This window comes from Sinohyriopsis cumingii, chromosome 1 (genome assembly GCF_028554795.1).
Source record: "Sinohyriopsis cumingii isolate HCF-2022 chromosome 1, ASM2855479v2, whole genome shotgun sequence".
NCBI lineage: Eukaryota > Metazoa > Mollusca > Bivalvia > Unionida > Unionidae > Sinohyriopsis > Sinohyriopsis cumingii.
In genome coordinates this window covers 170,992-315,170 of record NC_142961.1, presented here as the reverse complement: position 1 = coordinate 315,170, position 144,179 = coordinate 170,992, and the positions used below count along the sequence as shown (strand labels likewise).

Sequence of the window (144,179 nt, the reverse complement as noted above, 5' to 3'; positions counted from 1 at the left end):
TTTTTAGTTTCCTGCCTTGAGTGCTTGTGTTCCATAATTCCTGCCATTTATTATCAATGAGGGTTTTAGATATGCTATTGAGTTCGCATATGCTATAATCTAGGTTGATGTGAGTGGTTTCGTTTAGTTTTTGTTTAGCTGTTATATCTGCCATATCGTTACCTGGTATGTTAATATGGGATGGTATCCACATAAATTCTACTTGTAAGTTATTATTGTTCAGTATTTTTAACAATAAATTGGTTTGCCTAAGATAGTTTTCTCTTGATTTGGTGTTGTTATTAAGTATTGAGTTTATGACGCTTAGCGAGTCACTTATTATTACCGCTTGGGGTATTTTGTTCTCTTTGATCCATTTGAGTGCTTCAAGTATGGCCCAGAATTCAGCTGTGTATATAGAGCAGAGGTTAGGTAGTCTTCTTCCTACTTTAGCAGCAGAGGGGGCGAATCCGACATTTTGTCCAATCGTTATTTTGCTTAATTATTACTTTCTGCACTCAACGATCTAGTGTCGTCAGCGCCTGGTAAAAAAAAAACGACGACGTCGTTGGGGGGTCGACGCGTCGTCATTTGGTTTAATTAACATCTTCTGCGCGCCGATCCCCAGCGTCGTCAGCGTCCGGTAAGCACATCGACGACCGCGTCGATGTCATCGCCCCCTCTGCTGCTAAGTGGTTATTTACAATGAAAATTATTTACAACTAACCGAATATTTGGTCAAGTCCGATACGATATCGTGTCCGAGGATCATGTAAATTTATCGTTATGAATCCATGTGGGGTCGACTGAGCATGACTAAAAAAGTTTCGAAAAACATTAAAGTCCATGTCACCGCCGCACCATGTCTGCCAAATATTTCGTAGCGTGTGTGTATCAACGCCGTTGAACACAGCAAGAATATTACAGTTGTCTCTAATTACTTTTGGAATCTGAGTGTATCGTTGAGTGACATATATCACGTCGGTGTTTTTATGCCTGCCTCTGGAAAATATCCTAGCTGGGTTTTTTTGATTGTCTAACATAACATCATCGTACACGACTAGATTGTTAACGTCGCCATCAATATCATCAATACCTGGTGCATCATTGATATCTGTAATAAACTCAATAACATTTTTTTTAGCGATCGCTGATGCATTCTCGTTGAAATCTTTCAACACCTCGTAGCATCGTTGATCATCTACGCTAGGAGCAACCAAATACAACTTATCCCACTTCATCCATCTCATTATTAAATTGAGTAACAATTGCGTCTTGCCGGATCCAGATGGTCCGATGATAATCATCCGGATCGAGTTTGGTAACGCTGCAACATGCTTAACTGGTTCTCTTGTTTTAGTCGCCGAAAAATCAATTATATTCATATCTCTATACATAAATTATGGATCTATATTGTGTGAAGTGTAGAGTACGTACTGGCACAAATGATATGACAACCGTTACGACAAGAAATAACAGATCGGCCCTTACTGGCAAGTGTGTACAATGCGGTACAAAGAAATTTAGATTTATTTCTATTAGACCCGGAGATGTTTTAAAAAAAAGCGAGGAGGTGACATCGCAGCCAAATTGGCAAAACTCCCCGGAACACCGTGGGCAAAGTATCCAGGAGAAAAACACCTCCCAGGATATAACTACTGTGGCCCCGGAACACGATTAGATATTAGACTCGATGATCAAAATCAGCCCAAACCCGGTGAGTATCCAATAAACGCTATCGATAAGGCGTGTCATGCTCATGATGTTGCTTACAAAAGTAGCGATCTGCAACAGCGTCATATCGCGGATGTAAAATTAATTCACGCATTAAATGCTATTCCTGATAAATCCGTCAAAGAAAAATTGGCCTCATGGTTGGTAAAATCGGCTATGAAAGGTAAATTAATGATTGGCGCTGGTAATTAATAACAATCATCCAAGAAAAACGATGGATTCCATCTATTATTCTCCGAGAGGATACTGGAAGGGGAAGGCCGCAATTGGTAAGCTTGCAAGCGCTGCAAAGGTAACAAAGACCACTGCGGCTAATTGGTTATCCAAACAGGCTATATGGCAAATTTATCTACCACCGCCTAAACAAATCAACTTCTCTCGCTTTGATGTCGGCGTGCCTAATGAAGTTCATCAGGCTGATATACTATTTCTGCCGCATGACAACGGTTACAAATACGCGCTAACCGTAGTTGATGTTGCGAGTCGATACAAACAAGCGGAGCCGTTAAAAACAAAGTCAGCAACTGAAGTAGCCGCTGCGTTTGAAAGAATTTATCGAAGAGGCCCTCTGCGCTGGCCAAATCTATTACAAGTTGATCCCGGTAGTGAATTTCGCGGTGCTGTTTTATCAACGCTGAAACATCATAGCGTCGCGATACGACGAGGTCATACTGCGCTACATCGTGATCAGGCAATTGTTGAACGATTCAATCGGACTCTCGCTGAACGGTTATTTGGATATCAATACGCGAAGGAATTCATCCAAGAAAAACGATCTCGTGAATGGGTTAAAAGGTTGCCAGGTGTAATTGCAGCGTTAAATAACGAGATTACCCGAGCAATCAACATGAAGCCCAGCGACGCGATTAAATACGAGTATATACCCGGAAAATCAAAAATAAATAGCGTTTTCAAGCCGATTCTCGGCAATGTCACCGTGAGATATCTGTATGAACCAGGAGAGCTTGAAGGCGGTAAAAAAAGAGCTACTGATCCTATTTGGAGTGTTACCACACATAACATATCAACGATAACACGATCAACTGGTAGACCACCGATCTATAGGCTGGATTCAACTGCTCCTCAGCGCGGATTTACACGCGAGCAACTACAAGTGATACCTAACGATACTCAATTACCCCCACGTGGTCTTAACTAGCGCCGTTGCGTCTATTGCACTCAAGACAGGTCAACCTCACATTGTTTTTGACATGACCGAGACTGTTATCGATCCTATCCACGGTAAATTGGCGAGTGTCTTTATCCGAATAACGCCAACTCATTATACAATTGCAACTTGCGCAGTGATTATTCTGTTGTTGTCGTAGCGAGATTATTAATTCGGCATCAATATCAAAACGCCGCTGTTTTTTTTTATCCTGTTGGCGGTAACCCGAGAGTTTTCTATCAATGACGCTTGCATCGATGGTGACCTTGTCGCCGGCTTCGTCACCGGCTCCGTCAATAACAATTCTTCGAAGCTGATTTATCCTTCGTACTCTGGACACTGCAAGATAGACTAGATTTGACCATTCGATGCGATTATCAACTATCCAAACAATTGTGTCCGTGATGGTTAGTCCCTGCGAGGAATGTATTGTTGTTGCGTATCCTAGCGTCCACGGGGATTTATCAGCACGTAGCGCGTCCTCGACGACGCTGATATCAACGAGCACGATATCATTCAGCACGAGAATTTGTTTTTCTGTCCCCGACGCTGTCGGGGCTGGAATTTCAACTTCAATGTTCTGCCGCCGTGTGTCCGCGGGTCTATAACATAACGGCACTGGACGCGTTGGAAACTTTTCCTTATGCAACGTAAACAACTTCCGCTGAAGTGTGTCTCTGACTATCTTTCTACTCGCTACAATCAAATCGTTTGGTCTCCATGTTTCCCAGAATTCATTCAACGGCGTTTCCGGAATCACCTCGCGGATTATTTCACACTGAACTCTATCCGGCTGTAATCTGATTAGTTTTTTAACCTCGCGCAGTTGTTCATCAAGTGCTCGGTAATCAGTATCGGTTTCTTCATAATAGTCCACGAACCCGCTCAACCAATCATGTGGACCCTCGCCGACAAATGGTGGTGGTTGGCCATGGTCCCCACACATGATCACCGCTGTATTCGCGCGCAGCAACCACTCAAGAAACATTTGTAAAGTATCTAACGAAACAGTACATATCTCATCCCAGATGATAATGTCGGGAATAAATTTTTCACCCATTCGATCAGGAGTCCACTCGCCGCCGCTGTATCGAAAAAAGCTGTGATAAGTAACGGCGTCAACATTTCGTTGTTTTATTTCTCGCGCTAGTCTATGGGTCGGTGTAAGCACGATTATACTTGCCCGCGTTCGAAATAATTCAATTGCCCGAGTCGTCTTTCCTGACCCGCCACAGCCGCTTAAATAAACCGTCTTGTGTCTACAAATTGGATCAGAACACGGTGGTGCATTAGACCATTCTGATAATTTATCACCGCGTAAGTAGTTGTTCTCAACGGTGACATCTGCTGACGGGGAATAATCGCGTCGTATTTCATTTTTAATTCTCCATGTACCCCAACTCTCGTCCGGACTAGTAAACTCGGCTACGTTTCCCTTATACGCTACGTCAATATAAAATGAATCAACGGCTACTCTAACCGCGGTGTCAGGAAATCTATTTATCATCGAGAATAAATTAATAGCGGCATAACCCAGCATAGACGCCCTCAAATGTGGATACGCCGGGCTGTCTCCGTCGCTGTAGGTAACAACTGCACCCAACCTCGTTCCATTGGACAAGAAAGCTGTTTTGCAGTTCACGTATCTATTTTTCGCCACTGCGTCCTTGATTACGAAATCATATTCTGCGTCATCTATAATCAGCCGTGAGCAATATCGTTTGTAATCGCAGTTTTTTCCACCTTGTGTGAACTTACCAATTATTCTTCTACCGAGATCTTTTGCCTCGCGGTTTCGTTGGTTAAATATCCTCCTGGACCATTCGATGATATATTCCTCGTCGGCATCAATGTTTTTTCTGGACTCGTCAATTATGCTATCTAGACGCTCCGGTTCTGGTAACCAGACTTCAGTCTGCGCCCGGTATGATATAATCGCGTCACTGACAATCAACGAAACTAGCATGCTACAATCAATCATATACCGTAGCAGCGCTATTGGCAACCACTTCTTTTCAGCCATGTGTCTACCGATCCAAATATAGCAACAGCGATGGAGTCCTGCCGCGAATTCAAATGATACTATGCGAGCGAATCCGGTTAAATCAAAATCAGGCAGTGGTCCATTAATAGCAACACGAGTCATTTCATGACTGGGGTGTCCAAATCGTTTGAAATATTCAGCGGCGGATCCATACCCGAGAAAACTCGCTGGATAACAGGCAACCATATCAACCGAGATCATAGCGTCGCGGTTGTATTCAGTGTTCCATAGTCCACCGTGATAGTATTCCAAACAACTGGATTGTACATCCGGTAGAAATTCCTTGCGCGTTGGTCTCCACGCATTTTTCCTTGCTGCAACATGAGCTACAACCGATGGAATCGTAAAACAATTTGTTAGCAGTTGTTCATCATGCTCTTCAAATTCCATGGCGGTTTTTTTCATCCTGTTGTGAAATGCTTCAGTGCGATATAATTCACCGTTTGGTCTTACAAACTGATCAAAGGTATCCGCATCGTTTTCAGCGCTGCGAAGTAACCACACTGATACAGGGTCGTTTTTACACAAGTAGGCAATAGCATCAAATAGTTTCCTCTCCGCGAGAAAACCATCCTTGGAGAATTGTTCTCCCAGGAATTCTTCGGGTATATACTTTACTGTTCTATCCCGTGGAAATATTGTGATCACGGGCGTCCATGCGTGTTCGTTATGATCAATAATTTTGATTGGGGCTCCATTCGATTTATACTTCGATTCGTATAATACTTCACCGGTTATCGTTGTAACGGTTATTGGAAATCTCAGCGATGTTTCTAATCTCGCTATGTCGCTGATGGTCGCTCCACGCTCTTTTACGGTTAGTTCCCACTGGTTGATTTTGCTACGACGTAAATCAGTCAATTTGTTTCCTCGACACGCATTTGTAAAATGCTCTATTATTCGTTCTGCTACACAATTTATCCCCGTTGACTGTTTCATCGGTTTCAGTTTTCCGATATCAGGTTTCTTATTTAACGGGTATATTCCATAAACAACTGCTGTTTCAGGATACGCTCGTTCATAGTATGGTCTGTCAATTCCGGTTAACAACCCCGGCTTGGAGTCGCGGCTGACAGTGACTGTTTTCTTGTCGCTGAGAACTGGTTCAAATTTATCACGTATGATCCAATCGCCTGATTTCACCCGGACAATGAATTTTACTCTGAAGAAATACCTTTTACCGTCAAGTTGTGACATTATCATTGCTGCGCGGTTGTCGTTCATGGTAGCATCAACAACGCCATCAATTCGAAATGTTGACCAACTATGAGATGCACCATCACGTTTGAATTCATCGATACAATCGCGTATTTTATTTAACAGGGTTCTATCGTTTATTAACGCTTTTGGTGTGTCCTTGAGGACTCTATCGAGATTGAACTTAATATTTTTCCAGGGCTTAATTACTGCTAATCTCTCAAACTCATCCATATAATTAAAACAAGTATTTAAATGAAAGAATATAGTATAATGAATAAATGCAAATGGTTGATGATTGGGTCGACAACCCCGTGCAATAAATCATGTAGAGGTGAATTCTGCGGGTATCATTTACAAAGCGTTCGTAATGGTTCTCTTGGCCCCCTCCCGTGCTTGGTTTGTCACGTCGGTGTAAGAGGAAAATCGCAGTTGTGTATCAATTGTGGCGGAAAGCGATACAGGGAACTAAAACGATATTACGATAAACGAATAAAAAACGCCGTCATTGACCCCACCGCCGACTTCGTCATCAAAAGCCCCCAAGACTACGTTGAAAGGTTTATAATTAAACCAAATAATAAATTAGACAAGTAGTATTATTATACAAATGGACCAAGAATTTCAGCCGCATCCCCTGGTCGTCAATTACGAGGCATCTCGCGACGGCATTGTTAGAAATCGTAGACTGAAGAAGCCGGTTGGTACCGTAAATAATCACGGATATTTGATGTTTACTGCTGGAGGGAAAAAATATCTCTGTCACAGAATCATCTATGAATGTTTCCACGGATTGATCAAAGATCGTCTCGTTATTGATCATATTGATGGATGCCCTCAAAATAACAGACTGTGTAATTTGCAAGCCATCTCTCAGAGTGAAAACAGTAAAAAAGGCCAAACTGGTAAGTACTCAAAAGCAACAAGGGGCGTCAAATCATTTGATACAATAACGCACGAAGAAAAAATATTTCGCTCTATGAATGCGGCTGGTAAATACTTCGATATTTGTAGTAAATCAGTTCGAGATGTTGCGGAGAATATAACTAAAACAGCGATCTCAAAAAAGACGGGTCACAGAATTCGATTTTCATATATAACATCAAAGGGAGATAACTCGTTTTGTGATAGCGTCGCATGACAAGAGTTACGTCCCTTGAAGTCCAATTAATGTTGCGATTAATTAATCATTTTACGATGAAAACTAATGAAATACACGCTGTTATCTAACAGCTGTATTCTTTTTTTTAATGTTTTATTTGAGTATTTGGTTTCATTTAAATGCCGTGAAACACCATTAATAAGTATTTAAGGATTCAAACGATTCAAGGGAATTCAAATTAACACACACCTTGTGACTGACGCCGCTGTATTAGTCACTTTATATACAAGATGACTCGTTATAAGCCTGGGGCTTTCGAAAGCCAATTCAACTAATCAAAACTAACCCACGCTCTTAACCCGGGCGTGTGGTTGTCTTTTGTTCACAATCATGCAACCGGGTTAATTTAATTGGGTTGCTTTTGATTGGTTGAATTGGCCGTAGAGTTCCGCCCCGCCGTTTTATGTTTGTGCTGTCTTGTGCCGTCCCATCATCCATCAATCATTTCATCCTTAATTAAGTACATGTAGTGATGTCCCCCAAGCATATCTTCTGGGCGGTCTACGATGACGTTTGTCACCCTAGGCCTCCCTCCCGGAGATGTATGCTTTGGGGTTCCAAGATGTGAATGTCCTTAATTAAGTATATGTATATGCCTGTAATCTGCCACAACACTCGAGTGGAGATTTACGGCATTGTACTGTCCATGTATGCCTGTAATCTGCCACAACACTCGAGTGGAGATTTACGGCATTGTACTGTCCATGTATGCCTGTAATCTGCCACAACACTCGAGTGGAGATTTACGGCATTGTACTGTCCATACAAAAAACGGGGTCAAAAATGACCCCAATAATTTTATTAAATTTTAACTTAAATTTTATTAAAATTTTTGATATTAGAAATAAGATGTTTATAAGAATAATGAATATCGAAGACATCAATAATATATTAACTGAGATTTCAAAATTAAAAAATCAAGGAATTGAATTATCTGATGGTCTCGACAGTGAAAAAATATTATCCGATTATGAGATTATTAACGAACAGTCGAAACGGGGGCGTTTTACCCTGGCCCGCGAGTACTTTTTTATAAAACGATTACAACATACGATTAATGAGAACCTGTACCACAATGACGCAAATGCATTCATTGGACTATTCACTGCCGTTGAAATAATACGAAAAAAACTCGGACGTGTTTATGAACGACGCCGGGAGATTTCTAGTAAGATCAAAAACATTAGAAGGATTATAGACGAAAACTCCGTGGAGCCCCCGATGGTACACTCGGCGGAAAATTAGAAAATTGCGGATCAATTTACAATAATGGTAGGTGAATCACTTACTACTCGGCTAGCCAGAGAGCGGCTAGCAGCGCTTAAAAAGTTTATACCGTTACGAGACAGGGTGAGAGAGAAACTTCAAACGCGACAACAAATGCAAACCGATTTTACTGTTGGAAGCGAACAACTCTTTGCCCCGGTAACTAAAGCGACTAAGGATGTTACGGCGGCAACTGTACCCGTTCTTGGTGCACTTGAAAAGATAGCGGCAGAGACAAAACAAACAAAAAGGTCTTTAGAAACACTCCCTGCAAAAATAGCGGCTGCTACAACACGGAAGCCACCACCACTCGCTATAACCGAACCACAAGAACCTTATGTTACAATGGCCGACGAGGAAGAATTAGGTGCTACTGCGAAAGAACCAGAAGAAGAAATACCCGAAGAAACACCCGAAGAAACATCGAAAGAAAAAAAGAAAGAGGGAAATATACCCCGTAATGTTCTTAAAAAGTCCGCAATAGATCAAATTAGAGACATCGACGACGATGAAGAATTAGTTAATTTTGTTGCTACAACATCAACTAAGAGCATTCGAGATGAGTATATCAATGAAGGTTACAAGAAAAAAATAACCTCGACGGAGAACTGGGCAAGAATAGTGTATTTAGCGAGTAAACATAGAGAAGCATTACCACATCGTGGTGATCCCGATTACGATAAATTCCTCGAGAAAGTTAAGAGTAGAACACCAAAAAAAGGAAAAGGATACCCTGTTGGTAAAGAATCCTACGGCGTTACCTGCCCTAATAGTGTTCTCAGTGATATATCACGGCTGGAAGTACTAATTGGAGGAAAACGAGCCGGAAATAACTCTCCGGAAATAATCAATGAGGCCGCTGATATTTGCAAGCGGTTATTTGCAGGCGGTATTATGGACATTAATGCATATCGAACGCTCATAGACGAACTCGTGGATGATTAATTGGAAAACTGGTGTTTTTAATAAGGATGATCATACACTACAACCATGATAAACCAGTACTCGTCTACGTGGTAAACTCGCGATTGCCTATTTACCGCGCGTACTATGGAGATGGTCTCGGTAGCACCATTGCGGGGTTATTTACAAGAATGGCTCCAAAAGTAGCGCCGTTAGCCAAACAATTAGGAATGAAGGCTATTGATGTTATTCGTGATAAGGGTATTAGTGCCATTGGAGATGTTGCCGGAAGGGCGTTTTCAGCCGCGCGGGACAAACTAATGTCATTGGTGAAATTCAGGAGAAAAAAACAGAAACCACCGGTAATGCCATCAACGACAGTGATGCCTGCAAATGTCAGTAAAGTAATAAATAACGCCGTGGAAGAAAAATTAGAGTCGTTGGCGACGACTTCGCCATCCGCCGATGCGGCAACCAACGCGCTCATGAACGCGATAGCGGGGAGTGGTTTAAATTCAAAGAATTTACGACGAAAAAATCGCAATTGAAAACATCAACATGATAAATAATAGAATGTTTGCGCGTACCGCTGATCCCGCGTTTGATATGGACGCCCCAGTACGCAGGGATGATTCTGTCCGTGATTATCAATATTATTCTTATTATGCAGCGCAACCTGACCTACGATCGCGAATTGAACTTCAAGTCCAAGATACCAGTAAATATTTTTTGCCGTGTGAAGCGTTTATCGAAATCGAGGGAGAACTCGTGACAAATGCCGCCGATAATGCACCATACGCAGATGACCATCGTGTTCGAGTTGGCTTCGTCAACAACGGTATCATGGCGTTATTTGAGAGCACCAGATATCTTATTGACGGGCGAGAAATTGAATCAATAGAACGCGAGGTTGATGTTGCAACGACGATAATTGGGTTGGCGAGATACTCGGATGATTATACAAGATCGGCGGGCCCATCTATGATGTTCGCAAAGGACTCCACCGATAACGCTGATCATATTCAGTACATCAACGTGCTGACACCACGAAATACCGCAACTGACCAGGATGAAGCAGCTAACCCAGACCGCAGAGCAAAACCAGGTGACAATTTCACTGTTATAAAAAGCACCAACAATGATTTCAATCTAGGATTCGCAACACGAGTAGGAATGTTGCAAGGACCACGCCGAAAGTTTTCATGCGCGATTCCACTCCATCACATATTCGGATTCTGCAGAAATGTCAGAAAAGTTGTCTATGGGGCTAAGCATACAATCGCGCTGACGCGAAGGGGCGATGATAACAATGCAATATGGCATGCTGCTGGCGTCGCTGCCGGTAAAGTCATTTTAACTAAAATGGCATTGTGGATGCCGGTGCTGACTCCATCAGTTACCACGGAAGCACGACTGTTAGCATTTATGGAACAGGGAGGGAAATCGTTGTTGAGTTGGCTAGCGGTAACAACTGATGCTAAAGAGGATAACGTCGCCGATACGTTTACATGGCACCTAGCATCAAAACAGGGTGTTTCAGCCCCGCGTCATATATTCATAGCGCTACAGAATAGGGAACGATTGGGTAATCAAGAACGCAGCCATATGATATTTGATCGATTAGGAGTCATGGAGGTTTCGCTGAGAATAAACGGACAACAGGAACCATCCGAGGATATACAGCTTAATTACGGTGACAACCATGTCGCACGTGTGTATCATCGATTGCTGTCATATATGGGTCGTGATCAAAACGTCGACACCGGTTTGCAAATATCACAACTTGATTTTAAAAACCTGTATCCGATTTATTATTTTTCGCTGGAACATCTTGATTTAACGAGACAATCCGTCGTTGATATACACTTCCGAGCTCGTATAGCCCCGGCTGGTGTTAATTATAGAGCGGTTGCTGTCATTCTCAGCGATAAATCAATGCTGTTGGAAGGCGTTGGTGGACGAATGAGAATCGTTGATGCGCCAGTGGAAAACATGTAATTGAAAGCACAAACGCGTTTACAATAAATGTCGTATAGTGTCGTCAGTGTAGAGTTGACTGATGGTCAAGTCAAGAAATTACGATCAAAGTCGGCTAAACAATGCGGGACCACAATAACGCTGAAGCCGTCGCAGATGGCGGGTGGTAATCATAAGATATCGTTGACGGCGCGTCAAATAAAACATTTCAATGATGCGATGAAGAATAAAAAGGGTGTTCAAATAGATTTTTCAGCCGCAGCAATTAAAAACATGGAAAAGACCGGTGGGATATTTCCGCTGTTAGCCGCGATTCCAGCGTTGATTGCCGCGGCCGCACCAGCAGTGGCTAAGGCGGCGGCGTTAGGAGCCGTTGGTACCGCGGCGGGAATGGCATTGAAGAAGGCAACCGGGAAAGGCTACAAAAAAAAACGACCCGTGGCCGGAAAGGGTCTAAGACTACCGGGAACCCCGTATTCATGGTACTCGGGAAAGGGTCTAAGACTACCGGGAACCGTTTATTGACTCGGGAGTCAATGACTCCTGAGTCTATGACTCCAATGTCTAATTTTGATTTAATAGATGCCGCAAACGCGCTAGCGATAAAAAACTTCAGAGGTGTTTTTATGAGGGATCAATTACCGGCGGCACCAAGAAATATTGAAACCGGCATAATTAACCTCGATGGGTCCTCCGGAGCGGGAACTCATTGGGTTGCATACGCAATTGATCCGCGTGCGATCGTCTATTTTGATTCATACGGGTTAGCCCCGCCGAAAGAGTTCATGCGGTATGTCCGGGCGTGTTCAGCCCGGGCGTGTTCAGCCCGGGTTTTTTATTCCACGCTGCCAACACAGCGATTAAGCGACCCACCGATATGTGGCCGCGAGGTATTGAACGTACTTGCGGCGATTTCATCATCGCGAAAACCACCTCATGTGGTTGTAAACGAATACACTAGTGGGGTCGTAGAAGCTCAACGGATTTTAGAGAATAACATTTACAATAATAATGATTGATATCTGGGGACGACCGGTTTCGGCGCTGAAAAAGCCCACGGAAACGCCCGCCACCGATGACATAAAAAAACTAATTGAGGATGAAATCGCTGATACGTTGAATTTAACAAGTGTTGACCCGGGCGAAATAGTTGTGTTTCAAGACCGCCAGGGTAAATTGAAATCCAGTAATGTGTCGCTGAATGACGTTTTAATACGACAGCGTGATGCCGCCGAGAACGCTATCGCGCTGTATACCAGCGACGGACGACTCAAACCGGGTGAAGATATATCGATGATAGATGGAAGAATAAGTATACTTGGCAACAGTTATATAACCATGTCGAATTCGTTAAAGGGTTTACGTGGTGAATTTAACTTTCATGGAGAACAGTTCAGGTCGATGCTAACGCGTTTCACCAATGTGCAACACATTGTCGATAGTTTTTTTCGGGGACCCCCGACGGCAACCGAACCAAATCTTGCAACAATAACAAATGCTATTTCGGAACTTATGGCGCTGTCGGCCAATTTACCACCGTTACGAAAAAATGTTAACAGGATCGATGACAACTTTGATAAATTCTTTGGTAAAAAAAATACCAAGCCGGATGAGATTACAATAACTATAAATGATATCACTGCGTATGGACAGGAAATAAAAACAATCAAAACTGATATTGAAGCGAACAAAAAAAGTGTAGACGTGCATGAACGGGAAATAGAAATAATCGGCGCTAATGTTGCAACGATCATAAATAATGTAGACTCGCATGGACGGAAAATAGAAACAATCAAAACTGATGTTGCAACGATCATAAATAATATAAACGCGCATACACAGGAAATAGGAATAATCAAAACTGATATTGAAGCGAACAAAAAAAATGTAGACGCGCATACACAGGAAATAGGAACAATCAAAACTGATGTCGAAGCGAACAAAAAAAATGTAGACGCGCATACACAGGAAATAGGAACAATCAAAACTGATGTCGAAGCGAACAAAAAAAATGTAGACGCGTATTGGCGGGGAATAGGATTAATTAAAACTGATGTTGCAGCGAATAAAAAAGGTATAGACGTGCATACATATGAAATAGAAACAATCAAACTTGATGTTGCAGCGAACAAAAAAAGCATGACCGAGAATACACGGGAAATAGAAACAATCAAAACTAATGTTGTAACGATCATAAATAATGTAGACGCGCATGGACAGAGAATAGAAACAATTAACACTAATGCTATAGCGAGCAAAAAAAGTATAGACGTGCATGAAGGGGAAATAGAAGTACTCAAAATTAATGTTATAGCGAACAAAAAAAGTATAGACACGCATATACAGGAAATAAATACACTCATTACTAGGGTTGCAGCGAACAAAAAAGATGTGGACACGCATATACAGGAAATAGGAACGATTAAAACTGATGTTGAAGCGATTAAAGACGGACTACCGAGAGTAGCAGAGCAATTCGAAAAAATAAAAATCCCTCATGAGAACATCATCAACACAGTATACACAATTCGGCATGGATCATTCGATTGGACTCCTACACAGAATACAGTAAATATCACCGCAACTGTTAAGGGCATTTATCGATTGACACTGATTTCAATGATGCAGTTTAATATATTATCGTCGAGTTCATCCGGGTTTAACAATACAATATCAACAATTATAGACAAGAACGCAACTGAACAGTTTACAATTTATGCCGTTGATAGAAATCTAGCCCGGGCAAACATTACATGGTATGTGGAATTTGCAGCGAATCTAAGTAATTAAAAACACTAGCTCTTTTAAAATAAAAATGACCACCAAGGAAGTTGAATCAGAGGTATCACCGACGTCACATCAATATCGATTCGATACCGCAAAAGAATTTTCCGCGAACTTGAAAACGCTTTCCGAACAATACCGTGTAAAAATAAAAAAATACCGTCGTAAAATAACCGCCATCGACGCGGTCGTGTACTCGGTGTCGGGTATAGTAGCTGGCGCCGGTGTTATTTTATCCACGGTGACCACGATAACCCCGATCGCTGTTCCAATCGCTGTCTCCGCAATGACAACAGTTGCTGGAGTTGCCAACGCAATCACTAGGAAGATATCATCGTGTTTTCAGAAAAAACTCAACGAGTATACAGTAAAACATCAAATAGTATCCGACGCATACTCGAAATTATCCGGGTTGATCTCGTTATCGATTGATAATTTGTTCGTATCCGATGTTGAATTCTCCACGATGGTCCAGTTATATAGCTCCGCGATGTCAAAAATCGAGGATTTTCAACTGGAAGCCGAAACCACCTGGTTGTTAAAATTAGACACTAAAAACAACGAATAATAATAATGTCGCTGAACCCCGAAGGGTTTCAATTACTTCAGCGGATCGCGGAGAACACCACTCCGGTACAAACAAATATGATATCAATAACGTCAACGAAACCCGAATTCAGTGTGAACTTCCCGTCGCCGGTTCCAGTGAAGGAAATAGCGCTGGCAAAATTGCGAGTATATCACAGTTGGCCTAATATTCGAGCGGAAGCATTTAACGGACAACAACCTAATAACTCGCTGGTTTTTGCACGGAAAAATAAACCCGATGGGACCCCAGACTGGGAGGAGGTTACAATACCAACTGGGTCATACCAAATAGAGCAAATCAATAAAGAATTTCAACGCAGAATAAAATCGATCACAGGAAAGGAATCAAAAATCGCTATTACGGTTCATGAACCGACGTTATCATCGACGATTGAAATAAGCACACCGGGGTATATGGTTGATATTTATAACAGTTCAATAAGAACCATACTAGGATGGCCTAAGAATCCACCCGCGGATTTGCACACAAATATGCAATCGTATCATGAGATTAATCCCAGTTATCTGAATGATTTGTCTATTATAAGAAACACGTTATTACCCAGCGAGTTTATATTTCAAGACAGGAATACCATGCAATGGTTTTTTCCGTATAAGAAAACTCCTGAATTGTCAGCCAAGGTCACAGTTCGTTTAGATGATATCACTGGTGCGTTTGCCGAGATTAATCATTATTACCAATTACAACTAGAACAACTACGAGAGACAAAAGCACAAAAACACGTTGAGGTGTTAAATCAACTTATATCAGACATGGAATATATCAATGAACGAATCGTTAAAGTAATATCCGATAGCAGCGATGATAATAAACAAAAATTCCTAACCGGGTATAATATCACAGAAGCCGATTTACCCGATTTCAAGTTTCCAGGATACAACGCGCCAGAACTAAGAAAGTCTCTTAATGATTTTCTCGATCCATCAACTTATATCCTCAGACACGATAACGGAGATGGTGGTAGGCATATTGCTCCATACAACGTAAATATCGCATCGGTGATAGCAATCAATCTAGTGTGTGATGTTATCGAAGGGAGTTACCAGGTAGATACCAATCAATCAAATCAAGCTCAACAGGGGTATATCCTTTATTCATTTTCACCAACAGCCCCTCCGGGATTTTTAATCGTTGAGAATCCGATTAATCCGGTCTATATGCGATGCCATGATCGGTTTTTAACGAGAATTAATTTTAAACTCACCGATCAGTCAAATAACCTAATTGATCTACAGGAGGAGGAGTTAGTGATCACTCTGTTTGTAAGATCATTGTAAATAACCACTTAGCAGCAGAGGGGGCGATGACATCGACGCGGTCGTCGATGTGCTTACCGGACGCTGACGACGCTGGGGGATCGGCGCGCAGAAGATGTTAATTAAACCAAATGACGACGCGTCGACCCCCCAACGACGTCGTCGTTTTTTTTTTACCAGGCGCTGACGACACTAGATCGTTGAGTGCAGAAAGTAATAATTAAGCAAAATAACGATTGGACAAAATGTCGGATTCGCCCCCTCTGCTGCTACTTTAATGTTAAGTTCGGGGATTACGTAAGCTGCTGCTGTTCTGGGTGGTTCTGTAATTTTGGATCCATCAGTGTAAATCTTAATGTAGTTGCAATATTTTGAGTTGATTTCTTCTGTACAGATTGTGTTTAGTTTGAGTTCCTGTTCGTTTTTATTGCCATATTTCGTAATGAGGGTGTTAACTGTGGGGTTGATATTTATCCATGGTTCTTTGTCATAGTGATTTGCAATTTCTGCTTGGAGTTTGTCTATAGGAAGTTGTTCAACTAATTGATGGACTAATTTCCCTGCTGGTATGTTTTGTGATAATTTAGTTCTAAAAGGTATGTTGCATTTATTTATAGCTAGCCGGGTGGGGTGTGTGTCGGGGTGTGTTGTTAGCCTGGCTGCATATCTGAGGGTGAGTTCTTGTCTTCTAAGGTGGAGCGGCAGTTCTCCAGTTAAGATTTGAAGTTCCACTAGTGATGTGGATGGTAGTGCACCAGTGCAAATAATTAGGGCCTTTCTTTGTATGCTATCTAGTTTTTTGAGGTTATTTTGCGGTGCCGAGTTGTAAATTTGGCATCCGTAATCTAGTTTAGATCTAATTAACGATTTATATAAAGCTAGTAAGGTTTCTTGATTGGATCCCCAGGTGGTTCCTTTAAGGGTTGTAAGGAGGTTAAGGTCTTTATTACACCTTTTGACTAGTTCGTTTATGTGGTGTCCCCAGTTTAGCTTGGAGTCATAATGCATTCCTAAAAATCGTGCTACATTTACGAATTTAATTTCTTGATTTTGGATGGTGAGTTTGGGAAACTGATTTTGTAATTTACGTTTGGTGGTGAATAATACTGCTATGGTTTTTTTCATGGGATATTTTGAAACCCCATTTATCAGCCCATTTCCCTATTTTGTTTAAACTTGTTTGAATATCGCTGATTACTTTGTGGTTGGAAGGGTTTCCTGCTCTCCATAATCCACTATCATCAGCAAATTGTGAGAGTTCAATTAGTTTTGATGTTAAGTTGGTGTCCAAGTCATTAATCATGATGTTGAAAAGGGTTGGGCTGAGTACGCTCCCTTGTGGTGTACCGTTTTCAAGTGTGTGTGGTTCAGAGTAGGTGTCGCCGACTCTGGTTGATATTTTACGGTCAGCGAGGAAGTTTTCAATGAATTTAAACATTCGACCTGTGATGGCGTAGTGGTTGAGTTTGGCTAATAAGCCTTTGGTCCATACAAGGTCGAATGCCTTTTCGAGGTCAATAAATACTGCAATTAAATTCCTATCAGCTTTGCGTTTGGAGTTGAACGCCAATTTAATTGCGGTTTCTAATCGTATTAGTTGATCCGTGGTGGATCTTTTGTTTCTAAATCCGCATTGATTATCGGAGATTAAATTATTGCTCTCTAGGTGGTGTTTGAGTCGGTTGGTGACTATGGTTTCCATGATCTTACAAATGTTGTTTGTTAGGGAAATGGGTCTGTAGGAGCTAATATCGTTAGGGTCTTTTCCTTGCTTGGGTATTGGAATTACTATTGCGTGTTTCCATTTATCGGGTAGTTTGCCTGAGGTCCATATTTGGTTTAGTAATTTAATAATTGTTTGTTTAATGTTATTTGGGATATTTTTGTATATTGTGTATCCTATTTGATCTTCCCCTGGGCTAGTTTCGTTTTTGGTTTTCAATGCTAGGTCCCATTCGTAAGTTGTAATGTCTTTATTTAGGTTCGAGACTTTGGGACCGAGGTCTTTAAAGAGATTACTATGGGTTCTTTCTACTTTGTCCCTATGTAATTGAAATGCTGGGGTGTGGTTGGTGTTGCTACTCATATCTGAGAAATGCTGAGCTAGTCGGTCAGCCTTTTCTTTATTAGTAATGGCTCCAGCTATTTTTGGAGTGGTGTTAGTTGTCTTTCCTCTAATTGATCTAATCTTATCCCAGACTTGTTTGGTACTAGTTGTGATATTGATATTCGTGCAGTAATTATGCCAAGTTGATTCCTTTGCCTGTTTAATTATGTTTTTAAGGTTTTTCTCCTTTTGTTTATATATAGTGAAATCAATAGAGTTTTTAGTGCGTTTGAATTTATTGAGGGCTTTTTTCTTATCAGTGATGGCTTGTTTGCATTCATCATTCCACTATGGGACTCCTTGTTTATGTGGGTTACCACTGGTTTTGGGTATGTTAGTGGTGGCTGCCTTTAGTATGGTATCAATCAGGTCTTCGTAATATTTATTAATATTATCATTTTCTATGTTTTTGGTGTCTATTTTGCTTAGTGTTTCATTAAATGAGGTCCAATCTGCTTTTGAATATATCCATCTAAGGGTTCTTTTTAGCGAGTTGTATTGGACCGTCATCTGCAGGGTGACTATTACTGGAAAGTGGTCACTGCCCAAGGGGTCAGTTTGATCCACTCTCCAGTCCGCCACCTGGGTTATTGATGGCGAGCAAATGGTGAGGTCGATGGCGGACATGAGACCGTTTTCTGGGTTAAGGCGTGTTTTTGTACCGTCATTTAAAATGGCTAAGTTAGATTCTGCGGTCCATTCTTCAATCAATTTGCCTCTTTTGTCCGTCACACCGCCCCCCCCATAGCTCGTTATGGGCATTGAAATCTCCACAGATGACGATCTGATTTACTCGTTTGTGATCATTTATTTGTTTGTAAGTAATTAAGTTAGCTGTGCCTGATGTTCCCCCTGGGTCATAAATATTGAATATTTGTATTTGACCCTTGCCTGTATGAATTATGAGGGACTGAATTTCGAATGCTTCGTTGCTACCTGGGGTTGGTGTTATGGTTATTGTTGTTACATTCGGGATGTTATCTGCTATATAGATGGCTAAACCCCCACCTCCTTGTCCCGTGGTTCGATTTTTGAAGTGACCTGGGGCATATCCTGGGAGTTTGGGTATTTGTTTGGTTCTACTTGTTAATTTTGTTTCTTGAATGCATATAATATCTGGTTTGTGTTCTAAGCTTTGTAATTTGGCTTTGAGTTCACTGATATTACTTACTAAGCCTCTAGCATTCCATTGCCATATTATAATGTTCCGGTTTGTTGTATAATCCATTATTGGGGTGGTCATTTATTGATTCTTTTGTGTTGAGGGTTATTATGTTAACTTCAAATTTGATTCGATTTTGCTTATTATGCTTATTATCTGTGTTATTTTATCCACGATGTAGTGGTGGTTGTTGATAAGTTCGGCTTTGATCTCTGTGAGTAACTTTTCTATTGTCGGGTTTGACAGTGATTTGTTTTTGGTGTTAGTGTTATCTGATTCTTCGGGGTGGAGTTGTGAGTCTTTGTGGGATTTGATTAAGAATGTATCTTGTTTATTTAATCTTGTTTGATCTTGTTTGACCTTGTTTGACCTTGGTAGGTTGGGTGTTTGGGCTGTGGTTGCTTCAGTTGCTGGTTTGTTTGGGGTCATGATGTGGTAATTTTTATTACTGGGGGTTAGTTTTTTCGCCGCATGATACGGGATTTGCTTGTTGTTCATGATATCTATGGTTTGATATTCCTTGATAGTGTTGGGGCATTCGTGGGATTTAGGTAGGTGCGGGCCCCTGCAGTTGGTACATTTGGGTGTGGTTCTACAACATACATCTTTGTGGTTTCCCCCACATTTGTAGCATAGTTGGGTATATCTACATCTGTTAGAGAAATGTCCCCAGTGTTGGCAGTTGCTGCAGAACCTGGGTTTGTTTATGTATGTCTCAAGGCGGTGGCGTGCCCCAGAGTGATCTAGTCTTATCATGGTTGAGAGTGGAGAATTTGATTCTAGTATTGGTTTCCTGTCCTAAATGATTTTTGAGTTTATACGCCCTATTTATGGGGTTACCACTGTCTTTGAGTTTGGCAGTGAGGGTTTCATTGTTTATCCCTTTATTTTGTCCTGTGAGTTTTAGAACTGCTTTAAATGTGGGGGTGTTCGTGCGGGAGTATGTGGCTAAGTCATTTGTTCGTGTGTTATTGTTTATTGCCATGAGGGTCTGGTTGCTATTGTGTGTTTTGGTTATTATGTTCTTTGTCCCTATTTGTTTGTGTCTTTCGACGTTAACCCTAATGTTGTTAATAATTTCAATTTCTAGGAATTTGGCCATTTGACTGCGAGTGCTGCAGTGTACTATTATGTATCTTGTGTTTGGCCTAAATATTTTGAATTGTCCTTGATGAACCCTAAGGAGGGCCTGTGTGAGACTGTTAACAGTTAAGTTTATCAGTTTATTGGAGTTGCTACTGATATAAAGTGTGTGTTCTATGGGGTGGTATGAAAATTTGGTCTGTTTCTTTGGTTCTTTGTGGGGGTGTGAGTTTGAATTATTTTGGGGGGCAGGTTTGTTCTTGGTAAACATGGGTCCCTTCCCTTTACCCTTGCCATCCCACACGTTAGGTTTTGATTTAGTGGTTGGGTTAGCTTGTGTTTTGTTTCGGCTGCTGAGTAATTGTTCTTCAGTTAAGGGTTTTGATGGTCCAGGGGTCTGACTGTTAGATTTTGATTTAGTGGTTGGGTTAGCTTGTGTTTTGTTTCGGCTGCTGAGTAATTGTTCTTCAGTTAAGGGTTTTGATGGTCCAGGGGTCTGACTGTTATGATATTTCGGTTTGTTGTTACTGATATGAATGGGTGGAGTTATCGTTACCATGGGCCCCATTTTGGGTGTAGTTTTTCCTTTGTTACATGAGTTGGGCCCTATTTTCGGTGGGTTTCTTATTATCATGGCTATATGTTTTTTTTCCGGGGATTGTGCAATGACCATGTATTTGGGGGTGGGTGGCTGGTCTTGTTTTTGGAGTGGCGATATTGGTGTTTCTATAGGTATTGTATCATCCAGGTCCTTGTTTGCCGATGGATCTAGTAAGTTTTTGAAACTTACAGTTGAGTTGATACTTAAGTCGGCTGCTGATATTTGAATTAGTTCATTTCTCTCAGGGGTGGTTAGATGCGGTGTTGTTAAATCTTTCCTTTCAGGAGTGGATGAGAAGTTGAGATTCTTCTCGCAAAGTTCAAGGTGCTTGGAGTTTTCACTGAGATCCAATTTCCCCGTGATTATTTGCGGGTTTGGTGTCATAGGGGTGGGAGGTTTATGTGATTTCATTTCCTTTTCAAGCCTATTGTTTCTCAGAATTTGTTTTCTAGTGTTAAAGTTAAGTTTGTTTGTGATTGATTGAGACATTCCTACTTTGGTTTTGAATAAGGTTTAGGTTACTTATTGTTGTTAATAGTGGTTGTGGTTATGAAGAAACAATGAGAGATGAGATTCTGTTACGTTCCGTGAATCGGAAAATCTCACAGCGGTTAGCTTGTGCTTGTAATTTGTGAGATTCTGACCAGGCGTGGTATCAGTGTGTTTCCTAGTGCCTGTTTTCGGGAACAGTGCTAACAGCTAGAGTTGTTATTATAAGAAAAAGGTAGTGGTTAGTTGTGTAATTTGTCGAATTTATTCTCTATGATTGAAAATCACACAATGATATTTGGTGCTTGTATCATGTGTGGGTTCAATCCAGTCGGTTCTAGTATGTTTCTTAGAGACTGTTTAAGAGAATAGGCGGCAAATTGAGTAGATACGGAATTTAGTACAAGTAAGGTAAAATATATTACAGTGAGATGTAAACAGCATAGAGTTTTAATTGCCCGCAGGCTTAGTAATTAGTATATTGAAGTGATTAATGAAAATTTTTAAATTAGTAATGGGTAGTATAAAAAAGTGAGTGAGTGTTTCTTTTAGGTCCGCGCGTTGTTTGGTTATGATCTAGGTAAGATCAATTTTGTTTTAGGGGGATGTTTTCCATCACGTCCGCGCGTTCAGTATAAATTAAAAATCGTTCGGCAGTCTAGCTACCTTGTTGATTGATGAACACCACCAGAATGAACACCAGACTAGTAAACTGCTTGAACATGTACACCTGGAATATGCCAGGCGTATAGTGAATGAGCTGGCTGCAGAGGCCATCGTAGAAGAGGGAAGGATGAAAGTGGAGGAGAGAAGAAACAAAGAAGAGGAGGAGAGAAGAAACAAAGAAGAGGAGAGAGGAAATTTCAGAATCCCAGAGACAGAAAATTGGGATTCTGAAGCCACTGATCCCGCCTCTGCTCTCCCCCAAAAAAGAGTGAAAAGAGACTGGGGAAGAAGATGTGTGTGTGGTGCCAGGCCTGGAAGGTGCCATCATTAACCAGGTGTCATGGAGTTCAAAAAAACAAACAGCCCTTTCCAGGGCTACCCCAATCTCTAGAAAAGATATAGTAATCGATTTGCCAATGTGTGTAGGTAGAGTAGTGTGAATATAAACACTGACTCTTTTTTCTAATTGCGAGTGTATGTATTAGTGTTTGTAAGTGATCAAGTAGGTTTGTGTGAATGGTAGATTATGGGGTTTTGTAAGCGCTCACGTACGTTTGTGTGGATAGTAGATTATGGATTTAGTTTTAATGATTTGTGTGTAAATAGTAGATTTGGGGTTTGTTTATTGCTGGTTCACGTATGTGGATAATAGATAATATGAAATGAGAAAAGTAGGGGATGTTTTCCTTCACGTCCGCGCGTTGTTTGGTCATGATCTAGGTAATATCAATTTTGTTTTAGGGGGATGTTTTCCATCATGTCCGCGCTTTCACTATAAGAACCCACAAATATTCCTCCCCTCAGGAGTAATCAAAAATTGCACTGTGTGCAAACAAACCAGTGGTACATGCTCATGGCCAGCGAACACCACTTTAATTCAACGCAACAACAACAACAACAATCGTTCGCACCATTCTAAGGAATTAAAAAAAGAAGATGGAAGTGTCCCAACTGTTTAATGATTTAAGGCATGTTTATTTTTGGATGGTGGATGGTGAATATGGAGTTGAAAGAGATTGGAGGTTAAGAACCAGTGTGCACTACGTGAACGAACTAAAATTTGCCAGGGAGATGATAGAAGGATTAATTGAAGATGAAGTGAAGAGATTGAGAGGGCTAATAAATCCCCCTTATGTCAGAGTGGGGACATTAAAAGAGACCCTGGAGAAGGTAGAAGTAAGAAGGCTTTTGGAAGAGATAGAAAAAAGGTCAGAGTGGCCCTTTATCAAAAGGAGTGTTGAAAGATTGAAAAAAGGGGAAGAAAAGATGAGAAAGGTGATAGATGAAGAAGTGGAGAAAATAAAGGACATGTGGGCAAAAGATAGAAAAGAAGAAGAAAATAGAAAGAAAAAGGAAGAACTAGAGAAACTGAACGCTAACTGGATAAAAATCCAACAGAAGTTCCGAGCCATGGGTCACCCGGACTGGATACCGGAAAATGAAAAGAAGAAGAAGAAAGGAATGATGGAAAAAATAAGGGGATGGATAAAGAAGTGGACGAGTTAGAAGAAGAAGAAGAAACCCAAAGGCCCTTTTCAGGGCCACCCACATTTCTCGAAAAGAGATAGAGTTTCAATTGCCTACCCCATTTTTTCCCATGTTCAATTCCCCTTGTCCCTAGAATTGCTTTTTTCTCCCATGTTAAATTTCCCTTGTCCCTAGACAGTCCCACGATTTTTCCCCATGTTAAATTTACATAGTCCCTATACCGTCCCAGGGGTGTTTTTAATGATAAGTCCCATTGTCTCTGAATCGTCTCCCTTCACTACTACTATACTACTATTTTTCTAATTTAAGACTTAAACTTGTATGCATTTTTTATATTAATATTCAGAATAAACTTTAATTTACAGGGCGGAGTTCTTTGTCAGCAAACGTTGTAAAATCGAAGGCAATTAGTTTATGAAAATATAAACAAGAAAATAAATGTATGTGTGGATTAGCTCTGTTTCCTGCGCTTTCTCGTAATCAGGTCCGGAATCAAGCAGCTGTTGTGGCGGAATTATAGGTTACACGTCAACTAGTCACATGATCAAAGTTGAAGCCATGTTGGATTTCTATGTTTAAGTGACACCTACTTAGGCATCTGAGATAATTATTTTGACGTCTTTTTTCAGAACAGCTGTAATGGTTAAAGCCCGAACGGTGTAGGACCTTAAGTATGGCGCTGAAAAAAATGAAAGGGACCCTTGAAAGGGTTCTGGACAAAAATATGCAGGACCTAGTTCGGGGCATTCGGAACCACAAGGATAATGAAGTGAGTTGACACTGACAGTTACAGGAGCAATCAGATCAATAATGTCGATGATGGCCACTGGCATTGGTTGTAGTGGTCACCACGAGAGTGGATAAAGGTCGAATTTCGTTTTACTGCTGTCATAAAACTTGTTGGCAAATTGCAAAAGCACCATAACGATATGTTGTGAGCCGACCAAAACGAATTTCCTTTTCCTCTAGACTGTAGTCGGACTCTACATCCCCGTTTGTTTGTACCCCCCTACCGATTTCAAAAACGAGAACGTTTAATGTGATAAAAAGTGCACAAAAGTAAGTCAATTGAATCATTAATTTATAATTTCTAACCTGACTGACCAGAATGGCACTAATTCTGGCATCCCCTGCAACATTTCATGCTTAACGGACTTTACATACTAACACGGCGCCATATTGTGTACACTATAGGCTAGTTTATTTCCATCAGACAACATAATGACGTAGTTCATCCTGTTGGTAACTGCTGAATAATTGCATAAATTACATAACGTTGAGAATTTGGAATTATGTCTGTCTGCATATATGAACATAGAAATTAAACCGCTTGTTAAATCCACATGAAAAGCAAATTTGTAGTTGTCATTATTTTCCTTTGCTTGATTCTACATTGTAAATATCGGAAGCAGACGACTTATGTATGTACATCTCTAGCCGTGATACACCCCTTTGCTGAAAATGGACTTGTCCAGAAACTGGAAATGGATCCGAGCATGCCCGTCTGTTACACTGAAAACTTCCGTTAAGCATGAAACGCGCATAAGATGACGGTGTTAGGGCCACTCTACTCAGAGTCAGGTTAGAAACAATAAATCAATGAATGGATTGACTAAGTTCTTTGCACTTTTTATCACATTAAAGGATTCCATTATTTAAATCGGTAGGGGGGTACAAACAAACGGGTTTTTATTATCAGACTATTGTCCTACAATGTAAGACACATCACCTGATATTTTTGTTCGGGGTGGGGGTTGATGGGTCTTACTGCCTAACTAACGGCGCTGTGTAGCGTGTTTTGATGTCGACTAACAGTGTAACGAAAGTTAAATTTTCAGGAATATCACACACAACTGGCAACCAATAATGACGCTTTTCTACAAAGTAAAGTTATAATGTTTTTGTCAGACTTTACTTACCCTGATGTCTTTTCTCTAATAAATTCAAATTCTCACAAAAGATATGGACCTGTTTTCAAGTTTCATTGGCCTACATTTCAATTGCTGGAAAGCGATGAAAGCTGAGAATGCCAAAATTGGGTTAAGTTGAAATATTATTCTTTAACGAAACAAATAAAGATATATTATGCCCATTGGAACTGTAAATATACTTTGGCCTATCTTGACTACTGTCGCATTGTAACAAATTCAAATGTATGTCAGCGGAACACGAAAATGTGTCCATTTGCTAGTGTCTTATTTTCATTCCACCAGGATAAAGACAGCACAGGAAGTATATTAAATGCACATAAATTAGTGGAAGAGTGTTGATATAGATGGCCAAGTGTGTGAGATATTCCTGAAACTTTGACTAATTCCGATGTCCACCAACATTGGAACATGCTATACAAGGCCATAATTTGGGTATTAGGACATAATACTAAAACAAAAACAACATGTGCTATGTCTTATATTGTAGGACTAGGGGGTGATGGGTCTTGCAGCCTAACTATCAACACTGTGTAGCATGTTTTGATGTCAATTAACAGTGTAGTGAAAGTCAAATTTTCATAATTATCACACACACCTGGCAAACAATAACAATGCTTTTCTACAAAGTAAAGTTATAATGTTTTTGTTAGACTTTTCTTAGGCCATTATTTGGGTATTAAGACATAGCACTAAAACAAACACAACATGTACTATGTCTTACATTTTAGGACTACCTCTAGGCCAACATGTAGGTCTGCTTTTTTTCTTCTTTTTCTGACAGTGGAGACCAATGTTGTCAGGCCGTATTCCATACAGAAGTTTTACACTGTTAACCTCCCCATCAGTTCTGACTTATTGGATGCTTGCTAGTCATTAATAAATTTATGCGAATGGAAACAAAAATCCCTCTTCTCTTGACTTAATGGCATTAAAGCCTTCAGAACCTCACTTTTTAGTAATAATCCATGTCAGAACAGAACACCTATGTATACATCTATTAATGACTTTTTTTTTTAAATTGCTGATGCATGTGTGGAAAGCAACATCACCCCAAAGCAAGAATAACTGCTGGAAAAGCAAGGAGCATATCACACAACTGACTACTGCTTGGGAAGGAACTGTGGTTAGGTCTGGCTGCCACGACAGAATTTTGAGAGACAGAGATGGAGACAGGTGTGTTGAAACTTTGAGATCTAGAGAATGAAGATTTAAAAAAAAAAACGTTTATGCTAATAATAATAACAATAATAATAACAAATAGTATGTATGTATTATTATTATCATTATTATTTAGCATATCTTTACAGCTCATTCACGTTTTGATTTTTTAAAATTATTTATCGTTCTCTCAATCTCAAATTTCTGACACGTCTGTCTCTGTCTCTCAAAATTCTGCTGTGATGGCTAGACCTAACCACACTTCATCCCAAGCATTAGTCAGTTCCGTTGAGAACACTTGACCATCTTCTACAAATTAATACAAGTGATATGGTTCATAATCTCTTGCCTCCCCTCATTAACCATGCTGATATCTTAACCCAACATCATGTTCAACATAAAGGAGACATTCTAAATGTGTTCCATATGTATAATGAAGTATTTGACTTGTTTGATGACTACGTTTATTCAGAGTTTTTATTTTGATTTGTTTCTCTCCCTATATTGGGCAGGAAGTACATTGTGATCAATTTTTTTTTGTATCTATCCTGCTTCCACTCCCAGACTTGTTCTACATGAGATTTTATTTAGACAAGGAAACTGCATTATTTCTTACTGCTCCGGTGGCCTATTGGTTAGAGCGTCCACCTCGCATGCGGGAGGTCGTGGGTTCGATTCCTGGTCGAGTCATACCAAAGACTTACAAAAATGGTATTAACAATTGCCTTGCTTGGCGCTCAACATTAAGAGGTTAGTGTTACGACTGGTTGGCCTGGTGTCAGAATAATGTGACTGGGTGGGACATCATGCTACATGTCAGCGGCATGATGCCCCAGTGCTAGACATCACTATAAGCTGTCACACTGCAGACATCGTAGCGATATGACTGAAATTTTTTTAAAGCTACGTTAACAATCCAGATCTCGCACACACACACACATTATTTCTTCATTTTTTATGATACCTTTGTTCCTAGTTTAGGTCACAAATGAAATTGGTAGGAAAATGTTCTTTAAACATCCATATAGTGCCAAACAAAGGGCATAATGGCTAAAGCGAGTCCTGCAGCCGATGAAATGGAGCCTGCCTTAAATGACAACATTGAATAAGACTCAATGACAACTAGCAGGTCATCTGTTGGAAAGTATTTTTGTTGTCTTGTCATTGATGAGAATGGCATATAAATAGATGCTAAGTAATCTGCATAATGGAAATACAACCAGTATTCAGCACATAGAAAAGGGCACCACCTACCACTTTTAGATGTTCTAAATATGGAAAGAACGTCGAGGTATATGTGTCCATAATCCATCATATTGTAGGCTGTGCATCAGTACATGGCACAGATGTATGGTTTCACCCTAATCTGTTACCAGCTTTGTTTCCCTGCATTGACTTGTCTGCAATCTACAGTTACCAAACTTTGTGGGTGGCTTGTGATAGGACAAATCCAATTGATTTAGGGGTCAGAAACACTAGTAATGTTCGCTGACTGAAAAAAAAAATTTTTTGCATAACAACTTAAGTTTTTCACCACCTAATTACCAAACTTTGTGTTATTACTTGCACATGAGGTAAGGAAGAAATCTTCTGATTTGGGGGTCAAAAGGTCAAGTTATTGATCAGGGATGGTCCTGGCTTTTAAAAAGCTGTCGCCAAAAAAATCGCCAACCTGAATATTTTGTCGCCAATTTTCAAAAAGTGTCGCCAAAAACAGTAGTGTACATTTTTCCAAGTGTTAATTTAGTCTATTAATGTAACAGGCAATGAAAATTACAAAAGATGGATTAGTTAATATTTTAATTACAAGAAGCATTAACAAAATGTTACAAAGTGTTACATGAAGATCCGTCGCGATTTTAGGGCTGCCCACTTGTTGAATGCAGTTTCAAAGTCTAATTTTTCACATCTGTACATGCTGATTCTCATTAAATTCTCGAGAGATGAAATGCAGAGCTTATTTCTGATGTCAGTTTTTATGAAGTTCATCTTACTGAATCCACATTCACAGTCTACAGTGCTGACAGGTGACACCAGTAGTCTCTCAGCAGCCCCCCCCCCCCCCCGGGCTAGCTTCACAAAGCTTGTAGCGAATTGCTTCCTAAATCCCAAGAATGATCACTGAATGCTGTATAAATTTTCTCGACAAGAAAAATAGGATCTCCATTCCCACGAATGAAACTTACACGAGTCAACACCTGGCAATATTGGACCGTATATATAAGCATAAATTCACACCCAACTTAGGGATTCTTTCACTCCTGTATTTTGAGAAATAAATAATTATTATTAATTATGCAAAACTGTTTTTTTTTTTTTGCTATTTCTTGTTGCTGAGTTTAAGTCTCTGCAGCCGTAACACAGGACTGATGGCAAAAGGAAAAGATCAATGAGTAAAATGCTGCACTGGCGACAGATGTAATTGTGATTTAGATTGTTTCCATTTGCTTTGTATTTATACACAGTTGTCGGTACTTCAAAGCTTATCAGTTTTCTATGAAGGTTCAGCAAAACTATTGTATTGGTATATGTATAAAAAAAACAGAAGGATTAGCCATACAATTAATTGTGTCTGTTCTATTCGCGTCTTCAGAAGTCGGTCAGTTGTAGGTATAGTGCGGTAGCATGATTGACTGTATCGCAGCATACAGTACTCAGCCCAGATGTCAGCATAAGCAGATTATGATGTAACAATGCACTGTAAAGATGGGGTTGTCAATAAGAACAAAGGATCGTTTGTGTAACAGATTGATACCAATGCATTGCTTAGTCAAGTTTGTGGCTTCCTTTCGTTCTGCCTTTTAATTTATCCAGTCCAAATCCACGATTGTATGTACAAATTAAATAACCAAAAAGTATGTCGCCAAAAAAATCGCCAGATGGGATATTTTTGTCGCCAATAAGGAAAAAAAATCGCAATTTGCGACATTGGCGAAGCCCAGGACGATCCCTGTTGATTGAAATAAGAAAACTAGTTTCTGCACAGAAATTTAAGCTATATACCTAGGGGATTATTAAACATGGTATGTGTAAAATAGGAATATGCCATTCACAAAGGTCCTGTTAATTTTCAGTTCATGTACACAGCCCATTTTGTTCAGTTTGCACCAATGCAAATGTACTTAATTTAATCCTGTAACATTAGAAGCTGATTGTGCATGGAATATACAAATGTAAAGTCTGATACAAATTTTCAGATGATTAAAGGATCTAACGATGAATCAAAGAACTAAATAAAAGCCTAATTAATAAATTAAAGCCATATTAATGTATGGATCATAGCAAGGGAGATGGAGCAGATATGATCACACCTTCTATATGGTCCCCAGGTCATTTATGTGTTATATGACACACAAAAAAGCATAGAAGTTATTTAGTGATGCACCCGTTTATTGTAACAATTGAGCAGTCACACTACCTTGCTGAATTCCTGATGATGCATTTGGACTGTCAGGTTTTATTTTGATTACCGAATCAACATTTAATGTACATAAAATAATTAAATAACAAAAATGATGTTATTGAACCACCAGCTTCTCGTGAAAATATTGTTAGAATATTGTAAAGTTCATGGGATTTGGTTGCATGTTAAATTTAAACATTAAACAGACCAAAAACAAGGTGTGCAAGCCTTGGTGTTATGATCATGTGACCAATATTGTATTCTTGATGTTGACTGCTCTTTTAATTTATGAATCTCGTTCATACAATCCATGAAGTATAATGAAATATTGGAAAGAAATATGCCAAAGTTGTAAAATCAGTTATGAATATTGATTTTGGTTTGAGAAGCTAATGAACTATTAACTGCATACATGCATTGTGACTCTTTTCATGTCTCTCTAGTATTATGAGGTAAGTAAGTTCATTGAGATGGGTTTATGGTTTTCATTTTCTTAGAAAGTAGACTAGAATCCATTTCCCCTTAATGTACAACTTTTTTGCTTTTGTATATTTCTTGGCATAAATTATTATTATGTTAAAAATTTTCTATTTAACATTTAGTACTTATACATTTTATAAATATTTTGCATTATGTAAATTCACTCTCATGGTTTTATTGGTTGCTTTGAAATTTAATGTTAAAAGGTTTATTAAAATGTGATCCAACTGTTAATACAGTACATGGGCAGACAAGTTCTCAGAATCATGCTAGCCCATCTGACAACTTGACCGAAAGATATTGTTTCCCTGCAAAGCATCTTGGTAATGTTGATTTTTAAAAAATAAGTGATTGTGCAATTGTTCAAAATTTAGCATTGGACTTCTTGCTAGCTATGTGAAGATCAATGTCAAAGTTCAGTTTTGACTTTATGTAGACAGCCATTTTATTGATTGTGCATTGCGGCAAATATCTTTTTTTAATCCCTTAACAGTGGATGCTGGTTGTTTAGCTGGGTTTTGACTATAAAACACTAGGTTGCCCAGTTTTAAATATATGCACATCTTAAGTTGGTTGTAATGTTACGACTGTGCCCATCCCGTTGTGTGTCCATTAACATGCGCTAGTCAGCCAGTAACTTTGTAACAGTATAATATTGAGCCCAAGTATATATGGTCATGAATGTAATTTTGTGACTTGTACAGTTGACGGACACAGTAACTCCGCTGTTTGTTGGCCGTTATGCTTCCTGAATAAAATGCATATGTTGACATTGCACAATACATGATATAGTTCATATGGCATGTAAAAGTTTGTTGACAACTTGCACATTCATGTGATGTCACAGAGGATTGAATCATGGATAATACAACTTAGGATTGAGAGACTATTGATGCAACAAAGTGGTAAACCCTTTCTCCTGGTGTATTTATTACACATTTCTTTATCCTGGTGTATTTAGTACACCTTTCTTTATCCTGGTGTATTTATTACACATTTCTTTATCCTGGTGTATTTATTACACATTTCTTTATCCTGGTGCATTTATTACACATTTCTTTATCCTGGTGTATTTATTACACATTTCTTTATCCTGGTGCATTTATTACACATTTCTTTATCCTGGTGCATTTATTACACATTTTTGAGCCAGATATATTGAAGATGATCCAAATGAAGAAGTTGTGTCTAAATGTGCAATACTTGAATGAATTCATTGCTTAAACACCAAGTTGTTCTTTTCCTTTACTCGTACCAACATTTATATGTCTTATTTGAAATAAAAGTAATGAATGTTAAAGAAAAATAAAAGCTAAAATAAAACCTTTGTATTTTGATTTGATTGTCAATTTTTATTTCATGAGTCAGCACATTGCAAATAGGAAAAGAGCAACTATTATATTCTGATTTACACAACAATTTGTATGGTATGAATAACAGGTTCTGTTGATTAAATTCAGTAATTAGGAAGCAGCATACTACTTTCACATAAAGTTTTTCTTCAGAGTTGAAGGTACATGTATTTTGACTCAAAGCAGACTAGCATTTTATTGTGAAATTCTTTAAACTGTGTAAGGCAGGGTTCTCAAACACAGAGACTGCCAGGCCGTATCCTGTGGCCTGCAAATTGATTGGCATCACAAGGTGTCATGAGTGATAACAAAGGGTTGTGGCCCTTGGGCCATCGAAAATGCCCTCATGGGTGGTTTGAGTTTGAGACCACTGGTATAAAGATAAAAATTATGCTTAAACTCTGAATGACACAAATGTGAGTGAATTTTCAATAAATAAATATTATTGAATATTGTTAATGGATATGATACAGGAAATGGATATAGCTGTTATTTTTTGTTTTGCCCTACCACATCTGTGATAAAACAAATAGTTTTAAACCTTTTCTGGTCATATGCCTAGTGAAGTTTTTGCATTAGGTCAGTTTTTCGGGCAGTGCGGTGGTAAATCTGTGTTCCATGACAAGAAAGCGTATTCTTGATGAGAATATTCATTTCCATCCTTTGAGGCAGAAGCTTTTTTAGGCTCAGTTAAGATGCTTTTTGATCATTTACCACCAGAGAAAATCGTTAACATTTTAAAAGAATGTGGATTATTATATAATAAAGTTTGATCCTATACTTGAAGGGGTTTATTAGTTTTTACCTTTGTCTTTCAGTGTATATCCATATTTTAGAATTGTAACAGTTTTATTTTTTATTTTTTAAGACTGCATGTTTTGTATACTTGGAAGAGATTCTTTGAAGTTTTTATGCAGATTTTACCTTTATATTTTGATAACTCTTAGATTGGATGGTCCTCATGTATAATTAAAACCCATTGCATACCGTACACATATTTGTCCACACACTAGATTTAACTCGGTGTTAAAAATGTTTTTTATACTCTCTTTATTGCAGTACCATTTGATTTCCATCCTCTTCATATTTTGGAATATAGCCCCCATTACCAAAGTTCAGGTCAGGCTTGGCATGCCTACTAGGGCCAGCTTCTTGTTAGTGTTATAACTGTGTATTAAAGGGATAAACCATCTGTAATTTTTTTTTGTTTCTGTCCCTTCATCTTGTTAAAGTTTGTCATGACAGATTTATGTCCCTTGTACTTTACTAAAAATCTGACCATAATTGTTTTGTTTTATTCTTAATTAGAATCCACAAATAATTAAGATCCACAAGTAATTTTATTAAATTTGCATTGAATATATTTGCTGAATGTAAGTATACTTGTAATAAGCACTATTGTTTACTCCAGATAGGAGATGCCTGTATCTAATATACATTCTCTATCTGATCATAACATATCTGTGATAACCTTAGTTTATTTCCAGTACAACAGATAAATATGTCCAGGCCAGTTATCATACTGGTACACATGTATATCACAGTCATTTACCTGTAAAATAGGTTATAGTTTTATTCGAACTAGGGTATGAATATTTTACAACTGCGGTCAAATAAAAAATGTAAAAAAAAAGGATTCACAATGTCATGTCAAGTAATCTTTAAATCTGTGCACATACATACATACACTTAATTACCTCTGCACTAAATAATCTATACATACATTACAGATTAAAACATGTACCACAAAAAATATCCTCACATACAGTATATATATAGATATACACACACAAATAACTTTTATTTTAGTGTTAAGTCCTATCTGGCAAAGTTTCACGCATGTTTTGTTTTTTTGTTGCTGTACAATTGCTGACAAATTTTTACTCTTACACGTGTTTCTCATTTGCTTCAAGTATATATATATATATATATATATATATATATATATATATATATATATATATATATATGCACATGTATCTATATGGAAGTGTACATATTATGGAATGAACAGAATATGTCCTTGTAAGAAAGTAAAAGCTGCAAATAAAAGCCAATAAACTTGAAGCAAATGAGAAACACATGTAAGAGAAGAGTAAAAATTTGTCAGCAATTGTACAGCAACAAAAAAACAAAACATGCATGAAACTTTGCCATATAGGACTTAACACTAAAATAAAAGTTATTTGTATATTACACATTTGCATTTAATGCTATTCTGAATTATGATTAATTTATTAAAATCATTAAATGAACCAACTGTTGAATTTTTGGGATGCAAATTCCATAAACATGCTGAAGCTAACAAAAACTCCTTTTACCATACACTGTATCTTAAAATAATGAATCTTGGTATTCCTACCATATTTATATACATGAATGTATATTTAGTCTGTTTTGTGTGCAGATGGGTGAAAATGTGACTTATTAAAAATTCTGTTATTGGAATCATGATCTTTGTGTCCTGACCCCTCAAACTTACCTAACTTTTTGCAAATGTTTATCTGTGTGTAGTTTAGGCCAAGATCGCAGGTGGCAGAGTGGACTAAAGGACTTGCTTTTAATGATCACTGCCATCTCATCTCTTTCAACATGGGTTTTAGTCTAGGGCTCTACCAGTGTAGGTATGAGAGAAAGCTTGCCAATAGCTTTTTGTGGGTTGATGGTTCTTACAGGGGTTCTTCATCCACCAGTTATACTGGCTGCCATGTATAGCTTTTTTTGCATTGAGAAATACCATTAAGCCTAAAACAACAACTACAGTTTACATCAAAAGCAAAATTTCTAAAAATCTGATCACAAACTTGGGTTTTGAAACTTAATTTTCGTTCATAAAAAATTTTGTTTCAAATTTTTTTCCCTGCTTTGTTGAAACAGGTTTATCACTCAAATTTTCAGGAACAGGTTTGGTCATTGCCATATATATTGGTTCCCCCCACCCCAGTTGTAATGCCTATATTATATATACTGTTGTTCAACACTGACTGAACAGAACCATTTAAGCGTTTGGGATGGATGGTTTTGCTGTTTCATTTTCAATGAAACATAGTAATTCCTGTTTCATAGTTATTCAGATAAGGTCCTTTAAATATATGACTTGTTGTTTTACATTTTTTACTGTCTTTTAAAGAACGCCTTTACAGTTTTTCAGTGGTCACTCTTTATCCATGAAATTGAATGGTTTACGCCCAAGCTTTATAATAGGCGGATTAACACTGGCAGAATTCATCATCTTGAGTACATTACGATATCAATACCATTATACAAATTTAAGTTTTACTATTTTTGATGCCAGAATACAAGTGTTTATTGTTTAACATGTACAACTTTCCCCCTCCCTCACCTGTGTCTTGCATATCTATCCAGATATATAAGCAGTATTTCCTTAGATAACTGATTTGTCTGGATGTGGCTGTTATAGCTTTGAAGCTAGATTGACTTCCCCTGCTGTTTGTTATTTAGTTGTAAAGAAAAAGGTACATATTCTTAGTGATTGTACCATGTTATTTTGAAAGGTAATCTATTCATTATGGCAGTTAATGTTTTGCCAGTAAATTGTAGACTACAAGTCCAATAGGTGGTAGAGTAGTTTTAGCCTATTATTTGCAAATATCAGAGATTGTTATAGCATAGAGGAATGGATGCATATTGACAGTAAATAAATTAACTACATAGTAAGCAAAATTCATGCTTTCTGTGATACCTCTGTTCAGTGCCCTGTGAAATCTTTCGAGGGAAAAACAGTTTTCATTATGATGCTGGTTGAACTCTGTGTGTGTGTGTGTGTGTGTGCTATTCAATTTGGCATCGTTAGTAGTTACTGCTTTTGCAAGTAAGAACAATAACATATGAATGTAAATTTTGATGCATGCATAATAGCTCGGTGGGATTCAGAAATGAATGAACTGGGCTAATATGCAGAACTTTCAGTATTGAGAATAGTTGTTATGAGTTTAATGCCATTCTTCAGCACATTATATCTTGTGACCATTACATGTCATGGAGTAAGAACCACCGACCTACAAGAAGCTACTTTGGTTTGGTTTTGTTGGTTTAACACCATTTTTCAGTACATGATTGATCATAGATGGCAGCCAGTATATTCTGTGAAGGCATAATCCTTGAATACCACTGATCCATGGGAAACTACTGGCAACATTTGTCACATACCCACATTGGCCAAGCAGAGACTCAATCTCATGCAGACAGAGGTGAAATGTCAGTCACTTTTTGAGTGCCTGAGATCGCTTAGGCACCCAGCCCCCTGAGAACAATGGGTTTGAACATGCATGAGTTCAGTTTTGTGCTCAGGCAATTTCATGATGGTCTTTATTGATTAGCTGAAAATGGATACTCCATCTCAGACTGCAGCTCAGAGTTGTTATTATCATGATCTGGCCTTCAAAGGTTGAAATGTATTTTACTTAAATAGATATAATGGTTTATTCACTAACAGCATCTCTGTCCTTTTTGCAGGCCAAGTATGTGGCTGAGTGTATAGATGAGATCAAACAAGAGCTGCGACAGGACAATATTGCAGTGAAGGCAAATGCAGTCAGCAAGCTCGCCTATGTAAGTCTAGTGAAAATCAGTTTAATTGGAGGTTCAGTGGGGTCTGGGGAATAATTGTAAAGAAAGGTAAGTGAGATTTGGCAAAAATTTGGTAGTTCAGGATGTTGACATAACTGTATAAAATGTTATGAAGAAATTGTTTATGGGCATTTACCAAATGACAGCATATGAGGTACATGACCACGATATATATAGTACAATGGATTTAGTAGTTTGCTAAATTTCAACTCAAAATGAAATGTTATAATTGTCATGTTGAATTTTTTTAGTTGTAATTGTCATTTTAAAAGAAACTTCACCATATCTCATGTATTGAAAATGTAATAGTAAATTTGATTTTGGAATACTGGTTGCATACTGAAATTTACCCTCATCATGCACATTAGGTTATTGTACAAATATAATAATGCACTTATTGTGGTTCCCAACCTTTTTGGGTCATGAACTAAAATATACTTTTTTATGAGCCTCATGACCCCATTTCCAACATTGTGATAGGTTTTGCCACCCTAAACAAATCCTGGCAACCCTCCAGAACATCCTCGTTAACTTTGGGTTACATCCTGGGGGTTGGGAACCACAGTTCTAATGCATGATAATAAGACTCATACATATATTGCTATTTTTGTATGGTAAGCATTTCCTAGTCACAAGTACAACTTATACTTTCAAAACAAATGGAAATGGCAGCATATTTTAATCCACTTGTCAGTCAGTCTGCCCAACACTTTTGTTTACTTAATATTCCCTGAACTATTTGGATGTCATCATGCAACTTGATGTGTACTAGTATCACAACAAGAATGTCTGTCAAACTGGAATAAGCTGGTGTTATATTATTGCTTTTAGAACCTGAGTTGTTCCTTAAGCACTTGATTACTTACATTTCTAGTATATTTATAGAATAGAAGAAAAGTCATTATATTACATGTCAGATAATAAAGTACATATCTTTTTCAGCTTCAAATGCTGGGTTATGATATCAGCTGGGCAGCCTTTAATATCATTGAAGTGATGAGCTCCACAAAGTTCACATTTAAGGTAATTAATTTTTTTGAGATAATTATCGTTGATCTAGTGGAGAGGGAAGACTTTCATTAGTTCTGATTACATTGATGAAGATGATGATGGTGATTATGATTGTTGATAACAATAAAATTTATGATGTAATAATTATTATATAAAAAGAATTATTCTGCAGAAAAGGTACATAATAGTGCTTGCCACCTTAAGTGGCATTAGTGACAGGATTTGTCATCAGTTAGATAGCTTTCCAAGTAGTTTCCTTGTGTACAGTTTTTCATGGAATAGGTAGCACATGTTGAATAACGTACTAATCGTACTACTGTTGAATCTGCACAGGTTGTATGTATAATGGATATTTCGCAAAGTATAGTTCTTAAACTTAAATATTCCTACCTTGTCTCTTCTTTTATAATCTGACTTGTAAAGAAATTCAAAAAAATGTCTGAAGTGTAGGTAAGGGTTGTTACAGTAAGATATACGTGGGACCCAGGAAAAGCACTTTTTAATGTGGATTAGTCATTCATAGATACAATCTGGAAATTTGTATTGCTTCTATATGAACTCTTTAAATATATCGAGTGCCCTATAGTACTCACCCATAGATGCAGTTAACAATTCTCTTGTCATTTCAGTATTAATTCTGTAAAATCATATATTTAAAAAAAAACCTGTCTTCTCTAGGTACCATGTATATTTAAATGGAACAGCCCTTAAGATTTCTTTGAAAGTTAGAGCAGCTTTTCTAAAATTAATGTAATCCTTGTTTCGCATCCATAAAAGAATGTTCAAAAGAAATATTTTAGATGTTAAAATGTTTCTTACGTTGAAAATTGCCCTGGCTGATCTTTTTTGTGTGCTCTTAATCTCTGCATGTAAGAACAATCATGGAAGAATTCCCTCCTACTCATCTTTTTTCCTTTTGTGCCATCTTCATTACCATTTCTCTCACTTCAGAAGAAATATTAAGAGAAAAGAAACCCACTTTATTAAAGATTATCTTAAAAACATGTATCTTGTTTTTCTTTAGTAATATTGGCTTGATAGATGTGTAGGTGACATGTAAGCTTACTTTTATCTGATGTGCTCAGTTTGTTACATTCTTTCTTCATTTCAGAGGATTGGCTATTTAGCAGCATCTCAGTGCTTTAATGAAAATACAGATGTGCTGATGCTAACAACCAACATGATCAGAAAGGTATGTTTCCTGACATCTTAGTACTACTAAGCACATACATATTTATCATATAATTGGCATAGCTTTATTGTGTATGATGTCCATCAGATAGTGACTTTTTATGCAAGTTTTTGCCTTAAGTGGAGTCTTTAGTTCTGTTGAGTCAGCATCTTTATATGTTGTTATAGAAGGTCTATTCATTAAAGTTTTCACAAGGAAATAATATTTCAAAAATTGTCTTGACATATACGGATACTAACAATTTGAATTGTGGAAATGAAATTAATGTCGTGATAACTCAATTGTAAATGTTTGTAATCCTTACGTTAATTAATAGTAAACTTTACATTACTGGAATTATTGATGTGTCACATGTCAGAAATTAGAGAAAGTAGGTTGAAAGTTTTAGGTCCTTCCATAGCAAGAGCTATTGGGACACATAAGTTATATAAGAATTAGAGAGTGATATTCCTTGTCTCTGTTTCTTCAGGATACTGTTTTTCAGGTTTTTAAAATTTAAAGTATAATCACATGAAGGTTATTGTAGAATTTGGAAAAAGGTTAATTACAGTAAAGACATTTTTTTCAATTGGAAATGTTAGATGCATTGATTTGTCATAAAAAGTGAGTCTTAAGTTTTCATTGATAATTATTGCATGTCATATGTTTTTATTCGTCTCACACAGGACCTAAGCAGCCAGAATATATATGATGCTGGAGTAGCCCTAAATGGTTTATCATGTTTCATCACCCCAGACTTGGCAAGAGACTTGGCCAATGACTTGATGACATTGGTAAGGATTTTATGGTTGACTTGCCCATTAGAAAATAAGATTCTTCTGAAATGAAGATACCATTTTCCACTTCAGGATGAAGTTGTAGCACTTTAGAGATGTGGCATTTTTACCCGTTACATATTTGCACAGATTTGATATCCACCGTTTTCAAACATGGGTGAGACAGTGTTGTTGTTAACAATGAACTCACTGAAAACAGTATGTAAACAAGACTTCACACCAGCTAAAGTAATTAAAAATTCACTAAACTACAAACTAAATGGTATACACATTTCATGGGAATAATAGCTTGCCTTTTACATAAATATTTGTACTAGTCAGGTACATGTCTCTGTACATGAGCAGTGCTAATTTGGCAAGTACCACATGTTGAAAAACTGGTGCTCTTTTTTCCAGAGGATACCATGTTTTGTTATAACCTGTATATGTCACCAGATCTTTGTAGGTCTTATAGTTGCCATATAGAAATTACATATGTTTTGAAACTTATTTTTGGGAAACCCATTATCATTGTTCTAGGCAAGACAGTACATGTGTCTGATGTGAACAGAGGACATTCATGTTTTTTTCTAATGTTCTTTCTTGTTTCTTATACAGGACTGTCAAAACTTTTTCAGAATTAATTAGAAACTTATTCTTGTACTTTAGAAGGTTTAATTTTGGTGGAAGATTTCAGGTGAAGCATATGACATACACATATATAAGCGGATATATAATTAGTGAGCTTCTTGGGTATGCCTTCAGATAAGGAGCACATTTTCTGTTAGTGTCTTGTCTTTGTAGTTTACTTGTTGTACTTTCATATCACCTTGAGAGCACATGTAATGAAGGTTGTACTATTATATTGTACATACCTCTTAGCATCAGAAATTACAAGCTGAGAAGTCAGTCATGCATAATGTTAAGATCCATTGAATATTTTTCTCAATTTGGTTGTGCTGTTTAGGGTTAAGGGTCTGACATAACAAGGGCAGCAAGTACACATTCATAGTTCAAGTGTTAAATTTTCTTATTTTTCACACAATTGTACAAGTCGTCTTAACTGTCAGTCTTTGGAGATGCTGGTAGTAATTTGTGGAAACATCTGTTCTTTACCCACTTACCTTACATTCATGAAAACACCAAGGAATTGGACTGCAAACCAAATTGATGCAGAGGTATCTCAAGCATTTGTGATTCATCAACTAATTTTCATCAATTATCTTTTAGATGACATCAACTCGTCCATACCTGAGGAAGAAGGCTGTACTAATCATGTACAAAGTGTTTCTAAAGTTCCCAGAGGCACTTCGACCAGCTTTTCCAAGATTGAAAGAAAAATTGGAAGATGCAGACCCTGGTAGAGTTTCTCTCTGATTGTTAGAAATATGTTAGATTTCATATGCACACACAATGTACTCTTTTTTTGTCTTTCACGTGCAGAAATCACCCAGAGTAATATTATAGACTATTATTGACTACCTAAGTTTTGAAAGCAGGTACCCATCAGTACCATGGTATCAAAAGTGAATTTTGATCTTTAGAATTTAGGTGATCTGAAAATGTCACATCAAAAGGCAGGCTGAAAATCGTGGAATACTAATTTATGTCGGAATTACTTAGAAAAGCATTTTCTAGGCAGAAGTGTCCTGAAAATAGTCCAATAAATTAATGAAAGAATCTAATTTTGGTAAGGTTTTTGGCTTCAGCTTCATAAAGCAGGCAGCTGCTAAGTTAGTGTTACACCTTAAGTGCAAATCACTTAAATGTCAATGTTTCATAGTAGGTCAAATTTTAAAACAGGTCTTGCTTGCTTATATAAGTTTTGATAGCACTAGCTTTGATTGTAGTTTGTGATATTCAGAAGTATTTGTTGCAGGTGTCCAGTCAGCAGCAGTGAATGTCATCTGTGAGCTAGCCAGGAAAAATCCCAAGAACTACTTGTCTTTAGCTCCTCTCTTTTTCAAATTGATGACATCATCTTCTAATAACTGGGTTCTAATCAAAATCATCAAGTTGGTGAGTAATGAGCTCAAAGAAATTTTCTAAAACTCTTACCTGTTTCTTCAGGATGCAAATTGTAGTCTGTCTTCTAGATGATAAGATGTTTTAGTTTTTGTTGAATAATATGGAAGCAGATATGCATTGGTGCTTTTTATGTTATGTTGATTTCAAAATGGTATAGATCAAGACACATACTGTCACCTTTAAGCTCTTGCTTAACTGATGCTGGCATTGCATTAGGATAGACTGTGATATGGCAGAGTATGAAGGCTTTGAATTGTTATAATCATATAGTCATCAAGATGTAAGAGGTTCAAGTAAATTGTCTTGAAAGGGAATTGAACTGAATGTCTAGTAACCGTTTTCAGCAGTCTGCATGATATACATGTGCAAATTATAGTTATTTTATAGAATGTGGTCTTAGTTGCTTTGCAAATTAAATAAATATGACTTTAATGAAATTAAAAACAAACAAATTGATTTTTCATTTTGAATAGTTTATTGAGGCTAATGCAGACCTGCCAACCTTTATGATTTTTCTATACGTTTTTAAAAAAATGACCCTTAAAATATAGACCTACGTAATAAAAGCAAAAACTATGGAATATGATTGTTGCTGGAAAAATACGGATAATTGGTTCATTCATGTTTGATTTGGATCAGGGTATCATATTAAAATTAGTGGAGTTAATCAGAGAACCAGTTTAAACAGTACCTCAGATGCTTTAGCTGCATATATGTTTTTATGCAAAGCATCTGCACGATCTATCTGTTGATTGTAGAATTTGAAAAGAAAATGGCATCCATTAAGTGATGCATGTTGAAGATGAAAGGGAAAATAAGCTTCATAAAGTGTTAATAATCAGTACAGAATAATAAAAAGGAATATTCAGATTCTTGTGAATAAAAGCAGGAAGGGACACAGTTTCATTTATTGGACATTTTATGTCAAGTTGAGTATGTCTTTTGGTTGGGAGATATGATCCTAGGGGCCCTGCAACAATGGATCAAAATAATATTGATAAAATGTATTAGGAGATAATTTGTGAGGGGGGACCCAAGATTTCGACTGCCTAAGGGCCTCCATGCTGTTTAATCTGGCTCTGCATTAGCCACAGAGTTAAAGCATGATTTTCATCAATTGAATTCTCGCTATAATTGTTTTATTTATTTGTTCTAGTTCAGTGCATTGACACCTTTAGAGCCAAGGCTGGGGAAGAAATTGATTGAACCTTTAACAAATCTTATTCACAGGTGGGTGTTTGCTAACTTTTTTTTTCTTCACAACAATATTTGTTAATGAGGAATATTTTTATATTTTATTTAAATCATAAAATGGGACAAGTTCACACCATGTACAGATTTATTGAGATAACTGCAGACTTTTATTTAAAGATTTTGATATTGTATTGTTTATATTTAATCCATCAATTTAAGACAGTTTTCACGTCATAGATATACTGAATGTATTAAATTCATAAAGATTACTTGAAACTGCAGTATTGTGATTGGCTGAATTAATATACTATAATTACAGTGATAAAGCTGCTAAAGGGTACATGTTGCATGGTCCATGTTCAATCATTTTTGACTTGAGTTTTGTGCCTTGTGTTCATTCTCTTTTACCAAATATAGTTCACATTTCTCATCATAATAACAAACTTGACGGTCTTAATAAAGCTAGTAAGAAAGCATTAATCCACTGGCACTTTAGGCAATTTTTATTTAGTCAGGAGAGGGAACTGACAGGTCAATGATTATACTTGTTAGTTATCTCCCTTAGATATTCCTTTATTTGTAGTAAAATGCTTTTTACCTGAAATAAATTACCCCAATAATTGCTTCATTTGTAGTAAAATGCTTTTTACCTGAAATAAATTACCCCAGTAATTGCTTCATTTGTAGTAAAATGCTATTTACCTGAACCAAATTACCCCAGTAATTGCTTCATTTGTAGTAAAATGCTTTTTACCTGAACTAAATTACCACAGTAATTGCTTCATTTATAGTAAAGTGCTTTTTACCTGAAATAAATTACCCCAGTAATTGCTTCATTTGTAGTAAAATGCTTTTTACCTGAAATAAATTACCCCAGTAATTGCTTCATTTGTAGTAAAGTGCTTTTTACCTGAAATAAATTACCCCAGTAATTGCTTCATTTGTAGTAAAATGCTTTTTACCTGAAATAAATACTCCACTAATTGCTTCATTTGTAGTAAAAATGCTTTTTACCTGAAATAAATACTCCCGTAATTGCTTCATTTGTAGTAAAATGCTTTTTACCTGAAATAAATACACAGTAATTGCTTCACTTGTGGTAAAATGCTTTTTACCTGAAATAAAAACACAGTAATTGCTCAAATAATGACGCAGATATTAATTTAAAATCCTCAGGATAAATAAAATGTTTTTAGAAAAATAAAGATATTTTTAGAGCAATATGTTTATATAGTTAAAAAGACCATGAAATGCAAAATCTCCCTAGTTATATTCTTCCATTTGTCCTTGTAAATTAGTAGAATTGCAACCCACCAAGCTATCAGTATTGGCAATACTTGGTTTAAGAAGAAGAACACAATTTCAGTAATGGTAGTAATGCCACTGGTATGGACAGCCTCACAGGTAGTCCTTAAACTTTATGATTACTCTCAGTAATAGATTAGTTTTCAGCTAGCCAATTTGTGTTTGGTGTGTAAATTAAAGATTTCATTCTATTTGTGTGCTCCCCATGTCTCGATTATGTAGGAACAGTGTTAAAGTTTGAGCAACTTTATTTTGATAGGGTGATGTGGCTTGCCACCACATCTAATGAAATTCACAGACCCTAAGCACTGAAATATCTGTATGATTCACCAAAATATAGATAGGGTTAACACATTGGAACTTTGGCTAGCAAAGATGATGTTTCACTAACTGTCACACAGCAGATATAGAAGCAATATGACTGAAAAACTGTTAAAGGTACGTTAAAAATCCAAATCACACATACACACACACTCCTTCTATGTAAGAAGATGAACCGGGTTGGTGTCAGATCACAATGAAGACATTAAGAATGGTAACGAAAATACGATTTATTTATAGATAACTGAAATGTTGAAAGACCCTGGACCAAACTCGTGCACAACAAATCCAAATATTGGATATTTAACAATGATGCACACTGAGCTAAATAAATGATATGAATAATGCAGTTCCAGACTAGAATGAGTTGCATTTTAAACAAAATAAATGATTATCAAAAATTAAATGCAAAGAAACAGATTATTGACTGTTCAAACAAAGTGATTTCACTCAAATAATGATAAAATGATTCCCACAAACAATGACGAAATTTCCAATCAAATTTCGATAAAGTTTTAACTCAAACAGTGATAAACGATTTGTAAATCTGTACACATTTTCACTCAAATGGTGATAAAGAACTAGTTTTCACTCAAATGATAATTACAAGTTTTCGCTTAAATAGTGATAAATGATTGTAAAAATTGGGATATGTATCTTGTGGCATCCAATTCATCACCACAAGGTATTTCAGCCCCACCACTCTGCCAGATGGTCTAGGAGCCACCACAAATGGTCCACCCCTCCTGGTCTGCCTAAGGATCCATACAACCTCTTGTTCCCTGCAGACCTATTGGTCTTGTAGCCTTGGTCCCTAACCACGAGATAACCATTGTCTTCTTCCGAGCCAACGTCACCAATGATAGAAGCACAGTGGGTATATTCCAACCCAAATTAGAACCACTGCTAAACAACACTCAGTATGGTGCAAACACAAAGATATAGCTTAGCTCTATCACTCCTTCACCCCTTTCACAGCTCTACAGCTGACGATATCCTGTTGTAAAGTGGACCGCTCACTGACAAGACAAGTATTGCGATGCATGGCTTGTGTGCTCAAGGTGTATCGGTTTTCCCATTGTAAGTACTTTGCTCATGCAGCATAGAGTGAACTGAACTTACTCCATCAACATAATGAATAATATAGATAAACCAGCCCAAGGTGATGCTGTATATAGAAACAAAACCCAAGTACATTCTATAATATGTAAACCATAAATGTACACAGTTCCATGACATACTAAATGGATACCCATAGACTTACGAAGTACAGAAGAAAAGATATACAGTAAACTCTATTTTAGAATTAACTACTATTTGTTATGAAGGAGATGGCACAGCGTCTTCAGGGGCTGTATGCAATGTGCATTCATTTATGTTTGTGGGTATCAGTTTTTGTGGATTTCTGAAAAAAAGATATCGCTTGTTATTGTTTGAAAAAATTACATTTCATTAGGTTTTTAATGTCAAGTTTTGCAGCAACAGTAGAATGTACTGACTCTGGTACCTCACAAAAAAAATCTTGAATTTGCACTAATAGTTTTAATCTATTATTATGAAATTTATATATACCAATTTCATTTTCCTTGAGGTTCAGTTATATCCCAAGTTTACTGTAAATAAATTCAAGACAGGGGAGACAATTCCACCAACAATCGGTATGATGTGGATTATGGGTATTGCTTTCAGCCATTACCTTGCATTTAGTAGCTAAATACAGCATATACAAAGATGTAGGAGCAATAATTTGGTAAAGTTGCTTAAAGATATTATATTATGGATTTCTTTCCCCTTTAGATTCAGAAATTTATAGTGGGGCAAAGAAGTTGTTACTAGTATTTTTGAGAAAAACAAAAATATTTTTATATTGAGATGTGTGCATGTGCTATTAGATTAAATATATTTTTATCTTTGCAGTACCTCAGCTATGTCATTGTTGTATGAATGTATCAACACAGTTATAGCAGGTAAGTATCAGCTTGCCTCAGATGTGTTTTTTAGTTGGGAAAACAAACTTTGAAAAGTATGAATCCTTAACTGCCAGCAGATTGAGTTTAAACATATTGGGCACATGCCAAGACAGCAATCTGGAAATCATTGTTATTTGTAACTCTGTGGATGAAAACTTTGGTCAGACATACTAAAACTGAGAATGTCTAAAGGATAGAAGTTATTCACTATATTGGAAATGATAATGAAATTGAATGTGTGTAAATTCTGGTGCTTGGACACATCGTGAAGTGGTAGATCTTTGTTTATGCTATTTGAAGCTGATCCATTCGAACCTGATGTAGATAGCCTTAACTTCATCATACTCATTTTGTGATTGGACAAAGATGTAAATATAGTTCAGTATGAAAGTTGAGTGGTTTACTTGTAACCTTTTTTTTGTTTATTTACTATTGACAAGGATAAACTCCCAAATTTTTAAAGACTATAGTTGTTATTATTAAATTTTAAATCAAAGAAAATTATTGAGATTTCATGAAACTGGGCCCAGAATTGTGCAAGAAAAACCAGAGTCTGAGGAGTCATGTCTTAAGGACACATTACATTAATGCAAGTACAAACTGTGATAAATTATTTACATATACTTAGTTTCCCATCCATTTTAATTGTTGTCTATAAAGTTTCCTTAATAATTGATTTCTAGTTTAGAGAAGGTTTAAATTGCTGAAATGGTAATAATGAAAACAGTTAATTGCTCCTAATGTGAAAATACAGTATAACCAACAGAATTACAAATGGTATGGTTATTTAAATGGAGGTGGGGGCAGCTTCATTATGTATTGTAACTACTGTTATAATATAAGATCGTTATAAGGGATAACTAGGATAATTCTGTATATGTATAACTTCATTAACATAAGAATGAGCTGAGAGCTTTGAATTTGCAAGCACAGAACTTACCTTCACAGTTAAGAGTACATTTTTCTTGCTGGAGCTACTTATACAGTTTGCCAAGAGTTAAATATTTGCTTATTAAGCTACTTATACAGTTTACCAAGAGTTAAATATTTGTTTATTAAGCTTTTCTGTAAAATTCAGATTGAAGTTCATCTATTTGGAAAATGTATATTAAGTCATTTTAGAATTTTTTAAAAGTTTTAAGGACAGATTTAGTTTATTCTAAAAGAATATTTACATGTTAAATTAATTTTGTCTAAAGATTTAATCAATTTCCTACAGTGTATTTATCTTGTAGTTTTTCGAATGACTTTCTCTTGATGATTTGCAAAATGTAAGGTTTTAATAATAATTGTAAAACTATTAACATTTTTTTCTTCATCCTTAAGAATCATTAATGATTCTGTTTGCTAGAATCTAGATGGACTTTTGGTTGTGTGTCAGTATCTGTGTAATTTGTTTAATTGTAGAAGGGCTTTGTTTTTGTGCATAGGTACATGTGTCTGCACATTATGTCCATCTGTTTTGGCAAAATGCCAAAACTATTAAACTTTGAGTCATGCAGTGTTATGCAATTTATCATGGTTATAAATGGATATCCTAATTAGATTTGCATGCCATTATATCACATGTTTAATTGTTGATACATTTTAAAGCTTTTTGGATGTGCACTTTTTGACAAAAACCTATGCATGATTTGACCACTTGAGATAGACAAATGAAGTTTGGTTTGCACTTTTGCATGTGTAGTTGACCTGATTATATTTTCATTCCATTAAACTAATATTTAAAATTTTCAATATTTATTTTTATTTTACTTGGACATTTTGTTTCACATGCAATGAATGTCACAGAAAGGTGAGATGTAATGGTCGTAGTGTCCATCTGTCCAACTGGCATCAGGGGCCCCAGGAGGCACATGTCTTTACAGATAACTCTCATCTCACCATTGTTTATATGTGTTCGAGTCTAGGCTCACGCAATGTAGGTATTTGAGAAAGCATGCCAGTGGTTTCCCATGGGTTGGTGGTTTTTCTTGTGGGATTCTTCCTCCACCAGATATGCTGGCTGCCATATATGGCTTACCATGTGTTGCAGAATGACATTAATACCCACAAGTGGGAAGAAAACTCTAAAATACTGATTCTTTAAGTGAAACTTGCTATTGAACATAAAATAAGAGTGACTTGTATTTAATGTGTTTGCAGTAGATATGATGTAAATTTTAGAGAATAGAGAATGCATCTGCTCAGATTTGCCATACAATTTTAACTGAAAATATCATTAAAAATTTGTTTCCAGATAATATTTGCCATTTGTCTAAATGTCATTTATCTGCTTACATAATGATGGTCACTGAAGATTTGTTTAATTGAGAATCTTTGATTTGGATAAAAATCCATGGGTGCTAAAGTTCTTATTTATGGTCAGTTTAATAGATACTTTGAATTCATATATTTTTATGGGTAGCAGTTTACATGGTTTGATGAAAAATTAATATTTTTTTGTGATACATTAAAGCCTATCTTGAGTGACCATCTGTCAATTAAGACCCCAATCATTAATTTTAATAAATGCACCATCACATGTGACCACCTGCTCATAATGACCTATGATCATGATATTTAGGCAAATTGTGCATTTTGACTTTACTGTGAATTACAGCATCAGAAAAAAATAGATAAAAACTATTGAGCTTTATGTAATCCTTTTTTACCATGACTGCTAAGGGGGTCTGCAGGCAGAGTGAAGATTATTTTTAGAAAAAGAACCATCCTTCAAAGTGGCAAGTTTGTATAATTTTTTTTAAAAATATACAGGTAGTGTAATATTACAAACTGTAAACCTACCTAAAGTACAGGTCTCAAACCGAAGTCATGTAAATCCCCAGTATGGTCTACCATTCCTTCTTGAAAGGAACTGTCAAGGAGGCATATGATTCAGAGGTTTGTACTATTTCTTTTTGTGAAAACTATGTAAATGCTGGTATCATAAAGAAAAAATGAGCGATATCGTAAAGATCAATGAGAGCTTTTAACTTTTATTTCACTGTAGTACGGTGAGTACTTAGTTTCACCAGTAGTCTTTGGGATCAATGCATAATTCTTGGAATTAGTTAAGTCTTGTTTTAAATAAATTACAAGCATTTTTCAGACAGGTTGATGCATTGGTCATTCTAAAGGTTCCTGTTGTTTGTTGCATCATTGATGTTACAGTTATTAAAAACACAAACTGAAAGTGTCACTGTTACAGATCTTACCTGTAGCACATAGGTTATGTCACTTAATGACTTTGCGAATTTGTATCTCATTAAATTTATTCCGTTTCTGGAGGACCTAATTCTGTCTTGTGATTTAATTGGTACATATATATTCCATATTTACCCAGAGCCTGATCTGAACTGCAGCAATTGTTATTACAACTATTCTATCTTTATTGCAATATACAATTATTCTGAGATAAATGCATGTAAGAGTTTAACAATAACTGTGAATAAATTATATATATTTTTCCTTCTTAAACTCTGTTGAAGTTTGACCTTGAAAACTGGTCCACTTACACAGACCTGCCATGAATGTCCACTTACTTGGGTGACAACATTTTGTTGGCAGAAGGGATGGTGTCTCCAGGTGGCTTTATTGTACTTATATATGTGAATTAGGGGAGGCATCCTATTATTTTCCACAGAAAGATCATTATTCACGACATTTTTCATGGTTTGTAACAACCACAAAATCCATGTCGATTGTACCCCATGAAAAATGATGAATTCACGGGCATTATTTGTTGTGACTGATCATTGTTTATATTGACACATATTTCCTGCTGACACATAATTTTTCTCCTCTCTTACTTACAGTACTCATTTCTATATCTACAGGCATCCCCAACCATTCAGCATCCATACAGGTATAACAACTGCATTTTTATTATTTCATTTACAAACTAACTTGATGCAATACATCTCAGACAATAGATCAGATAATTTCCTCCCTTATTTTGAACTTTTTATGACTTTACTCGATCACATAAAAATTATCCACTTTTAATTGACTAACTGCAGGGATTTATTTTATGACCATAACAAATTTCCCTTGAACTCCATTATACTATTCCTAGCTACTGTCATTACACCTGTTCCAATGGGCACTGTTCTTTGGTTTAGGCCAAGGTGCTTTATCCATTGGAAAGAAAGCGTTCCCATGGGAGAAGGCAGAATTAGGATGCCATGTATACTCACAGATTAGATCGAATGGTAAACTGCTCTATCTGTTGCATAATGCTACAATAGATCTGGGTCTAAGCAGGCCTTTTTGTGTTGAGAAACCAGTAGAATAAACAACATAGATCCTGATCTACCAGAGAGTTCTGTGACTGCAGATCAGGATCTGTGATGTTATGTCCACTTGTCATTATAAGTAAACATTGTGGAGCCTATCTGACATCACATGAATGCACCAACTGATCTGGTTGTAGGCAGGCTGTTGGCATTTATATGAATGCACCAACTGATCTGGTTGTAGGCAGGCTGTTGGCATTTATATGAGTGCACCAACTGATCTGGTTGTAGGCAGGCTGTTGGCATTTATATGAATGCACCAACTGATCTGGTTGTAGGCAGGCTGTTGGCATTTATATGAATGCACCAACTGATCTGATTGTAGGCAGGCTGTTAGCATTTATATGAATGCACCAACTGATCTGGTTGTAGGCAGGCTGTTGGCATTTATATGAATGCACCAACTGATGTGGGTGTAGGCAGGCTGTTAGCATTTATATGAGTGCACCAACTGATCTGGTTGTAGGCAGGCTGTTGGCATTTATATGAATGCACCAACTGATCTGGTTGTAGGCAGGCTGTTGGCATTTATATGAGTGCACCAACTGATCTGGTTGTAGGCAGGCTGTTGGCATTTATATGAGTGCACCAACTGATCTGGGTGTAGGCAGGCTGTTGGCATTTATATGAATGCACCAACTGATCTGGTTGTAGGCAGGCTGTTGGCATTTATATGAGTGCACCAACTGATCTGGGTGTAGGCAGGCTGTTGGCATTTATATGAATGCACCAACTGATCTGTCTGTAGGCAGGCTGATGGCAGTTATGCCAATAAAGGAACATCTCTACCCCTACACTTCATAAAAAATGTCGTCATATCCTCTGTCTCTCCATCCATCAGTCTGTCCCCTGAACTGCTGTGTGGAATGTTTTGAAACTTCATGGGTATGTTGTACTTCTGGTAAACATCTGTGAGAGGTGGTTAATACTTGGCTTCAGTCCCTGGGTTCAGTGGGAGATAATCAGAGGACAGATGTGCATAAATTATAATAATAATATTTTCAAGTATTTTATAATCAAATTTTAAATGTGTAATCTAGCACAATAATACACCATATATGTAATGTATTTTGCATCAAGATCCATCGGTCATTCTATGATTGGGGGAGGAATGGGTGGGGAGCCAGGTGTCAGTACAGTTGGTTGTTGGAATATGAATTGAAAAATGGTGGAATTTGTAATGGAGACTTATTGCAATTGCTCAAGTATTTTGCTTGTCGTGAAGAAGGAAGTTTGCAAGGCATCCTGCCATCATTTGTTATCTTTGTCTTTGTGCATTTGCTCATTAACTTTTCAGACTAGTTTTGCTGCAGGATTTAATATCAAGAAGACCAAAGTAAGGTCAAATTTCATTTTAATTCTTCAAAATTTCGCCAAGTATGGTTCCAGATTTATTTGAAGTGTGCCTTTGGATCAGTTATTTCTTCTTGCACAAAAACATTTGCATAACTTCATGGACTAAACCATGTTTGGTAGGGGGTTTACGATCAAGAATCTGCAGGCCAAACCATCAAATTATTTAGCTATGGTCCCTGCTTGACGTAAAACATTTGCTCTTGCATATTAATATAGTTGTTACATATTAACGTTTTAGGGACTTATTGGTTGTACTTTAACGTTTAAAGGACGTATTGGTTGTACATAAACGTTTTAAGGACTTATTGGATTGAAAGGAAATTTGGTATGAGGTTTAATATCAAGACACCTGGGTCAGGTTTTGTGCTTGCCTTTTACTGAAATGAATTTGTTATAGACCGTTTTTTACTTAGAAACTTGTGCTGAGATTTGCAATTTGAACAAAAGGCTTTTTTTGGTTATACCTTATTGGCAGGGGCATCTGTGCCAACTATAATCATTTCTTTTTTTTTAAGACTAATTTTCTTGTGACATCTTTTGTTGCTTATAATTAATGCCTTGAAGCCTTATGACAAAAGAACAGTTTACCTATTTCCATGTCCACTGAAATTTTAATCAGAGTATAAACTGTGACGAAATTACTGATTTATTGTCTGAGGTTTTATAACAAATAGCTTCATTTTCATGAACACTTTAAATGGTCTGGTTAAACTTGCCATATGCATGACAGGTAACAGGAGTTTGTTCAAACATTGCCTACACTTTTCCTAAAAATTGTTACTTGTCTGGCTGCATATTTTTTTGGAAAAAACTGTTAATTACAGTTTTTTGATGCAAAAGTTGTTCATATAATCCAAGTAAATCCTATGGATATGTTCACCAATAAATATGAAATATGCTTGCAGAATTTTCATATGATTATTCTACACCCTGTTTTGTTTGACTCCTACTGGTGTAATATTACTGGCTTTGCAGACTTTGCAACCTGTCTGTCATATATGCAACCTTGCAATATTTGCATCCATGGGCATGTTACTCCCGTCCACCCACTTCTGTCCTTGCTATCCATTTGGAACTAGGTGAAGGGTTGTTTTCTCCAAATTGATTGGTTAGTCAGTTGACAAAATTATCCATCCAAAAATATTTGCATATCAATAAAACACACACAAGTCAGTGTTCATATTGTGCTCTTAATTTGAGTAATGAAAAATTCTTTTAAGTATTCCAACTTTTGTACTTCAGCAATTCCAACTTAGAATTTTGAGCAGCAAAGGTACTGTATATACTTGCATGCAAGTTGAGCCCAGTTGAAAATGTCATTGATTCTGATCTATTTTATCAGCAGTGCAGGGTTTGTGTTTGTTCTGCTGATTACTCCTAGAAAACTGCATAGACCCTTAGACCCTGTTCAGCTAATGCATTTATGTTGTGGTTGCTCTGGGTCTGTGCAATTTGTAATTGGACTTCTAAGCAATTATATATGGTACAGAATAAAGCTGATTATACCGCAGTTGGAAATGCTTTCCATTATGATTACCTGGACTAAGAGAAAGATGTATTAGTGACTAATAATTCTATTTAAAACTGCACTTCTTTTTCACAAGGAAATATTTATTTTTAAATGTGTTGTTTTAAGGTGATAATAACTTTATAAATTGCCAGTGTTTATTTCTTATCTGAATATGGGAAAGATAGAAAATGCTAGAGTTAATGCTGATTAAGCATTGAGAATTTACCGTAATTTCATTGATGCTGTTCTCCAAACAAGAACAGTGTGAGTTAATGACATTGTTCTCACTATGACACATACTGTGACTTAGGTAGCTATACTTTTTGTGCAGTTTACAAAATAGTGAATGGTGAGCTAACAAAGACAAGATAATATAAATAATGTTAGTGGTCATTCCAGGCCTTAATAGATCTACATTACACCTTCAAATTCTTGGAGAGAGATGTATAATTTTTATTATGTTACGTTAGAATCTTTTTAACTATTGTCATGAAGTATGGATTCTTTATAAGTTTATTTCATGGCTAATATTTGAATTGGTTCCCAATTAAGTTATGAGATTGGATGTGGCTAAGATTTTTTAATTATATATGACATGAATTGTACTATTACTAAATCAGTAGCTGCTATCAATATTCCACATGCTAGATATATTTATGTGTAGCCATCTTGCTGCTTGGGATAATTCTTAGTTGGGACCCATGCTAAATATGCACAGCTAACATAAAGCTTTCCTCTTTTGTGTATTTTATTTGTATATGATTGATAGAAAGTTATTAAGAGTCTTCTTTGTCATGAATAAATAAATAAATTTGCTTACATTTCCATGACCTTACGGACTTTGCTACACTTACCCTTGGCTCAGATTCGGGTCCTTAATTAATTCTGATCATTAAAAAGCTGAGACAGTTCATTTTACAGCATTCTCATTTCCGTTGATGTCAAAGTCATAGAAATTTTTAAATATAGATTGGTTTAAAGCTTTTCATTTGATTATATTTCCTGAACCGCATCACATGATACATTTAAATCGTGCTTGGCATAAATCATTATGAAGCCAAAATAATTAATTCTACAACATGTTTGCTCATTTCTATGACCCTAAAATCAAGGTAAAAGTCATACAAAATATGCATTAAGGTTTTGGTTAAAGGTCTTATATTTGCTTATATTTCCTAAACCCTGTAATGGATTTTCTACATACTATGAATGAATCATTATAAAGCTAAGACAATTCATTCCCTGACACATGTGCTTACCAGTTTGATGTTGGGGTCATGTTCATAGTAATCGAAGTTTATGTTTAGGATTTTCATTTGCTTGCATTTTCTAAACACCTTGATTGAGTATGGAAGTAAGAAATATTGTTAGTATTATTTGATTTGAACCTTCTCCAGTTTAAAGGATAATTGGATTCTAACCTGATCCCATTCTTACATATCACCTTGTACCACTTTTGCTTCGGGTTATGTCCTTGAATGGGACCAATGAGTCAAAAAGTATGGACCCTATTTGGAATATACAACATCGGATGCTTTCCTCACTTGTGTAGCATTCCTACCTTTGGTCATTTCTCTGCTTTTTATTTGTCATTGATGTTCCATTAGAAAGAATGATTATCACTTTCTAAGACTTGCAGCTTTGTTTAGTGCTTCAAAAGTAATGACATTATTAGCCATCCAGTCATCAGTGAGTCCATCTATCAGCAATTTGGTTTCATCAAGATAATTTGACAGAAATTTTATAATGCAGCTTCATATTAATGAGCCATTGAAAGAGTTCGACTCCAGTCCTCTATGTCATTATTTAGAGTAATTATGGCCCCTGATTGTTTGTCTTCCTAACATTCATTTTTGCAGCTTTACAAAGGTTGGATTTAAGCCAAATTCACTATGCAACTATATATTGATGAGACCTTACATTTTCCATGTTACGTCATTTACAGCTTTACAAAGGTTGGATTTAAGCCAAATTCACTATGCGTTGATGAGACCTTACATTTTCCTTGTTATGTCATTTACAGCTTTACAAAGGTTGGATTTAAGCCAAATGCACTATGCAACTATATATTGATGAGACCTTACATTTTCCATGTTACATCATTTACAGCTTCACAAAGGTTGGATTTAAGCCAAATTCACTATGCAACTATATATTGATGAGACCTTACATTTTCCATGTTACATCATTTACAGCTTTACAAAGGTTGGATTTAAGCCAAATTCACTATGCATTGATGAGACCTTACATTTTCCATGTTACGTCATTTACAGCTTTACAAAGGTTGGATTTAAGCCAAATTCACTATGCATTGATGAGACCTTACATTTTCCATGTTACTTCATTTACAGGAGCTATGCTTTTGATTGCCCATCGTCATTACTTTGGTTATTGCAGCAAAACTTTACAAAGGTTTGTTAGAGTTGTGTGTCCCTGATTGCTCATTCTCCTTGTTTCCATAGCATAACTTTACCAAGGTTTGTTGGAGTTAATCTTTCTGAATGCCAATCCTCTTTACTTTGTTTCTGCAGTATAACCCTACCAAGGTTTGCTGAGTTGTGCTTCCTGACTACCCATCCTCTTTCTTTGTTTTCCACTTCATAACTCTAATGTTTGTTGGATTGTAAGCAGATTTGGCATCCATTTTTATATTGAGGATGCCATGAATGAATTTGACTTGCAGCTTTACAAGACATCACTTAGAGATTTTTTTCTGTGTTTAAAGTCTTTTTTTACTTTGGTTTTCAAGCACACCATTACCAAGAGTTTTTGGATTTCAACAAAATATGGTTTGTGGCTTTAAATTGATGAGACCTTGAATGAGTTTGATTTCCAGTTTTTGACAACAAATATCGAGTTTAGCTCCTTGATCACTCATCCTACCAACTTTGGTTTACTTGGTGTGCATTACCAAGGATTGCTGGAATTCAACCAAATTTGGCGATGTGTCCAAGGATCATGCTTCAGTAACTATGACAAAGATCCCATAATAAAAGTAGGTTCTGTGGCTTTTCTGGTTTCAGGGGCTATTGAGTATCATGCACTTTAGGTCAGTCTCCATTGATTCTGTACACCTTGTGATATTTTGGTATATCAGATGCTTTAGTTTATATAGTCATTGAGTTTGAAATAGTCATGCAGCAGAGGGCTACATCATCATACCAAAACAAGGTCACATTGACCTATTTTTTCAATCTTTGTGTCAACCATCTTTTGGTTCACTTTCATTTGATGCTGGTGCTTGTAGAAGCATGCAACTGATATGTGCATGTATTTTTGGGAGTACTAAAACATTGTACCAAGAGTTACTTGGACCTTTTAGTGATTTCACTGGTTACTATGTACAGCATAAAATATTAAGTCAGTTTCTTGTATTGTTCATGTACAGTCATGACACTTGATTTATGTTTGCTTCCATTTAGTTCAGAAAGAGCATGTAAGATCTTGTTCACATAGAAAAGTTCAGTGCAAACTCATAAATTTAGCTGAAACAGAGAGAAGACCTGTATGATATCAGAGCATAGTCAGCAGAATACTTTGTTTTTGGCAACAGATCCACGGTTTGCAGTTTGCTGCTTGTAAATATATGAACATATATGGTGTGTTTTCTTCTATTGGATGCTATGTCCAGGGTCCATGCCAGAGTGGTGATTCAGTTGAAATAGTTGCAACATTCCCTTTCATTTTGCCTGTATATGCAGAGACAGTGAAGTTTTTTAAGTTCTTCCCACCACCCCATGTTAGTTTTGCCTGATTTCTTTCATATTCTGTGTATAATATCAAATCTTTCTTTTTTCAGTTTCAAGAGCAGTGCAAAACAGTGTTAAGACAATATTTAATGTTTCTGATAGACTTTCATGTCAGTTTATTGACTGTGTCTTCAGTTACATTTGAAAATACAAGACTCCTGCTAAAAATTAAGAAATGAACAAGTGAAATCTGTGCATTTGTAGGCTAACTACTACTCAGTGCTTGTTACAGGCCGTTTGATGTTAAATGTAAAGAAGTTTATTTCATTCTGTAAAAAAGTAGGAAGAGAGGGCTTGTACCTCCGTATCTGTAACCTGATTCAGATGCTGTTCTAGGTATCTTGTGTTTGGTGGTTTACTGTCTTATGCAAAAAAACAGAAAGTAATACAGCTCTGATCTGCTTCAACCTACTAAGAACCTATTTTATATTTTTAAAAATGTAATTAGTATATCTTTTGTTTGATACTATTTGGCTCAAATTTTAGTAAAATGGCTGTTTAAGCAACAGTTTTAATCATTTTGACTTTTGACCAATTTGTTTACCCCAATGTGGCCAATTCTGGCAGGAGAGAGAGAAGTCACTTCACCATAACATTTTAGACCACCATGGACCCTGTATATGACACTTAAATGTATGTAAGATGTACATGAGTGTATTGCTTCAAGAGCTTTGTACAAAATTGGAATTGTCATGGCTTAACATGTTCATTGACAGCTTGCTGAAGTATATATAGATGAATAGTATCAAATCTCTTAGTTGAACTGTACAATGCTGATTAAGCCAGACCTAGCCCTGACAGCAAAATCTTACCTATATTTGAAAATACTCTTGTTTACAAATGCATACTTGAAATAGCTAGATTATGGTGTGTGTATGTGGGTGAGGGGTTATTATTAAGGTTTCAGGTGTGTGTTTCCACCATTCTACTGTGCATTGTTGAAAATCATTAAGAGCAAATAATTCTGAATGTTGGTGATATAGATTGTCCTTACCTGACCCGATTTACTCATATGCTTGAAGATGTCATGCCTAATACCAAGTGTCTTAAGAGGCAGATGAAATTTAATAGTAGGCTTTGTCATTGTCAAAATCTGTGATGCATTCAGTTGTGGACATCGTTTATAAAAGTTGCTGCCAAAATGTCTTCATAGTTGTACAAATTAGAAGCCAAGGTAAAAGGCATAGAAAGTAAAATAGTACCACTTGGAAGTTGTTGCAGTATGGTTCAGTGTTCAAGTCATGGATTGAGTTCAGATCTTTTTCACTGGTACAGATATTATTGACTTCAGAGAAGAAAATGCTGTTTTGAGGTCAAGGGTTCACTCTTTCACATTATTGACCTGTATAAATTAAACTAAAAATATTGCTCTTGCAAATTGGTAGTGCAGTGGGCTATAAGGCTAAGTGGACTTCTGGACTTCTGACTTTGTATATCTGTCCTTCAGCAGCACTTGCTTGTGACCACAGAGTGAAATGTAGATTTATATGCCTGTGGCATCAAAATCTCAGATGAGTTGGGTAATGAGCAAGATCCTTGGGTATTACTGAGGTGATCTTGAATCTGATTGGCTGAGCTAGATACCCCTTGAGAGATATTCTTTCTGACCTGGTTTTGATCAGACTTGGTAAAAGGACTATCATCCTCACCATGTTGAATGAGTTTTGTTATGAGCAAGGACTAACCATAATGATGATGTCATCCTTCATCAAATTGGTTCATTTTTTATATTTACTACTCTGGAGACTAGTTTTGATAGGACTCTGATCAAATTTAGTAAATATGTTAATTTCAAGATCTCAGCTGTGTATAATTAACAGGGAGAACCATGCACATTAATGATGTGATGTGGAATCTGATTGGCTGAGCTTGTCAGTACACTTGCAACTGTATTTCTGATCAGATTTTGATCACACTTGTTAAATAGTGTCGGATGAGTTTGATGACCAAGATCTATGCATATTTATGAGGTTATCTTGCACCTGATTAACTGAGCTTGTTACCATTAAAAATGTGTCATGTTCATTTCCATTCTTGTAAATATTAAGCTTGTATCATCATTGTCTAAGGTTCTATAATAAGTGAGATCTGTGCTTAAACAATGACAAGATCTTGTATCTAATTGTCTGAGCTTTCTACCTTTCTAGATCTAGAGTTAATACTTTTCATCCATTGTAAATAGATTCATATCATCAAGAAGAAGAGACTGGGCATATGTTAATGATACCTTTGTGGAATTAGTTTTTTAAAATATAGCAGAATTTGAGAAATTGACAATGTAAAGTTAATTTACATAGGTTGATGTTCTTACTGTACAAACTAATCTTACCTAATAAAGGCGCAGCTGTTAGTTACATTAAGATAGGTGAGTGATAGCAGTTCTGCTTGGGTCTCTTGTTCTGGTTTTTATTCAGTGATTGAAGAAGAGTTTGAAATTCTAAATAATTGTGTATTAAAAAAAGACATTTTTTGTCAGCAACTTTGTAGATGTGCCTCAGTTGTAGATAGTGTCTTTATACATCTTGGATGATCCAATGATCATTTTGTATTTCTATTCATGGTTTGTAGCGAAATCTCAATCCATGAAAATTGATACATTTGTTTATAAGTATTTTGTAAGCAGAATATACTGTGAATAAATACTGCTGTGTTACAGTACACACAAAGTGTATTGACCTTTGTCCCCTATCTCTATGTAGTATCCACTGAAGTACGCTTTGCTACTCATTGAAAATCCCAAGTATTTACAGGTGGAGTCAAGCATGTGGTAATTGACTTGACTGACCTTACCATCTGCTGTAAGAATATAGAATTAATCCACAAAGTGGTAAGTTAGAATCAGTTCTTGAATTTGAGTTCAGTGAAAGTTAACCTGGTGAGTGAAATACTGACAGAGATAATAGATTTCTTGGGTATTTTTTCACTTTTCTACAGTCATCAGCAACCTCCACCAGTAGGAGTCAAATTTTGATTAATACACTTTGTGTTGTTTGAATAAATAAAATAAATTTGTTATTGAATAATTAGTCACTGTCTGCTAATAGTACAGTGAGTAGAATTGCAGTAGTCTAGTGACTGTTGATTATGCCTTTATGAAAATATATATGTGTATGCACTATTTTAAGGTATTGTTTGGGAAGATAGAAACTGCTTTGATGTCGATATTATTGCTATATTTTTCAGCTATGTGTACAGAAATTACGAATTCTTATTGAAGATTCAGACCAGAACTGTAAGTGTGAAATTTCTTATTCCTTAATTACATTCATATTTATTAGTGGCTTTACATCAACTCTTACAAAATAAACCTATTGTTCGGGTATCTGCCCATCACGTAAATCGCCCATTTAGAAGCTTGCACATTTTCCAAACAAGTTATTATCAGTTAATATGACACTTCAGACAGACATAATCAGTTGGTCAGTACAGACTTGTTGGTTGTTTTTAGATCAGGTTCATATCTCATTTCACTTTGCCAAAACAGTTGGGTCTTTTGAACTACAGAACACTAGCCTAAGTCAAGATGCAATTTATGCCAAAAGGCCAATTAAGCTGTCCTTTATGAAGTGTTTATGAGTATACTGGTATACTGCATTGGATTTGGAAATGAGAGCGAAAGAGAGAGTGAGAGCATTGGATTTGGAAATATGAGAGAGAGTGGAGAGAGGGAGAAGGAGAGAGTCTACCTGTTTATGTTATAACTGATAGACATGTACCATGTCCTTGACTGTCCTCTGTTTAACAGCAGGCATCTTGAAAGTCTCTCTTCCTAGATGGATATCGACATTGAGTTTTCAGCGATGTCTAGTTGGTCCTGAATGAAAATGTTGCCAATCTGACATAAGAATATCACTATCATGGCAGTTGTCTTGAATTGAACAATTTATTGTGACTCCTAGGTGGACTTGTATCAGCATCAAATTTTCACATGATGAATTCTTTATGATGTCTGGTTGCTTCTAAACGAAAACAGATGGTTTCACCAACCATTTTGTATTGCAATACTCATCACAATAATTGTTCTCAAGATGTAACATGTATTATGCTAGTGTTGCATAAAAAAAATTAACTGGCAAGTATAAAATTTAGCCCATGCTTGCAACACAGTATCATTGCATTAATCCTTTACAGAAAAACTCCAAATGTTTTTTGTTTTGTGGCCTTCTGTTAAATGTTCAGTAGGTATTCATTAGATACACTAAAATAATCTTAAAACATGAGTAATATTGTATTCTGTGAATAGACACCATTGTTGTTTGACTGGTTTATCAGTTTTGGATAGTCGTATACAATGAACCAGTAGATTTAGAGACTGAAAGTTTGGCATTGGTTGTTCGCAGCTTCCATTATGTGACGGTGGATGAATTCTCAGGATTGTAAAACCCATCAAAAATTATTTGGTAAAAAAATGTTGTATGGCCATAAAGATAAGATATTTTGACTTTTTATTTTTATCAGATCTATATTGTTTACCCTTGCTGAAATCCCTTTGCATGTTCCAAAGAAAGTGTTTGAAAGAATTGTATTCATTTCATCTGGAAAGCTTCTGAACAAATTTCAGCATTGGTAAAAAGGTTTACATCAGAAAACTGAAAGTTATTGTCAGATGATACATTTTTTCCCTTCTTCTTCTTCATTAATATTTTCAATGTGCATATTGTTTTAGCAGTTAAATCCCAAACTGAAATGGTGCTCAAAATGAAAATAAAACTTTACCACAAACATTTTTAAACACGAGCTATGGCTGCTTGCATGATTACATAACAATGGGTAACATTGCTGTAATGATGAGTTCTGTTGACCAAACTGCTGCAGACTAAATGTTACTTCAGACAAAATTGTATTTCCATTTAAAACTTTTAATTTCAATGGCAAATCAGAATGCTAAAAGAGGCCATGTATTTTGAAACAAATCACTGCAGTATTTATAATAGACTATATCAAGTTTTTATATGGTCATGTAACTATGTGACCAGTCTTTGTGTGCAGAATGTCAGTGGTGCAGATTGATTTTTAGAACATGGTTTCCTCTTGTGATTCAACTACTACATAAGTAAAATTGACAATCTTGTTATCACTGCTTCTAAATGGAAAGGTATATCAACATGTGGGTTTTCACCAAAAGACTTATGGGACCACTCCACTGGCCTATGGCCTAGTGGTTAGAGCATCTGCCTCAGATGCAGGAGGTCATGGGTTCGAACCCCGGTTGAGTCATAACAAAGACTTTAAAAATTGGTACTAACAGCTGCCCCACTAGGTGCTCAGCATTAGGAGATTAGTGTTAGGACTGGTCGGCTGGTGTCAGGATAATGTGACTGGGTGGGACATGATGCTCCATGTCTGTGGCATTAAGCCCTAGTGAAAGACATTGTAGTGATATGACTGAATTTTTTTTAAAGCTATGTCAAAAATCCAAAACACACACACACACACCAGAAGTATCTGGTTGATCCTTAATGAAAATTATGCCGGTTTCACATCCAAAATATGGCTACCATAGTAGCTGTTTTTAATTGTTATTAGTGCTACTCCTGAATCAGTGGCTACATCATCATGTTGTTTTCACCAAAAGTTTTCTAATCATATCTAGTTCATCTTAAATGAAAATGGTGCCAAGTGTTATGGCCACAATGTCCATCTTGAAAGTCTTCTTGTTAATACCTATATAGACATGATATTTTTATCAGAAGACTTCTAATGATGTCTAATTGGTTCTAAATGCAATGGTGCTGATTTTACATCTAATATGCCCTCCAAAGAAGCTAATTTTGAAAATCTTGTTATTGGTCAAGTATATTAGGAATGCAAATAAAAATCAGAAATAGTTTTATCTTGGACTCTTAAATTCATTTTAGGCAAAAGAGCATTGGTCATTGATGGACTCTTTTAAATTCATTTTAGGCAAAAAAGCATTGGTCATTGATGGACTCTTTTAAATTCATTTTAGGCAAAAGAGCATTGGTCATTGATGGACTCTTTTAAATTCATTTTAGGCAAAAGAGCATTGGTCATTGATGGACCATTATTCTTGCAGGTAAAGCACTAAAAACCAGTCTTCTGTGAAAGAAAACGTATCAACTAGATATTTAAAGTTTATTTATCTAGTTGTTCTCAGTTGAAAATGGTGCTGATGCATGGTTTAATATGGCTATCAAAGCTGTCATCTTTAAAATTGAAATTTTTTGAATAGCTAATCCTTCTGATATGGAATTTTCACCAAGGACTTTTATGATGTTTAGGTGGCTCTGAATGAATGTTGCTGCTTGCACATCCAATATGGCTTCTACAATGGCCATCTTGAAAATGGTTTCCCCTAGATGGCTGATGCTTTTACCAAAAGACTTCATATTATGTCTGTTTTGTCCTAAATGTAAATGGTGACAATCTTATATCCAGTATGGCTGCCACAGTGGATGATTTGAAAATCTTATAGCTTGAAAATGTCAGAGATAGTGAAAAGGAAGAAATGGTCTTATCTTGAAATCTTAAAGTTTTTTTTTAGCAATAAAATCTTAAATTCTTAGAAGTTTTTTTTAGCAATTGGAGATCAGTATCTTTGAGGAACTTTTGTCTGACTTTGCTGTAGGAAAATGAAATTAATGGTGTCTATATAATTTTGTTGCAATATTGTAATGAGTGTCTTCTAACTTTTGGTTTTATTGAAATGTATATTGCTTCTCTTGTGCAGATTTTGTTAACGTTACATTTCACTTGAGGGCATCATTTTTTAGATGTTTTTTTAGTAATGTTGAATGTTACATTTTTATAGTTTCTACTAATCTCTCTTTTATGGCTGCATCAGTATCTTGGATATTTTGATTTTATTAATTCTTTTACTTTAGGTAAAATTTTGTTGTTTTGTAAAGCTCATTTCATTGGTAAAGTTGAACGTGAAATTTATCTATCTAAAATTTATCAGAGCCAGCCTTTTGATTCTAGCTGTTTGAGAGTCAGGCAAATTAGGGACAACATTGCTTTTGGGAAATATGTGAGACAACTTGAAACCTTGTTCATTTCAGAGGTTTGGGAAGCTATCCTGATGATGGGTGTATTATTTTATGTTACAATGTGAAAAATCACCTGGCTACATCCAGTATCAAGATCTATGAGAAATAGAAAGGTTTTACTGTTGCATAATAAATAGGACCACAGATGCATTTTTTATGTATGAAATTTTCCAGTTGTGTTATGAGTAGTGAAAGTCATGTAATATTCAGCTCATTTCATAAACTTTTTAACTGCCTTTAGAACTTGTAAGCATGAATTGGGGGAAAATGGGAAGGGGTCATTTGTAAGCATGAATTGAGGGAAAATGGGAGGGGGTCATTTGTAACCATGAATTGAGGGAAAATGGGAGGGGGTAATTTGTAAGCATGAATTGAGGGAAAATGGGAGGGGGGTCATTTGTAAGCATGAATTGAGGGAAAATGGGAGGGGGTCATTGGTAAACATGAATTGAGGGAAAATGTGAGGGGGGTCATTTGTAAGCATGAATTGAGGGAAAATGGGAGGGGGTCATTTGTAAGCATGAATTGAGGGAAAATGGGAGGGGGTCATTTGTAAGCATGAATTGAGGGAAAATGGGAGAGGGTCATTTGTAAGCATGAATTGGGGGAAAATGGGAGGGGGTCATTTGTAAGCATGAATTGAGGGAAAATGGGAGAGGGGGGTCATTTGTAACCATGAATTAAGGGTAAATGGGAGGTGGGTCATTTGTAAGCATGAATTGAGGGAAAATGGGAGGTGGGTCATTTGTAAACATGAATTGAGGGAAAATGGGAGGGGGATCATTTGTAAGCATGAATTGAGGGAAAATGGGAGGGGGTCATTTGTAAGCATGATTTGAGGGAAAATGGGAGGGGGGTCATTTGTAAGCATGAATTGGGGGAAAATGGGAGGGGGGTCATTTGTAAGCATGAATTGGGGGAAAATGGGAGGGGGTCATTTATAAGCATGAATTAAGGGAAAATGGGAGGGGGGTCATTTGTAAGCATGAATTGGATGAAAATGAGAGGGGATCATTTGTGCATAAATTTATCTGCTCAGCATATTTTTATGCATGTTCAGATATGTTTTCTTCTTATTCTAATGGGGCTTAAAGTTTGAATCCTTCTGCCATGAATGCCTTAATAAGGACTATCATCATTTTAAATAAAAATAGAGACTTGGTTAAGATGTTAATCTTCAACAGTTTTCTTTTGACTGAAAAAGTTAAGCACAGTATTTGATTATATGAAGTGCATTATAATTAGGGGGACTATTGAGTTAAAGTTACCTTCATATTGACAAATGCTGAATTGGACAAAACAGACAGGTTTTTAGATGATTCATTTTGTTTATGGGTAGTTCATTTTATTAGAATTGACAAGATATACAAAAAAAACAGGTTTATGGTCATGTTTGATTATCATTGTTTTTACATATTTCCCTCCATGCATAGAGCTTGTAATATAGACCTTGTCTAGCAACAAGCATTCACTATTATGTTGTATAATCAGCATATATCAGGTTTATTCTATACATTTTTGATTCACTGCATACAAATAAACAACACATAGTAAAATTCATACATTTTGTTTATGTAAGATTCTAATGGAGTTATTTTGATTTCTTTCAGTGAAGTACTTGGGCTTGTTAGCAATGTCCAAAATCCTTCAGACCCATCCTAAGAGTGTCCAGGCCCACAAAGATCTTGTCTTACAGTGTCTGGATGACAAGGATGAGTCTATCCGTCTCCGAGCTCTTGATCTCCTTTATGGCATGGTCAGTATGAAATTGGAATTTGAGTGTACATTTGAAATCAGATCTTGCTGCTGACATTGTATGCCAAAATTCTGTATTGATTATTGTTAGAAGAAATGCAATAAATAAACAGTTCAGAATATTGTTAACATTAAATGCAAAATGTACTTGTGGAAAATATTGACCCCATATGCTCATAAAATTAAACAACATTTGGAAATTGAGCTGCAGACGTTTAACATTATTTTGATAGAGGGTATATTTACTTGACTAAAACTTGATGCAATGACTTTACCTCATCATACTATCTTTTATAAAGACAAAGACCATGACATGCAGAGAAATAACACAAGTCCACCATCTTTGTTTCTCTGTTATAAAATCAAAACTGCAAAGAGATCTCTCACAGAGTGTTCGAGTTGTACTTCCCTGATAAATATAATTTGTTTACTTGAGTTTTATTGTCTGAGATTAGTTTTTTTCCAGCTCTTCTTGTAAACTGCAGTTAAAAAGATGTGCCATATCCAGATGTGCAGTAAATGGAAATGGAAGTTAAAGCAAAAATTTGTTCTATCTTGATCATATAGGATGCACATGCTCATCATTTGAGGGCTAGGATATATGTAGACATATCACCACATATTCTCTGTCTTTGGGGTTATAGATTACCATATAGTTTATGAGATTTAAAAATAGTGTTGGTTTGCTACTCAGTTTATATTTATTTCATTTGTTTTAATTCAAAACAACTCCAGCAAAATTCAGGTTTCAGTAATGAATGTAACTTACCCAACTTACCCAATTTTCAATAATCATTTTGTACTGTCTTCAACTAATGTATGACTTACTAGGTACATACATTATGTAATATGATCTAATTATCAATAATCATTCTTTACTGTCTTCAACTGATGTATGACTTACTAGGTACATACATCATGTAGGATGATCCAGTACTTAACCACAGATCACGTCATGCTTAACAATTAGAATATGTAATAAATATATTGTAGAGTTAGGTTTGCCTACAGAATTTATTTTTTAATGCAGTAACATTTCTTTCTGATTTGGTGGTTGCTTCAAACCACAAATTTAAAGACTTTAGAAATAATTATCCTGTAGAACCATAAGGACCCTCCTTCCCATCATAAAAATACATCAGATTGTGCAGATTGAAGATCATAAACTCTTTAATAACTGCTCCAAAAAAAGAGAAAATATTGGTGAGTGAATGTTGGTTTGGGAATTTGTTATTATGACGCAGTTACTGAGATCACATTCGTTTTTCACAACAGAATTACTGAGTAGCAGATTGTTCAGGATTTCCAAAGGTCTATGTTCCTTTCATTGACTTGTAAATTTTCTTTCACCGAACTTATATTTTGATTATTCAAATTCGTTATGAAATTTCTTTAATTATTTCATAGAGACAGAAGTAATAACCATGTCATTTAATGCCAATCCCAGAGTTCATAGCACCAAGATAAACCATGAGAAAAGTGACATCATATTGATGATAATATCATAATGGTCATGTGATTTTAAAATGCAAAGTAAACAATCATTTTACAAAAGCATATTACCTTAGGGAACTTTTTTTACTACTGGGGAAGTCTTTGTTAACATTATCTTCCTATCTATATATCAATCTGTCTGATTATGCATGTATCTATCAGACTGTCTGGCAAGTCATGTATCTCAGTCTGTCTGGCTTTTCATGTGTCAGTCAGACTTAGTGGCTATTTATGTATATATCAGACTGTCTGGCTATTCATGTATCAGACTGTCTGGTATTCATGTATCAATCAGGCTCTATGGCTGTTCATATATCTCTCAATCACTCATGCTATTCATGTAGCTATCACTCTATGGCTATTCATGTATCTGTCATTCTATGGCTTTTCATGTATCACTCTGGCAGTTCATGTATATATCAGACTGTCTGACTATTCATGTATCAGTCAGACTCTTTGGTGATTCAAGTATCTATGAGACCTGTCTGGCTATTCAAGTATCTATCAGACTGTCTGCCTATTTATGTATCAATCAGACTGTCTGGCTATTCTTGTATCTATCCAGACATGATTTTTCTCCATTTTAAAGCGAAATTCTGCTTTTCTCTTGACTTGAATCAGATTTTTCTTGATATAGTCCATTTTTATATCATCTCCAATCCCATTACACAACAACCCTTGTAAATTATTCGTTCCATATATTAGTTAGCACACGACTCTTTTAATGTGTATTCTGATTGGTCAAAGGTTGAAATTCATCCAGTGAATCTTCGTATGATGGAAACTGATGGCTATGGAAAGAAGAAGCATGGTTTCAAAACATGGTGACCCAAGTTGTTGAGAGAGACCATGACACGAAAAGTTTTGATAAAGTTTTAAAAAACGTATGGAAATGGGATTGGCTTGAGTGAAAAGTTGACTGAAATTTAGTTGGTCAGTTTATAAGAAAACTGAGCGCTAGAGGACTGGCATTTTTGTGATCTCAGCAAGAAAGGTCTGAGTTATGGTAATCACAAGAGTTTGGAACAGCACCTATAAAAGAAGCTGTATACATTAAAATTGAAGCTCAGAAGACATCTGGAAAAAGTGCAGTTAATTACTATAAGAAGAAAGATTTCTTGCATAGAGAACAGATGTAGCCCTCTGTCAGAAGATGCGCATTGCATGTCGCCAATACATTCACCAGCTTGAAAGGAAAAAGGATCTCATTGAGAAGGAAAAGAAACGATTGCACATTGAGCCAAAAAAGTCAGTGGTGACAAAAAGGAAGGCTAAAGAAATCTTTGCCAAAGCCGCAAAAAGAGCTCAACTGGAATATCAACAGGTTGTGTCCATTGGAGAAAAAGACAAGCGAATGTATGGGATTATTTGTATATAGTTGATGTACTTGGGTGTTCATTTTACAAATTTGTTATGAAAAGAGAGAAAAGTGTAATATGTTTTCTGCAAAAAATTGCAAAATTATTATGACTGTAATTACGATGTGAACACTGGCATGTGCATAAAATAACTTCAGTATCAATATGAGTGTAAAATGCATGTTTGGCCGGGGGCCTGACCCCCACATCATGGGCACTGCCCCTCGAGACCCCGTTGGGGGAGGACCCCCAAATCCCCTTTAAATTGTTTCAGCATTTTTTAACGGAAAACCAGAATCATGTCTGATCTGTCAGACTGTCTATTCGTGTATGTCTATTCATGTATCTATCAGACTGTCTTGCTATTCACACATCTGTCAGACAGTCTATTAATGCATTTGTCAGACTTTTTGTCTATTCATGTATCTATCAGACTGGCTATTCACACATCTGTCAGACTGTATTAATGTATTTGTCAGACTGTCTATTAATGTGTCTGTCAGACTGTCTATTAATGTATTTGTCAACTGTCTATTCATGTATCTATCAGACTGTCTGGCTATTCATCTATTTTTCTATCCATCTGTCTACCTACCTCACTCTGTTTCTCTCTAGTGGATTATGTTGATATTATCAAAGCCAAAACACAGCAATTTCATCTCAGTGTACACCACTCCCTTGATAACTCATGCCCTGATAACTCATGAACCCACTTATAACGCGGTGTCAGGCGTGGATCCATTTTTTTAAACCCGGAAATGCCCCAAAAATGTATCTCTATTTGTTGAACTTGAAGAAAATCACAATCAAAATTGGTAATGGAAACTTTGATGTATCGCTCGTTTTATCGTTGAAAACGGTAGATAGGACCTGGAAATTTTAATCATCACTATGAAATATCAAATTTAAAAATAGCTCATACAAGTTTTTACATTTTCTTTCCAAACGACGTTCCTAGTATACCGCAATTAACGATATGTAAGGAAATTTTGATCAATGAAAATGTCACTTATGCCGAGTGGAGGATGTACTTTAATAAATAAATACAAATGAAATTAAAAAAATGATCAATAGAAATTTGTGCTCTAGTTCCATCTTTTAGTTCCTTTTAAGTGTAATTGTCATAAATGCAATGTGTCCTCTTGTAATTAAACGTAAAATGTGTCAATCTACCATAACAGTTATGTCTGCTAGCGTTTCTCTGAGAACCTAATTAAGTGCCGACCGTGTTTTGATAAGTGACTTGTGGAAGTATTTGTTGTATTATTGCACTGAATTAAAAGCTGGCCTCCTTTGTATTATCGCGTTAATTATGTCTTTTGAATAATAAAAAAAGGAGGTGGAATAAAAGAAAAGTTAAAAGGCACAAAAATCAGACTAACTTAAAATCTAGCGGCCTCAGTCGTATATTGGGTGAACTCACTTCATTTCATCAATCGAACACTGTAATAAACATTATTGTGTATGTAACAGAGACTACCTTAAATTAACTGACTCTTTCATAACTGTGATCAAAGATAACAAGGCAGCCAAGCGAAATGAATATATCATAAAATATAGAGTTTGATTTCACAGATACGGACCATTGTGGGCAAGCGAGTTTCAGAGAATTCTTGAACTGGCATTTAGAGATATCCTCAGCGATGATAAGAAATTTCATTATGACTTCCATTGAAATCACGACATTAACCTTGTACTAATTGAACAATAAAAAATTTAGTTTAAACGTAGACGTGTCACAAAAACAATGTCACATGTTTTTGAAAAAAAGGAATCTTATTTGGTGGTGTATCAGCAGTTAGTCTAGTTCCCAAATTATGGACTACCGATCTGGCAAGATACTATTAAACACCACTAAGGGAACCAGACTCATCAAGAAAACAAAAAGCAGTGATGTAATACACAGATTTTTCGCGTACACGTGATGGTTGTTCAAACCAGTTGGAACGATCTTTCATATGTTGGATATTTTGAAGAAAAAAATGTTATTTAAACAGAATAATGAACAACTTCATTAGAAAAAGCACATTATTAAAAATTATTATCAACGTGATTGTAAAATGAGGATTCAGTCGTTAAACAACACAGTTCCCTAATGATGTTCCCCCCCCCCCACGGTTTTATCGATGTCAATGCGATTTGTGGACCCTGATGTGCGCTAGTTATCGAGGGAGAGGTGTACTTTAAATTTAAACAGTTCATGTCAAAGATAAGGTCTTTATACTTCTAGGTCTCCAAGAAGAATCTGATGGAGATAGTGAAGAAGCTCATGATTCACATGGATAAGGCTGAGGGCACATACTACCGTGACGAACTGCTGGCAAAAATTATAGAAATCTCCAGCCAGTCCAATTACCATTTTGTCACAAACTTTGAATGGTCAGTGGCTAGCTTTGGTATTCAATAATACTGTAAATTACAAGACAACTAAAGCTTGACATGTTTATTTGGGAAAATTGTATTCACTATGATATCAACATAGTTACTTAATATTGTTTATGATCTGGTTGTAAAAGTAATGTAAAATGCAGAATTTTTGTCAATTACTAAAGATTTCGTGGCATCACATTATAATTTCCAATATCTTATCAGCCTAATATTTTGGCTTGGAAGAAACTACAGATTTATACTGTAGATTGACAGATGATGCACAAGTACTCTTGCAAATTAATTTAAACTCGTGCATATGAATATGTCCTCAGCACAATATACAGGTTTATTTAACCATTCACCCATAAAGTGCTTTTTGTGGCATAAGTCGTGCCAGTAGAAGTATTCTTGTGCTTGTTGCGACATCTGCCATTTTTTCAGATAGGCAACTGTTTACACCGATGGGTTCTTCAGCTTCACACGAGTGGTTATTAAACTAAATTTCCGTGGTACATTGTGCCCTGGTGCAAGCATTTTGAATGGCACATTGTGCCCTGGATTAAGCATTTTGAATGGCACATTGTACTCTTCAACAATTATTCTGTCATAGCTTGTTCTTTGCATCCAGGGAGTTTTACAAAAGCATGTTTAAAATATGGGTTAACTAGAAAACCCAAAATGATTCTGAGCATGGTTCATCATCAGATGATGATTTCAATCAGCAAATACTGATGATGACTTTTAAAGTTATTAATTACATCATTAATGGAGCTGGGAAAGTATGTATGGCGATACCATTGAGTGAGTTTGAACCCAAAAATGGTGTTAAATATGAGTAAATAAGACATAATGTCATTCAGCCCCCTTTTCATTGATATTTGGAAATTAAATGTAGGAAAAGCAAAATAGCAAGGATAATAGGAAAAGCAAAATAGCAAGGATAATTACAATACAGACAATTTAGGCAAGTATAGTGCAGTTTTAATTTCTTTTCTTAAACCATTTAGCCTTACAGGATCTTGTGCTACAAAACTATATAACCTATTAGTGTTAAGATAAACTGAAGAGCCCAACAAATCAAAAATGAAATTAAGAAGTTTAGATTTTTATTTGATCAAAATACCTCTGAACAAGCACACTATGGCTTGATTGACTTAAAAACCCTAATAGAGCATTATGGAACAGATAAGAAATATGGCATCGTAGTCAGTAAAGCACTGAATCAAGAATGTGAAACTTTGGCAGAGCTTATGTTAGTGAAAAATCTTATTTTGGAGCAGAAGTATCCAAAAGGTAATACCTTTGAGCTATGGAAAATTGTACATAACAACCATAAAGAACAGTTTTTGAACTTGTTTAAGCTGGCTAAGCTTTCTATGGTTATGTCTCTGAAGATTGCAGACTGTGAAAGGGTGTACTCAGCACAGAACAATATTCATACACAGATAAGGAAAAACTTAAGATCAGAAACATTCAACAGATTACAACTAGAGGCAGCATCTTTTAAAAGATTTTGATTTCAATAGATCTCAACCAGTGGAGCAGGAAGAAAGAGATATGAATATTGTAGTTTTAAGTATACATATTGAACTATTGCCATTTACCCGTCCCTCTTGTTTTTCTGGTCCCCCTTATATTGGTTACAAAGGGAGAGTTGTCCACTGTACATAAAATCCTGGCAGCATAGACCCAAGTAAATTTTCTGGCAAAAGTGTAAAAATTCATGACCTATGATTGTCTTTGTACATTTTACTTTAGATTCTGCACAATAACGTTTGAAGGATATTTCAATTTGTATTATTTTCCAACCAGTTTTATGGAGTTATTGCCCATGTTGGACTTGGAATTTTGAGCTTAAATTATAGCCTTTGAAGGATTTAATGGATTGAAACTTAATTTGATATGAGACTTCACATTAAAAGCATCTAGATAATATTTGATTTTCACTTTTTCCAGCAGAAGTTATGGCCCTTGTTTGACCTGTCCATTAATTGCATCATATTGGCAGTCATTTGTGTCATAAAGACACATTTCATGTCCCTGTCTGACCATCTCTCTCTACATGTGTCTCTTCCCCTTTTAAATGCTGTCATTAATAAAAAGTTATTATTCAGATTTTATTCTGATCCAAAAGGTGTATTACTACAAAATGGAGATGATAATAAGTCTTTCAATTATGTTTTGAAAGATACTCACATAATTGCAGAGTTCCATTATTCTGTTAGTATTTATATGAATTATCGTCATCATAGCCATGTGTACATGAGGACCATTCGGGCATCAGTTGTTTGTGTTTCTTACTGGCTGGCTTTATTAAGTCATACTTGTGTAATTTTATTCATTCACCGTTTTGGAGGAATTAAAAAATGCCATTTTATAAACTATAACAGATGTACCGTGTATTACACACCAATGTTTATATTGCTACCTCTATATTTCTGCAATGTCTCCAGGTATGTGAGTGTTTTGGTGGAACTGACCAGAATGGAGGGAACACGACATGGACGCCTAATTGCATCACAGATGCTGGATGTGGCCATACGAGTAGAAGCCATCAGGCCATTTGCAGTCTTACAGATGGTAGTTGCTTACACTTCAATGAACTTATTGTTAAACCTGCATGTAACTAATGATTAGACATGTGTATCATATACCTGACCTTAATGGCAGGGGGGCATCATCTCATTGTTGTGAATACTTTTGTATTAAGTCTATTTAAGTGATATAGAGTAAGTATACTGTGGCATGGTACTCTAGTGAGACAGATTATTCCATTAATCTCATTGTACCAGGTTTGTTATAGTGTTAGTAAGGAGAGAATGAAATTTATTTGATGTGTCTTTTGGTCTGTAGATTTTGAGATGGCACTAGGTGGCTGAGTGGTCTAACTTTTGGTCTATAGATTTTGAGATGGCACTAGTTGGCCGAGTGTTCTAACTTTTGTTCTATAGATTTTGAGATAGCACTAGGTGGCCGAGTGGTCTAACTTTTGGTCTATAGATTTTGAGATGGCACTAGATGGCCGTGTGGTCTAACTTTTGGTCTATAGATTTTGAGATGGCACTAGGTGGCCAAGTGGTCTAACTTTTGGTCTATAGATTTTGAGATGGCACTAGGTGGCCAAGTGGTCTAACTTTTGGTCTATAGATTTTGAGATGGCACTAGGTGGCCGTGTGGTCTAACTTTTGGTCTATAGATTTTGAGATGGCACTAGGTGGTCGAGAGGTCTAACTTTTGGTCTATAGATTTTGAGATGGCACTAGGTGGCCAAGTGGTCTAACTTTTGGTCTATAGATTTTGAGATGACACTAGGTGGCCGAGTGGTCTAACTTTTGGTCTATAGATTTTGAGATGGCAAAAGAAAAGTATAATGCACAAAGAAAATGATATGGCTGTAAATTATAGCAGATAAGAAAGCTTGTTTTATATTCAGTTAGTTGGTAGAGCAGCATGCAGTGTATTATGCCTGTACTTTGGAAAAAAGCAGGTATATTAGTTTCATCTTTTCATCCATCCGTATGTCCATTCTTGTAAACACAGCTTTTCTTCCCACCATTGACACACTCATCAAAATTAACATGTGACTTCCAAATGAACTGTAAATTTGTGGGAGGGTTTTAAATTCTGGTGTGATTCCTGATCCTCATTGACAGGAAGGGTCTTATAGAGGTCAGAAATTAGGACATCACCAAAAGCTATGCCCTCATCTTTGAGAATACTTAACTTTGATGAGTTTAATTTGTCACTGCATCTCCAGGGCAGTAGTCTAAATTCTAACAAAAGGATTTAATAAATCTTTCCATGCCAGTCACAAACATAATTATAATCCAAGATTCAGCTATATCGCTTTATGTATGAGTTTTAAATTGCAATAATGGTTTAGACTTCCATTTTGACCCCTTGGGTGTGTGGAGACTAGAAGAGGTCAAAGGGATCATGAAGATATAACAAGTGCCTTCATAAGTACAAATTCATAGATATTTGAGAACACTCTGGCATGGATAGACTAGATATTCCTTGTCTAAGTGATCCTGGGTTTCCCAGGTCAGGAGTCGGAGGTAAATAATAAAAAAATCACGATGTCAGCAAACCTTAGTGTTAAGGATGTTCCATTTAAACATACTTGGTACCCATGAAGGCAGTTTTTTAAAATGATAAGAAAATTCTGAATTGCATCTTTGGGTGAGTACCCCACTTTAAAAGTGCCCTCCCTGTTTGTTTTATTGGAACAGCCCTTATGGACATCATACTGAAGTTTAATAATAGTAATTATTATAGAATGGGTTTTTCTTCTCATGAATCAGTGAACCCCATTGTAATAATGTAAAACCTGTATTGAAAGACCACTTTTATGTGAGACCACCTGTCTTGAGAGACCATATTATCAATGCACAAGTTTAATGATTATATAGTGTTATGACCTGTTATTAGAGACCACCTGTCCTGAGAGACCTTAATTTTATTCCAGAAAGGGTGGTCTTTCAAGACAGTTTCTACTGTTGTAAAATCTTAAAAATAAAATATGTGATACTGCTAAATCATATGGAGGTCTCTAATGGCATTTTTATGAAAAGAGTGGGTACACATTGCACATTAGTTTCATATATGTTTTATGAAAAGAGTGGGTACACATTGCACATTAGTTTCATCTATGTTTTCTGAAAGGAGTGGGTACACATTGCACATTAGTTTCATACATGTTTTATGAAAGGAGTGGGTACACATTGCACATTAGTTTCATATATGTTTTCTGAAAGGAGTGGGTACACATTGCACATTAGTTTCATACATGTTTTATGAAAGGAGTGGGTACACATTGCACATTAGTTTCATATATGTTTTCTGAAAGGAGTGGGTACACATTGCACATTAGTTTCATACATGTTTTATGAAAGGAGTGGGTACACATTGCACATTAGTTTCATATATGTTTTCTGAAAGGAGTGGGTACACATTGCACATTAGTTTCATACATGTTTTATGAAAGGAGTGGGTACACATTGCACATTAGTTTCATATATGTTTTATGAAAGGAGTGGGTATACATTGCACATTAGTTTCATATATGTTTTATGAAAAGAGTGGGTACACATTGCACATTAGTTTCATATATGTTTTATGAAAAGAGTGGGTACACATTGCACATTAGTTTCATATATGTTTATTTAAATGTTTTGCAATTGCGTGTGTCATTTGGTGGCCAATTTCCATCATTAGCTTCTATTTATTTGATCCGATAGCATTTATTATAATGTGTTTGTCACTTGATCATTACTGGAAATACAAATTGCACAATGTTAGGATTTTATTAAAAGCACGGCTAGTGGTCTTGGTTGATTACCTGATGAACATACTTATTCAGAATGAAATGAGACCTTGAAAAAAAAACTCATTCTATAATTAACCTAAATAAAATTGCTCTTATTCTGAAATTGTGCCATTTTATAAGATTGGTGATATTGTGTTGGCATGCCACTATTGTTCCTCTGGTTTTTAGTAATCTGCCACAATCATCTGGCAAAAAATCCCGAATTGACTAGATTAATAAAAACATTTTAATCAAGCTCTGTTACATTGTTTCCGATCTAAGTGTATATTAGCTATAGGATGGATATAGGTGGGGCTAAGAAGATTATGTTATTCATGTTTATCGTTTCTTGTGACTCGGTTATGAGGATAAAGCTTGTGGATCAGACGTTTTCATACTCGAAGATGTTGACATAAATATGTCACAGAAAATATACTGATAGCTGATTTTTTTGGCAGGCTATTCTTCTAGAAAATTCACATTTGCTAGCCAACAACTCCCAGAGAAATGGAATATGTGAGGTTCTGTATGCAGCAGCCTGGATTTGTGGAGAGTTTGCAGAGTGAGTATCCTTTTGTAAATTTCATGTTTTCCAAAAATACATTTACAGTTATTATTAATGGGGTACCATGTTTAATGGAATACTTGATTGCTGCATTGATGAATTTCAGGACAGAATTACCAACAGTTCTTGAGGAGAAACAGCAAGACCCATTTTGATCCATGATTTTCACAACTGAATTGTTAGAAGCAGCAATGACCCCTTTATAAAAACCATGAATTTCAAGACTGAATCAGTAGAAAGAGCAGGACCCCTTTGTAATCCATGAATTTCAAGACTGAATGGGTAGAAACAGCAACACCCCTTTTTAATCCATGGATTTCAAGACTGAATGGGTAGAAACAGCAAGACCCTTTTATAATCCATGGACTTCAAGACTGAATGGGTAGAAACAGCAAGACCCCTTTATAATCCATGAATTCAAAACTGAATGGATAGAAACAGCAAGACCCCTTTATAATCCATGGATTTCAAGACTGAATGGGTAGAAACAGCAACACCCCTTTATAAAAATCCATGAATTTCAAAACTCAGTTGTTAGAAATGGCAAGACCCCCTTACTCCATAAATTTCGTGACTCAAGTACCAAGGATCCCCCACTACACTCCTTGAATTTCAGATCTCAGGTATCAAGTATTCTTCAGTAGAAGAAATACCCTCTGTTACAATCCATGAAATTAAGCGCCAATGAAAATGTCAAATTTGTAAATCAATGAAAATTGATATAATTGAAACTAAGTGAATTCACAGTACTCTCAAGTTATTGGATCATAGTTCTCAGTTCATGCATCGTTAAGAAATTTTTCAGTGCACAAATAAGCAGGCTTGTTTATTTTGCAGACATTTGAAGGAGCCCAAGAACACGCTGGAGGCCATGCTGAAACCAAAGATCACAGCATTGCCAGGTCACATCCAAAGTGTGTATGTACAGAACATCATCAAACTGTACTGTAAGATACAGAAATCAGCCGAGGAGAATGAAGACAAAGAATTGATGAAGGAGATGGGACAGCTGCTGACAGACAAACTGCCTATGTTTATACAAAGTGCAGACCTAGAGGTCCAGGAAAGGGTCAGTGTAGTGTTTTGTATATTTTAAGAAGTTGAAATGTTGAATAGTTTTCTTTTAATTTAATGGTGATAAAAAGTCTTATATTTGAGGACTTGGTGAGATCTTTGATATTTTTACTGTTGCAGATGTTCGTTTTATACAACAACTGTGAACTTAATTTTGCAAAAGTATTACCACAACTGAAATCCACAGTTTTCCAATTTTGACTGCTAACACTTTTAAAATTGCACTTTTACATGAGAAGTTCCTAGAATATAAAATTAATCCAGGAGTTGAATAGAAAATATTGACTTTCAGTGAAAATTCACTGGCAGATACATCGACTCCTATCTTTTTACTTGTTATTATTGACTTTCACAATGTCTGTCCATCTGTTTGGTGCTTGATTTTGGTTTGGCTGCCACAGTGACCAATTTGTCATCACTTATCCTGAATGAGTTTTTTAACTTGGGACTTATAAATAATGCTTTGTTGATTCTAAATTGAAATGGTGCTGATCTTATGTCCAGTATGTGGCAATCTTGAAAATCTTGTTTTCACTACTCGTCTTTAACTGACAGTCATTTTGAAATGGGGGTTTCATCAGAAGATGTCTTATGTGTTTTAGGTGTTCCATAATGAAAATGTCAATGTCAGTATGACTTTCCATTCAGGAGCTAGTGATTAGATTTTCAAGATGATTGCTGCAGTGGCCATATTGGTCAACATGGTATCCATTTGGAAAAATTATCTCTGCTCCTTCCATATGATGGCAACCCATTATATCATAATGGAGTTTCGTCAGTAGACTTGTTATGATATGTAGTTAGTCATGAGCAGAAATGGTGCCAGTCAAACATCCAATATAAATGCCATGAAGACTGTCTTGAAAATCTTGTTTTCACTTCTTGCTCTGAATGGATAATCTTCATGACATGGTGTTTTCACCTAACAGCTTATAATAATGCCTACTTTATTCTAAATGAAGATGTGTGCCAAGCTGTCATCCTGTATGTGCATCCTGGCAGCTAATTTGAAAATCTTGTTATTGCTGAAGAATATAAAGGTGGTTTCAACACTCTGCAGTTAAGAAATGGTTTTACCTTGAATTCCTGGAAAATTCTTTTTTGTCAATGTAGACCTTTGGTCTTCAAGGAACTTTTTGTTTTACATAGCTTTACTTGTATGCATAGTATCTTCATTTTATTTAGTAAAGATTTGAACCACCTCAGGGGAAAACAGGTCACAGTGACTGGCTTTATATGCATCAATAATTATTTACTGGTTTACTCTCTATTCACCATCAATCCATACCACTTGAAACAGGATCAAAATTTGCCGAAACATGGAAAGGTGGTCACTTTTACAAACCAGATCAGAGCATATCAAGTCCATGACAACACATGCATACATAGTATGGCTGGTCTCACATGAACACTGCTTTTCTTCAGAAAGAGTAGGGATAACAGTTGCAGGCTTGGTTGTCTCTATCATCTTTTCCCTTATTTTATAGACTTGCAGTTTCGACAGAGCATATTATGCTATGATTCTGACTATCTATTAACTTTTCCTTTTGTGCATGATGACTTCAGTTCTACAGCATTTACCTTCACTAAAATGTCTGGATATCTTGAACTTGGGGTAAGGAAGAATCCTATAGCTTTCAGGGTGAAAAGATCAAAGGTCAAGGCCATTAACTGAAGGAAGAAATATTAGTTTCTGTACTGTAACTTACTTTTACATCACATACCTGGATCAAACCTTGTGGATAGCTCTCACATCAGGTAAGAAAGAAGTCTATTAATTTTAGGGCTGAAAGGAAACCCCGAACAAAGGGTAAGGAAGAAGCCTGTAGCTTTCAGGGTGAAAAGATCAAATGTCAAGGTCATTAACTGAAGGAAGAAAAATTGGTTTCTGCACATTAACTTGCTTTTACATCACATACCTGGATCAAACCTTGTGGATAGCTCTTACCTCAGGTAAGAAGAAGTTATTTAATTTTGGAGTCGAAAGGTCAAAGGTCAGAGTCACTGACTGGAGGAAGAAAAGTTGTTTCTTCAGAAAACATTAGTTATACGTTATAAACTTGAACCAGTCTGGTGTAAGGAAGAAGTCTGTCTATTTATGAATAAAAAGGGCAAAGGTCAGGTTCCCTTTAACTGAATGAAGAAAAAAAGTTTTTTTCTCAAAAGTTATATTTCTCCAAATGCAACTGGCTGTATTATTGAAGCACATAAGTCAGAATTGCTAATCCATCTTGGAATAACAAGTCTTTATCTGTTTTCAGGCCTGCTGTATGCTGCAGCTTGTGAAATATGTCATGAAGTATCAGCAAAAAGGAGGAGAAGTTGCAGAGGATTTGGCAGAACTTTTTGAGGGGGAACTCAATCCGGTGGCACCCAAGGCACAGAAGAAAGTCCCAGTACCAGAGGGGTATGTTGAAATTTGTTTATAAATACTATTGTAGCAAATATTTTTCATATGAAATGTAACTTTATGGAATTTGTGTGTGGTTTTATCAGTCTTACAATTTGAGTGAATCTTGCATGAAAACTGATTCATTGACTCAGCTCCAATTTTTTTTTACTTTTTGTATGTTTTTTCAAAGTTGTATTTATGAGTAGCATCTGTATAGGTGCCCAGTATTCAGTTTTCCTTTTCAGTGTTTTGTCAACCTGTGTTTTGTGTTATAATAGCATGTTGTTTTCTTAAGTGAATGGTCAGGATTGTTGATTTACACCTTGAGTTTATACGTTTTCTTAAGTGAATGGTCAGGATTGTTGATTTACACCTTGAGTTTAGAGGTTATAATAAGGTGATGACACAGAAGACAAAGTTCCAATAAAATCCTTATTATTTCAAGCTTTATAGATGCCATTCAAGTTTGGTACTAATACATAATGGTAGGATTGTCCAACCAAATTTCAAGTTTAATTTGCCATACATAAATGTCATATTTACTTCCTATGAGGGGCCCCGAGTGGCCAAGCAGTCAAAAGTGCTCTCTGCTACGGATCACTGCCATCTCACCTCTGTCTGCATGGGTTTGAGTCTTGGATTCAGCCAATGTGTGTATGTGAGAAAGCTTGCCAGTAGCTTCTCGTGGGTCGGTGGTTCTTTCTGGGGCTTTCCCGGGTTTACTGGCCGCCATGTATAGCCTATCTTGTGCAGAAAAATGGTGTTAAACCCTAAAGCAACAACAACTTCCTATGACTTAAGAGTTTGAAAAACAACTTTTTTTGTTCATCCCACATTGGTACAAATGTATTTGAAATTTTTTTGTAACATTTTACTTACTAATTCAGATTGTTTGGTGATACAACCAATCTAAAATAGTTCATTATTATTAATTAATTTTTACAAATGAAAATACCTTTGCTGTCTTGCATTTATACATAATGTAGCATAATTATGTGTTTGTTCATTGTTAATGGATTATTTTTGTTGGTGAGATGAAGATTAACTTTATGGTGGTAGTGACAGTGTTAAGATTCTGCATCTGAAAATTTGGTGTTCCAAGTTTTTTTTATGTAATGTTTAGAAAGATTACTTATTAAGACAGTTTGCAAGCTTAGAAAAGTCTTTTTTTAAACCATTATATTTGCCATGTCAGCCATACCAGAAGCTTGACGTGTGTTTGTGTCCAATATATGCTTCCACATCTTAGATTAAGGTCAATGTTAAATTATTTTAGATAATGATAAAGCTTTTTACTTTTTTAGTGTAATAAATACCAGCAGCAAAATGGTGTCTCTTTCCATTTCAGGTTGGATTTGGATGAGTGGATAAATGAGCCCCCTTCAGAAAGTTCTGATGATGACATTAGTAAATTGGGGACAAATATATTCCTGCCAGCCGGTGCGGATGACTACAAGTATGCACATTTCTTTCAGTGTTAGATCATTTATACATGCATTAGTACCACCCTAATTGTACTTATAGTTACTATGTTGAACAGTAAGAAATATAAAAATTGAATTACATGCTTGAGTACACAGATGCTGGGATTGGACAGATTGTGAAATCAGATGGGAAACAGTTACTCTAAATCAAATGACACTGCATTGATACATATGTAATAATTATAAAATATAATCTTAAGAGTTAAAAGGTGTAATTTAAAAATTTATGAAAAGCAATAATTGAAACTGAAGGCAATTGGACAAATTAAGATAATATTTTTTATTGTTTGAATCAAATCTGTAGGTGCTTATTTCATACTGTTAACTCATTAACCCATGGAGGTTTTTGTAATTTTTGCCTGAAATGCGAGTAGGAAACACATTTTGGGGGCTATTTCTGAATACATCCTAATACATCGACTTCCAAGAGAGTTTCCATTAGCTTAATGCCTCGTTGTGTTAGAAACATCATTTTCCATTTGTTTATTTTGCTCGCGCATGAACAGAAGGGTAAAAGTTGGAGTTCTTTTTCTCATTTTTTTTTCCTTCATCATTTTTGTATTGAGACCACTCTTTATTCCAAATGCCCACCTTATCTTACTTTTTGCAAAGTGTAAAGTTCAGACCGGTCTGCCTTAGATCTGAGGCCAAAAAGTCTAAAATCCAGATACATAATCGGATTCCAACCACGGGAGAGTTTTGTGTAGAGAAAAAAGGCGGGAACAAAAAATTAGGCAAATTGTAACACGATCACCAGTATATCTAGGTAGAGAAACACTTTCAATGCCAGATTGTAAAGTGTAATTGAGTGCTTGTTTCATGCAAACAACTGAATATTGACCAGTCTGAAATCAATCAGCTTGGCACCCTGATTGAATTGAGAAATGTTCAAAAAAGATATCAAACTGAGATTGGCTGTTGAGGATATAACTGGACCAAAAATGTGCTACAGACCATTCTGAATGGAATATGCAAAGTATCAATGTTGGACATGTACTGTGCCAAAGGAGTTTGTTCTCAGTGGACTTCAACTGTTACATGTTGGGAAAGAGGACTCTAGGAAGTCAGTTTCAACCAAACACCCCTTTGAATAAGTAACATTTAATCTGAAAAATAATTGTTGGATAAAAACTTTTCTATTTATATATATTTTTCTTTTTTTTTTGTTTGTTTTTTAAGCTGGGATTCCTCTTTCACATCAGTAGAGGTCAGTCCTACAATGTAAGACATCGACCCAGATATTTATGTCTTGAGGTCATTGTCCTACTGCCTGAGGTGAACAAACATTGAATGAGAAGTCAATTTTTCAGGAATATCTCACACACTTGACAGCCCATATCGATGCTTTTAAAAGTCACATTGATTTAGTTGGATTTTGCCTACTCTGATGTCTTTTGTACAAGTTCAAGTCACATTGATTTAGTTGGACTTGGCCTACTCTGATGTCTTTTGTACAAGTTAAAGTCACATTGATTTAGTTGGACTTTGCCTACTCTGATGTCTTTTGTACAAATTCAAGTCACATTAATTTAGTTGGACTTTGCCTACTCTGATGTCTTTTGTACAAATTCAAGTGACATTGATTTAGTTGGACTTTGCCTACTCTGATGTCTTTTGTACAAATTCAAGTGACATTGATTTAGTTGGACTTTGCCTACTCTGATGTCTTTTGTACAAATTCAAGTGACATTAATTTAGTTGGACTTTGCCTACTCTGATGTCTTTTGTACAAATTCAAGTCACATTGATTTAGTTGGACTTTGCCTACTCTGATGCCTTTTGTACAAGTTCAGGTCACATTGATTTAGTTGGACTTTGCCTACTCTGATGTCTTTTCTTTAATAAGTTCAAATTCTGACATAAGCAAATGGATGTGTGTTCAGGTTCTGTTGACCTACATTTCAGTTGGCTGGAATGCAATGGAAGCTGGGAATGCTGAAATTTATTAAAAGATGACAAGTATCTAGAATGAAATGAAGCTGTGTAAACATTTTGTTCAATATAAATATATGTTGTTTCGTTAAAGAAACATACTTCAGCTTAATCTGATTTCAGCATTTCCAGGTTTCGTCTCATTCCAGTCCACTGAAATGTAGGTCAGTGGAACATGAAAACATGTCCATTTGCTTGTGAGAGAATTTTAATTTATTAGAAAAAAGACAGTAAATAAATTCCATCTAAAACAAGATGACTTTGCTATGTAGAAACGTGTCTCTGGGAGCTGCCTGAGTGTGAGATATTCTTGAAAATTTGGCTTCTCATTCCAGTGTTAGTTGACCATTGAACATGCTACAGAGTGTCATTATTTAGGCAGTAAGATGGCAACCACCAAAACAAAAATATCAGGAGGCATTTTCCATTGTAGGACTAGTAATGAGAAAATAAGCAGAACAGAGACATTTTTGTGATGTTATTTACAATGTGAGCTAAGCTGTTTTATTTAATCTAGCCCAGAGTTGGTGTTCCAGGTAATACAGGTCAGAATATGACTTTCAGTTTGAAAGATTTTACTGATCAAAACCGGTTTTATTGGGACCAACTTAGTCTTGAGTGTTACATGATATTCATGTGTTGTATGTGTGATTTTTTGTAAGACAGTTTACCGTATGTGTTGAGGGGTCCCAGGTGGCCCAGTTGTCCAAAGCGCTCACCGTTACAGATCACTGCCATCTCACTTCTGTCATGCGTGGGCTTGAGTCACGGGCTCAGCCATAGTGGGTATGTGAGAAAGCTTGCCAGTAGCTTCTCATGGATCGGTGATTCTTTCCAGGTTTTTCTGGGTTCTTCCTCCACCATTAATACTGGCCACCATGTATAGCCTATCTTGTGCTGAAAAATGGCATCAAACCCTATAATGACAACAACCTTATGTGCTGAAGATTTCACATTGGGACTGAGAGTGTGATCAGGACTTTACTTTTCATGCTTTTTTTTACATTGGGACTGAGCAAGTGATGAAGGCTTCACAGTACGTTTTTAATCCGCATTTTGCAGGACATCCTTCTATGACCAAAATGATAAGAAAGCAACAGGTGAACCATCAGAAGAAGAACTAGCAAAGGTAGGAGCAGGCAGAGCAAGTGAATTTTTAAAAAAGCAAAGAAATTATATTGTAAATTTATATTCAAGAAAATAGGCAGCTTTTTGCAAAAACTTCATTTTTGTGCTGTCTGGATTTCTCTTTTCAAAATGTGTGCTAAAATACATTGTAAATTTTATCTTGAAACCTCTAAATGTCTTTCCACTTTTAATTGAAAATGTTACTATGGTTAATTTCATGAATTTTGGCTGCATTTGTGACCTTGTCATTTACAAGTAGGTTGAATTTCTTTATTACGAGATAGCTAATGACTTGCTTTCATATGCAAGTTAAAGGATATAGTAAGTTGCAGAATATCCAGACCCACTGTTCAACATGGATTTTGTCTGGATAATATTGGTTGTTTGGTTAAGTAATACATTTTAATGAATACAAGATGTATTCAGGAGACATTGTTGGTCTGTATGATTTACAAGTCAGGAGTAATGGTATCAGTATAAATAATGTTTTACTTTATCAGAGTAAAGATTGAGTCTTGTTACATGCTCATTCTTTTAATGAAAAACTTTTGTGATTAAATAAAAAAATTCTGTGCTAAATATTGAAATTATTCCAAGTTAACATAAGGTAAAGTTTATTAACTCTACTGTTACATGAAATTTAAGCAGTTTTCATTACCAGTACGAGATAAAAGCTCAAAACTTTTCTAATAAAATGACTGTGTTATTGTGTAATTGTAATTTTTTTTCTAGATAAGGGAGGCTAGAAAGGTTGAACAAATGCATAATCCTCACTACCTGAAAGGGGATACCAAGCCAAATGTAAGTTACCGAAGCCACAATTTATTTTGCTATCTTTATTTCTCTCTCACTCTACAGTCTCCAGACTCACCAACTGAAAATATCAACTGCACCTCTAAAACAAGGGCAAAAATCATGAACATTTTGAGGGGTGTAAGCATACTTCTCAAGTAAAGTCCCATGAGTTGCATTTCAGATTTCTTAGATGCTTTTACAAAGTGCACCTGGACCTGCTTTCTTCAAATTTTTCAACTTGGCACACACACACATGGGAAACACGTGTTCCTTTATGAAGTTTTTAAAATGTCATAGAGATAATTTAATGATGGTGCAACCCAAAATGACTGCCCTGTTTTAAAGTATGTGTTCAGTTGAGTTTTAATATATTGGACAATCTGCAAATAAGGTTCTGAAATCTGGGCTGATTAAGATAAATGTCTTTAAAGGTGGGCCTATAAGCTGTAATGACTAATGGCACTAGTCTGGGTGGGTCATGATTAATGTTTTATATTTGGTTATAGCTTTAACTTTCCTAGTAAATCTGCTGGTTTCCAGTGTGACCACTCTTAAGCTGCAAAGGACAAATTTAAAATATGATTAAATAGATCAGTACTGTAAATAAATTAAGGAAAGTTGCTGATGTAGATAAGGATGGAGAAACTGCTGTAAAATGGAAAGAGTAAAAATTTTAATCACGATGTGACATTTTTAAGAATGCTGCCATCTTTGAGATATACATGCCATGTATACTTGCTTATAAGTCAATTAAAAATACAAACAGCAAAGATCCTGATCAGCCATTGCATAATGTGTCTGCATATCAGGGTCCATGTTTGTTCTACTGATTACTCCTAACAAATGACACATATCTAGATCTGCCAGTGTGTTATGCAGCAGCAGGTCTGGGTCTGTGCAGTTTGCAGTTTGACCCATCCTTATAAGTGAATACAGATGGTATTTTCTGATACATTTTGCATTCGGACAGTCTTGGATTTCACCATTGACCGAAAGGTAAGATCCGAACAAACTTGAGTGTGTATAAAATATTGAACACAATTTTACATTTAGATAATTCGCAGTATCTACACTACTAATCTAATTTTACCATGGCACAATAAAATTGTCCATTTCTTTCTTTGCTATCGTCTGCTCGTATTTAGCGCTCAACTGCGCACTCGAGTTTGTTTGGATCTTACCTTTCGGTAAGTGGTGAAATCCAAGACTGTCTGAATGCAAAATTGCACTTTGAGTTGGGTTGTTGTCCTAATGTCCAAATCGGCTAACAATTATTGCATTTTCTCCATTATATCACAAACTGAACGTAGTGTGTCGAGCTGTTTTGAAAATTCAACTATTCTTGATTACGACTGGCCTAAGTTGGAAATTAGCAGACGCAATTAGGATAAACTAGCAGTGTTGTAACTACCGAGGAGTGCAGACCGTTGTCTTCCCTTGTGTTATTACAGGTTAGAACCCCCATCCTTTGATTTTCTTTGTAACGAGCCCCTGTGGTACAAGTTTGTTATAGGTATTTTCCTAAAATATGTGAAATCATCACATGGTCTAGTTTTTTCACAATGAAACTTGAGCTGCTTGGACAACCAGCATGGCAGATGCAGTGGCCATCTTGAAGATTTTTCATGATTAATCTTCCTGAATGGATGGTTGTAGCATGAATGTTCACTAAAAGATGTCTAGTTGGTCATAAATAATATTAGGGCCAGTCTGATGTCCATTATGCCTCATGAAAAGATTTCTTGTGATGTTAATGTCCAGTCTTGAAAGTATTGGTATTTCTTTGGTTGATGCTTCCACCAAAAGATTTCTTATGATGTCTAGTTGGTTTTAAATGGGTATGTTATTACTGAGGTATATTAGAGATGATTTCAGTGCTAAGCAATTAAAAAAATAAAAATAGTCTTATCTTGAATTCCTGGAAGATCTTTTTAGCTAGTAGCACATCAATCCTTTCAAGGGACTCTTGTTTAAAATTCTTCCGGAAATTTGCAGCATACTGGAATTTCACCCAGGTTTATTTGTTATTCTGGCATTTGAAAAAGCCTCCAAAATTACATAACTCTTAATCAGCATACATATTAGGGTTGACCCTTGACCCCATTGGTAAACTTGCTCCATGGATGTATTGAAAGGTGATACTTCAGGATAATAATAATAATAATAATAATGAGGCTTTTGTATGACACCTAATCTTTAGAATCTCTAAGCACTTTACAACATTAGACAACACCTATAACATAAAAAACATATAATGATATGATTAAAAAAAACAAACACTATGAAATTAGAAAACATAAAAAACATGCTGAAAATATTTAAGGTAGGAAACATTATTAGGTCTTTTAAGTTTGTTCTTGCAGTTGAAATGAGTTTTAAGAGCACTCTTGAATGTGATCACTGTGTCTTTGTGTTTAAGTTCAGTGGGCAATTCATTCCACGTTTTTATAGTGGGAATAATGAGTATACAATTGTCAGAAGAGGAGCATAAGTATCTTGCTGGTTTGTACACTTAGGTACGGTCAGATAGGTATGTTGGACTGGAGTATGTCAGTGAAACATAGCACAGAGAACAAATTTTGTGTTTGTTTCTGGATCGAATGGATAGCCAGTGTAGGGTACAGAGCAGTGTTGGATCGTGGTACTCTAAGTATGATCCGAGCAGCTGTGTTTTGAACTTTTTGAAGTTTTTGGAGTAGATATTGAGATGAACCAGACATAATTGAGTTACAATAGTCCAGTCTTGAAAGTACTAATGAACACACAAGTGTTTTAGTGGCATCAACTGAAAGATATTTGCGAATGGAGCTGATGCGTCTCAGCTCAAGATATGCAGCCTTGCATATGTTCATGACATGTTGGTGCAGTGTGAGAGTACTGTCCAGAGTAACACCTAGGTTTCGTACTGATTTTGTGAAATTAATGTTGGTGTTGCTGATATTTATTGTTTGAGGTAAAGGATGTGAATGAGTCTTTGTGTTGTGATCAGAATGGCCTCAGTTTTATCATGTTCCAGTTATGAGCTGAGGCTATGCACTGTTAACAGACTTTTGAGAAATCTAAAGATGAAGAGGCTTTTACACCTCTATAATGCTACATTTCTTTGACCAGAGATTAACACTTGGGCAAAACCACAATATATTTGAGCATAATGAAAGGTTATGTTTGGTAGAGGAAAAGTTTACCTTTGGGCAAATTACTCAAGTTTAGATAAACCATAAAAGTAGCTCTTGATTAATTAGAAATACTGACTATTGTTATGAAGACTTTTGCAGAAGAAAATGTGCAAAGTCTAAAATATCACACCTAAAACCTAAAGTGTATACTCTGCCTGTCATGAATCTCTTCTTACTCCAAGTCTTTAAAGTATATACCTGATAAAGTTTATCATGTTGTTCATACAAGAATTCTTGAAGAACAAGAGTGCAGTTGTTGTCAGTTGTTAGCCTTTTGTTTACACTTTGCATTTGCTCATCTCCATGAAAGATCAGTTTTCAGAAATGAGTACATGTGATGCATTCTATTTCCTTGTTAGTGTTTGTGAAAATGATATCTAAACCCTCTATGTAAAACGTTCTACATCAACTAATTCTACTTTAACATTAATTTTAAAAAATACACATTTATTACAAAGTGGAGCAGTGTTCAGGGCTGCACTAGCATATTAGTTTATAACTATTGTTCTCAAACTAAATATTAATAAAATCCACATGATGTGAAGTAATGTCTACTAGTATAGATCCTGGGACAAATCGTTCAGCTTATAGTTTATTTTCTCCAAGATATAAGCTTTCGCACCTTTATCTTGTGTTTGGTGGCTATAAAGTGTTTAAACAATTAGGAAAATGTAATGACCAAACAAACTGAGTCAACAATGCCTCTATTGATTGTCCCACAAAGAAACTGTAAATTAGTTTTAGAATTGAGTCAGCAATATCTTTATTGATTGTTCAACAAACCATCAAATTTGTCTTCATTAAGATATTTATTTGATGGATAAACAAATCAAAGACAGATTGATTTAATAATAGTTAAGAACTCTAGTGAGTGATCCCTGATTGCTCAAAGTATATACCAAATTTTTGAGTTGTCTGACAGGTCCGGCAAATACAGTGAATTTCGGTTCTCACATATGTTCACAATCACATCGGCTCTCCTTTGAATGGTTTGTATTTATTTCAGAAGAAAAGTGACAGGTCTTCATCAGTTACAGACATTCCAGTCTCACATATTGATCTCTCAGTGCCTCTTCATGTGCCAGGTAGGATATATTTTTTTATGTATCGTACTGAGAGTTCACAGAAAACAGTAGCCCAAAACTGCTATTGTCACCAACATCAGTAGCCTTCATTCATAACCAGCTGATATTGAATTTTTTAATGTTCTTTGTAGATTACCATTAAATAGTTATAATGGTTTCCATTATTTGGCATGTAAGGAGTGGTTAAATTATAACCATGTCCTTGCTGTTTCCTCTCTACCAAGAAAATGATTTCCATTATTTGGCATGTAAGGAGTGGTTAAATTATAACCATGTCCGTGCTGTTTCCTCTCTACCAAGAAAATGATTTCCATTATTTGGCATGTAAGGAGTGGTTAAATTATAACCATGTCCTTGCTGTTTCCTCTCTACCAAGAAAATGGTTTCCATTATTTGGCATGTAAGGAGTGGTTAAATTATAACCCATGTCCTTCTGTTTCTACCAAGAAAATGGTTTTGACATACAAACGTTTGACAATTTTCACACACAAAGTTTCTGCAAACAACTTTCAGTTATCTTCTTGAATATCAGAGATGATTTTAACATTCAGCAGTTAAATAAAGAAGATATGATTCTGGAAATTCTTTGCAGCCAATAGTGCAGTAGTCCCATTATGAGTCCTTGTTAGAATAATTTTTGACTGGTGTTTTGTTTAATTCCAACCAGGACTTGTACCCATATTCAAAGAATTTTCAATCATTCTCATCATACTGTGGTAGGCAATTTATATTTCCCAGATTTTGCATTATGGCAGGGTCCCCTCCTTATCAGTTTGTATGAAGTGGATTTATAGTACAGTTACATTCACTTCTCATAGGTCAGTGGTTCTCCATGAGGTTTTACAGGGTTCTTCCTACCATTTATACTGGCCACCAAGTATAGCCTGTCTTGTGCTGACAATGGCATTAAACCAACAACAGCAACAAGAACAGCCAGATCCAGCCATGACAATCACCTGGTCACAATAGCCATTCTAATTTCCCCCAGGCTAATTTCCTACATAAATGCTCTGTATTTAATGGTCACCTGCCTGGAGTGGTCAGTGGAAAGGTGTTTCCTAACCAAACAGTGTTTTCATCCTGCCTGAAGTGGTCACTGGCACTTATCAGCAGTGACCATTCTGAGTATGCAAATTAAACAGCCTTTTTTGTTCAGTGAGCAAGGCATTTTTATGATAATTCATATCATGTAAATCAGTGTTCAAACATTTCATATCTCATTTGTACTTACCATACTCCAGTCAGGGCTGTTCCATTTAAACATACCCAGGGAAGACAGTTCTTTTAAAATATATTCCAGGGTACTTTGATTTCACAGAGTTCATATTAAAATGATAAGAAAATTCTAAATAGCATGAACAGACTTAGATTGGTGTATATCTTTAAGTTGGAGATGATTTCATTTCTCAGATGGATGGGCAGGATCCAGTAAGTTTTGAGCATAAAAGAGAGAACAACATATATCTGTACTTACGATTTTGTTGTACAGCCCACATAAAACAGTTATTATTATTATTCAGTGTATGGTATTTGTTCAACAATCTGTTTTGAGGTAAACCCGTGTATAAAGGTCACCTGTGTGCAATAGACAGTTTTGCCTTTTCCAATGAGTGACCACTATTGACAGGTTTTTACTTTGTTTTGTCATGTGCTAAATTTGTTGTACTGCAGGTATTGTCTCATCTGACAAGTACCTGAAGATGTCAGAAGATGGAAAGAAAAAGAAATCCAATGATAAGAAAAAGAAGAAGAAGAAGAAAAAGGGACAGGACCGGGAGTCTGAAGATGAGGAGGATATAAAGCCAGTACATGAAGTCCGCACTGTGGTGGATATGCCAGAGGTAAGGCTATGGCTCAGCTGTACCTTTACAAGTAAATTTAGATTCTTGGATTTTAATAAATCTTCCAGACTTTTATGTAGATCATCTGAGTTTCCTTCGACCTTTCTCTTTCTAGCACACGTTCGATATTTGGAAATTTATGTTCAGGTGTGAGATTACAGTATAACCTCCATTAAATATATGGAATTCACCAAAAGCAGGTGTTAATATTATAGGGTAGTTGCGTTATCCTTGGCCTAGCAAAACTGATTTTCTATCAAATCCGGCCTGCCTGAAATCAAGAAGTCTAATAGTTAATATTTATCTTCTCAGACATAGCAGTTTCATAAAAACATAGTTTGTAAGATGACATATTAGCTGATTATTCAACATTTATGAACTGATTATACTCTTTGATGCAGCATTACTTAGTCACATGATCTATAGATATTGCAACCTTCATAATGGAACATAATCAAATTATCATTGACCGAATTTTCTATGTAGGTTGTTTGCATCATTTGTTATTCGACATCTTACATGTCACAATGTAAAATAAATGATTTTGGATAGCATGAGCAAGCAGTCTGAGAAATGGGCCTAGTACTAGGTCCAGTTTGTAAACACTAATTTTGACTTGCATCTCAACTTATGGAGAAAACAAATGTTTTGTAATACTTATAAAAATTAATACAAGGATTACAGCCATGTCTGTCAGCATTAATTGTAAATCTGGCTGCAGATAATTACATATACTAGAACTGAATATATACATGTTTGTGTATGTTTATGATCTATCTATTGTAAGATATTAGATAAATATTCATTTGTTAGAATTACTGTGTAATAGGGAATACAACATTTTATTAAGCTTTCAGTTTTCTTAAGAATTCCAAATGATGCATTGTTGTGATTTACATGTGAATAGATTTCCTTGAATAAATATTGTTGAAAGTAACAATTGTTTTACGTTTGAGAATGTTAATAATCTGATTATTAATTCCAGGCTGGTTTGGTTTGATTAAAGGTTGCATAATTTTGCTAGCTCCTGGTTAAAGCCCATACCCAGTGCCACTACTGCATCTTTTCAGCCAATTCCATTTTTTTTAAATAATGGAATTGGCTGAAAAGATAAAGTAGTGGCAGAGGGTATTTATTATGGGATGCTTTCTAACCTCCCACTCCAAAATAATTGTCTCTATATCTAACATAACAAGTGATTGACTGGCTTGCCATCAGTTTTGATCCATCCAGCATGTACATCACACTCATATTTGGTGTCATTTTTGGCTAAAGATCACTCACTGGCATTTCCATTAACACTTTCCCAGCTATAATAATCTTGTATACTTAATAACTTTAAAAATCATGATTGTCATAAGCCAGTATTTGCCAGATTAAATTGTAATCTGGAGATGAACAATGTTCACAGTCAGCCATTTTGAATAATCTAGGTAGTGCCTATTATAAGCATTCATTCATAAACCTTTTACAAGGATACAAAGTTAAAACTAGGATAGAATGCTTGTTACAGGACCCAATGTACGAATCAAAGTTAGTTTGATTCATGTCCGGCCACAGTTCCAAGGTGTAAGCAGTGCCTACCTGAAAAACTGCTTATGTTGCAACAGGCAGTATGAGGCCACTACCAGCAGCACAGTGTGTGTTAAGGGTTAAAGTTGTCAAGATGGATAAGAATCTATACTATGTGTGATCCAGAGTAATTCAGATAGGTTTAAAACGGGTTTGGTTTGGCTTATGTGTTTAAAACTTGTCTAGATTGATGAGCATGCATTCCCTTACTAAAATGTCAAAATCTAAGTAACCACAATGTCATGAAAAACTTCGGTGATGGATGGAAATGGTGATTTCATAGGTTGGAATCAAGTTCAAAGGACATGAATATGCATGCTGCTGTTCCCAAAAAGCTGATTTTAAACTCAGCTAGATTGACTTTATGCACCATGCAACAAATACACCATCACTGAAATTAATGTTTGTGGAATCTACATCAAATGTGGATGAAGATATACATTCCAAGACATTGCTTGCCAACTTTATAACTGAACATAATCTCCCCATATTGGTAGCAGATCATTGTTTAGAATGAGTCAGAATAATTTTCCCTGTCTAGGAAATCTCAAAAACGTTCTAATATAAAAAGACACAAAAAAACTCACATAGTGACTCAAGCTCATGTCCTCATTGGCATGCTGCAATGAAAAATTTGCCGTACTTATTGAAAATCCTCCCTCTTTTGAGGTCATAAAGATTGTATATCCCCATTTTGTCTTTAGATGACTCTGCTCTGTCACATGTATGGATAACACTTTGCATGTTTTATATAATTAACAAAATATGTGGAATGAAAACTGCATCCAGTCTTTAGAACATCTTACCTGTCATTGGAAAGTGACATATCTTGTATAGAACAAATCACAGAGATATATGTATTGTGTTGCTCACATGTCTGACATACCCAACCCATGCATATGCATATCTCTTGAAGGTAGGACCTTGACTAGAGTGTACAACCTTTCTTTTAAAGAGCTTGGATGACTTTATTTATTGGCAGGAGACTCTGCATTTTATTATACCATTATATTTTAAAAGAATTTTTATCAGACTAATAATATAGGTAAAATTGACATATTGAAAAGTTTGGAAGATAGTCCACATAAGGTTGTGTTCTTACAATACTACATAAACCTTAGTGAAATGGTCAACTTTCAGTTTATGTAAGTTAGGTGAGGGATATAGGGTCACATGGATCTCTTGTTTTATGAACCTTTTAAAGAATTTTGATATCTATATATATTTATTTTTTGTCTTTTGTATTTTGTGTTTGCATATATTTTGAAATGTTTTTCTTCTAACATTTCTTATTTTCAGTTTTTGTTATCTTCCTTTTTATATGCATGTCATTTACGTAGTACATATTATGTTCGGACCCTGTCTATTCATTTGTCTATTCAATTTTCCTTTTTCACATGACAACTTCACTTCTCCATGTTCTACAGTTACCAAAAGCTGAAAAACGTCCAATGTCCGACCTGACTGCTTATCATTTGGCAGCAGCCAGTCATGTCTTGTCCTTATGCTATTGAATCTACAGGGTAGTATCCTAAGTAACTCCTCAAAAAAAGTGATTGCCTGATAGCTACAGTCAAACCTCAACCCAGTCAATAGCAACCACCTATGGGAAAAGGGACAATTTCCAAATAGTAAACATGACCTGTGTGCATGTTTGCCTTCAAGAATTGACTTTTGATAAAATACCATGCGCTGAAATAATATTATTATTGCTATCAATATTGTTTTATTTGCACTATTCTACAAAATCATAAAATACATTCAGAATTTTCTTTTATCCTAAATTCCCGGTGAACAAATCGTTACTGTATCCTGCTCACTTTAATCTGTCCTGTAAATTAAATCCTCACTTTAATCTGTCCTGTAAATTAAATCCTCACTTTAATCTGCCCTGTAAATTAAATTCTCACTTCGATCTGTCCTGTAAATTAAATCCTCACTTTAATCTGGCCTGTAAATTAAATCCTCACTTTGATCTGTCCTGTAAATTAAATCCTCACTTTAATCTGTCCTGTAAATTAAATCCTCACTTTAATCTGTTCTGTAAATTAAATCCTCACTTTAATCTTTCCTGTAAATTAAATCATCCCTTTAATCTGTCCTGTAAATTAAATCATCACTTTAATCTGTCCTGTAAATTAAATCATCACCCTACTTAAGATAAACCTGATCTTGGCTTGTTTTCTGACAAATTTATTATTGATTGATAGCTTACTGATGACCATAAAACAAATGATTGACTCTTTGGTCAGACAACATGTTTAAATTAGGCACTGGAGATTGCTGTTCACACTTCAGAAACAATATCTCAGGTATATGGTCAACTCACCAAAATGAAAAACAGTCAGCTTAAGTGAGATCTCTGTGATGAATAAGGAATCAGAAGAAGCCAAATGCAGAGCTTCTTTGCAACCCATGAACCAAAATTTCACCTTTTTCCAACAAGTTTTAAATATTGAATGACCTACAACCCTAATGAAAGGTGATGAACTGTTTTCATAAGAGATAGCTTTAATTCACAGGCAAACATGAAGATATAGAACTATACCTGTCGCTGGCACAGAAAGGCAGCTTTCATATCTGCTGTAATAACACAATACTTTAGCATCATTCAGCCAACTAATTGCTTTGATTCTCTACCCTCATAAATAAAACTGTCTTTCAGATTTGACATTTTGACACTTTTGAGTTATACTGACATTGTGCCTGTAGTTTGGTGAGTACAGGCAAGATAAAAAATGTTTGCATGTCAAATTCACTTGATATTCCTTGGTATTCCTTTATCTAAATAATGTCTTCCTCATGAAGCAAAAGTTTCGTTTGTATAGTCTGTAGATAAGGTCCAGTGACTACTTAAGCAGGAAGAAACCATTGTTGTTAATAAACACCTGACCACACAAAGTAGATGGCCCCAGCCCAACATTTATATAGGAAATTTTCTGGGGTAAATTAGGATGGACCTTCTGACCAGGTGACCACAATGTTATGATAACAGGACAGGTTAGACTGTATTCCAGTACAGGATGAAAAATTAAATAATAACTCACAACATCACTGAAAATATACATTACTTATGAGAGAATAACTTCAAAGTTAATTTGAATCACACTCATTTAGAAATTTTAAAAAAATTGAAGAAAATTTAATTTTATGGCTATATAGGAGACAAATCTGTTTCTATTACTCCCTACTGGATTATATATACAGTGTTGCATTTTAGTGTGGGATATCACGTTTGCTTCAATTTTTTGTTCTGCATCCTGCAAATCTTGACCCCACTGCACAACCACACACCCAAGGCAGTGACTGCTCTGGTTGTCTAGTGGTTAGAGCATGTGCCATGGATTCGGGAGGTCGTGGGTTTGATCCCCGGCCGAGTCATACCAAAGACGTATAAAAATGGTACTAACAGCTATTTTGCTAGGCACTCAGCATTACGAGGTTAGTGTTAGAACTGGTCGGCCAGGTGTCAGTATAATGTGAATGGGTGGGACATGATGCTGCCTGTCTGTGGCATGATTCCCCAATGCTAGACATCACAATAAACTGCCACACTGCAGACATCGTAGCGATATGGCTGAAAAATTGTTAAGGCTACGTTAAAATCCAAAAACACACACACACACACACATGCCCCAAGTATACATTTCATTAGGAAAAAATAAAAATAAAAACCTGCTACTTTATTTGGTGCACATTTCATGCACATCTATGTTAGCACTAGCCATAGCCAAAGTCACTACAGATGATAAAAACAAGATTGCCAATGGTATCCATTTCATGACTGTTGTCTTCTTCCATGAATATCCAAGATGAACAACTTTGACTGTAAATGACTTTTTAAGATGGCCATGATCTCCACTTGTGATTTATGATCATTATTAATACTGCAGGGAGCTGAATTGTCTGATAAGGATGAAAAGGATGAAAATGATCCATACAGTCATCTAGATGTCAACTTAGATGTGTAAGTAAATACCCCCCCCCCACTCATCTGTCAATGCTTTATGCGATATCAGATCTGGATCTGTGCTATTGGCTTGTAATCATGGATATAATGAACAGCCCTGATCTATCAGTGCTTTATGTGATATTAGATTTGGGTCTACTCTGTTAGCTTGAGGTCAAGGTCACAACATATTGTGGAAGCAATTGTAGTAACCTTTTATAAGTCCATGAATTTAAGGACCAATGAAAATGTAATTTTTTGCAAATCTCTGAAAATTAATAGCTACAAAAATAAATTAATTTACAGTATTGCGTTCATGTCCTAATGTTTTAGTGTTCTAAAATGTTGATATGTTTGTCTTAATGAATTTGTATGGAAATGCAAGAAATAACGATTTTGAAAATCACATTCCTTAAAGCTGTTATCCTAATACATTTGCAATTAAAGAATATAAATCATTTATGTCTTATGTATTATTTGTTCTTGAAATTTGGAGGAAAAATTAGGAGAAAACTACAAAAAAGATCAATAATAATTCTGTTTCAAATTTTAACACTTATGTGACTGCTCTTATTTGTTTACAGACCACTGAGAGATGACGAAAGGCTGCCTGTTAGAACTCACCGAATTGTGCTAGATACTCCAACCAAAGAAAATTCACCCTCTTCATCTGTGGGGAAGAAGAGAGAGAAACATAAAAAGGAGAGTAAAGAAAAGAAGAAAAAGAAGGATAAAGATGACAGAGTAAATCTTTCTATAATAGTTTATATGCAGCTCAGTTTTAGAGGTTTTAAAACTGAAATAAGCTGGTATCTTTAGCTCCATAAGAGCTTGTTGGATAGTCTGTTGTCCATTCTCAGTTTGTTCTTTAGAACAAGTTTGTTTTCACTGTTCCTCCTAATCTACTTGGAGGATTGCTTTGTAACTTTACACATTCATTCATCCTTTGATATTGTTGGTCCTCAGTGAATAGGGTTATCCTATGACATCCAATATAGTTGTCGCAATTGCCATCTTGAAAATCATGATATTACTACTCCTGAATGGATGGTCATATCAACATGCAGTATTTACTAAAAGACTAGTCTAGTTGGTTGTGAATGAAAATGGTGCTGTTTTCATGTCCAATATGACTACCATGGCAGCCATCTTGAAAACCTTGTTATGGCTACTTGTGAATGGATGCTCTTATCAATATGGGTTTTTTACTTAAAGACTTCTAATGTCGTCTGGTTGGATCTAAAAAATGTTTTTGATCAGACATCTTATATGGCAGGCATCTTAAAAAAACTTGTGACAACTCTACTTGAAATTGTACACCAAGCAACAATATTCAACAAAATTTCTACCCATGAAAATGTTGGTAGTGCCTACTGGTAGAAGCAGTTTAAGAAATTTGAAAGTTATGTCAAGTGTGATTCTTGTTTTTGTTTTATTTTTTAATTAAGTTTCGGTGTAAACATTATAAATGAAACTGTCAATCTACAGTCACAGCTATGTTGGCAAGTGTGTCTGAGAACCTAATTGAGTACCAACTGTGTTTATTTTGCTTGTATTGTTACAATCAGTTAAAAATAGACCTGCTTTGTGTTGTCACGTTAACTATATTTTTTGTATCAAGTAAAATAAAGGTGGCAGTTTAAAAGAAAAACATTGTGCCAGTCGTTCCTATGTAAGAGCTAGTAATCATGACAGTGTGATAAGTCAACTCATTTGAACACTATTATAAATATTATGTAGGTAAATAAAGTATCTTACATTAATCAGTGGTTTATCCTACTAATTCACAGACTTGATCAATGATAGAAAGAAATGCACGTGAAAGGAGTATATGGTTGATGAAGAGCTCTGTGTCAAAAATAGTGTTGTTCATTATGGAGAAGTGATTAGCAGAGTTTGTAGTGAACTCCCAATTTGGCACTCAGGTTTGCTCTAGGATGATAAGTAAAAAGTTCACTATTAATTGCAGTCAATATCTTACTAATAGGACAGTTTTTAAAAAAAATTAGTTTCGGTGTTGATGGTTCTTGTTTCATGAATTAATGTCCCTAGTTTTTGAAAACAATTAAATCATTTTATTATGAATCAATAATAACACTCAGATACATCCATACTTACAAGCAAACTGCAGTGACACAATGCACAATGATTTTGCAGGTACACCTGATGTGTGCTGAAGCCTCGTTATGTTTCAAACAATTTTTAAAAGGTTGGTTATCTTGAAAATAAAAGTATTTCTTGCAGAATAGCAAACAACTTTATTAAAAAGAAGAATTTTATTGAAAATTATTCCAATGTGATTGCAAATTGAGTATTAAACCATTAATGCCCTCATCTCATTGTCTCTGTCAAGCCTTGATGGCATCCCCTTCTAATTTTTTAAGAGATTCCTCGGTTACTTGCATCCTTGTTCTGTAATCTGTGTTTTTGGATCACATTGAACCTGAGCTGCCGAGGGAGAGGTGTATGCTGTATGCTTCTGCATAATTTTTGATGATGAAGAACATCTTCACTAGTTACGGTTCTGATATGTTAACCTATTTACACCTTGGCAGATCAATCAGATATTTCAGTGCGATATGTTGACCTATCTACACCTTGGTGGATCAATCAGATATTTCATTGTTTCAGGGCTAAGAATTTCAGTAAAAAAGTCTAGTTCAGATTTGAACACTGTTCCTGTATGATCGAGATAAGGGGAGCAAACAGCTGAAATGGACTCGTAAATAAGCAGTTTTCCACTCCCTTTCCAGTTTTACACAAATACGTCATTTCCTTCAAATACACCTGTAATGGCTTCACTCTGATACATAATTATACCGTTCATTGTTAAACTTACAAAGTATCCTTTTGAAGTCAATTGCCTCCACCATTTTTGGATGATATACAATGCACTGCTGTTGCATGCTTTTGATTAGTTGGCATGCAGTAAATGTTGGTGGTACAAAGCACTCAAATATCTTGTCGATCTGCTAGGGTGTAGATAGAGGTAATGTACCAGGACCTTGACTAGCAAAGATGGATGAAGGGTTAAGGATTTGTGTTTGTGATCATATGATTCAGGGATACATTTTCCAGTTTTGAAGGATGGATTTGATTTAGTTAGATGGATGAAGGGTTAAGGATTTGTGTTTGTGATCATATGATTTAGGGATACATTTTCCTAGTTTTGAAGGATGGATTTGATTTAGTTAGATGCAGATGTACTTGGTTTAAACTATTCACTCCTTTTCAAGAACTTAGCATTCTGGACTTATGACCAAATGGGTACAAGTTTTAATCCTACCATTGGATCTGCCTGGGTCATCATCCTGATGTGTCCTCAAACAAGGCATTTTACACCATTGCCTTGGCACTAAATAACCTACTTGTGTTGCTGAGCCACAAAAGACAAAACCAAATAAAATTTTATAGAGCATGTCATCTACAACACCCACCATTACCCATGGGTTTGCATCATCTACAACACCCACCATTACCCATGGGGTTTGCATCATCTACAACACCCACTATTACCCATGGGGTGTGCATCATCTACAACACCCACCATTACCCATGGGGTTTGCAAATACTGGCCTTAATAAACAAATATTCTTTGTGTAACAGTTGTGAGATTTAATTATACTTAACCATCATACACTATTTGCTACTGAAAAATGAGGACCATTCTGTAATCATACTCTGTATAATTTAAAATATTCATTTTAGAAGGAAAAGAAGAAAGAGAAGAAGAAGAAAGCAGCCAGTATGCTCAAGGAAGAGCCAAATTTGCTGAAGGAAGACCACGAGCAAATTGAAGGAGAGAATGTGGAGAGGGTAGACGACACAACTAATGCAGGGGCCAGTCATTCTCCAGACACATCAAAGGAAGTTCAGACAATGAATGGGACAGAGAAGGAGAGAAAGGTAAGCATTGTTTATTGAAGCTTGCCAGTGGCATTTGTAATATTGTTATTGTCCACAAAAAACAATGATTATCTCACATGCCTTCAAATATCACCTGGTTTTCTATTTGAGTGATAGATATAAATAAACTAGTGTTTCATCCTTACAGGCAGATGATTTAGACTTCTGGTTGTCTGGCAGTGATGCAGCCAACACTCCATCTCCCACTAAAACTTCTACAGAACCTCCCACAGCAGAGGATAAACCAAAAAAAGTTAAAAAGCCAAAAACAGAGGTGGTTCTCTCTTCAGAAGAAGAGGCAAAGGAAGAAAAGGTATAAATAACTGTATAAATTAATCTCAGTGGCTGTCATTTTTGCTTTTATTTTGTTCCTGTCTTCATCTTTCTGGTATCTCTCAGTCTAAAGTCAGTCATTTTGTCTATCTGTGAGCTGTTGTTCGCTCTTTTGGTCATAGACCAGGTGAGCTTATGGGGTTGTTTGTCACCTATCTTCCATATATTAGCACAAGTTTGTCATAGCTACTCCTTCACAACTTGTTGAAAGATTACCGTGAAACTTTACACCCATATTCATCCCATTGTCTAGTTGGTCTTAAATGAAAATGTCACCACTAGGACATCCAATATGGCCACCACAGCAGCCATCACGAAAATGGTTTTTTGCAACTCTCTCAGTCGATTGCCATATCAAAAAAAGGGTATTCAGTAATAGACTTCATATGATGTCTAGTTGGTTCAAAATACAAATGGTACCAGTCTGACATCCAGTATGGCCATTATGGCAGCCATCTTAAAAATCTTCTGGCTAGTCCTCTTGAACAGAATGTAATGTTGACATATTTCACTTTTTATGATATCTAGTCAGTCCTACATGAAAATGGTGCCAATCTGATGTCTAATACGGCCACCACAGTAGCCATTTTGAAAGTTTTGTCACTACTCTTAAGTGGATGTTCATATCAACATGGGGTTTTTACTGAAGGACTTTAATGATCTCTAGTTGAATCAATATGGTGCATGAAAATGGGGCTAATCTGATTTCCAATATGGCCACCATAGTGGTCATCTTTAAAATTTTACGAAAACCCATATGAAAAATAATATTGCCAAGGGGTTTTCACCAAATGACTTATGATGTCTGGTTAGTCTTAAGAGGAAAGAGGACCATCTGCACAACCAATATGCCTGACACAGTGGTCATCTTGAAAGTCTTGCTATCACTACTCCTACTGAAAGGATGTTTGTATCAACATCAACACTAAATGACTTCTTATGATGTCCGGTTGGTCGTAAATGAAAAGGTTGCTACACCAATGTTGCTGCTGAAGTGGCCATCTTAAAACTCTGGTCATTAGTACTCTTGAATGAATGGTCTTATAAGTATGGAGTTTTTACTGAAAGACATATGATGTCCAATTGGTCATGAGTGATAATGGTACATATCTGACTTCCAGTATGACCACTACAGTGACTCTCTTGAAATTCATGTTATGGTTATTTCCGTTAGATCAGTATTATACTTTCATAGGAAGACTTACAATTGGTTCTGACTGGAAGTGGTGCCAATTTATTATCCAGTATAGTCACCTAAGTGGCATATTGAATATCTTGTTTTTGTTGCTTCTTCAAAATGGAAAGTCATATCAGCATGCGGTTTCCATGAAAGGTCTTATTAATAATATCTTGTTACTCCTAAATGACAATGGTGCCAATCTGACATTGATCTGAAAATTTTGTTATTTTTTAAGAATATTAAAAATGATTTAGACACTCTGCAGTTAAAGAGAAGAAAAGGTGTTAATGCTGTATTCCTGCACATTTTGTTTCTGACACTATAGTGTCAGTATCTTTTTTGAAGGACTTTTGTTTTACACATGCATGTTCTCAAATCTTTCATCGCTATCTCATTCTTTCACATGAAAAAGTTAAAACGAAAGGCATTTGATAGTCATACCATTTCATCTGCTGTCAGTTCTTTTATTTTTGTCAGCATGTCGACATTATAATAGGTTTTTTTTTTACAAATGATTTATATATTTAAACAGCCTTCGAAGAAAAAGAAGAAAGAAAAAATTTCCAAAAAGGATCTTAAGGAGAAGAAAGAGAAAAAGAGGAAGCACAAATCAAAGGGAGATTATGAGGAAGCTGAGGGAATCACCACTCCATCAAAGGAGCAGATTCCAGCATCACAGTTGGACACACCAGTAAATGCACCAGTAAGCTTACAATATTATTGTCATTGCTTTCACCACCATGTTCTTTTTTTGTGAACAGTGTGCAGAGTGTTGTCACATATTCACACTCACTACTGGTTCATGAAATTTAATGGGTTTTTATTTTCATTTGATGCCACTGATTTGACATTAGTAATGGGGATTTTTTATATATAATTACATATAGGGGTATGACATGACATTAGTAATGTTTTTTTATATATATATATAATTACATATAACGGTATGACATGAATAATTATATATAGGACCTTTGTATGTCTGATTTGTATGACCCTTTAATTATTGCCATTGCATTCAATTTTGCTCATAATTAAATAAATATCCAGGGCTTAAACTTGGGTTTCAAAAAGAAAGAAGTGACTTCTCCCTTTGGATAGAAGAAGTGTGAGTTTGAGGTAGTAGTGATGGATGAGTGAAGTGTAAATACATTTTTTATTTGAAGATGTGTGTGTTGTTGATTTGAAATATCTATAACTATTGTTTTTATTGTGGTCAACAAAAGAAATATTTTTTGCACGATCTACAACAAAATACTTTTAGTCTCTTCATATCCCGGCCGAGTCATACCAAAGACTTACAAAAATGGTACTAACAGTTGCCTCGCTTGGCGCTCAGCATTAAGAGGTTAGTGTTAGGACTGGTCTGCCTGATGTCAGGATAATGTGACTGGGTGGGACATCATGCTACATGTCTGTGGCATGATGCCCCAATGCTAGACATCACTATAAACTGTCACACTGCAGACATCGGAGCGATATGACTGAAATTTTTTTAAAGCTACGTTAAAAATCCAAATCAAACACACACACATACAGCCTATTCATATGTTTTGAAATTAAGGACTACAGTGCTACACATTTATTTTAGTATATCATGTAGACAGGACAGACCTAACAAGTCTGTTCCTGATACTGGTGAAAAACTGGAGTAATGAAGGCAATCTCTATTAATCCTTTAAATAAAAATCTTTGAGAAGCAGCATATTTGTAGAAGTATGGCAAAAATATTTTATTTGCTTGTGTGTTCTTGTCACTTTATTAGTCCTTAGCATAATTCTGTAGTAAAAGTCATACAGTTCATATATGCACATTTACTTAAATTAAATATAAATTGTTTAAAAATATACTGAATTTTTTATATACCAAAGTCAATAAATCCAGGTTGTTGTGTGCTCTGCACCTTAACTGTCATCAAGAAACTTGCAGATGAAAATTATCAATCGCAGGTACTAAACAGGGTAAAGAAAAGAGCACATTGAGTCTAATTGTCACAATATAGGGTAGTATAAATTTACTTATCAACATGCGTATCTTTTATTGTGCAAACTTCAATCTGGATTGTAATGAATCACACCTTTAGGTTCATTTTGTCCAAAAATATAAACATACTTTAGCATGGATTTTGCCATATGTGCTTATTTCTTGAGGCGTGTATATAACATACTTTAGCATGGATTTTGCCATATGTGCTTATTTCTTGAGGCGTGTATATAATATACTTCTAAAGGAATATTGATGTATGAGGATCCAGATAAAGTGAATAATTGCCATTTATGGGTATGTAAAATCAAATTCTAAAACATTACACCTATTACTGAAATATTTGGCATTGAATGACTGATTCAAAAGTTGCCCTTTTTGAAATATCTTGGATTAACATTCAGGGGAACTTTATTCTATTCTTGATTCATCACACAACTTTGAACATACCTGGATTATAATTATCGTTTTGAATAAGCAATAAGATCTGGTAACTGAATTGATTTAATCCTGTTTCATCAAGTCACCTTGTCATATAAACCAACCCAAGCAAGGCAGGAATGGTTATATCATGGACTAAGCTGGTAACAATGTTCATCAGCACAGCTTCAGGTGGAACCAGTTACAGGTAACTGAAGAGGATCTCTTTGTAGATGGAACCAGTTACAGGTAACTGAAGAGGATCTCTTTGTGCTACAAGGGTCCCAGCTTTGAATGCAGTGCATACCAGATTTTAGGCGATGTTCATTCATGCATTAGAACCTAAGTAAGACACTTTAGAAACCTACTTTCCCTGATACATCAGTATCTTCAAGAGCGGAAGTAGGAGATTATGGTTTAAAGACATTTTTTCATTACATTGTTTTGGCAAATCAGTGAGTGAAGTGAAAGTCACTTTATGTATGAAAAAGGTGACTCCTATGCCAGATATGTGAATATATTTGCTTGTTCCACAGCTAGTTGAGCCCTGAGTGTCACTAACAATATCCATCTTCATAATCTATTTCCTCAATTGCACTGCATGCATTAATGAATCTTGATTCTTTTTAAACATATTTATTTTGGTTTTGCTTGCAAAAGCAAGTAAGACTTTAGCTATCTTAATAGTCATATCAGCTATAATGGTCACTCCAATTTAGTGTTAAAATTTTATAAGAATTTTCTATTGTATCACTTACCTTTACTTGTGTAAATCATTTGATACATTCAGCAAAAGTCCTCGTTTTTTTCTTGTTATTCTTTCAAGGAACAGGATAGTTCATTTAGTAAAATATCTGATATTGAGGTGGGGGTTGGCAAATTCAGATCTCACTACAAACAGGTAATTTCAAATACTTCTGAGCAAGTACTTTGCTGCTTTGTTAGCACTATTGTGTGGAAAAAATTAGTTAATAACAGCAAATGTTACATATTGAAAATATAAAGTTAAGTAAAGATAATTATATTATTGTTATGTATTATGTCTAATTGTTAATTTTCAAGTCAAAGTTTGGAATATACTATAAAATTATCACAGTTGTGCTTTTTTATTATATTAACATAGTAATAAACACTCAGTTCAGAAACTTTTCTTCATTGCAGCCAATGTCAGGTTACAAATTGCTGGCTGAAAATGCTTGTATTAAATTGGTAAGTTACATTTTGTCTTTTGAACATAGTTTGAAATGTTTATGCCTGTTTAACCATTATTTTAAATATGTATTAATAGATGTCATGATTTCCTACTGGGCTGTGAGGAAAAGATAATGGTAACAGTTTCTGTTAATTTTCCCAAAGAATGGAACTAAAGCATTTAGATATTTAACTGCTATCATCAAGAAAAATTACTGTACCTTTTCATGTGCGAATCAAAATTGTGGGCCTTTTGTTAGTTATTTGTATGGGTACATTCTGTTAAATAAAGGACAATTCATGACACATTGGAGCCCACCTGACTTCATGTATTTTGGCCCCGACCCAACTTTCTGATGGCTCCTGGAATCACAACATAATATTTGTTTTACCCTGGGCAGTGCATGTACATGTATTTTAATGTAAAACTTCTGCTTATATCTAAACACCATTTGCTATCACTGCTACAAAATTTAGGTGAAATTAAAATCACATGGTATCCATTCAAGAGTAGATACAATTTTGCTCAAGTCCAGACATGAATTTCTGCTGATTCCATTACTAACAAAATTCTTAGCAGTTCAATGAAATTCACACATGCACAAATTTCAGAGTAAACAGGTTCAAATAATGTAGGTTTTCAAGATTGTTTAATGGATTATTGTTGCATTTTATATAAAGGAAATTGTTTAATGGATTATTATTGCATAAAGGAAATTGTTTAATGGATTATTATTGCATTTTATATAAAGGAAATTGTTTAATGGATTATTATTGCATAAAGGAAATTGTTTAATGGATTATTATTGCATTTTATATAAAGGAAAAATGTTTAATGGATTATTATTACACAAAGGAAATTGTTTAATGGATTATTATTGCATAAAGGAAATTGTTTAATGGATTATTATTGCATTTTATATAAAGGAAATTGTTTAATGGATTATTATTGCATAAAGGAAAAATGTTTAATGGATTATTATTACACAAAGGAAATTGTTTAATGGATTATTATTGCATAAAGGAAATTGTTTAATGGATTATTATTGCATAAAGGAAAAATGTTTAATGGATTATTATTACACAAAGGAAATTGTTTAATGGATTATTATTGCATAAAGGAAATTGTTATTAGTTTCAAGTTAGCTCATCAGGCCTCTTGGTGTGTTTTTTTTTTTTTCCAGACCTATGAAACTCGTGTCACCCCACAGCGAAAAGAACAGGTTGTGGTGTCTGTGGTGTTCCATAACCTGACAGATCATCAAATTAAAGACCTTGAATTCAATGTTCTTGATTCAATCAATACTAAACTTAATAGAGGGGTGAGTACAAATATGTTATTAAGTATGATGAGCACAGGTTTACTAAAACGACTGAAGATTTTCTTACGTGGAATATATTGTTTTCATTCGATTATATATTCAGTGTTTCACCTGTGTTGGTTTGGTCCGGTGATTTGGTCATTTTACTGTGATGCTAATAAGTTTGGATCCAAGTGCAAACAACATTGACCTTGATTTGACCATGCCTAAAATGCTGGCAGATTGGGGTCTGTGATGTTTGTTCTACTGATACGCCTCACAAATTGCATAGCTTATTATGTGATGACAGATCTGAATCTATGCAGTTAACTTATATGCAACTTGTCAACTTGTTTTGTACAATTATTGCAGCTTGATATTTTACCTTTCTTCCTTTACCCAGCCGACTGCCCCACTTTTCACACCATACTACATTACTGCTGTATAATATACACCCAACTGTGTACAACAGGACTTAGATCTGCCTTTGTGTAATGTGTCAGCAGACTAGAGATTTAACATTGCTATTGACACTTACATAGAAACATGGTAGATCCTGACTGTGCAATAGATGTGTGTGTGTGTGTGTGTGTGTTATTGAGCTCTGAAAAATGTGATGTTACTTGTACTCATTTTACTGTTGTTCTATCTACATGTTTGTAAACACTCATGCATATCCATTATTGGGACATATTCTTTCATATTGGATTCATATAATTGTTGGTACACTTAACTCTAGATTAAACAAAAATATGTCTGCCATTTCAATAAGAGTTAATAATGAATTTTGTGATTTCATCATCTTGTCAGCAATATTGCGACTAAGCTATTACTTGCTAATAACCATTGCCTTGTCTACTATTTGCATGATTGACTACACTATTACTTGCTAATAACCATTGCCTTGTCTACTATTTGCATGATTGACTACGCTATTATTTGCTAATAACCATTGCCTTGTCTACTATTTGCATGATTGACTACGCTATTATTTGCTAATAACCATTGCCTTTTCTACTATTTGCATGATTGACTACGCTATTATTTGCTAATAACCATTGCCTTTTCTACTATTTGCATGATTGACTACGCTATTATTTGCTAATAATCATTGCCTTTTCTACTATTTGCATGATTGACTACGCTATTATTTGCTAATAACCATTGCCTTTTCTACTATTTGCATGATTGACTACGCTATTATTTGCTAATAACCATTGCCTTTTCTACTATTTGCATGATTGACTACGCTATTATTTGCTAATAACCATTGCCTTGTCTACTATTTGCATGATTGACTACGCTATTACTTGCTAATAACCATTGCCTTCTCTACTATTTGCATGATTGACTACGCTATTATTTGCTAATAACTATTGCCTTGTCTACTATTTGCATGATTGACTACGCTATTACTTGCTAATAACCATTGCCTTCTCTACTATTTGCATGATTGACTACACTATTATTTGCTAATAACCATTGCCTTGTCTACTATTTGCATGATTGACTACACTATTATTTGCTAATAACCATTGCCTTTTCTACTATTTGCATGATTGACTACGCTATTACTTGCTAATAACCATTGCCTTCTCTACTATTTGCATGATTGACTACGCTATTACTTGCTAATAACTATTGCCTTCTACTGTTTGCATGATTGACTAAGCTATTACTTGCTAATAACTATTGCCTTCTACTGTTTGCATGATTGACTAAGCTATTACTTGCTAATAACTATTGCCTTCTACTGTTTGCATGATTGACTACGCTATTACTTGCTAATAACCTTTGCCTTCTCTACTATTTGCATGATTTTTGCAAACAGAATGAGTGCTGTGTCACATTCTTGGCAATAGTACATACAGATGTTTGGCTTTAATATCAGCAACACCAACATTAAATTCACACAATCAGTACGAAACCTAGGTGTTACTCTGGACAGTACTCTCACATTGCACCAACATGTCATGAACATATGCAAGGCTGAATATCTTGAGCTGAGATGCATTAGCTCCATTCGCAAATATCTTTCAGTTGATGCCACTAAAACACTTGTGTGTTCATTAGTACTTTCAAGACTGGAATATTGTAACTCAATTCTGTCTGGTTCATCTCAATATCTACTCCAGAATCTTCAAAAAGTTCAAAACACAGCTGCTCGGATCATACCACGATCAGAGCACACCTCCCTGCTGCTCTGTACACTACACAGGCTATCCATTTGATCCAGAATCAAACACAAAATTTGTTCTCTGTGCTACATTTCACTGATGGGCTCTAGTCCAACATACCTATCCGACCTCACCCATCTGTACACACCAGCAAGATACTTACGCTCCTCTTCTGACAATCGTATACTCATTATTCCCACTATGAAAACAAAGTCATATGGACAGTGTTCTTTTGCATACCAGGGCCCAGCAACGTGGAATGAATTTCCCACTGAACTTGGACACAAAGACACAGTGATCACATTCAAGAGTGCTCTCAAAACTCACTTATTTCGACTGCAAGAATAAACTTTAACGACCTAATACTGTTTCCTGCTTTAAATATTCTCAGCATGTATTTTTTATGTTTTCTAATTTCATAGTGTTTGTGTTTGTAATCGTATCATTTTATATGTTTTTTATCTTATTGGTGTTGTCTAATGTTGTAAAGTGCTTAGAGCTTCTAAAGATTAGGCGCTATGCAAAGTCCTCATTATTATTATTATTATTATTAATATAATTTTATCCAAGTTAAGTATTGGATAATATTAAATAGTTACTTTAATACAAATGAAGTGGTCTCAGTTTAAGTTATGTAATACGGGTGTAATGTTATACCCAGAGATACTGCCATGGTGTGCATTTGCATGAATCTTGCAAAAATTGTATCAATTCACACATTTGGAGTCCAGTGATGTGTGAGAACTCTAGCAAATCAGTTTTAAGTTGGACGTGTGAAAATGTACTCTATGCAATATACAACTTTTATTCAGCCATTCACTCTTAAAGTGCTTGTCATGACAAGTCTTTTTTTGTAACTGTTTGCATATCTTAGTTCTTTGACCTGACATGAATGGTTGTTAAACTAAATTTGATTGGCTTATTGGGCCCTGGAACAAGCATCCTGTTGTTTGAACCTTGCATCAAGGAAGTTTTACAAATGCATGATTATAATACGGGCTACGTAGAAAACCCAAAATTGCTGATTCCTGGTGTGGTTTATCTTTAGATGATGTTGTTGTTCTTCAAATACTGGCTGATGCTAGTTATGATACAATTTATTTTTAAAGTTAGGAAGTATATCAGGTTATTGGAGCTGGGAAAGTATTAATGGAGATACTAGTGAGTGATTTTGAACCTGAAAAAGGGATTAACTATGAGTCCAATGTTGATGCTCAGAGATTCTCCTAAGTTGCACGATTGTGGGATTTGTGCAAAAATTTTATGAATTTGCACTCTTGGAAAGAGGTGATAAACAAAAATTCCCACAAATTAGTATCAAGTCATGCATATGAAAATGTACTGTGCACTGTATACAATTTTATTCAGCCATTCATCCTTAAAATGTTTGTCGCAAGATATGTCATGCCGGGAGAAATATTATAGTGCTTGTTGCAATGAGTATTTTTTTAAAAACTTTTTACACTTGGTTTCTTTGGCTTGACATGAATGTTTGTTAACATTAGGCCCCATAATGAGCATTCTGATGTTGTTTGAGTCTGGTATCATGGAAGTTTTACAAATGTATGTTTATAATATGAACTGTCTAGAAGATCCAAAATGTTGCATTCCCAACATGGTTCATCTTTAGATGATGACTTGGTCCATCTAATACTGGCTGGTCATAGTGATGAAGGCAATTTATTTTTAAAATTAGGAACTATATAAGATTATTGGTGCTGGGAAAGTGTTAATGGAGATACCAGTGACTTTAAACCCCAAAATAGTTTTAAATACGAGTCTTATGTACCTGCTGGATGGACAGAAAATAGACATATCAGTGGTATTTCTAAATTAAATGTAGAATAGGCAGATGAACAAACTGAATTAAGATAGAGGCAATTTAAAAGTAGAATGCAATTTTTGTTTCTTTTTTCATCACAGTTGAAGGATTATGTGCCTTAGCATAAAGGATAAGATCAATCTGATAAATAAGAATCTAAAAGTGAAAATAAGAAGTAAAGAGATTTATTTGATCAAAATACATCTGTTTGAACAATTAGACTATGGCATTAATGGACTTTAAATTCAAAATACAGCATTAAGGAACAGTCAGTCTGGCATAGTAGTCTGTAGAGTGCTAATTCAAGAAAGTTTAAATTTTGGCACAGCTTATGTTAGCGAAACATTTTATTTTGGAGGAGAAGTATCCAAATTGTACATGACAACAATGAAAAAAATTTTCATACTTGTTTGGGGGGCCCCCGAGTGGCCGAGTGGTCTAAAGCACTCTCTGTTACGGATTAACAACAACAACAACATACTTGTTTGAGCTGGCTTTGTCTACGCTCCTTCGGACTCTAATAAGGGGTTTTAAGTACAAAACTATATTCATACACAGATTAGAAACAGATTAAGCTTATAGAGTAATGCTTATACATGCAGACAGATAAAGATTTTGATATGCATTGGTTACAAGATACGTAGTAAATTTTGGACTACATTTAAACAAGAGGAGTATTATGTACACACTATTTTCTTTTGTAAAGGTGAAATATAAATTTTTTATTTACTTCAACACTTATTTCTACACTTATTTCCAAATTTCCAGATAGTAACATTTTCACATGATTTTATTCGGATGGAGATAAAAGAGCCTCTCTCATAGCAAATAATCTGTACAGGTAGTGTGATAAATTATATAGTGTCACTATGTGACTGCTAGCAGATAATCTGTACAGGTAGTGTGATAAATTATACAGTGTCACTATGTCACTGCTAGCAAATAATCTGTACAGGTAGTGTGACAAATTATAGTGTCACTATGTCACTGCTAGCAAATGACCTGTACAGGTAGTGTGATAAATTATACAGTGTCACTGCTCGCAAATAATCTGTACAGGTAGTGTGATAAATTATACAGTGTCACTACATCACTGCTGGCAAATAATCTGTACAGGTAGTGTGATAAATTATAGTGTCACTACATCACTGCTAGCAAATCTGTACAGGTAGTGTGATAAATTATACAGTGTCACTACGTTACTGCTAGCAAAAAACCTGTACAGGTAGTGTGATAAATTATAGTGTCACTACATCACTGCTAGCAAATAATCTGTACAGGTAGTGTGATACAGTGTCACAAAGCAATCAAAAACTAAGCAGTGTTTGTTTACTGATGAAGAATTTTATTCAAAACATGGGAGTTAGCATTGAAGTATGGAGAATACAAATAGGACACTTAACTGAATCATTGGGGAAGAAAAACGATGATTATAGTTTTGAAGAGAGGATCAGTAAGTGTGACTTTGAAACTTTACTGGTGTTAAGTGTTTTATTGGTTTTTAGTGGATCATTTGAATTTAACCATGGATCTGGTAGGGGCAACATACGTGGTAAAGAAAAGCAGGCAAGATTATTAGTTATTTATTCAAGGTATGTCTGTCTTAATAGATCTGCTTCTCAGTCTACAGATGTACCTGGAATGGAAATCGAGAAGGCTTTGCATTCTATTCATCCAGAGCTAAGCACTTTAAACTAAATAACCATAAGACACCAAACCAGTCATTACTTTTGCCGTTACCACAGAAACAGAGGAGCATAGGTTGTTGTACATTGACATGGAAAAGCCTTAAGTAGTGTGTATTCATTGTCAATGTGAACTTTTGGTTACCAACAGAAGTAATCTAAAATTAATGTAAAAATAGACAGTCCCACAACATAGGGTACCTTCAGTATTAGCCGTTACTTATGCAAGTGACTAGGGGATATACCATCTCTAGTTGACCTTTATTTTGCATGGTCATAAGCCTCAAAACCTGAGAAAGTTAGCTCTCACACTTTGGCTGTAGAAGCAAATAATGCTGCCCTTTCATATCCATACTCGTACTGTCATGGTCATTTTAAAATTTTGGATAAGTTTTTGGTTGAATTTTTTTTTTATGTATGGTCAAAAGTCTTAAACCATGAGAGGGATAGCTATCATACATTAGATTTAAGGAGTTCTGTTCTTTCATAGCCATACACCTCTACCCTCCCTGTGAGCCAAGTGCCAAACCTTTAATGGATACCTATCTTACTTAGAACTCCAGCCCCCTTGAGTCAAGATCGTTTAATAGTGAAAACATTTCCCTGTAACCAGCATGGGCAACAGGCAAGACACAATTCCTGCCAATTTCTTTTTAGTTTTGTGATTATTAATATTATTTGATTGTAGAATTATATCACCTGACCTTTTTTTGTACTTCTTTTTCCAGATTGGTTTATCTTCTCATGAAGCAGTCAAAGTTCCCTTTATTTTACCACCAAACATCATGAATGAAGGACAGTTTGCTTTCTCTTTTCAAAGTATTAGTCAACCATCCAAGCTGAAGGGTACCTTGACCTACATTGTGAAGGTAAATTTTGAACTTTCAGTGATCTTAATTACTGTTTTACAGGCAAATTACATCAGTACAAGTGGGTTGGTTTCAATAAATTAAAATAAGTTGTACCAAAAAGCAAGTCAGCTAAAACTGCTCTTTCATAACACACTTAAGCTTACTTGAAGAAGACTTAAAAAATATCACATTGCTGTTGATAACAGGGTCAGTACTTTTCAAGTGGCAGGGTTGATGAAACTGTGTCAGAAAGATAATAAAGGAACTTAATGTTTTGAATGTCGATCGCTTTTAGTTCAAATTAGAATAAAATATTTGCATGTGTTGTTTTTATCTTATCATAACAATTGGAACAGAGTTTCTTTGTTTCCTAAGGAATTGTTTTAAGATGTCTCTTTTCTTTTACTTCAGACAGATGATGGTTCCACACATGAGAAACTGGATTTCCGAATTAATTTTCCATGTAGCACTTATATCATAGCTACAGCATGTAATGGGTGAGTTTTCAAACTTAGTTTCCCTCCCCTTTTCACCATATATTCAATGGTAATTTATTTCAGTTTTTATATACATGGCTTTTGATGATAGGAGCCACAATTAGGAAAACCATTTTCATGGAATGTGGCATATCACTTGAGTTGGTTTGTTGATGTATCTCCCCAGTATCTGACTGAAACTTTTGTTGACAATGCTGGGTTGTTGCCACCAGAAAAAAAAAAGGACACTCATATTTCACAATGATATTACATATAATCAGATCATTCTTGTTAGAATAATTACAGTGATTTCTTGTTTAATGAATTGGTTAGATGTTGTCAAAATGACTGAGTATCTTTTCAACCATATGTTCTCAATTATTAGTTGAGTTAAATTGCAAGATTTCCATCACATAATGTGCTGGCAGATCATGGCCTATCCTGTTTATTCTACTTTAAAGTTCAAACAAATTGCATTGACGCAAATCAGCTAGAACAGTTTGGGACGGCAGAACTGGGTCTGTGCAGTTCACACGCAGGTATATTTGGCATTACAAATTTTCTGAGTCAGTTTTCCTCACTTGTTACTACTTGTTTCCAAATGCAACTTCATAACATGATTCTGGTTTGAAAATGTACAAAGAAACTGTATACACTTTTGCTGATTAAATAAAATTCAGTGGGCCCGGGTGGTCAAGTGGTCTAAAGCGCTCATCCTTACCGATCACTGCTATCTCAAGTGAAGAGTCATTTGTAATTATTGCTGTTGGAAATGCTTTGATTATATCTGTGCCCCATTAACTGCAATTGCAGCTTTTCTTTTCTTCCTTTTGAGGAAAAAGAATGTTCTTTGTCAGCCATTAAGTGCCGTGGAGCAACTGATCTAATACTCTCAAGGTCTATAAAGGTCAAGATCTATAAAGGTTCTGACATTTGGTTGGATCATGTTCTCTGTCAGCCTATAAGTGCTGTGGAGCAACTGATCTAATACTCTCAAGGTCTATAAAGGTCAAGGTCTAAAAAGGTTCTGACATTTGGTTGGGCTGGGAGACTCTCTATTTCAGGAAAAGGGTAGCAATGCAGTAGTAGCAGGTAAGTATTACATAATTAAATTTACCCACCCATAAACTACATTTTAAGCTTGCCTTTGCAAAACAGTAATTAATAATGTCCAATGACATGAATTTTGACAGTAATTAATAATGTCCAGTGATATGAATTTGGACAGTAATTAATAATATCTAGTGACATGAATTTGGACAGTAATTAATAATATCTAGTGACATGAATTTGGACAGTAATTAATAATGTCCAATGACATGAATTTTGACAGTAATTAATAATATCTAGTGACATGAATTTGGACAGTAATTAATAATATCTAGTGACATGAATTTGGACAGTAATTAATAATATCTAGTGACATGAATTTGGACAGTAATTAATAATGTCCAATGACATGAATTTTGACAGTAATTAATAATATCTAGTGACATGAATTTGGACAGTAATTAATAATATCTAGTGACATGAATTTGGACAGTAATTAATAATATCTAGTGACATGAATTTGGACAGTAATTAATAATATCTAGTGACATGAATTTGGACAGTAATTAATAATATCTAGTGACATGAATTTGGACAGTAATTAATAATATCTAGTGACATGAATTTGGACAGTAATTATAAGAATAAGAATAAGAATTCTTTATTTCAGACTACAAAGTCCATACCTCTAAGTTAAAATATAATTATAAAATAAAAACATTGTAAACATCAAAGAACATATATATCATACATACAAGTATACAGATACATTTAAACAAATAATTGTGCCATGCAGTGTTAAGAAGGAAATTAAATGGCACATTTAAAGAGTAATTTGTTCCATCTACTAATAATGTGAGAATTTAAATGAATGTCATAGTTCCAAAGAGATTTCAATATACAGTTCTTACTATTAGATAATCTTGTTATTATTGAGAAAACATACTTTCTCATTACTTCATCAAAACTGAATATACATTATGATTTACAAACATGCTGGAGGCACTGTTCCACCTAGGAAGACCTATTAGAAAACGAAGACTATTATTATAACCAATAACTAGTTTTCTTTTCATACATTCACTAAAGTTTGTCCACAGAGGAGCACAATACATAGTGCAGCAATAAGATTTGAATAATCTAATTTTGATATTCAGTGAACAATTCTTAAATTTACATAGAAGCATGTTTGTTCGAGTACACAAAAATCGGTAATGTCTCATCATATCTTCATTATCCGACCGATTGGATTTCAAAATATGACCCAAATAGGTATAACTGTTGACATATGTAAGAGCATTGCCGTAAAGATGTACAGGGGGAGGAGATGGTAATTTGAAAGAAGTTGGTTGGAAGACCATGCATACTGATTTTTTTGTATTATAGATGATATCATTCTCAAACGCGTATTGTTCACATATCTTTAATAATTTCCTTAAACCTGTGATAGAAGGACTTATCAATGACATATCATCAGTAAAGCAAAAATTGTTAAGAAACAATGCATTTGGTGGCAGACGTAACCCCACGCAACACTGACCAAGCTTACGATTTAATTTGTCTATGTATATATTAAATAATAAAGGGGAAAGAATACCCCCCTGCCTCACCCCATTGGTTACTTAATAATGTCCAGTGACATGAATATGGACAGTAATTAATAATGTCCAGTGGCATGAATTTGGACAGTAATTAATAATGTCCAGTGACATGAGCTTGGACAGTAATTAATAATGTCCAGTGACATGAATATGGACAGTAATTAATAATGTCCAGTGACATGAATTTGGACAGTAATTAATAATGTCCAGTGACATGAATTTGGACTAATTAATAATGTCCAGTGACATGAATATGGACAGTAATTAATAATGTCCAGTGACATGAATATGGACAGTAATTAATAATGTGACATGAATATGGACAGTAATTAATAATGTCCACTGACATGAATATGGACATTTTTGCATTGCTCTGTTAAAGGTTTAAAATGTACCTATTTTACGATTGTTCTTAATTTGTTCCAACTTATATTTTTAGTCCTGACTTTGCCTCTCTGCTGAGCAGTGGGGAACTGTCTGAAAAAGGAACTGCTAAGTGTACACCTCTCCAGCCAGAATTTTCAACAAATCTACTTAGGATATGTTTTTATAATCATTTTAAAGGTAACTTTCAGTTTATCATATGCAGATGAATTCAGATCGTTTTGCTGATAATTAAAACCTATCATATAAATCATGATAGCTTGATCTTTTTGTATTGTTATTTAAGATGGTTTGTAATTTCTTTTTTAAGCAGTTCAATATTTTGACCCATTGCATGTACATAATATAGCATTATCCTCAAGGTAATTATAAGTGTTGACATTTATGAGTTCTTCTACAGTTTCATTTTAAAATAATATTATACCATCACAATATTTAGGAAAATTACAACCTTCAGGTGAAGATATGTACTTCTAGTGCAGGTTAGAAATGATTAGTTTCAAACATTTGTCACTGGATCATATTTCTTATTTTCACATTTCACAAACTCAGTACTGTGACATTAAAAGTTTAACATTTTATTCTTTTGTAACATATTAATTATTGTAAAGTTGATTATTTATCATGAACTAATAGAAACTACATTCAGTCATGATTTGCTATCATCCTAAATTGCCAATCTACAAATCTATGGATTTTTAAAAGCATAGCTTGCCCTGATTATAACACACCTGTTTATAATGCAGTTCTGGACAATGTTTTAAAGTAGATTATTTTTCAGGAACTGACTGAAACAGTATTAAATTGCAATGTGCTAGCATCATAAATTGGAAATTACTAATCTTCACACATGAAGTTTTAAAAACACAGCTCCCATTGATTATAACAAAGCTGTTTATTATGCAGTTCTTGATATGAGGTGGTACCATTATGGATCCCATTACTAGAATCATACTATTGTATTACAGGATGGGTAGAAAGAAAACAAAATGAAATTAAAAACTTAGTGTTATATCTTAATTTCCTTTTTAAAACATTGTTATTAAACAAATTTACGTCATTCATGCTTGATGCAGTACATAAAACTAGTCACAATATATAATGTTTTTGTTACTTAACATGGTTTTCCATATATTGTGGTTTGGTTCATAATGTGGTCAGTGGTTGTCAAACCCCAATTACCATACCACAACCAGATAGAGGTGGAATGGTTTTATGCTGTCAAAACAAATATCATATGTGCTGACATGCTGTGCTGTGTGAGTAAAACTAAAATGGCATATTATTATATGCTCATTTTGGTTTCTCAGTTTACATTGTCAGAATCTGCAGTATGTTTCCATACTGCATGGCTTCATACTTCACGTCGTGTGTCAAAAAATAGTGTTGTGTATTAGGAACTACTTTGTAATCAAGCCATGTACACTCATGTAGTAGACACTTTAGCTGTATTTTTTATGACTTGTTTGTGAATGAACTAAATAAGCTCTTTCATCCATTTGAAAGTAGAGATGATAATGTTGATGATGTGGACGAGTTCACTGAGTGACAAAGGAAACTTTCAAACAAACAAAAGAATGAATGTGAGATTCAGAATGTCAACAGCAAATATGAGAGACATAATAATTGAAAATATCATTTTGATAATTGTAACAGTTATTTAGGAGAATATGAGTAGTGTTTCACAAAATTGAATGTTTCAGACTGACCAGAGTCTATAAAAATAAAAGTTATTTAGGAGAATATTAGTGTTTCACAAAATGGAGTGTTTCAAACTGACCAGGGTCTATAAAAATAACAGAAAAGCATAAGGGCTACTGCATATTCATCAGACCATTTTACAAGTCAGTCAAAATACTATATTTGAGAAAGAAATGCAACTAATGATTTTGGTAGGAATCGAAGAGCATCAGACCGAAGATGACAAAAAAGTTTTATTTCCACTGGATAAATGGACTGTAACACAACAGCTGCTTTGCAATTTTCCCTGTTTAACTATTCTTATACAATGTTTGGCTGGCAACAGAAGCCATACAGGTCATAGCTGGGGTCCCTCCAACAGCAAGCATGCAAGTGACAGGGCATAAGCATGTCTTCTTTAGCTGGTGAAAACAATGGCAGTAATTATACTTACATTTCTGCATCTTGAATTTCCTCAAAATGTACTTTCTTAGTTCTACAAATCCGAATGAAATGACCCATGTCATTATTTCCAGAACTTATTCACACCGTAAAATTGTACTGTGATTTCAACATTTCCAACTAAAATCATTCTCTTTACTGCACCCAAAGTGAAATGTGAAATTTCATAAAATCCCCACATTATGATTCCAAACAATCATTAACAGAACAGAAACCGTAGGTTCAGCGTGGGTTCCTCTGCTGCTCAAATCACATGTGCACCATACTGAATTGACTTGGCTGATAAATCCAGTCCATCAGAATTGAGTTGGATAGACCAAATAACAAAATCCATCCATTCCAGATGAACTGGAAAAGTTGTTTCAATGCGCATTCATTCACAATATAACTCTAAATTTAATTTTAAGTAGACCAAAATGAGATGTTTAAAAAACTAATGTCCAGCACGCAAGGGAGTTCAAAGTTTGCTAGGTGGTGCTGTGTGCATTAATGTTGCTTTGTATTGATAAATATATGGTTGTGTATTTATTTTGGAATACAACATACATTCAGTTACTTGATTCTTTAGTATATTCTTTTTATTATTAAGTCATAAGTAAATAAACAGAATGAGTATATTATGAAAAGATTACTGCATTTGTATGCGAAAATATAAATTCATTTTTTTAAAGCTAATACTGCACTTCCAAGGTCACGCAGTATTACTCAGAAAATCTTGTACATATTTTCCCATACAAATGCAGTAACCTCTATTATATGCAAATTTTTGTCTTCGTTAACTTAACATTATCAGAATGGTGCAGTATTTAATGGAACTGAACACATTCATATTGCACATGTGCATGACACATGTTCCTAAAGATACTGTAGTTTCATCAGTTTTCATCTGGGACCAATTTTCTTGGTTTTCGTTGTAACCCTGAACCACGAATTTAAATCCCAATGAAAAATGAGCCACATAGGATGATGACCCCACCCCCTGTTTTATTGTTTCATTCCTAGAGATTAACATAGCTACTAGTATTCGATAAATAAGGTAAATACTGTAATCTGGTAATTAAATACTAGCTTTTAATGTGTTTGTTTTATTTTTTATTTTAGCCTTTTGAAACAAGAATTATAAATCATATTGTTTCAATGCACACATTCAATAAGGTATCTGATAGCTGTAAATTTACGCTCACTGCCTTAAATCGATATGTGAAGTATGTAAGGATAGAGAGAAAATAGAGAACATCAACAATAGTAATACTGAAAATGTTAGAAAAAATAATACAGAATAACCATATATGAAAATTAATACTTAATTTGAGTACAACTGTTGTTGAAATGTTTAAATCCTTCTGAAAGCATTTTTAATCCAAAAGAACAACAATCCTGTAAAACACTATAACTATTTCTTGAAGCACTATTATTAATGAAACACTATGTATATACACTAATTACAGCCGAGTATTAAAGCTCACACTTCACTGGATTATGGACAAAGCCAATGTATCAACATCGTGTCAATCGAGTTTCATGTTACTCACAAATGCTTCTCAGGTAAATAATCCCCGAATTGCTGATTTAAACAAGTCCAGCTTTCTCAAAACCACTGATAAATAGGTCTGATCTTTCACTCATTGTCGCATGAGCTGTAATTATCCATTCAGCATGAATTGGCTTGATTAATGAGGTTGCAAGGTTTACTAATAATGTGAACTGATCATGACCAGTAACATCTTTTTCCATAATGGCATCCATGATTAGTTTAGCATACCACTCGTGGAAGTGTGACTTTAATTCTTCATTGTACTCTTTATTTACTATCAAGTCTAGTGGTTGAAGTTGGTTTGTACAAGAGGCAGGCACAAACATAAGCTGCCTGGTAAGCAAGCGCCTGCGCCTTGTTTGCAGCTTCTGATGGGTTAGGAAGTCCAGGAACCGAGGGGTGTCTGAATATTACCACTCTTAAGCCACTATGTTAATGCCATGATTGTCAGAAAGTACTGATGGTGCAACTTGATGGACAGTGGTTTAAGTAAGAGATCAGTCATATGTACTTTAATAACCGATTGGCTTAGTGTTGTTGGCTGTGTCAGCTTCCTTTGATGCTGAGCACTCAAACGAAAAGAAAACATGGTGAACTTGATTAATCTTGACAGTTGTTTTGTTTGTGCTTATCGAGATGGAAGTATTATTTTAGTGTTGTTGTCTGCGTTGGCTTCGAATGATGTTATTCACTTGGTCGAAAACATGGTGTAAGTATTGAACTTGCCAGGTCTTTGATTTGTGCTCATACAGGTGGTAGTATTGTTTTAAACATTAAAGTGACTGCCGTTTGCATCAGCATTGTTTTATTCTTTTGTATTCTTTATTTTGGGTATTTGTAGAGGTTAAACTATGAAACCTACTAATATGCAAACTTTGACAGACAGAACCACGAATTTAGATACCAACGAAAATGCCTATTTTTTATTACAAAACCATGAAAATTGAGCCCAACAAAAATAAATGATTCTACAGTATTATAGCTTTTTAGGAACAAGTTTGTAAACAAACCATGTACACTCATGTAGTATATGCTTTAGGTTTTGGTTGATTAAATTTGTTTGTGAATTAAGAAAAGCAGCTGTTTCATCCATTTGAAGTATAGCTGATAAAGATAGTGATGTTCACTGAATCAGAAACAAAAGTTTCAAAGAAGCAAGCAAATGAACATGGTATTTGCAATGTCAACAACAAAACGTGATAGTAATTGAAAATACTGTTCTGATCATTGAAACACTTATTTAGGAGAAAATTAATACTAGTTTAGAGAAAAATTGCAACTGAAGGTAATGGTAGGAAACTAAGAACCTCTTGGCCAATAATTCAAAACAATGAAAAAGTATTATTTCCACAGTGTAAATGGAGTTTCATACAACAGCTGCTTTTCAATTTTCCCCATGTAACTATTTTGATACAGTGTTAGGCTTGTGATAGAAGACACACTGTATGATACAGGTCATAGATGGGGTTTTCCTCCGGCAGCGAGATGAAAGTGATAGAACATAAACATGTTTTCTTTAGCTGGAATAAAAATGGCAATAAATTTAGTTAATTTATGCAGCTTGAATACTTTTATTGTGTATTGATGTATCTACAGTTGTGAAATTATTCTGGAATAAAGCATAAATTCAATTACATTCTTTCATGTAATGTCTTGTAATAGGTAGATAAACAATATGAACATATATAGAAAGGTTACTGCATTTGTATGGGAAAATATGAACTCATGTTTGCAGAGTGCACTATTATATGAACATATAATAGAAAGTTACTGCATTTGTATGGGGAAATATGAACTTGTGTTTGCAGAGTGCACTATTTTGCAGAAAAACGTGTTCATATTTTCCCATGCAAATGAATTAGCCTATAATGATTGCTTTTCACATCATAAGGAGATAATCAAACTGGTGACATGAATTGCTGCAAAGAGTAAGAGATAATTTTTAAACAAATTTGGATAAATTATAAAAATCAGATTTTTAAAAAAAATGCCATTCATTGATCCATGTGCCCACTTTGAACCATGGCCAAGTCATACCAAAGAGTTATAACAATAGTGCTAGCAGCTGTCTTGCTTGGCACTCAGCATTAAGAAGATAGTGTTTGGACTGTTTGGCCTGGTGTCAGGATAATATGTGACTTAGTGGGACATGATGCTACATGTCTGCAGCATGATGCCTTAGACATCACTGTAAACTGCCATGCTGCAGACATCATAGTGGTATGACTGAAAAGTTGTTAAAGCTACATTAAAAATCCAAATCACACACATACACTTCCTGCACTAACTTTGTTAAAATATGCTAATATGTTGTGATTTACAATATTAACTTGTGTTATGTGTGTGTTCTTGATATTATTGGTGTTATATATCTTGACTTTTGTTACATGTGTTTTGTTGATATTAACTTGTGTTATGTGTTTGTTGTTGTAGATGGATTACTTTGCACAATAACTGTTAAATCTGGGGCAAGTTTCTGTATTTGGTATATGAAATAAATTGTTATATTCATTTCTTTTGATAATATTGTCAAGTACATCTGAGCAATATGGATTTTATTTTTAATCATTTGGATCTAGCCATTGATCATTTGATTATTAGACAGATTGTATATTGTGCTATTTTTCTTCATTTCAGTTGTAGAGAGAGTTGATCATAGTGCCTCCTTATATAGTCGATCCATTCAGGGACATCACATATGTCTTCTAGTCAAGCAGGTGTGTATTATTTATTTATTGTTCTAGGTGTATGTATTTCAACAGCTGCATCTATGATGTGCGAGTATGAAAATCATTGCAAGTTTTTAATTTGTCGGAGCATATTAAAAAAAAAGGTTTGGAATTAAATGTTCTTAAATTGTATGCTATATTTTAAGAATTATAGACATTATCTGTTCTGTACAGTGTTGCTTTTGTGGATCACCATTTTAGTTGCTTGAAGTTCAAGGAATGCCAGATTTGTTTGACTTGAAGAACAATTGAAGTCCAAGGAATGCCAGATTTGTTTGACTTGAAGAACAATAGAAGTTCAAGGAATGCCAGATTTGTTTGACTTGAAGAACAATAGAAGCCCAAGGAATGTCAGATTTGTTTGACCCACCACTAACACCATTGTCATTAACAGTAATCACGTCATGCAAATGTGATTAAACACCATTGTCATTAACAATAATATGTCTGATCACGTCATGCAAATGTGATTAAACACCATTGTCATTAACAATATGTCTGATCACGTCATGCAGATGTGATTAAAGTTGTACCCCAAGTTGAACCAACTTTAGCATTCCTTAGGTATCATTGCTTGTAAAAGAACTGAAATGACAGTCAACACAGTTTTGAAAAATGCAACCATTAGATTGTGCCAGAATTTACTCAGTAAGACAAAAGGCATCAAATTAAATATAGTACAGATAAAGCAGTTAGTATGGGCTGCTAACTGTGTTAAATATTTTTGAGAATTTTCATTCCAGTTTTCCTGATGATGATTTTGGAACAGACCTACATGGCATTGATTCCTATGCTATGACAGTAAGACATCAGCTCTTTCCTCCAACCCCAAAATCATACGTGTTAGGGTCGATGTCTTATATTGTCAGACTATCATCATATAATGTGCCAGCAGATTTTTATTCATGCCATTTTGTTAAATTTATGAATTTGAGCAAAATAGACACTAATATTGATGCCGGTGTATCATAGCTTGTTCCAGCTGTATGTTGACTCACAATTCCTTATTATACTTTCAAAGAAGTATACACTGGATGTGATGTTGGAGATTCTTCATTTTCAATTATACTTTATATGACAGCAAAGTTCAGACATTCTGTGCTATTTCAGAACTTTAGGATGGACATTTCATTGACTGACTCTGTAGTGGAAATGTAGTGTGCTTACGTTTTCTTTTGTCCATGTCCTCAGACACTACTTGACGTAGATGGAGAGGGGCTGTGGGGCCTGAAAATGCCTCTTCCCTTGAAGCTAGAGGAGGATATAACCACTCCAGCCCTTGCATCATGGTTTAAATGGGTATTATGGCTAGCATACACTGAGATCTCAAGAGATCAGTTATGCATCATGATCATCTTGGCTCATGAAATCCACTCTGTCTTGACAAGTTTAGCATTTGAATGGATTGTTGCAATCCAGGGATACAGTAGAAGCTGTTGGCTTCCAGGCCAACTTCTGAATTTTATCTGCATGATCTAGCTTTACAGAGACGAGAATTGAATCTGGTAGGTCTGGTTGTGTCATCCCAGACCATCCCAGACCTATTCAAGTCAGCACAAGCATGCCATTGGCATAGAACAGCACTTTTGCTGCATTTGCACAGAATCTTTACCTAGTAAGGAAAGTCACTGAGTCGTTTTACCTCTTACAGGGGTCACAGCCTATACGACCATTGGTGGTGCTAATCAGGGTAGGATGCTCAAAATTACCACTTATTACGCATTCTCATGATGTTAATGCGATTCGGGAAATATTCAACAGAGAAGTAAATATTCACTTAAATGACATTACAGTTATACCCTCCCACCCCTCACCACAAATCCAGGCATCCTTATTGATGTAGTGCGCAAGCTGAATCCTGGTAGACAACTGTAGCCCTCAAATGGTGTCAGGGAATGTAATGGATAGGAGTTGTTCCCCTTTTTCCATATGTTGTATAGATTTGTAAAGCTGAAATTTCATCTTTTTTTGCAATTGCTGGATTTGATCCGTTGTAGAGTTTCTTTACTAACATTTTGATTGTGTAAGTATCTCAGAAAAACATTTGCTTAAAAAAACTTGCTGTTGCAGGGATAATACACAAATTTCCATGTACAAATGTTGGCCCGAGTGTGAGAAATTGGTTGAAGACCCATGGGTTGAGAGTTTTAAGTTCTCTGGAAACTTCTGCACACAACAGACAATCTAATTACCATGATGCATGTGATATTTCATGTTCTTCAGTTTTCTGTATACAGTCGATTCATATAAACCATGTTTGTTGTACAAGAATGTTTCATATAGATGTTGGTTTTATTAATACAATCATTTTTACAAATTGTCACAAATCAGAAGATTGAGAAAGTTTAGAATTAAAGTATACATGTGAATATTGTACAAAACTAGCAAAAAATGATGATGTTTACTAAATGTTTTCTGTAAACCACATACATTTGCAAGATATTTTTATGCATATTTGAAGAATTTTGCTCAATGACCATGTTTAAAAGGGGTACTAGCTATTTTAAAAGAATGTACAATAAACTGAAATTACTAAAAGACCTTTGGCCTTTTGACCTTTCGTCTTTTGTATATCTATATCATCAGGTATTGATCTTTCTAATTATATAAATATATTACATCCCTTCATGGAGAGCTAAATTGGATAAAGTCTTGACAAAATGTTTTCTGTGATATTACTCAAGGTGGGGTGTCTCCACCATCAACAATTATCAGCTTTTTTTGCTGTCTTGAAATAAGGAAGAACCCTATAGATTTTGGGCTTCAAAAGGTTGGGTCAAGGTAATTATATCAATGGCATTCACAGTGGTAAATAGTAAAGATATTGATTTGGTGGTCAAAAGGTGAAAGGTCAGAGTCACCATGAAAGAAGAAATATGGTTTCTGCTCACAATGTTCATTTATCAGCTATGTGCTTTTAAACATGTTTGTGGATGATTTACATGTTCGGTAGGAAAGAAGTACAGATTATGTGGTGAAAGGTCAAGGTCATTCACTGAAAGAAGAAAAGTGGTTTCTGCATAATAACTTAAGTTCCAGACCATGTACCTTGATCAGTATTCCTGGAGGGCTTCCACCGGAAATATCGAAGTTACCGATTGATTTGGGGGTCAAAAGGTCACTGTCATTGTGACTCAGAGAAAATGGGTTTTGTTGAATAGCATTTGTTCTAGAGTAAGTTCCTTGACCATATTTCTGGGATGGCTTCTAAATAAAGTGATAAAAAAACCCCTTGATCTGGGTCTAAAGATAAGAGGTCATGGTTATAGTAAGTCAGATAAGAAAAAAGTTACAAATAATGATAAATAATAATATGGCTTTATATTTTCAGAGAGTAAAGTTAACTGTTATAAATTATTTTTGCCACATTAGGCAGCTTTAAAAAGCTGAACTGATCAAATTACCCTGCTCAAGGGTACTTGCAGCTGCTCATTGGTATTGATTATCAAACACAAACACTAAAGGTACAAGTCTGAGAATCTGCTTACCAATCTTGTCCATTATTCATGTATAAGGGATTGGTGGATATAAGAAAAATTTTGATTTTAGGAGTATTTTAACTATGCTGTTGAACATCTTGTGAATGCTTATTGAAATGTCTTTTATACTTTAATACGAATAATTGTTTTATATCTGGTTTTTTCTTCAGGTTGACCAGGTTCTTAGTATTGATGGAAAAAGCACAGATTCCAGCCTTCTTTCCAATGTATTAGATGAGATCAAAGTCACATTAACTGAAGCAACATAAAAATCTAATCTATGATTGAATGATAGCTATATGACTGCTGTCTTTGACCGCACACACTGATACTTGTAAAATTGTCACCCATTTTTGTATAACAAACCGAATTATTGTTGTTTGTTGCCACTGGATGATACTTAAGGGTTAGATCAATTCACCTACAATGTGTTTAATTGAATTACCTTGTCAATGTATGCATTATAACAAGGTTTCATACTTGTATGTCACACCTGTTGTATGACCAAATAACCCCAAAACATTGATGTCTTGAACTTGACTTGAACAAAAAGTTATAGAATTTTCATCGTTCAGGTTATTATGTCCTTTCATTGTACAAGTCACAAAACTGTGATACGATTTCAACCTGTGTGTAATATCAAATGTACCTCTCTTTATGTATACTACATTGTATAATACATTTTGCCTCAATTAGCATATTAATTTTAAAATAATGATAGGTCTTAAAGAGGTGAAGACATTTAAATTTTTTGCTATTTGCATGGTGTTTACCTATTTGTTAAAAATTTTTGCTTAATGTACTGTATATTTTTTCATCACAAATTAGTTGCAAAATGTACAGTCTGATAAACCTTTAAGAAATCGGGTATTAATGAAGTGGGGTCTGTTTGTTAGAAGAGCTTATGGGACGGGCTTTTGTCCATCGTCCATCCATCTATTATGGGATGGGCTTTTGTCCATCATCCATCCATCTATTATGGGATGGGCTTTTGTCCATCGTCCATCCATCTATTAGAAAAACTTGGTTATAACTATTCTCTTAAACTGACCAGACGATTGCCATGAAACTTTACACAAGCATTTATCTGATGGTCTGGTTGGTCTGAAATGAAAATGATACTACCCAGAAATCAATCTGGCCACTTCAGTGGCCATCTCTAAAATCTTGCTATGGCTACTCCTCCTGAATGCATGTTCACATCAACATTGGTTTTTGACTATGATATCTAGTTGCTCCTAAATGAAAGTTGTGCCAATCATTTGGCTAAAAGGGCCACCATGGTAGCTGTCTTGGAAATCATATCACTATATCTGAATGAAAAGTAATGTTGCCATGGGGTTTGTCCAGAAGATTTCTTTAATGTCTAGTTGGTCTTAAATGATGCCAGTCTGATGTTCCATACCACTCTGGCCATCTTGAAAATCTTATCTCTACTTCTCCTGAATAAATGTTTGTATGAAGATGTGTTTTTACTGAAAAACTTCTCATGATGTCTAGTTGGTTGTAAGTAACAATAATATGGCTGCTACAATGACCATCTTGAAAATCATATCACTACTTTTCGAGAAAGTTTTATCATATCAGCATTGTGCTTGCACCATACGATTTTTTATGATGTTTTGTTGGTACTAAATGGAGAATGTGGCAGCCTGATATTGGAAAGAATTCTCGATGTCTTGTTGGTCCTAAATGTGCCAATCTGACATCCAGGATGTCTACCAAGTAACTGATTTGAAATTTTGTTCTTGATGAAGAATATCAGTGATAATTTCTTCACCTAGCAGTTAAAGGAAGAAATGGTCTTATCGTGAATTTTGTTTAATCTTTTTTGCAGTTGGAGTGTCAGACACTTTGAAAAAGTTTTGTCCCAATAATTATTATTCAGATGAGTAATTTATTCCATAAAATCATATGTCTCTTGCATACCTGCTAGAACATGTGTCATTTGAAAAATATGACTTGTACATTGTTGTGTTACAAGTGTCACAAAAAATACTATTTTAGTAATCATAGTAAAAACAAAGAGAGAGAGAGAGAGAGAAGGGACTTTCATGACACAATACATGCCGATAACCTTTATAAACAACAAACAGCTGTGCTTAATGCTCATGGAAAGCTAATACCTTGGGTCATTTCACAGAATTGATTGTCCCACTGGGAAGTTTGATAGAGGCTTCATCTAGTAAAGATGTTAAGGCTGTATTTAACTGTCTTATGGATTTAATATGAACAGAAACTTGGCATATTTAGGTTCATGTCTGTATAGATGTGATTATTTGAGTGTGTGCACATAGATGTGTGGCGGTGGTGTTTGACAATACTAAATCTGCCAGCTATTTTGCTTGAAAGTGTATCAGTGCTTCAGAGAAAATGTATTTTATTAATTTCAGATTTGAATTTTCAGTAATTTTCTAATGACTTGTATGAAAAGATGACTTGTTCTGAACTGTACAGTATCGCTTCTTGGAGGTTGTGCATACTGACCTATCTCAAGGGACCTCAAAACAGACTTTTTGAGTCTCAAGCCCTCCCCCCTCCAAGCACACTCAGGAAGGCTGACAGGTACAGTGTGACCCTGCTATAACACTGTAGTTGGTAGCCATAGAACCTGACAGTGTTATAGACCAAACCAGTGTTATAAGCAACCAGGTCAGTTAGCTGAAGAAAATGGTGCATGCCCCAAAAAATTTGCAGGGTGGGGTTGGGGATGTAGGTAATAAATGCAGGTGGTAAAATACGTACTTCATTGGCACATTTACCATCTTAAATCAACGCATATTAAATGAGAAATACACCTGTAGTGAAAACAGAAGGCATATATAATATTTTACTTTATTCAGAGAACCACAGATTGGTACATATATATGTATACTGTTTATATATACATGTCTTATGTATAGCATGAACAGATTATCAACACCGTGTACTCACCTGTGAATCTCATACATTGAATTCACAATACATGTAATTCCATTGAAAATATGCACACACACACACATTTAAAATAATAATTTTGTTGCAGGTTATATAGGTATGAATTCAGAGGAAAAACGTTGCACAATCATGTAACGAATGATGAAGCACATTTACTTTTCAGTAAGTCCCAAGTTGGTAAAAGTTTATGTTGTATGCTGCTGTTGGTAGCGTTCATAAGCATAAACTTTTTCCCTGCAAAAAGGAAACTTTCACAGCACAGTAAACATGTTCCAGTCACAATGGAAAATGAAAAAATCCATTAGATTCCATTGCTTTTTTTAAGTTTTGTACTGACTTCCTTTGAAGAAGGTTCTTTGTTTTTACTGAAGATCGTAGTTGGCTTTCTTTGATGAAGGGTGCATGTGTTATTGAAGTTACTGCTAAAGGCCAGCTTTGGAGAACCAAAAAAATGCCCATTTCTTATTGTGGCATCAACATCAAATAATTGTCTTGCATGATTGAGACTGGGTTTTTTTCCTGTTTGCTTAGTATGTTTTCATCACAACCAGTACTTCAAAGGTGATGTTTTCTTTGATATTTCAGCAAATTTTTTTATCTGGTACATTTTGTAAAAAGGAATTGGCCATCGTTTGGTCGATTGTAGTCAATGTTCCTCTGTGCCTATTGAATAGACCAACAAGTAAGGTGGTTTTTTTTTTTTTCATTTGTGGTAGTGGAGTGTTGCTGTCTTCCACACATGCGTCAGAAATGTAACAAAGGGTTAACGGATGATAGAGACCCGTTTGTTTTGGTCTGATTACTACAGAAAATGTGAGTGTTTTGAAGGATTTAATTCTGAGTGTAAAGAAGAGGAATTTTACTTAACCATCCACATACAAATGTCAGTCTGTGTAAATATATTAATTACTAGCAAGTGGCCGAAAATCCGATGAAAGATAGATTATGAGATAATGCCCCATCCGGTTGATCTCCGCTACCAGAAATGTCAACAACAAAAAAAGCAGTTATTTTACAACATACAGTACTCCTGCTAGATGTCAGCATAAGCAGATTATGATATAACAGTGCACTGTTAAGATGGTTTGTCAATATGGACAAAGAATTTGTTTATGTAACAATAGATGCATTTCAGTGCCTTTTATTTCGAGTTTGTGGCTTCCTTTCATGGTGCCTCTGAATTTCTCCACTCCAAATTAATGGTTGTATATACAGGTTTAAACGGCAGACTGTGTCACCAATAATAAAAATTTGCCTGATGGTATATTTTGCTGCCAATAAGGAAAACAAATCGCAGTTTGAGACATTGCCGAAGCCGTACGCAATCTCAGAATAAACTTTTTGCATGTTATTTTTCGTACTTTTAAGAAGAAAAAACTATTTTTTTGTGTATGAGAAAAATACATATAAAATTCCAGGAACCATGCCATGATCATCTTGTATTATTCATTCACAATCTCTTCCCCAAAATGATAAACTTTTTACACTTTTTTCATACTGTTAAGAAAGAATTATTTGGGGTGTACAAGAAAAATACATGTATATAAAATTTCAGGAGCCACACCACAACTGTGTTACATCTAAATTCATGTTATAATGGAGCATGCTATAGCTGGGTCACACTGTATATTCACTATCTGCCATGGTAACGGTCTTGGTTCTAAAGAGCCATTTGGATGTATACATTTCCTGGTGAGACTTTTTAGATTTAATTTCATCCATTTGGTAGAATGTCGGGAACAATTTCACAAATTTATTACACTGATTAAATATATTCAGAGGATGTTAGCCATTTCATATTTAGTAGGAAAGACTTTCTGATAAGAAAAAAGTGCAATATTGAAGTAAATATTTTATCAGTAGATTAAAATAACATGTAAATCTTGAATGCTTCCATTACTATTATGAGAATCATTATCATTGTGTTCAAATATCATATTGCTAGTTGGCTTCATCAGATAAATACAAACCAAGCTGTTGATTGAGATTTTAGGAAATGAGTAAAATCTGTTTATGCCACTCAAGTTAATTTGATTTGCTGCAAAATACAAATGTCATGAAAAATAAAAGAATTCAATAAAAGCCTCATTTTGGCACTTTTCATGTACATGAAATAGAACAAGTGCATATAGAAATCATTTAGAAGTAAATCTAGATGCATCAGTATGGTTTTATTGTTAGATTTTAGAATTGTTTGTATTTTATTGGGATATTGTTAAGTAGTGACATAGAGAGAAATGCAGTATATATTTATTTTATCTCACCTTTGTTTCAGTTGTCAGAAATTGGATCTTTGATGGTAATGAGGATTTAAAATTAAACATTGTTACATTATGCAGTTAGATTTTAGTAAATATAATCATTCTGGTAAATCGGTAGTTTTGTGTTTGCTTGTTTATAACATGCACCCAACCATAAATAGTAAATACCCAGATCTGCCTTTGTACAGTGAATCGGCTGACAAGTGTCTACACTGTTTTTCATATGATTTCAAGCAAGTGGTGCAGATTCTCATCAGCTAGTACATTATGAAACAGTACGACTGTGTTTAGTAACGATAGTATTATTCACTGTTTAGTAATGATAGTATTATTCACTGTTAGGACAGAAGACAGTTTTGCGTTACTGAACAGCCTGAGCCAGACCTCTTGTAGAAATTTTCAACATGATGGACAAATGTTTTCATCGAGTTGGCATGGTGAATTTGTCTGATTCCTTAAACTCTGCTTGTTACAGATTAATAAATAAACATTACTGACCTTCAGAAAAATGTATATTGAGTCCAAATTGTCATGTAAATAGATCTAAATACTGTTCAGGCTAAATTATCTGCATATCTAGGTTAGGTTATCCTTGCATCAGTTTACTTGTTGGAAAGCTCTAATGAGCTTGAAGCCAGATTTACTGGTGTTGCTCAACTGTTAACCTTTGCAACCAAGCAACACACAGAGCTCACTAAGGAGGATTGTTATCCAAGCACTAGCCTAACACTATCCAACGTATGCCATACTGAACTCTGCCCAGACTTGGGTCTTTATAGTTTACAGTCAGGTGCATGTTACATGCAGGTAAATAGGTATTTAGCTGTAACAGTTCCGAAACCCCGACCCCCATTGCTTCCAGTCTTACCCATTATGAAGTCATATAGTAGTTAATCTTCATATTGTGTAATGGAGGTACTCGAGTAAGTCAGGGTATGTCTTGTAAATAACATTGGTAATTATTTCTTGCTTTTTTCGAAACATTGGTGACTATTTCTTTCTTTTTTCCCCCAACCTTTTGTCACTTATTGAGATATTAAAATGTGAATGTAAATTTTCATAATGCAAATCAATAAGTTCCTATATATACTATAAATACAGGATGAAAACACGATCAAATTCAATAACTTTGTTCTTTAATCATGTTATTTTTAAAATCATTTTATGAGCCAACTGTCAACATTGGCCAAAATAAAAACAGGTAAGCCTTCACATTTGCATTTACTGGTGGTCTGCACACTGTATCCAAAGTAGTTCATGCACTGCATGTATTATCTGCATAAACACTTACTAGATGAAAGGTTTCTAATGAAAAACATTCATTTGTAGCATTATCCCTGTTGATGTAACATACCTTATTGCTGCTCTTTTAAAAAAATAGCCTTTGTTGTTTATATATTCTGGATGTTAGGACTTAATGAGTATGTTAGATTTATTCATGAACTAGAAATACAGTTTGATGCTGTCTGAGCTTTAGAACACAACAAACTCATATTTTTAATTCTGATGTACTGGTAGTCACGAATCTCTAGAAACTTATTGGGTTGGGGTTTTTTCTTCTTAGAAACAATTTAGTTTTTTGCATAAGTCATAGTGCAATATGAATAAAATGGCATATAATGCAAGCTGGTTCTTATGTATGAGTGAAATCAGTCATTGTACCCCATGTAATATATGAATTTGTAGTACATGTAATATCAGAATGTGAAAGAGTAGTGTAAAATGTGGAAAGCATTGGGGGAAAAGCATTTGTGTTTTAGGATTGCATATGTGGAAATTACCTGCATGCATTAGTTAATGCTTTATAGGAGTTGCAACTGAGTTTCAATGTGTTAATGTCAAAAGAAAAGATAAAATTACAATCAATATCAATCTGTCTTTAATCGTGTCATTTTCTGACTATATATTGGTGGTATACTGTGTCGTGTGTGACATGATACTGCTCTATTTATATTCTGCTGAATTGCACTTACTCACAAGTTGGCCAAAACTCTGTTGACCCCTCATAAAAATAGCTAATGTGCTACTTACTCATTTCTTGAAAACTGACATTGTTTTGGCTGATAAATATGATGTAAAAATTGGATGAAAATTTTTTGAAGTTACAGAGCTAATCTGTGTCTGTTATATATAAACTATTTTTTGTGTTTAGTTTGGCAAGGTCTTGCTTGGCTTCTGGATTATGCAGCGATTCATACCTACCTGGCAATCAGACTGGTTAGCTGTCCATTGGAATCTCCATTATGCAGTAGTTGATTAACAAAAGCCAGTCTAGTCTGTCGGGGATAATTACCATCACATTAATGTACCTTGATATAAAGTCATAACTTATCCATTTTTTCAGTTCCCCATCTTGGAATGTTAGCACTGGTAGTTTGGAGGTCTGAACTAAACTCGTTCACAATATTGTAGAAATTCCCAAACGAAAGTACTCTTTTTAGTGATGTTAGAAATGGAGCCATTATTTTATCTTATTTAATACCAGGATATGGAGAACATCTGTGTCATTTTGTACATCACATAAATTTAGTCTGCTTATAATTATTCATGTTTATCTTTGTTTTAAATACAAACATGTATGTTGATTGATGTCAGAAATCTTAAAAAATATTTTGCACTTTGAACCTTGAAAAATGGACACATTCACATTATCCCAATTATCATTCATAATGAATTTGTCATTGACCCATTTAATTAAAAGTTTGTGTTTTTTTTTTAAAGGAGTGGACCAATTTCAAATTGTTTGTTTGACTAATTGTCCTAGAAAAATGAGTGGGGGGGACAGAAATTCATCCCGTTCATCCACTTTGCATCCATCCATCTTTCTATCAGTCCATCACACTTGTGTTTCCACACAATGACTACCTTATCACTGGATTTCAGTCAGATTCAGTTTCCACACGATGACTCCATTGTCACTGGATTTCAGTCAGATTTGTTTTTCGTGCAAGGACTCGCTTATCATTGAAAATCAATCAGATTTGGTTACCACACAATGACTATCATGTCACTGGATTTAAAAAATCCTTGAATGATAGGTTGCCTTAAAACGCTTTAGATTTTGAAAAGATTGGGTTTTTTCGTTTTTAGTCCTTGGCATGGATTTTGCCTCAAACTGCAATTATTTTTCAGAAGGAATACAAAACAAATTAGTCATTTTTAATTTTTAAATCCAATTTTTAAAAAAATGTATTTTAATTCTTTTCTTTGTTGTTGTGGTTATTATTTATGTGATTTTTTTTTCTTTTTCTACAGTTGTCATTTCTTTATGCATTGATAAAGTAACATGGAGAAAATTAAGTTTTGTATGTAAATAACACCATAAAAAATGTTTGAATTTCTTGAAACTCCTTGAAAAATTCTCACCCCACCCCACCCCAATATTTGAGGGCTGTATGAAATACGTCTTTGTCATCATTTAGTGGAGGTATAGTCCCTGATTGTTGTACCCACCTTGTCTAATGTCCACAATTTAACTCTTGTAATTATTCGATTTGGACCAAATTTTATATGCACCTTGATATTGATGAAATCATAGCTAAATTTAGTTGACAGTGTTATTCATCAGCATTTAAATGAGTTATAATCCCTGCTTGTCAGATCCACTCTTGTTTTCAGTCAGCCTCTTAATTATGAATGTATTTCAACCAAATTTGGTATGTAGCTTGATTTTCATGAAATCTTAGCTTAGTTTGTGTTTGGAATGTTTAGTGGAGTTATTAGCCCTTGATAACCAGATCCACCCAATTTCATTTCTTCACAGCAGCTGCCTATATCATGGATTTTAACAATATTTTATTGGCAGCAGTGTGCATCATCATTAGTGGAGTTACAGCCCATGATTGACAGACCAGTCCACATTCATTTTCAAAGAACCATTCATTTTGCAAAGATTGTATTTCTATCAAATTTGATGGATAGCTTGATAGTGATAGAATCTTTCCTGAATTTGATCAGCAGCATTTTGCATCAGTAAGCCCCTTTTGTTATCAGACCCATTCACTTTCATTTGTGCACAGTAACTCAGTTAAATTTTTTGTTGGATTCAACCAGATTTTAAATGCAGCTTGATAAGACCTCACGTGGGTTCCATTGTCAGTGTTCTGCATCATCAGTAGTACCCTTCCTGACAAAAAGTACCTTAATTCATTAATAATTGTCACCTATCCCATTGCACTGCCCTACTTTAACAAAAAAAAAAATTGAGGGACATTAATTCATGGAATTGAACTTTTTTTAATAATTTTGTGCTGTTGTAGAAAGTATGTGCATTAATAATGTACCTATTGTAATGTCAATTCTGTCCATTAATTATGAATCGTGTAATTATTGAATTACAATTTTGATAAATGTGTATTTCAGATTCTAATATTTAAGTTAATAAATGGAAATGTGAATATTATGTTGCATATTTGTCAAAAAGTGAGAGAATTGAAAGTAAATGTATATTTTATGACAAAATAAAAGCTCTAAAATTGTCTGTTCCTTGTTTGCTATGCACATATGCATGTCCCAGAATCTTTAAACATTTGAAAGTGCAAACTTAAGCTTAGTCTCAGAGCAGTAAACTCTGAGTAAATCTATGTCATTGAAACTTGGCAAGGAAGTAGAGATAACATATTTACTTGCTTATAGGTCACATCCAACTGCAAACATGACCCCAATCTGCCATTGCATAATACATTGGCAGATTGTGGTCTGTCTTGTTGATTCTTTTGATTAATCCTAAGAGTCTATTGAGACAGTTGATTCTATTGATTAATCCTAACAGTGTCTGTTGAGACAGTAGTTGATTCTATTGATTAATCCTAACAGTGTCTATTGAGACAGTAGGTCGGAGTCTCTGCAGTTGGATCTGACCTATATACAGGAATTAACAATAATCTGAGAGTTCTGATTCTTATTTTAATTTGCTTTAATTTTACAGACTTTTAAAATTGTCAGGCTTATTGAACATCTGTTTTATGCTTAAAAAGTTTGAGAAAATAAATCCAAAATCTAAATTCTGATGAAAATCTTCAGCTCATGTTTGAGCAAACCTTTGAATGCCAGTTCAGGAACTTAAGTTCACAACAAATGTCGGCTCCCACTTCTCCGTTATAAACCCTATCTGTGAAACTGATCTTTTCATGAACTAATTTGTTTTTCTTGCAATCCTTGATCCTATCTGTGAATTGTAGAACAAACCACTGACTGATGTTTAATACTTTAATGATTTTACATGTACTTGCACACTATTTAAAAGAGTGTTTAATTTGGTAAAGTGAGTCGAGTTGATTTGACAAAGTATCATGACCACTAGGTCTTGCACAGATAGGATTTGCATGTCTTCTGACTTTTTTGTTTATTGTACCCGCTTGATTTGATACAAAAGATGCAGTTACTGTGGTAATATTGAGCAGGTGTACTAATAATTATTTTATGACTCTATAGTCATAAACTTAGTAACATAAAGAAGCAAATCGAACAAGTTTTGTAAAACTTAACAAATAATTTAACTCTAAGTTATAAAAATTTAAGAGGAACTTTTTTACAGTTATACGAACTAAATCCAAAATAATCACAAAAGTTACAAGTCCAAAAAGAATAGTGTTCCGAATGATTTCTGAATTTGCTGCTTTACCAGTATCCTTAAGTATGCCAAGTTCTATCAAACTTCCAAAAGAAATGTCAGAAGCCATGTTGAAGTACCACCAATCTTGATAGCTCACAATAGCATTGTCCAAAATGTATTTCAATATAGACCCAACAAGTTAAACAAACTGTTCCTCTCAAACAAAATCCAAATGCAACATTAAATACATCTGCAGACTGATATTAAAATTATAACATGAGAAATATGAGTGAAGAATTAGGAATGAAAATAATTGCAAATCTCTCTCTCTCTTTCTGTCTCTGTCTCTCTGTCTCTCTTTATATATATATATATATATATATATATATATATATATATATATATATATATATATATATATATATATATATATATATATACACATATACATACATATATATATATATATATATATATATATATATATATATATATATATATATATATATATATATACATACAAATCTATTATGAGACTAGGGGCCCCAAGTAGCCGAATGAACTAAAGCCGTCTCCATTACGGATCACTGCCATCTCACCTCTGTCGGCATGGGTTCAAGTCTAGGATTCGGCCAATGTGGGTATGTGAGAAAGCTTGCCAGTAGCTTCTTGTGGGTCGGTGGTTCTTCCTGGGGTTTTCACGGGTTCTTCCTCCACCATTAATACTGGCCACCATACATAGCCTATCGTGTGCTGAAAAATGGCGTTAAACCCCACAACAACAACAACTATTGTGACTATTTTGCAATATGGCTTTCGTGACAATCCTTACATTTCCATCCCTCAGTACTCTACCACATGACCCAACCATTCAACCAGAACATACTCTAAACATATTTATCATCAATATTGATATTGAGGATTGTAAACACCTATTTATCATCAATATTGATATTGAGTACTGTAAACATATTTATCATCAATATTGATATTGAGGATTGTAAACATATTTATCATCAATATTGATACTGAGGATTGTAAACATATTTATCATCAATATTGATATTGAGGATTGTAAACATATTTATCATCAATATTGATATTGAGGATTGTAAACACCTATTTGTCATCAATATTGATATTGAGGATTGTAAACATATTTATCATCAATATTGATATTGAGTATTGTAAACATATTTATCATCAATATTGATATTGAGGATTGTAAACATATTTATCATCAATATTGATATTGAGTACTGTAAACATATTTATCATCAATATTGATATTGAGGATTGTAAACATATTTATCATCAATATTGATACTGAGGATTGTAAACATATTTATCATCAATATTGATATTGAGGATTGTAAACATATTTATCATCAATATTGATATTGAGGATTGTAAACACCTATTTGTCATCAATATTGATATTGAGGATTGTAAACATATTTATCATCAATATTGATATTGAGTATTGTAAACATATTTATCATCAATATTGATATTGAGGATTGTAAACATATTTATCATCAATATTGATATTGAGGATTGTAAACATATTTATCATCAATATTGATATTGAGGATTGTAAACATATTTATCATCAATATTGATACTGAGGATTGTAAACACCTATTTGTCATCAATATTGATATTGAGGATTGTAAACATATTTATCATCAATATTGATATGAGGATTGTAAACATGTTTATCATCAATATCGATATTGAGGATTGTAAACAACAATTTGTCATCAATATTGATATTGAGGATTGTAAACATATTTATCATCAATATTGATATTGAGGATTGTAAACATATTTATCATCAATATTGATATTGAGGATTGTAAACATATTTATCATCAATATTGATATTGAGGATTGTAAACATATTTATCATCAATATTGATACTGAGGATTGTAAACACCTATTTGTCATCAATATTGATATTGAGGATTGTAAACATATTTATCATCAATATTGATATGAGGATTGTAAACATGTTTATCATCAATATCGATATTGAGGATTGTAAACAACAATTTGTCATCAATATTGATATTGAGGATTGTAAACATATTTATCATCAATATTGATATTGAGGATTGTAAACATATTTATCATCAATATTGATATTGAGGATTGTAAACATATTTATCATCAATATTGATATTGAGGATTGTAAACATATTTGTCATCAATATTGATATTGAGTATTGTAAACATATTCATCATCAATATTGATATTGAGTATTGTAAACATATTTATCATCAATATTGATATTGAGGATTGTAAACATATTTATCATCAATATTGATATTGAGGATTGTAAACATATTTATCATCAATATTGATATTGAGGATTGTAAACATATTTATCATCAATATTGATACTGAGGATTGTAAACACCTATTTGTCATCAATATTGATATTGAGGATTGTAAACATATTTATCATCAATATTGATATGAGGATTGTAAACATGTTTATCATCAATATCGATATTGAGGATTGTAAACAACAATTTGTCATCAATATTGATATTGAGTATTGTAAACATATTTATCATCAATATTGATATTGATGATTGTAAACATATTTATCATCAATATTGATATTGAGGATTGTAAACATATTTGTCATCAATATTGATATTGAGGATTGTAAACATATTTATCATCAATATTGATATTGAGTATTGTAAACATATTTATCATCAATATTGATATTGAGGATTGTAAACATATTTATCATCAATATTGATATTGAGGATTGTAAACATATTTATCATCAATATTGATATTGAGGATTGTAAACATATTTATCATCAATATTGATACTGAGGATTGTAAACACCTATTTGTCATCAATATTGATATTGAGGATTGTAAACATATTTATCATCAATATTGATATGAGGATTGTAAACATGTTTATCATCAATATCGATATTGAGGATTGTAAACAACAATTTGTCATCAATATTGATATTGAGGATTGTAAACATATTTATCATCAATATTGATATTGAGGATTGTAAACATATTTATCATCAATATTGATATTGAGGATTGTAAACATATTTATCATCAATATTGATATTGAGGATTGTAAACATATTTATCATCAATATTGATACTGAGGATTGTAAACACCTATTTGTCATCAATATTGATATTGAGGATTGTAAACATATTTATCATCAATATTGATATGAGGATTGTAAACATGTTTATCATCAATATCGATATTGAGGATTGTAAACAACAATTTGTCATCAATATTGATATTGAGGATTGTAAACATATTTATCATCAATATTGATATTGAGGATTGTAAACATATTTATCATCAATATTGATATTGATGATTGTAAACATATTTGTCATCAATATTGATATTGAGGATTGTAAACATATTTATCATCAATATTGATATTGATGATTGTAAACATATTTGTCATCAATATTGATATTGAGGATTGTAAACATATTTATCATCAATATTGATATTGAGGATTGTAAACACCTATTTATGGCTCATTACAATCTACAGACATGTGCAAAAAGGTACAATATAAATACAATCATGTAACCAAAGTTACAATATAGATATACGTAAATATTAATTATAATAATGCAGCAAACACTTCTGCAAGTCAGAGATGGTAACTCTGCATATAACTGGATTCTCATGGAAATGCTTGCTTTGAAGGCTGACATTTTTCACATTTTAAAACAATTGGGCATATGTTTATGATTAGACTAAAAGTGAATTAAAAGATAAAACTGAAACACAAAATTAATTGGAGAATACTTATTTAATTAGTATTTATTTCTTAGATGTGTAGCCACTAGTTGGCATTAACATTTTCATTGCTCAATACTTTGCTGTATTTTCTTATTTACAGTGTTGATTATTAAAAAAAATATATGACTTACTAAAGTTACGAATTTCATAATGCTTATTCCCAAAGACCCTAAGCAAAGTTTTGACCATACAACAAGTGATATAGTGAAGCTTCATTAAAAAAAAATTCTGACTGCAATTTTATTCATTGAGGATTGTAAACATATTTATCATCAATATTGATATTGAGGATTGTAAACATATTTATCATCAATATTGATATTGAGGATTGTAAACATATTTATCATCAATATTGATACTGAGGATTGTAAACACCTATTTGTCATCAATATTGATATTGAGGATTGTAAACATATTTATCATCAATATTGATATGAGGATTGTAAACATGTTTATCATCAATATTGATATTGAGGATTGTAAACAACATCTTGTCATCAATATTGATATTGAGGATTGTAAACATATTTATCATCAATATTGATATTGAGGATTGTAAACATATTTATCATCAATATTGATATTGAGGATTGTAAACATATTTGTCATCAATATTGATATTGAGTATTGTAAACATATTTATCATCAATATTGATATTGAGTATTGTAAACATATTTATCATCAATATTGATATTGAGGATTGTAAACATATTTATCATCAATATTGATATTGAGGATTGTAAACATATTTATCATCAATATTGATATTGAGGATTGTAAACATATTTATCATCAATATTGATACTGAGGATTGTAAACACCTATTTGTCATCAATATTGATATTGAGGATTGTAAACATATTTATCATCAATATTGATATGAGGATTGTAAACATGTTTATCATCAATATCGATATTGAGGATTGTAAACAACAATTTGTCATCAATATTGATATTGAGGATTGTAAACATATTTATCATCAATATTGATATTGAGGATTGTAAACATATTTATCATCAATATTGATATTGAGTATTGTAAACATATTTATCATCAATATTGATATTGAGGATTGTAAACATATTTATCATCAATATTGATATTGAGGATTGTAAACATATTTATCATCAATATTGATATTGAGGATTGTAAACATATTTATCATCAATATTGATACTGAGGATTGTAAACACCTATTTGTCATCAATATTGATATTGAGGATTGTAAACATATTTATCATCAATATTGATATGAGGATTGTAAACATGTTTATCATCAATATCGATATTGAGGATTGTAAACAACAATTTGTCATCAATATTGATATTGAGGATTGTAAACATATTTATCATCAATATTGATATTGAGGATTGTAAACATATTTATCATCAATATTGATATTGAGGATTGTAAACATATTTATCATCAATATTGATATTGAGGATTGTAAACATATTTATCATCAATATTGATACTGAGGATTGTAAACACCTATTTGTCATCAATATTGATATTGAGGATTGTAAACATATTTATCATCAATATTGATATGAGGATTGTAAACATGTTTATCATCAATATCGATATTGAGGATTGTAAACAACAATTTGTCATCAATATTGATATTGAGGATTGTAAACATATTTATCATCAATATTGATATTGAGGATTGTAAACATATTTATCATCAATATTGATATTGAGGATTGTAAACATATTTGTCATCAATATTGATATTGAGGATTGTAAACATATTTATCATCAATATTGATATTGAGTATTGTAAACATATTTATCATCAATATTGAT

General features: G+C 35.0%; 1 protein-coding gene across 3 annotated transcripts; it reads left to right on the top strand.

Moving 5' to 3' along the window:
• The first annotated feature begins 24,221 nt into the window (after positions 1-24,221).
• LOC149806300 (AP-3 complex subunit delta-1-like) lies at positions 24,222-137,468 on the top strand. 3 transcript variants are annotated; one of them, XM_089951330.1, is made up of 34 exons: positions 24,222-24,445; positions 36,477-36,572; positions 37,533-37,613; positions 38,713-38,793; positions 39,459-39,566; positions 40,779-40,908; positions 41,428-41,567; positions 42,733-42,806; positions 46,314-46,363; positions 50,185-50,213; positions 60,442-60,490; positions 65,879-66,024; positions 71,106-71,254; positions 73,699-73,825; positions 77,012-77,115; positions 77,956-78,187; positions 80,454-80,599; positions 81,933-82,040; positions 85,063-85,129; positions 85,861-85,929; positions 90,106-90,184; positions 91,856-92,025; positions 97,491-97,564; positions 98,131-98,290; positions 101,255-101,452; positions 101,601-101,765; positions 103,498-103,668; positions 106,530-106,577; positions 107,744-107,881; positions 114,273-114,413; positions 114,807-114,892; positions 117,962-118,086; positions 124,220-124,299; positions 127,961-137,468. In XM_089951330.1, the coding sequence occupies exons 1-34, from the start codon at positions 24,350-24,352 to the stop codon at positions 128,057-128,059; spliced, it is 3,816 nt and encodes a 1,271-aa protein (XP_089807456.1). In that variant the 5' UTR covers positions 24,222-24,349; the 3' UTR covers positions 128,060-137,468. The 3 variants fall into 3 exon arrangements, with proteins under 3 accessions (XP_089807456.1, XP_089807451.1, XP_089807443.1); XM_089951325.1 differs by having other exon boundaries at positions 50,164-50,213; positions 90,109-90,184; XM_089951317.1 differs by having other exon boundaries at positions 50,164-50,213.
• Positions 137,469-144,179: the final 6,711 nt, after the last annotated feature.

What these genes read in the sequence shown, in the direction of transcription:
- LOC149806300 (XM_089951317.1), top strand. Translation starts at nt 24,350, where the DNA reads ATGGCGCTGAAAAAAATGAAAGGGACCCTTGAAAGGGTTCTGGACAAA. An exon ending in TATCAACACAGTTATAGCAG is followed by an intron (nt 46,364 to 50,163) that starts GTAAGTATCAGC and finishes TCTTACTTACAG; the next exon opens with TACTCATTTCTATATCTACA. An exon ending in GGACAGAGAAGGAGAGAAAG is followed by an intron (nt 101,453 to 101,600) that starts GTAAGCATTGTT and finishes TCATCCTTACAG; the next exon opens with GCAGATGATTTAGACTTCTG.